The 143,791-nt window shown below is 46.6% G+C and overlaps 2 protein-coding genes across 5 annotated transcripts; one reads left to right on the top strand and one right to left on the bottom strand.

Annotated features, from left to right (window-relative positions):
* The first annotated feature begins 42,227 nt into the window (after positions 1-42,227).
* On the top strand, positions 42,228-71,761 carry TUB (TUB bipartite transcription factor). 3 transcript variants are annotated; one of them, XM_022563135.3, is made up of 12 exons: positions 42,228-44,522; positions 53,492-53,543; positions 54,015-54,177; positions 57,153-57,296; positions 58,478-58,645; positions 59,576-59,697; positions 60,130-60,327; positions 60,601-60,713; positions 61,592-61,706; positions 63,219-63,317; positions 63,541-63,712; positions 64,187-71,761. In XM_022563135.3, the coding sequence occupies exons 1-12, from the start codon at positions 44,485-44,487 to the stop codon at positions 64,318-64,320; spliced, it is 1,518 nt and encodes a 505-aa protein (XP_022418843.2). In that variant the 5' UTR covers positions 42,228-44,484; the 3' UTR covers positions 64,321-71,761. The 3 variants fall into 3 exon arrangements, 2 of the variants coding, with proteins under 2 accessions (XP_022418843.2, XP_089771328.1); XR_016393821.1 differs by lacking the exons at positions 57,153-57,296; positions 58,478-58,645 and having other exon boundaries at positions 44,073-44,522; positions 64,187-65,134; positions 65,435-71,761; XM_089915202.1 differs by lacking the exons at positions 57,153-57,296; positions 58,478-58,645 and having other exon boundaries at positions 44,073-44,522.
* Positions 62,080-120,911, bottom strand: RIC3 (RIC3 acetylcholine receptor chaperone). Of its 2 annotated transcripts, XM_089915205.1 has the most exons (8): positions 120,667-120,911; positions 92,039-92,265; positions 90,766-90,841; positions 88,807-88,900; positions 79,638-79,783; positions 73,403-73,773; positions 68,866-73,030; positions 62,080-66,328 (listed from the first exon to the last, which is right to left on the bottom strand). In XM_089915205.1, exons 1-7 carry the CDS (start codon positions 120,788-120,790, stop codon positions 72,959-72,961), a joined length of 1,110 nt encoding a protein of 369 aa, XP_089771331.1. In that variant the 5' UTR covers positions 120,791-120,911; the 3' UTR covers positions 62,080-66,328; positions 68,866-72,958. The 2 variants fall into 2 exon arrangements, with proteins under 2 accessions (XP_089771331.1, XP_089771330.1); XM_089915204.1 differs by lacking the exons at positions 62,080-66,328; positions 68,866-73,030; positions 73,403-73,773 and having other exon boundaries at positions 79,717-79,829.
* Between the last annotated feature and the right edge of the window lie 22,880 nt (positions 120,912-143,791).

Genomic DNA, 143,791 nt, shown 5'->3' with positions numbered 1-143,791 from the left:
CTTCCCTGCCGCCCCCTCCGTTCCCCTCTCCCCTTCTTCTCCCCTCCTCTCCCCTTAGCAGCCAGCCTGAGGGAGGGCAAGAGATGGGAGCCACCTCCTGAGTCACCGTCCCCCCCGAATGTAGGAGACCCATGTGCGTGCCAGGCACCTGTGATCCCCGGCAGCAATCTTCAGGCTGCAGATTCTTGTAAAAGCTGAATCTGGTTCTATCAGAACTGAGAGGAATCCCCACAGGTTAGTGAACCCGTGTCTCCTGGTGACTTGTCACACAGTGGCGTTTTCAACTGCATCAGGGTGCCTCCTGCCCTGACTCAGTCTGTCCTCCCCTCCAGGCCTGAGACTAGGGTGAAGCAAGTGAGGCCTTTACCTCAGGTACAAAATTTAAAGGACCGCCAAAAAGCTTAGTGACCAGATAAATGATATTTTAATGCAATAATTTTTAAAAACCAAAATGAATGCAAAAAAAACCCATCCATAATGAACAAAATCAAAATTTTAGTAAAGACAGGATTCAACCCTGGATAGCAGGACTTGGCTTCGCTTGCCTCACTGCAATTCCAGCTTTCTAGGACCCTGTCTTTGTTTACAATTTTGATATTTTATTGAGCGTATTTTTGCATTCATTTTGACTTAAATATGATTTATCTTGATCACGGTTGTTTTGGTACTTCCGTAAGTTTTGCACCCAGGCGAGTGCCTCCTTCAGCTCACCCCTGTCCTGGCTCTGCTCCCCCACTTCCTGTTGGGCCCTCCATCCCTGCTTCCTCAGTTCTCACTGTCCATTGCTTCAGATGCGGGGAATTCAGCTTATCTCTGAGCTGGGGTCCCCGCCGTGGGCAGTCCTTCCCGGTGCCCATCCTCTACTCCATCCCTGTGGACCCTGCTTCAGCCTTCAGGCATCTTCAAGAGGACCTGCAGGTTGCCATGGTAACTGCTGTGGTAACTGGAGGACAGAACACACCCGTCTTGCCCCACTCCTATAATCACGTCCAGCCAGGACTGGATAAGTGCAGGCATGTCTGACAGCGTCCCTGATGCACCAGTCTCAGAAGAAGCTAAAACATTGCTGGACATGCATGGAGATGGGGAGAATTACATTGACCTGAATCCTTCTGGGGCGGCGGTGGGTTGAGAACGGCGTGTGGCTAAAGGAAAACTGTGATGACCTGCTTGTGACAGGGAAGCATGGATGCTGACTAACCAGGCTTCCGCAGGGGGTAGATCTAATTCACCGAAGGGCTTTTGTTTCGCTGAGCAGGGCCTCTAAGCCGAGGGACTTGTCCCCACCAGCCCCGCCCTCCAGCTGTGCTCAGCTTGTCTAAGGGTTAAACAAACGTTGCAGAAAGATCGATGTTGAAGGGGTGTCCAGGACACCAAATTTCTGTACTTGAGGCACTGTCATGTCCAGGCCTAGGTCACTCAGCCACTCAGTGTCCCAGTGCTGTCCCAGTGGGAAATCTGAGGTTCTCAGATGAAGTGCGTGGGGAGCACTTCCACCCTTGCTGTTCTGCTGCAGCACGTCCCTGCTGAGGCTCCACAGCCCTGCTGAGCTGCACGCTCTCCAGTCACCCCATCCTGGCAGTAGGTCGCCCAGTACCTGCTCTGCCACTTACTGGGCAAGTCACTCCCCCACTGAGCCTCAGTTTCCTCTTCTGGGAAGTAATCAATAACACCTCCCTCCTTTGAGGGTTGTGCTCACCATTAAAAGAGCTAATGTATGTAAAAGAGGTCTGAAATCCAGCCCCGAGGTTCTGTGACTCCTTTTGTCCGTCCTTCTCCAGTCCTCCCCCAGGGTGTCATGCAGGTGGGCGCCACCACCAGCCTCAAGGTGAGGATGGGATTCCTTGCAGGAAGCTGGCTTCATCTACAGTTGATGCATTTCTTCCTGGTCCACATTCCTATGGACCAATATATAAACCTGAGAGCCTGGGCTGGAAGGGGACCGGGGAGATGCTGTGCTTGAGAAGGTGCCGGCCTGACCATCAGCTTTGAGATGCCCTTTGACTCTGGTTGCAAAGTTCCATTCTGCCTGAAGCAGGACAGAAGGCATCTGAAAGAAGTTCATGAGATGTGGAGGGATGTGATTTCCGGTTTCAGGTAGCCACACACGTATACTCACCCACGTGGAAGCCGCCGTGTGCAGCATGTCTGCTCACTACACTTTGTGCTGTCTTCCCTGCACTGACTTTGGAGCTTTGAGGCATGTTGCAAAGTGGAGAGAACAGCAAACTGAGAGCTGCAGAACTTGGCTGTGACCCCTCCACCTTCTGAACCATCGGTGACGCAAAGGGCAGGGGCTGAGATGCCCTCTCAGCTGACAATCTGTGTTCCGTTCTCTAGAGGCTGCGAGAGTTGACAGAATGGGCTCACCTTTGCACTCTCCTCCCCGGCCACTTACAGTCTCCCCACAAGTCCTTCTCTTGTCTGTTTGGCAGACTTAGAGGCTAAGGGCTCCGGGGTGCGGTCAGGGTGGGGTCAGCAATGTCTGGTTTTGTAACTAGGCATCATTTTCTGCTCAGAAATTTGAAACTGAATCCCAAAGATTCCTAATTATTATTCTAAGCTCTCACTGAAAATCTGAGTATAATTTTTACAAGAGCATGGCCGAGGATGGGTAAGGAAGGGAACAAGCAGGGCTGGACGGAGGAAAGAGAGAGGCAGAAGGTGACCTGAGCAGGAGCCAGACTGAGACCTGGGAGTGGAGGGCTGGCAGGACTCGGCAAAGGAAAGCAGCTTAGATTCTGCCCTGAGGCAGCGGGGAGCTTCTGAAGGGTTTAAGCAGGGTCGGGAGGCGTGATCAGATTTGCATTTAGAATGCTTACTCTGGTGCCCGTTGGAGGATGGATGGATTTGAGAGGGGCAAGTTCTAAGCAGACACCATCCTGATGCCGAACTGTGGGCAACAGACCAGGAGGCCCCACAGAGGATAGGGGTCCAGGGAAGGGGGAGGGGGGAGCTAAGGGATGCTTGGTAAATAACCTCAGAACGGCTTGATAGTTGTCTGCGTTGGCTGAGGAAGGTGGACAGGGAAAAGAGGGAGCAATGATGGCAACTGGGGGGCTGTATGTGTCACTCTCAGAGACAGGATATATAGAACAAATGCTCAGAGTCACAGAAGGTCCCAAGCTGTGTACCTCAGTGTGAGGTTTTGCAGGACATCCAGAGGGATGTGTCCAGAGAGCAAGCAGATGGAAGGGGGTCTAGAGTTTAGGAGGGGAGTGAGCCCATGATATAAGCATGGATGTTCTCTATGTAAAGGCTGTGGGAGTTGAAGCCCTGTGAGGGGATGAGATCACTCGGTACACTTGAGGTTGAGTGAGAGGACAAGAGGCTGAGGACACAGACAAGGAACTCCTAGATCCCCCGTCAGTTCCTCAGAGGCACAGTGTGTGTGTCCCCCAGGACAGAGCCTGTCACTGGCCCCTAGCCCAGGGCTGGCCACAGAGAGGGCATCAGTGAATGTGTCTGGCTGATTCTTCCAGATGAGGCCTTTGTCCTCAATGTACCTGCCTCTGCCAGGGTTGTCATAGTAACCACAGATGCAGGGATACTCGGTCTCTGTGTTGCCATGGAAACGAACACTTGGGTGTCCCTGAGTGGCATGGCCACTGAGGACTTGGAGATTTACTCTGTCCTGAAGGGTTTGGGAGTGAGACTGTGACTGGCAGAGAGGGTTTCCATGTCCTAATGAATCAGTGATGGTGGTGGTTAGTCTGATTGTTGCCACGGAGATGGAGGAAGACACCCAGGTGGCTTGTGCTAGCTTCAGTACTGAGCTGGTGAGACAAGGCATTGCAACGGGCTCCAGGTCTTTGTGTGCAGCCTGAACAGGACCAGCCTCCAAATTCACCCCATCCTCTGGCTGCCATGGGGCCCAGGACCCCTTTGCTTTCTTTTTGGGTTTGCACCCTTTTGCCAAGACAGGGATTTTGTTCCCAGGAGGCACTCCCCGGCCCATGGGATCTCAGCATTCAAAACAACACAGGAAACCTGGGCCCCTGAAACGGGGCCACCGAAGAGATCGGTAAGCACTCAACACCCCCACCTTTAGCCCATGGACCCCACCCTGTGTCCACTGCATTCCCCATGACTTCCCCCCTCTGCAGTCCCAAGGCCTTCCCTTCCCCTACCACATGGGGTCCCACTGCTTATCCCTCCCAAAGCCTCAGGCTCTAGACAGGTGAACAGGGGGCTCCCCTGCTTGCCTGGGATCTTGGGGGAGCCCTCCACCACGGGAGGGAGGCCTCTGCCCCTGGCGGCTTCTGCCCTCTGCCTCTGCTGGTGGGCTCCTCCTGCAGCCTCCACCCCGCCCCTGTGCTCTGTTCCTCTGGCTTCAGCCGTTACTGCCTTCATTCTGAGCTGCCTGCCTGCTGTCCTGCGCCCCACAGAGCCAGCACCTGTGGGAAGTCCCTCCACCTGATCCCACTTAACTCCCACTGCAAGTGGCTGGGACCGAGGCCCTGGAGGAGGCCTTGAGCGGCACGGTCCGGCCAGGCAAGGGGCAGGAATGACGAGGTGAGGCACAAGGCCGTGGAGTCACCCCTGCTTTTTGTCCTCAGGAGAACAACCAGGAGGAAGTACTGGAAGGAAGGAAGGGAGATCGCTCGGTGAGCTGACAGGGGAGGAGGGTGTGCTGCCCGGGGAAGTGCTGCCCACAGGAGCCTGTGTGGGGAGGGCGTGGGCAGGAGAGGGCGGCTAGGCAGCAGTGGACGCGGTTTGCGCTCAGCCGTGTGCGTGGGAAGTGGGGTGCGCTGGAGCGTGTGACCCCTAAGTGAAGTCTTCCCTCACTGTGGCTGTTGTGGCTGGTGGCCTGGGTTTGTTCCTCCTGGACCCTTCTGTGGTCCTTTTGCCCAACTCCAGCCAGGGGATGCTGCTGAGAGGGCCCAGAGTTCGGGAGTCTGCTGCCCAGCCTGTCCTGGGTCCCTCAGCCAGGCATTCCCAGGACCACTAAGAGTATTCAGATCCCCAGACCCACATTCTCCCTGCCCTAGGCTGGCATCCCCACGGCCTGCTTCTGCAGTCAGGAGATGGGGCTTTTCTAGGACTCCTGACCGGAGCCTCATTTGTGCTTTATTGATGGCAGGGTCCCTAGGATATATTTCTTGGCCCAGAGGATGGGCAGGAACAGCTGCCCTCTGAAGGAGGGGCCTTGCCTTATAGATGAGGCAAGATGTCGGACCCCCTTCCCAGGTGCAGTGTGGGCCGAGGGCTCCCAGTACCTGCGGAATCTGCCTGCCCTTTCAGGGACCAGGCGGAAGACATAGGGGGCATCAGGGGCTCTGGTTTGCGCCCTCATGGATGTTGGTCCTGGGTTTCTGCTGAGGTCTCTGATGAAGTGTCCTAAAAGGGGGGCTCTGTGGAGAACCATGGGTCTCAGTATGGCCCTGTGTTCTCCTTTTCTACAGCCTCAAACCAGGTTGACTTTTTAGCCTAAAGAAAAGTTCATGCGGAGAAAGATGGGGAGTGGGGGTGGGGAGGTGGTATATCCCTTGAGGCTACTTCACAGGCTCTTGGGAAGGAGGAGGGGGAGGGGTGTAAGGATTGAACCCCGGGGGCGGACTCTGCTGTATGACTCTAATGAGGCTCGAAGACTTCAGCTCATTTGTCCTCTGCAGCCGGTGCGTTTTGAGTGATGCGAGCTGATGGGTCTCCTGCTGGCACCCGCCACCCATACGCTGTCAAGGCCGAGAGAATCTCTAAGATGCATCTAACCCTTTGATTAGCAGGCAAAACTGAGGCGTCAGGGCAGGGTCACACTGCAAGTTCACAGCAGAGTCAGGACCAGAACCCAGGCCCCCTGCTCATGGCTCTATGCACTACAGGCCTGGGAGCCAGCCTCGCTGTGTGGGAGTCAAGGGGCCTACTGGGAGTGCGCAGTCCTCTGGTTTTGACCCTGCCTCCTGTGAATGGAGGCCCTGAGTATACTGTGGGCTATATACCCACAGCTGATGCCTGGCTGGCAGAGACACCTGGCTATACCAGCTTTCTGGGATGACTCTTTCTGGGATTTGGGGCCTCTCTACTTTACCCAGGGTCCCCCACACCACCCTGGCTCTTCCATGTTGAAAGGCTCTGCCAGTATCCCTTGAAAACTGCATAATTCAAGATGGTGCCAACAAGCGTGACATTTTACTCACGGCAGCCTGTATGGGCTCACAGGGCTGTGAGTAGAGGGACAAGGGAGTTGAGGGGCTAGGCAGCCTCAGGGTTAAGGCTGAGTTCTAGGGACATATCTCTGTACGCTGGGAATAGTCATAATCGATGGCAGAGTTACATGGTCCAGCCATGGAAGGACATAGCCAGAGTAAAAGAATCTTGTCACAGTGTTTTTATTGTAGGTTCTACCAATCATACTGGCAGCTTCCATGTCCGTGAAGACAGTTCCTCTGTACCCTGGCCTCTGAGATTTTTGTTGTCATCAACTCACTGAATGTCACCTTTACTTCAATCACCCATTACTGGGATCTTATCATCGTTTGAAGCTGTTCCACCTCTGAAGTCTTAATCTCTCCGTACCTCCTATGCATTGTTTCCCTCCACTCCACTATGTCTGTTCATAGACACCTTCAGGCTCCTACCTCCTAGTTTTTCTCCTTGACCTGAATCAACCCTTGATCCTATGCAGTCTGGACCCCATGACCTGTTACTTCAACCCTTCACCAGTCACCACCTGGCCCCCTTAGTCTCCCACGCCACCCCTAGAACATGGTAACTGCCTGCCTTCTCTAGTCCTTACTTACAGGGATGGGGAGGCGGGTGGGGGATGGGAATCCCTTCACGAATTGACACTAGTCCAAGTTCATGGTCCACAGCCTCAGCTGAGCCCCCAGTATGGCCCAGCAGTTCTGCTGCCTAGGCCCACTCCAGTTCCGCTTCAGCTTTTTCAAAGCTCTCACATAATCCCTCGACTTTTCTTTCTTTTTTTAAAAAAATATTTATTTATTTGGTTGCTCCGGGTCTTAATTGCGGCAGGTGGGCTCTTTAGTTGTGGCATGCGAACTCTTAGTTGAGGCACGCATGTGGGATCTAGTTCCCTGGCCGGGGATCAGACCTACGCCCTGTGCATTGGGAGCGTGGAGTCTTAACCACTGCGCCACCGGGGAAGTCCCAATCCCTCTGCTTTTCTACTCCACAGTTTCCCTACTCATTCCCAGCAGTCTACGTAGGCTCTCTCTTTATAAAGTAAAGAAAATTTGCCAAGAGGAAATTTCTTTAACCTCTGCCCTGGGCTGCATCCATGCCCATCCATGCTTCTGGCCCCCATCATACTGAGAGATAGGTGTTCCTCTTCCAGCTAACCTCTCTACCAGAGATCTGGGGACCCTCCCCTCTGCCCCTCCACCCGAGATCCCCTCTCTGTTGCTTCTCCCGTCTTCATCTTCATCGTCTTCATCTTCATCAGCTCCCCTCTCCTGGCTCCTTCATTTGTAAGCCAGTTACGAAATAAAACAAAAACACCTTGACTTTACAACCTCCTCTCTCTCCTGCCCTTCTCAGCCAAGCTTGTTAAAATCAAAGCCATTGTTTATTATCTCCATTTCCTCACCTCCTGCTGAGTCTTTAATCCACAACGACCTGGCTGCTACCCCCACTTTACCACCCGAGCTTCTCATCCCGTGTCTCCAGTGAGTCTTACTGTAAAACCAGCTGAAGCTTTCAGTTCCCAGTTGACCTCTCAGCAGCATTTGATGCAACTGAGTGCACTCTGCCTTTCGAAGCCCTCTTCCTTGCATTCCGTGCCCCTCACTCTCCTTTACCACCTGCCATCCTGATAATTAGTTCTCAGTTTTCTTCATGAGATTTTCTTCCTCTGTTCACCCTGGAAGTGCTGATATGGCCCAGGATTCTGTCCTGGTCTCTTTTCTCCCTTAAACTTGTTTCTGGTGGTCTCATGGATTACCATGGCTTTAATTTCCATCTCTAACTGATGACTAGAGCTGTTCCCTAGACCCTTCTCCTTACTTTTACTTTTTCTTTTTAGTTCTATCAGATTTTCCTCATGTGTATTGAAGTTCTGTTCATAGGTACAGAAACATTTAAGATTGTTACGTCCTCTCAAGAACTTAACCCCTTCATCAACAAGAAATGTCCTTCTTTATCTATGGTAACATTTCTTGTTCTGAAGTCCAATTGGTCTGATAATAATATAATCACTCCAGCTTTCTGTTGATTAGTGTTTGCATGGCGTATCTTTTTCTATCCTTTTACTTTTAACCTCTCTGACTTTATTTATTTTTAATTAATTTATTTATTCATTCATCTTAGGCCGCGCTGTGTCTTCGTTGCTGTGATGGGCTTCCTCTAGTTGCGGCGAGTGGGGGCTACTCTTTGTTGTGGTGCGCGGGCTTCTCATTGCAGTGGCCTCTCTTGTTGCGGAGCACAGGCTCCAGGTGCGCAGGCTCAGCAGTTGTGGCACACAGGTTTAGTTGCTCCATGGCATGTGGGATCTTCCTGGACAGGGCTCAAACCTGTGTCCCCTGCATTGGCAGGCGGATTCTTAACCACTGTGCCACCAGGGAAGTCCCTCTGACTTTAGAGTGGGTTTCTTTTGGAAATTGTATCATTGTCATTTTTTAAAATTAATTAATTAATTAATTTATTTTGGGCTGAGTTGGGTCTTCGTTGCTGCGCGCCGGCTTTCTCTAGTTGCGGCGAGCGGGGGCTACTCTTCGTTGTGGTGCGTGGACTTCTCATTGCAGTGGCTTCTCTTGTTGCAGAGTACAGGCTCTAGGTGAGCGGGCTCAGTAGTTGTGGCTCACGGGCTCCAGAGCACAGGCTCAGTAGTTGTGGCGCACGGGCTTAGTTGCTCTGAGGCATGTGGGATCTTTCCGGACCGGGGATCGAACCTGTGTCCCCTGCATCAGCAGGCGGATTCCTAACCACTGTGCCACCAGGGAAGTCCCTCATTGTCATTTTTATGCAGTCTGACGAGCTTGGCTTTTTAATTGGAATGTTTAGACCATTTACATTTAACGTTATCATCAATATGGTTGATTTAAAATCTGCCATCTTGCTATTAGTATTCTATTTGTCCCACTTGTTCTTTGTTTTCTTTTTCTTCTTTTCCTACTTTCTTTGAGAGTTGGGTATCTTTTATGATTCTGTTTTATCTCTCTTCTTAGCTTATTAGTTATTAGCTTACATGTCTTTTATTATTCTACTTTATCTCTATTCTTAGCTTATTTTTGTTTATGTTTTTGTTTGTTTTTCTTAGTGGTTACTCTGGGGTTTACAATGTACATCTTAAACTTACCACAATCTACCTTAAAACGTTATACCACTTCATGAATATCATAAGAAACTTACAACAGTGTACTTCCATTCCCCCTTCTTGTCTTTTAGCTGTTGTCATGCATTTTGCTTTTACTTTTGATATAAACCCAACTATACATTGTCATTATTTTTGCTTTAAACAGTCAATTATCTTTAAAAAAATACCTTTATTGGGATATAATTTATATACCGTGCAATTCATCTATTTATAGTGTACAGTTCAATGTGTTTTAAGTTGTGCAGCCAACACTACAATCAATTTTAGAACATTTTAATTTACCCCACACCCCCCAAAAAAACCCATGCCCATTAGTAGTCACTCCTCCTTCCTCTCCCCACCCCCATCCATACACAACTGCTAATTTACTTTCTGTCTCTGTAGATTTGCCTATTTTGGACATATCATGAAGTGGAATCACACAATATGTGGTCCTTTGTGACTGACTTCTTTCCTATCATAATGTTTTCAAGGTTCATTCATGTTGTAGCATGTCTCAATACTTCATTTCTTTTCATTGCCAAATAATATTCAATTATATGGATATATCACATTTGTTTATTCATTCGTCAGTTGATGGACATTCACATTGTTTCCACTTTTTAGCTATTATAAGTGATGCTGCTGTGAACATTTGTGGACATGTTTCCTTTCTCTTGGGTATATGCCTAAGGGTAGAACTTCTGGGAGACTGTATGTTCAACCTTTTTGGGGAACTGCCAGACTGTTTTCCAAAGTGGCTGTACCATTTCACATTCCCACCAGCAATGCATGAGAATTCTAATTTCTCCACATCCTTGCCAATACACATTTTATCTGTGGTTTTGATTATAGCTATCCTAGTGAGTGTAAAGTGGTATCTTATTCTGGTTTTGACTTATATTTCCCTGGTAACTAATGGTGTGCCTGTAAGTCATTTATGTATCTTCCTTGGAAAAATGTCTATTCAGATCCTTTGCTCATCTTTAAATGGACCGTCTTTTTATTACTGAGTTGTAAGCATTCTTTATGTATTCTAGATATAAGGAGTCCCTTGTCAGATAATAATTTGCAACTATTTTATCCCTTTCTGTGGGTTGTCTTTTCACTTTCTTAATGGTGTTCTTTACAACACAAAAGCTTTAAATTTTTATGAAGTCTAATTTACCTCTTGTTTTCTTTTGTTGCTTGTGTTTTTGGTGTCATATCTATTGAAATCATTGCTTAATCAAAGGTCACAAAGATTTATGCCTATGTTTCCTCCTAAGAGTTTTATAGTTTTAGCTCTTACATTTAGGTCTTTCAGTAATTTTGAGTTAATTTTTGTATATAGTGTGAGGTGGGGGGTGTTCCCAGATTTTTCTTGTTTTGGATATTCAGTGGTCCCAGCACAATTTGCTGAAAAAAACTGTTTTTTCTACAATCAAATGGTCTTGGCATCCTTGCCAAAAATCAATTGACTGTAAATGTGAGTTTATTTCTGGACTCTCAATTCTACTATATTGATTTATGAGTCTGTCCTTGTACCAGTACCACACTGTCTTGATTACTGTAACTTTGTAGTAAGTTTTGAAATCAGGAAGTGTGAGCTCTCCAAATTTGTCCTTTTTTTTTTTTTTTGCGGTACGCGGGCCTCTAACCGTTGTGGCCTCTTCCGTTGCGGAGCACGGGCTCTGGACGCCCAGGCCCAGCGGCCATGGCTCACGGGCCCAGCCGCTCCGCAGCATGTGGGATCTTCCCGGACTGGGGCACGAACCCGTGTCCCCTGCATCAGCAGGCGGACTCTCAACCGCTGCACCACCAGGGAAGCCCCAAATTTGTCCTTTTTCAAGATTGTTTTGGCTATGCTGGGCCCCTTGAATTTCCATATGAATTTTAGGACCAGATTGTCAATTTCTGCAAAGAAACCAGCTGGTATTCTGATGGGGATTGTGTTGAATCTGTAGATCAATTTGAAGAGTATTGCTGTCTTAACAACATTTAATCTTCTGATCCATAAACACAGGATATCTTTTAATTTATTTAGGTCTTCTTTAATTTCTTTGAAAGAAGTTTGTTGTTTTCAGTGAACAGTCTATACTTCTTTTTAAAAAATTCATTCCAAAGTATTTTTTGATGCTTTTGTAAATTGAATTGTTTTCCTAATTTCATTTTTGGATTGTTCACTGCAAGTATATAGAAACATAACTGATTTTATATATTGATCTTGTATCCTGCTAGCTTGCTGAACTTGTTCATTAGTTCTAATAGCTTTTAGGGACACTCAGGTGTTATTTATACAAAATCATGTCATCTATGAATAGAGATCATTTTACTTCTTCCTTTCTAATCTGGATGCCTTTTATTTCATCTTCCTGCCTGTTCCTCTTGGCTAGAACCTCCAGTACAATGTTGAATAGATTTGTTTTGATCTAATAGGTATGCATTCAGCCTTTCACTTTTAAGTATGATGTTAGTTTTTGGTTTTTCATAGATGCCCCTTGTCAGGTTGAGGAAATCCCCTTCTATTCCTAATGTGTCGAATGGTTTTCTCATGAAGTGGTGTCAAATTTTTTCAAATGCTTTTTCTGGGTTTATTGAGATGATTGTGTGGTTTTGTCCTTTATTCTACTGATATTGTGGATTATATTAATTGACTTTTGGATGACAAGCCAACTCTGCACCCCTGGGATAAATCCTACTTGGTCAGGATGTATAATCCTTCTTATATGTTGCTGAATTCAGTTTGTTTGTTTGTTTAATGAGGAAAAAATATTTTACATATACCTACATATTTACCATTTCCAGTGTTCTTCATATGTGTATTCAAATTGTCATCAAGTATCATTTTCCTTTTACTGTAATCACGGGTTACATGTGAATCTGCTACTGGACTGTGACCTCTCTGAGGGTAAAGCCCCATCTCGCTTGGCTCTGTACTTTTGGTGGAGGACAGGCGTGGGTGCTCAGTGTGAATGCACTGAATGAACGAAAGCTGGGTATGGAGGCATGGCTGGTGGAAACAAGGAGACCCAAGACCAGCTGCCCTTCACTGGCCTGGTTGTCTCAGAGCAGAAGAGCTCAGTGCAGGAGAGCCTTCCTCCCAGAGCTGGGCAACACTGGGCTTGAGGGTTCGTGCTCTACTGCACAGGGGCTAGACTTGCATGAACCTTCATGTGGCTGCATTTATACCTGCTTCAGAGGGAGCCCTGCTGTATCATCATCCTGGCCTGCATGGGCTTGAGCCCCAGGGAGGGTCTTGGGGTAGGTGGGTTTTAGGCTTCTCGGCAGAGCTATCTCCTACGTGAAAGTCAGAAACTGCCACAAGGAGCCTGATGTGTCACAGGAAATTCTTATTGAAAAGACATTCTAGAATAGGATGTGGTGAAGGGCTTTGATGATTGGGACATGCCACCATGCAATGTAACTCTGCTAGGAAAGTTCCCATTTGCTCATCCATTTTAAAAGTGGTTTATATATATTACTGTCATTCGATTACGAGCTCCATGAAGGCAGGGGCCATGTCTGTCTTTTCCATTGTTGGGTTCTCAGCCTACAGCGCACGTAAACAGTAAGCACAGAATAAATGTTGAATGGACCATAATAGCTAAAATTTCCTGAGGACACACAGTGCTAAGCCATTTACACGTATTAACTCATGTAACAGTCACAACCACCATATTCATTCTCAATATGAGATGAAGAAACTGGGACACACAGTGGCTAAGTAAATTGGTCAAAGTCACATTGTCACATAAGTGGTGAGGCAAGCTTTCAAAGGCTTGTGCCCTTAACCTTTATTGAATGAATGAATGAATTTGTACATATGAGTATTTTGATACATAGTGTCTACAGAGGGGACCATATCATAACAGATAAAGATATATTTCTTAAAACAATCATCAGAACATCAGACTTTCCATTATTTGGACTGTCCATGCTCAATATCAATGAATGTCTCTCTATAATATATATAATGTTAAATACAATATTCAATTAAATGTAGTAATTCTGTAAGTATTAAGTAATGCTCACATATAGTATATAGCATCACTATTAACATTGTGATCTTACTTCATGCCAGGCTTTGTGTTAAGTGTTTTACATAAATTGTCTTATTTAACATTCATAATTCTGTGAAATAGGTGTTAGAATCCCTGTGAATTTCTGTGATATAACTAAGGCTCAGAGAGGCTAAGCCCTGAGAGGTCACAGAGCTTATCACAAAGCCGGATTTGAGCCCATGTCTATTTGACTCCATATCTGTGCTCTTAAGGGCTTTGCTGTACTCCCTCTCCTGTAGTCTGGCTGAAGCAGGGGCTGCCTTGGGACTTCCAAGCTCTCACTCTCCCAGAAAGCTCCCAAATCCTAGGGCCTGGTCCCTACTTCACAGCCCTACCCAAGGGGGATGATCAGTGCCCCAGGCAGGTTTTCCCAGACCCTGTCCAGCAGGGAGAGATGAAGCTTCAACAGTTCAGACACTGTGGTGTGTAATCCTAGTACCTTAGAACTTGAGGGATGCCATATTGGAGCCCATCCTAGACCAACTAAATCAGAATCTCTGGGAGTAAGCCCAAGAATCTGAATTTTTAAATAGCTCCCCAGGAGACTCTGATGTCTAGAAAGATTTGGGAACCACTGGCCCAGGCTCAGGAAAGAGGAAATGGATACTCCTCAGGAAAAAAAGTAAGGGCTCTTGCCCAGGCCAACTTCACAACACCTTTTAGAAACATGGTGGCATCATGTGGTATGAACATATATTGTAAAATAATATTAAAAATTTTAAAAGAACATATGTTCATTGCGGTAAATTTGGGATACATAAAACAATATAAGGAAGAAACGTAAGATTACCTATAATCCTAACACCCAGAGGCAACTCCTGTTAGCATTTTGATTTATTTCTATTTTTTTAACTTTTCTTTATAGTATAGTACACGTAAAAATGCACAAATACTGAGTACACAGATTATAATGAATTTTCACAGCTGAACACAGTTAACTTTTTTTTTTTTTTGGTGGTACGCGGGCCTCTCACTGTTGTGGCCTCTCCCGTTGCGGAGCACAGGCTCCGGATGCGCAGGCCCAGCGGCCATGGCTCACGGGCCGAGATGCTCCGCAGCATGTGGGATCTTCCCGGACCGGGACACAAACCCGTGTCCCCTGCATCATCAGGCGGACTCTCAACCACTGCGCCACCAGGGAAGCCCTGAACACAGTTATCTTAACAAAACTCAGACCAAGAAACAAAACATTGCCAGCACCCTAGAAATTCCCTTTGAACTCCTTTCTGGTAACTTCCCCCTCCAAAGCAGTTAAACCGACTTCTAACATTATGGATTAATTTTGCCTGTGTTTGACATTTATATAAATGGAATAATTTGTTATATCCTCTTGGGGTCTGGTTTATTTTGCCAATATTATATTTGTGAAATTAGGCAAGTACAGTTGTTCATTTATTGTCACTGTATAGTATTTGTGTGACTATAGCATAGTTTATACGTCCATTTTACTGTTGATGGCATTTGGAGAGTTTTAAAGTGTTTGGCAACTGTGACTAGTGCTGTTATGAACATTCTTTTTTTTTTTTTTAAAGTACCTTACACATTCAGTCCTTTTTTTTTTTAACTTGCTAATTTATTTATTTATTTATTTATTTATTTTTGGCTGTGTTGGGTCTTTGTTTCTGTGCGAGGGCTTTCTCTAGTTGCGGCAAGCGGGGGGCCACTCTTCATTGCGGTGCACGGGCCTCTCACTATCGCAGCCTCTCTTGTTGTGGAGCACAGGCTCCAGACGCGCAGGCTCAGTAGTTGTGGCTCACGGGCCTAATTGCTCCGCGGCATGTGGGATCTTCCCAGACCAGAGCTCGAACCTGTGTCCCTTGCATTGGCAGGCAGATTCTCAACCACTGCGCCACCAGGGAAGCCCTATGAACATTTTTGTACCTGTCTCTTGCTGCATGTGTGTATGCATATCTGCGAGCTATGTACCTAGGAGTGGAATTGCTGAGTTTTATCTTCAGCTCCAGCCGGTGTTGCCAAAGTTCTCCAAAATGGTTCTCCAAATGCACTTTTGCCAGCAGTATATGAGTCCTGGTTGTTCCACATCCTCAACAAAAGTGTTTTTATTTTAGCCATCCTGGTGAGTGTGTGGTATTGTTGTTTTGCTTTGCATTCCCCTGATGAATAGTGAAGTTAAGCACCTCTTCCTTCATGTTTTGTTTTGTTTTTTTTTGGTTGCACCTCACGGATTACGGGATCGTAATTCCCTGACCAGGGATTGAACCCGGGCCCACAGCAATGAAAACACTGAGTCCTAACCACTCGACCATCAGGGAATTCCCACCCTTCATGTATTTTTTTTTTTTTTAATAAATGTATTTATTTTATTTATTTATTTTTGGCTGCGTTGGGTCTTTGTTGCTGCATGCGGGCTTTTCTCTAGTTGTGGTGAGCGGGGGCTACTCTTCGTTGTGGTGTGCAGGCTTTTCATCGTGGTGGCTTCTCTTGTTGCGGAGCACGGGCTCTAGGTGCACGGGCTTCAGTAGTTGTGGCTCACAGGCTTAGTTGCTCCGAGGCATGTCGGATCTTCCCGGACCAGGGCTTAAACCCATGTCCCCTGCATTGGCAGGTGGATTCTTAACCACTGCACCACCAGGGAAGCCCCATGTATTTCTTTTTAATCTTTTACTATGTGCCCACTCCTGGCAACCCTTAGTTCATACAAAAAGAAAAAAGAAAGAGAGAGAGGGAGGGAGGGAGGGAGGAAGGAAAGAAGGCCGGCCAAACCATAAAGCAAAAAACATCTGATAAAATAAGAAAAAAAAAAATCAGGGTAAAGTCCTATGTTATTTTTCCCTTCAGTGAAGTCTGTCATCTTAAAAATAAACTCTGCCTGACTATAAGACCTTAAAGAAAATACATGCTCTGCTGTTTTTCTGCCTCTTAGCTCTTTCTTCCTGTGCTTTTCTCAACCACTTAATTTTCACTTGCCCTACCAACAGCATTTGGACCTTTTGGGGGATGCATTTTTATAAACTTTGCACTAATATTCTTCAAAGAAAGGCTGTTGTGACATAGGAAAAGCTTAAACTCAGGGTGAGAGAAGAAGCCTTGTATAGCCAATGCCCAGAACTAGTTACTGTCATGCCCCTGGAAACAGTAAAGCTTTGCAGAGTGGAGTGGAGTCGAGTTGTGGACATTGCAGAGTGAATTCTAAAAATAAGTTTGTTTTGTTTTGTGCTGCTATTGCAGAAAATTGTTTGTTAATCAAGAAAATGGATTTAATTCTCTTTAGGTACTATTTTGGAAAAAAATCTTCTTAGGCATTATCCAAAAAAATATGCAGTTTGAATTCATTCACAAAGCAATTATATATGTTTGTGTGTGCATATATCCTTTTTGCAATGTTGTGTCGACTGTTTGTCATCTAAGTTTTTCACGTAACATGTTTTCCCATATCATTTAATATTTAAAACTTTTAGTGGCTCTATAATAGCTCTTTTCATGGACTTACTGAAATTTATTTAATCACTCTCCTATTTTGGTTATTTCAATAATTTCTAAATTCTCTGTGATGAACATCTTTGTACATAAATTTCCATGCTCACCTGATTACTTTCTTAGAATAGCTTCAGAGAAGTGAAATTAATGGCTCAAAAAGAGTGAGTGTCTTTAAAGGTTTTTTTTTTTTTTTTTTTTTTGCGGTGCGCGGGCCTCTCACTGCTGCAGCCTCTACCTGTTGCGGAGCACAGGCTCCGGACGCACAGGCCCAGCGGCCATGGCTCACGGGCCCAGCTGCTCTGCGGCATGTGGGATCCTCCCGGACCAGGGCACGAACCCGTGTCCCCTGCATCGGCAGGCAGACTCTCAACCACTGCGCCACCAGGGAAGCCCTTTAAAGGTCTTTGATACATTAGTATTAGACATTCCTTCCAGAAAGACCATCGTTCAGCACTCTCCCCAGCATATATGACGTGCCACCCCATTGCACGTTTGCCAACTTTGCACTCACTTCAGTTACAGTGTCTATCGCCATATAGAAGACTGTCTGTAGCCTTCTGGATTCAGGAACATGCTTAGAAAAACTCCCCTACTCCCTATGCATGATTAGAACAGTATTGTCTAATATTTTCTCCTTGTAGAAATGTTTTCTTTTTTACAATAAATCTTAATCCTCCCGTTACTTGTTTTTGTGTCTGATATGAAGTAGGGATATAACTTTTTTCCCCCAAATGGATAGCAAGTTGATCTGTAAACCGTTTGGTAAATAGTACAACATTTCTTCAGTCTTTAAAGGCCATCTTTATCATAAGCCCATTTCCTCTATAGACGTGGGTCCCTTTCCATACTACATTGGTCTGTTTGGGCATTCTCGAGCCAGTTCCACTGTTCTGGTTATTTCAGTCTTAGTACAGTTTGAGAGCTGATGTAGCAAGTGCCTCCTTATTCTTTCTCTTTTATAAAATTTTCTTGGCTGTCTTGGAAAATTGGCTTATTTTTCCAGATGAATTTTGGAATAAATTTATCCAGTTAAAAAAATCCTACTGCACTTTTGATTAGAATGGCATCAAATCTATAAATTCATTTGTAGAAATGCATACCAAAATTATAATACCAGACAGGAACAGAGTATGCATCTCCTTAAATCAGGGGTGTTTGTACAGGTAAGATTTCTTGTGTTTTTTTTAGAATTTTAGTATGTTTTCATGTATGTCTGAGACATTTCTTGTAAAGTTTTTCGGGATATGTTATTTCTTCTGTTGCTTTTGTGGAAAGGATAGGATCTCTTGTTTTATATTTTTAACTAGATATTTCTGATATGTAAGAAAATTATTAATTGTAGTGTTACCAGCTCATCCTCACTGAGCCCCTGGGACACTGAGGCCTGAGGGTTAGGGACTTGCCTCTGGCCACAAGGTGAGTCTGGAGCCCAGGCCTAGATGCCCAGCCTGGGTCCCCTGGAAGCCTCCTAAGTTAGGCAGAGAGAAGGACTTGTTGTAACTCAGTAGTCAGGGAGCCCCACTACTGTTTCCATGGAAACCTGTAGGCAGCATCTTCTGGGAAGACCAGGATGTGGAGTCCAGAGAGAACAGGCTGCACTGGGGTAGGGCCAGTCTAGGGGGTGTGTGTGTGAGAGAGAGAGATGGGGCGGGGGAGGGAGGGAGGGAGAGAGAGAGAGAAACAGTTTCTAAAGAGAGAGGTGGGTACCTCACCATCATTCGCTAAGGCCTGGTGCAATATTCTGGATTGATGCTGGGCGGTGGCTGTAAGGAGGGGTGAAGTGCCATTGAGATGACTTTCCTGTGTCCAGCAGACCCAGTCCGAGGCTGCTCTTAGAGTGAGCTGGAGGTGCTCTAGGCAGAAGTGCTGGCATCTGCCCATCATGGGACCTGGAGCCCAGCTGGCATCTGCTGGGCACTTGTTCCTCCTCCCTCAAGGCCCAGGAGGGAGGCCCTCACCCAGGCCACACAAATGCTGGGGTGATGGAAGCAGAGATAGCCCTCTCACCCCAGGACCCACCTCCGCCCATAATGGGCCGGGTGGCCAGGACAGTAAAGGAGTACAGGGTGGGAAGATCCCACATGCCGCGGAGCGGCTGGGCCCGTGAGCCATGGCCGCTGAGCCTGCGTGTCCGGAGCCTGTGCCCCGCACAGGAGAGGCCACAACAGTGAGAGGCCCGCGTATCGCAAAAAAAAAAAAAAAAAGGAGTACAGGGTGGTGGTTGGGGGGACTGGGCAGGGCCTGGCCTTTAGGTGGGTCTGAGGGTCGGGACTGCCAAGGACATGGTGTGCCTCTGCCACAGCCTCAGTCTGGCAAGACAGGAAGGGGACGCCCCCTGCGTCCTGCAAGCATGTGTGGAGCTTGTAGCTGGGGGCCCTGACTTCCCTGCTCACCTTCCCAGCAGCCCAGGAGAGCCTGAGCTCAGCACTCACTACGCCTGAGCGAGGCCCCCAGGCCCCAGGGAGACCTGCTCTGGCCAGGCCTGGGAGGAGCTTCTGGACCAGGTGGGGCATCTTTGTTTGGGGGGGTGGGGCGCTGGGGAGAGCAGGAAGGAGGTGGGCTGCTGGAGCCACCCAAGGTGCCTGAGGCTGGGTCTGAAAGACACAAAAGTATCGAGCCAGCAGTGTTTGTGCCATGTCTTGTCCCGTCCTGTGTCATCCTCCCTGGGCCTCATGCCGGGGCCTGACCTCCAGGAATTGAGCTGTGACCCCCAGGGAAGCACACTCCAGCTTTCTCAGCTCTTGCTGCCAGGATCCCCTCACATTCCTTGATCCAGGAGGTGGGCTTAGAGTTCTGGTAGGGGGGTAGGCGGAGTCTCCTGCCTTGGAAAGGGGGCGTGATACGAAGATGCCTGGAGTGTGAGCTTGCGTGCGGGATGGCACGTGTGAACGCCTGTGCTAGGTGAGCGTGGAGAGATGAGGCGGGTGACGGGATGCATGCGTGCACAGTGTGTGTGCGTACGTGCTGGAGGTGTGTGTGGTACATCTGGAGTGGGGCAGGTGCGTGGTGGGCAGGGTATGACACCCATTGATGTGTGAGATGCCTTGAGTCGGGGGTAACAGGTATTTGGTGGGGGAGATGCGCGTATGAAGTATGTGAAGGCGTTTCGGGTACATGTGCGTGTGTGTATATTGTGGTGTAGGGTATGTGGATAGTGGTGAGTATAAGATACAGCTGCAGGAAGAATATATATGTGGCATGTCTGAGGTGATGTCCGGGAGGCAGCTGTACACGTGCTTGCTCGTCTGCACCTGGAGGAGGGGCGGGCACATTACTGTATGTGGTGTGGCTTGGGAGGGGGAGGGCTACATGAAGTTACATGCATCCAAGGTGTGTCCAAGGTCATGTGTGCGCGCACGCATGTATGTGTGTGTGTGTGTGTGTGTGTGTTGGGGGAGGGATGGAAATGAACTAGCATGTGAGTGTGTTTGGAGAAGCGACAGGCATTGGTGGCTGTAGTCTTTCCTCTCCAAGTTGAGGAACCTGAGGCTCATGTGGGGAAACGAGCGCGATCCCATCCCTGGCAGCTCACAACCTAGACTCTCGAGGGTTGGGGAGAGGACCGGCCCCTCTGGTGGCCTGGTGGGTTACAGCTGGTCATGTTCAGTCCTTTAGGATTACTGTCCTGCAGCTGGCTCCCATCGCCCCATGAGAATCAATTGTACAATAAAGGAAGAGTTTTGTAAGCCAGTTGCTAAATATAGCTGTTATTAATACTTAAACTATATAAATGTAAATTTAAATAATGTTAAAAACAAAGGTGATAAATACTCAGACTCCCCACTTGTTAATTTTTTTACTACATTGGACCACATCTGTGCTCTTGAGGTGATGTGTGTCCCTTGTATCTGTGTGGCGGCTGGTCTGTTGTGAGGCACCGCTGTGCATCTGTTCCCGACTCCGCATTCAGTCACGTCTCAAAATCGAAGTATTTCTTCCCTGGAAGTCAGCAGATGCTACAAGTTAAGACTTGATTTATTCTTTTGTTGATGGTCTAGACTTAAGAAAGGGATGGAAAACAATTTTAGGAGTGCAGATTAAACTTTCAAGTTTGTCATGTCTGTGGCTGCTTTTTTGTGAATAGCACAAACTATTGAAGAATTATTTTTCCAGTGTTCAAAAACTGTTAACCGATTCAGCAAAGAAGTCACTCAAATCACTGATGAATGAGTGATGTTTTGACACAGTTGTTTCACCTTCATCTTACTTGTTAAACGAAAATATCAACCAACACGCAAGTTGGAACTACGCCCATTCGTCACTGCAGCCATAGGTTGGCTCCAGCTAGAGCATAAAGCAAAAATCAATGAACACATTGATTTGGGGGACAATCAACTGGCTATATGGAATTTTTATTTGTAAATTATGTGCTATACATCCTTTACATCAGCAAAATTTACAATAAACTTACGTATGTATGCATGCAAACGTTGTTTGGAGACCTGGGTATTAAGCATCGCTGTGTGAAGCTCTCAGTAGGTCCTAGTTACCTACCCCCCACCACACGTCTCCTTTACTGTGCATGGGGTGAGGGGAAGGGGGCAGGTGCAACCGCAGAGACACTGGGAGCCGCTTCTCAGATTTCCAGACAAGCTGCAGCGGGTCACCAGCTCAGCTGGGACCTCCTCCCGGTCCTGGGCTTTGGGGCTCACCTGGAGGCCCCATTCATTCAGCACTAGCTACCTAAGCCCCTTCTCTGTGCCAGGTGCTGGGGATTCCCAAGTAGGAGGAAGACATGGTCCCTGCCTGCATGGAGCTCACAGCCCAGAGGAGGAAACACCCAGTCCCAGCCAGCCACTCCCTTGAGAGCGTGGGGCAGAAAAGAGACCCCTCGCCCAGCTGGAGAAGGAGGGAGGCCAGGACAAGGGCAGCTGGCCTGATACAGTTGCTCCTCAGCACCGGGTGCGCAGCACCCATGGCTCTCTGTTAAACACGCAGAGACTCTCTTTCGGTCAGTCTGGGCCATGCATTGCCCAGGAGTCTGCAGTGTGCTTGGGGATAGCGAAGCGGGCGACCCTCAGGCCACCCTTGGAGAAATCGTGATCTGGGGAGAGAAGAGAGTGTGTGCAGAGGCAGAGAGATGAGAAAGATGAAGTCGCTTGGGGAGATCTGGAAGGAGACTTGAAGGGGGACTAGAGCAAAGCAGAGGTGGGCCAGCCTGGAGGGGAGGGCAGGGAGAAGCAGGAGACAGAGGGTGGCAGCTCACACAGCCTCACAAGGGGTTTGGATTCTGTCCTGTGGAATGAGCGGCTGTCGAAAAATCCTTGTTAGCAGAAAGGTGATGTGCTCAGATTGACCTTGGAAAGTGTGATGCTCTTGGAGCAGAACTGGAGATCAGGAGACTGAAAGGAGGCTGGAGACACGTGAGGCCTAAACCCAGAGAGAGCCATGGGGGACAGAGGAGAGGGACTGGTAGGAGGGCGCTGAAGGTCGAACCCACAGGGCTAGGTGAAGGACAGAGGAGTTAGGGTAGCATCTGGGTTTCTGGGGTGATTGGGTAGATGTTGCCAGAAAACATAGGAGACGGAGCAGGTCTGGAGTGAGATGAGTTCAGTTTGGGACCTGGGGAGTTGGGGTTCTTCTGGAGGGACTCCGAGGCATTTGGAGCTCAGGGGAGCCATCAGGAAGCAGAGTTGGGAGTCCCAGCAGGTTGGCAGGGGGTTGGGGGGTGGGAGTGGAGAGGTTTCCCGGGAGAAAAGAATGAGAAGGTTTTCAGAACACGTGTCGAGATCCAGTCCTGAAGGGCCAGGAACTCAGGTGCCTGACTTGGCCTCATTTCTGGAAGAAGTGGCCCAGACGCCAGGTCCCTGCATTCGCGAGAGCCAGATAGTGGGCGGGAGAAGGCTGGAGGAGTTCAGAACCATGGGCCGGGTGGCTGGCTGCCTTCGGTAGGAGCTGGAGGTCACAATGCTTAGGAGTCTTGGGGCCTCAGTTCTAGCTCCAGTCCTGGCTTTGCTACCAACTTGCTGTGTGACCTTTGGCAAATCACCACCCTCTCTGGGCCTCAGCTTCTTTTTTTGAAAATGGGAAGGTTGGACCAGACCAGTGACTTTCAAATGTCATTTGGAGCCCCAGGGTCACCCAGAACTAACTCCAGGGAATCACTGGAGGTGGAGGGAGAAGCTGAGGGTGTGGTGCTCCAGTCCCCGCCCCCCCCAGCTTCGTCCAGAGCCACTTGCTTTTATGTTTTCTATGTTGGTTGCCAACTAGAACCACTGGGTCAGAGAATCCCAAGTCTGTGAAGCCTTGTCCACAAAGACACTATGGAGACTGAAGGGTAATAAAACACGATGAGAAAACTGAACTGTCCTCAGACAGAAACTGTGTGAGCCTCGATGCCCGTTCCCCATGGAGCACAGTCACGGTCATGCCCTTGGTTACCCAGGATTTGGTTCTGCCTAGTTGCGGGCAATCTCAGCAGTTGATGCAGCCCAACTTGCTCCCTCCTCCTGGCTGGTGGGTCACCAGCCTCAGCCATCAGTGCACCCTCATGGGGGTCTGTGTGACGCCGGCCCTTCCCCACGGCTCCCAGGGACAACACAGTGTGAGGTTGGCTGTGAAGCAGCAAGGGGCCTCCCTGTCCCTTCATGTTCTCTGTCCACTGTTGCTATAAAAGCAGAACAAAGATTCTCTGAACAGGATGCAAAGCACTCGAGTTCTTCCTAAAGTCTGGCCTCCGTGACGACGCCCACCGAGTGCCGAGGCCTCAGTCGGTAACCCTGGCTTCCTCCAGCCCCACCGAGCTGCCCCCAAACACCCCTCATAGTTGGGCGCTATCAGCAAACGGGAGGGAGGCTGGGCGTAGACCAGGGTGCGGGAGGGTGATGAGAGGGGGGCCCAAGATGCGAGCGGAAATGTCCTTCCAGTGCCCACAGGGAAAACTTGGACCCTTCAGGTCTGTGTGACCTCACGTCCCCGGGAAGCCCAGGCCTGGCTTTCCTCGCTCAGGGCAGGGCCCCTGAGCTAGGGAGGGGTGCTGCCCACACCCTTGCTCCGGGATCCTGCCGCGAGGCGGTCAGCTCAGTGGGGCCAGCCATCATACCTGTTTGTCCCACGCGCCTTCAGCCCAAGCTCATTCCCAGCGTGTACAGCCCTGCCATTGCTGGGGAGGTGGTGCTGCCCCTGCCCCTACCCCCGAAGGCATTCAGATTCCCCAAATCAGGCCACACAGGCTTGAAGACTGTGCCTTTGGGGAGCTCCGGGGTCCCCAGGTCTCTTGCTACCTCGGGAACAGTTGGGAGGAAGACCTCAGCAGAAGTGGCCTCTGCCCTGTCACTCCTCAACATCCTAGATAGGGCTCAGAAACTTGCTCCAGCACCCCTGGGACGAGCCCCCCAATCCAGAGTCCCTCCCCATCCTTCCCCTTGCTCTCTAAGTTCCCCAGGACCACAGAGGCCACTGCAGCAGTTGTCACGTGGCAGGGTGGTTGGATGCGGGCAGGGGTGACGACTCTCGGTGTTTCCTGACAACAGGCTGGGGGACTCAAGCACCAATGTGAAGCTGAAGAGAGTCCTGGAGACAGGGGGAGACAGTGAGACCGAGTCTGCCCAGGCCACGCCCGTGGCCGGGGTGTGGCCCTGGGCCTGGGGAGGGTCGCTGTTTGAGAGGAGGACGCAGCTTTATAAAATGACTCCGTAAGTATGGCCTGGGCGGGAGGGGCCGCAGGCCCCGATGTCCCTCCTGGGACGTGGGCGTGGGCTAGGCGCAGCTGCAGCTGGTGACCCTGCAGCAGGCAGTGGGGGAACCGGACATCTGGGAGGCAGCCTGTGTCAGGGACACACAATGCTGGGGCCAAGGCAGGGGCTGGGAAGCTAGGTCTCTGGGGACCTAAGGAGGCTGGTTCCCATTTCAGGGGCCTGTGGAGGACCTTCCCCGATGTTCTAGGCTACTGGGCTGGGGCCTTCCCTTGAGGGTTATGTGTGTGTCTGCATGTGTGTTTGTGTGTGTGTGTGCGTGTGCGTGTGTGTGTGTGTGTGTGTGTGTGAGGGACTATGGTCTCTGCCATGACTACTGACTGCAAGCTGGCCTTTGGTCCAAATAAGAGCCCTCTGAACCCAGGAACCCAGGAAGACAGACCCATGGCTTCTTTCTTAGGCAAGAGAGGCTCTAGGACAGTGATTTGCCTCGTGCAAACCTCCGGAGATTTGAAAAATACATGTTCCCAGCCCCTACCCCCAAAGAGTTTAGGATGGGGCCCAATAATCTCTAGTTTGCAAGCCGCTCAGGTGATTCTAATGGAGCGCAGTAGCTAGGTGAGGACTCATACCCCGGGCTAGTCCTACTGTAGGCATGTGGAAGCCCAGGCCTCTGCCTGCAATGCCACCAATAGACGCTCATGCTTTGACTCTCGGAGATGTTCTAGTCCCCCAGAATCTCATGTGAGGGGAAGGCCTCTTTAATAACCTCTTCCTGAGACACAGAGTCGAGAAAGAATGGTGCCCAGGGTGGTCCCTTGAGGGAGAAAGACTCAGGAAGAGAAGGATCAAGCCTGAAAAGATGGGGTTCTTGCACCACCACAGTGTCTGGGGCCTCACGCACAGGCCTGTGGTCCTCACAGCCATCTCAGGGCCCAGGGCCCCCAGGTCCACACCAGCCCCTGCACTGCCCCCATCTGGTCCAGTGGGTGAGCCTGGCTCCTTCTGCATAGACACAAGAGAACAGAGGTTCAAGAGAGGATATCTTGGAAGGCAAGCGTGCCCAAGGATCATGACGGAATTTTGTCAATGGAATTCCTTTTTTTTAACATTTTTAATGTCTTTTGAAAAACGACCTTTAAAGCTTTCCTAATTCACACGAAGTTTACTGACTTAACTGAATCAACATGAAGGTAACGTGAAGTAACTGACTGAACGTTTACATGGTGGAGCTGGAGTCTGTGGGGCTCTGAGCTGGGTCACTTCCTGTCTGGCCTGCCCAGGGACTCATGTCCATTCCCCCGACCCTGCGCACATCCACACCTCCTGGCTGCAGAGCATCTGAGGTGCTCACTCGACCCAGTTTGCTGAGTCAGTCCCCAGGTGCTGAACCTTTGGGCCCTTTCCAATTTCTTGCTGTTATAAATATCACTGCTATGAATATCTCTGTACAAATTACTTTCTTAACATTTCACTGGGAAGCAATCCCCGAGCGAGATCACTAGGTCAAAGGATGTACACAGTTCTATATTGTCACATATTACTAGATAGTTCTCTGGAAATATTGAACCCATTTACCATGGTACGAATTATGTATGGCCAGTCCACACAACCCTCCAATAGTAAGGTTCATCGTTTTTATTTGTTTGGAGCTGTTTTATTTTATTTTATTTAAAAAAATATTATTTTATTGAAGTATAGTTGATTTACAATGTTGTGTTAATTTCTGCTATACAGCAAAGTGATTCAGTTTTTTATATATATATATATATATTCTTTTTCATATTCTTTTCCATTATGGTTGACTACAGGGTATTGAATACGGTTCCCTGTGCTCTACAGTAGGACCTTGTTGTGTATCCATCCTATATATAATAGCTTGCATCTGCTAATCCCAAACTCCCAAACCATCCCTCCCCCTCCCCCTCCCCCTCCCCCTTAGCAACCACAAGTCCGTTTTATTTTGTTTTGATTTTTTTCCTGTCTTGCCACATTGGTCAGGAGCGGTGCTGTGAAGCTGTTTCAGTATGTATCCCCATAATGACTGGTGGAGCTGTGCTCTCTCTGAAGGACCCAGAGAGCCTGATGGTCAGGGATTATGATGGGACCAGTCCTGAGTCAAAGAGCTAGACCAGGGCTGGGAAGTGGAAAATGTTGGTTTTCTAGACTTAGCCCTTCTGCCCCCAGCAGTAGGGCAGCATGCACACCAGAACCGCAGTTCTACCTGCTCTGAGGCTGAGCCATGAGTGACTCACAGCCGCCTGTACCAGCTGTGGCCTCCTGGGTGCATATATTACCATGCTGTGCTTGTGGCTGTTGTCATGGGGATAAACCCTGTTTGGGCTTTGTAGTCTACTTGCCTGTTGTTTGACCCTGAACACCACTGGGGAGCTACACCAAGAGTCTGTCCACTGCCTGTCAAGCCAGGGCTTGGACGGTGGCCAGAGAGGCCATCTGGGTAAGGCCAGGAACATTTGTAAGGTCTGGGCTGTCATGTCTTGGCTGAGGTCCAAGCTTGAAGAGCTTGGGACAAGGAGGGCCTTAGGGAACATTGACCCACATCAGGGTCTAGGACTGTGGCCTGCAGATAATGAAGGGAGGGCTCACCAGTGATACGAGGGACTCAGGACAGAGACAGTGAGGTTCGGGGGCATGAAACCCGGTGATGGAAACTGGGTGCCTTGGTCATTGCAGGCAGGGCCACGGGGCATCCTGGGATCTCAGAGCAGACAGGCCGTATGAAGGAGGAGAGTAAGTCCAGGCAGACATGGCTGGTGGGTAGAGGGAACTAAGGTGTGAGGTTGACAGTCACAGTTTCAAAGCAGTCAGAAAATTTGAAAACAAAGAGTCAGATATGGACGTTCAAGGATATTCTGGGTAGGATGGAGCCATAGAGCAGTATGTGAGCCAAAGGGGCCTGGGAGTCCCCATACCAAGGGCCTGTCCATGATGAAGCAGGACACTGGGGGAGGGGAGGACACAGGGCCAGTGTGTGATACAGAAAACAGGGACCAGCCTCTTGGAGGGGAAGTGACAAAAGCTGGCCAGGGATCGGCATTCCAGCCCAGCACCTGGACTTGGGTCTGCGGAGGGCAGGCCCAGATCATGGACATGGGGCTGAGGGGGCAGCCGGGAGCTATCCTGGGCTCCAAGGTCCTCCAGCCTTTGGGCAGGAAGTGAATTCCCTTTCCCTCTCATCCCTGGCCTGCTGCTCATGGACCCAGGGCTTGGGTGGGGCGTGGGCAGGTGGTCATGGACAGAGGAGATGTGGCAGGTACGCCAGGACCCTCAAGTGGCAGCTAGACAGAGCTAAGGAGTGGTTTGGTGCAGCAGAAGCGTGGATTTCGATTCAGATAACCTGGTCTAATTCTGGCACTGTACGTTACTGTGTGACCTCAGTTTACCATCTCCGAGCCTCTGCTTCCTCTTCTGTAAAATGGGGATATTCACTATAGGGTGGTTGAAGAGATTAAAGTAGAAAAAAATATATGAAAGTGCTCAGCACAGGTTGTTGCTCAACAGATGCCAGTTTCCCTCCTTTTACCTCTTTTAGCTCCTAGAGCAGGGTCGCGTGTGTCTCAGGTGGGCTTCTGGGGAGTGGGAAGGCGGGGGGCGGGGCCTGGGGGGGAAAGGTGGGGGAGGGGTAGCATATGTGTTGGTAAAGGCCAGGAGCGGAGCTGGAATAGAACCTCAGCTTCTGGGTTAATCTGACTTGCACTTCATGGTGAATTTAGCCCAGTGGATGCACAACGTGGGAAGTAGCAAGTGGGAGGGTTAGATCCTGGCAAGTTTCTGAGCCTCTGTTTCCTTGTCTGAAAAACGGGTTTATTAACACCTTATGTCCGGAGTCGTGTGAGGAGTAGCGATAATGCATGGAGAGCATCGCACCACTCGTGCACATAGTAGGTCCATTCATATACGACAGTATGGTTGCTGTGGCCACTGACACCTCTTCTGACCTCAGAATCATGTCACTGTAAGGGGTTTCTCTCTGTGATCCTGGGGTCACAGAGAGAACGGGGAATATGCATGGTAGTTAGTGCTCTGGCGTCCTAGGGTTGGCTGCGGAGGGAGGATGCAGGGGGAAGCTGCCCTGAGGCCCCGGGACACTGCCAGGGGCAGAATGGGCACTCAGCAGTTCTCTCCCACACGAAGGGTGTTCCCAGGCAGGGGCCAGCCGGTTTGCTCAGGACGGGGCTGAGGTCTCGCTTGGCGTGGGGTGGGCGGCCTTTTCCTTGCAGGAGCATTGCCGGAGGCAGGCAGCACAGAGGTGGAGGGAGTCAGGAGGGGCCCAGCATGGGTCAGGAGTTGGGGGTGATGGGGTGCCAAGCAGCTCTGTGCAGTCCAGAGGGAGCTGGCCCTGGGTTCGGTCCCTGGACAGGTCAGCTGCCTGTGCCCTGGCCCTGATCCCAGACCTGGTCCATTACTGTGCACCATGCCGAGGATCCAGACATCTGGAGAGAGTCAGGCTGAAGCTACTTCAGACTCCCCCTGGGTCACCGTGCTCTGGGTACCACAGCTCTGGGGCAAGAGGTTTCCAGGGTTCTGAATCCCAATCCGTCACCTGCAAGCTAGAGACCTGAGGCAAGTCTAGCCTATCTGACCCTTTGTGTCCCTTTCTGGAAAATGCCCTCATGCATCAGGCCCCATGCAGCAGGGGGCAGAATCAGACCTGGTCCCTGGGCCTGGTGCTCTTGGTCTAGGAACTAGACTGTTTATTACTGCTGGTGTTTGGGGACTTCGGCAGTGGTTACAAAAGCGCTCTGAAGGGGTGTGAAGCCACCGCACAAGCTCCGCCCCTGTCAGGTGTGCAGCCCCTGTATTTGGCAAATGGCCCCCAGTCCCCTTCCCCTGGGACACCCCTGGATCTGTCTGGACCTGCCAGGATCCTCTGGGCAACCTGTATAGCCCACCACCTCTCTGCAACGCACACAACACACACACACACACAGACACACACACACACACACACACACACACACACACACACACGGCCATCACGGAGTAAAGATGGGTCCCCGCCCTCTCTCTGTTTCTGCCCTCCATCCTGAACCTCTCACTCCAGTGGCTCCACTCCTGCTTCCTGATCTGCTCTCCATCCCCCACTGCCCCCCAGCATCTGGCTGCAAGAGATATTGGTTTGTCAATGGCCTTACCCCATCAGTCTCACACTAGCTAGGTCCTGCATCTCCAGATCATACTTCTGCCTCCCCTTCCAACAACAAGATCTAGGAAATGTCACTCACTCTGTATTGGGCACTTGGGAGCTAGCACAATGGGTTGGTTGATGGGCTGTTTTTTTCCCAGTTTCCTGTCCTGTTCAGCCAGTGTCAAGGAGTCATACAACCTTGGGTTTGGACCCTGGCTCTGCTCCTTCCTAGCTGTGTGAATTCAGGCGAGTTGCTTTACCTTTGAAGCCTGTTTCCTGGTCTGTAAAATGGGAACACTAATAGTACCTTCTGTGTAGGGCTGTCATAAAGATTCAGTGAGACCCTGTAGATGCAGCTTTTAGCACAGTGCCTAGCACGTAGTAGGTGCTTAATAAATGTTAGCTTCTGTTTCTTCGTGCCTAAGAAAATATTTGGAGTAGTCAGGAAGGATTATCTTCATTTATATACCCACCAAATAAATATTGATCTCCTTTGTTCCAGGCACTGCCCTAGGTACTGGGGAGACAGCAGGGAGCAAAGCAGAGGAAATCCCTGCCCTGGGCAGTTTATATTTTGTTCGTTTCCACCCGGATGAACCCACCCTTGGCTGTCAGCCCACCTTTCCTCTCTGCATCTTCCCCTGAGGCAGTCTCTCCACCTTTTCTCCCCCAGCCTCAGCCTCCTCCTTCAAGACTCCCTGAATCTCTTCTCTTGGCCCATCCTCTCGCTAAGCTTCGTATATTCTCCTCACTTACCTGGAATGTGTCCTCTAGGCACGCAAACCTAGAATATCCAAACTGGAACTCACACATCCAACCCCCCTCTCAAACCTCTTCTCCCACTGTGTTTCCTGAGCGGGGGTCCTTGTCCCACCTCTAGCTATTCCTCTGTCATCACCCCTTATGGAGCACTTACTATGTCAGGCCCTATTCCCAAGGCTTTTATTTATTAAATCATTTAATCTCTTGAAATCCCTAAGAAATAGTTCTGATTGTTTGTAGATGAGAAGACTGAGGCCAGAGTGGTTAAATGAAGAGACCAAGGTCCCACGACTCATAAATGGCAGAGCCAGGATTATTAGCAGAAAAAAAAAAAAGAAAAAACAACCTAAAACATAAAATCTCAAGGTAGCCTGGCCTCAGAAGCTGTCTGCAAAGGCTGTGCTTTCCCTAAGGCTGTGCACCCTGCCCCAGGCCCGTGGCCTCACCTCAGCCGTGCCACTCACCCGGGTCCCCTTCTCGCCCACAGGCCAAGCCCCTCTGGTCTGGGCTGTTGAAGAGCCCACTCATCTGTATCTCTGCTTCCCTCTCGCTTCACCCCAGGCCCTGTTCCAAGGGCTGCCTGTGATCTTCTCCCTCACAAGGCAGGACGGTTCATTTCCTGTTGTTGCTAAGAGATTCAAGACCAAACAGCAAACCATTCGGAGCCCGGCCCCGAATAACCTCCCCATTGATTCCGTATTCCACGCCACCCACCCCAACGCTCTCCCATCTCCCATGTCTCCGTCACTCCCTCTTCATTAAATCTTCATCCAGCCTCGGGTGGTGCGTCTACTGCAAAGCCCTGCCTGACCCTCCGCCAGACTGCACTGCTCTCCCCTGTGCCCTCACAGCACTGGACCCCACTGGGCCAGACCATCGCTGGCTGACTTCACTCTGCTTGGGACTATCGTTTGTCGTTTGTGTCCACCTGTGTCCTCCACTGCCCTGCGATCTCTGGGTCTCAAGGACTCACAGGGCCAGGTGCAGAGGAAACCTCAACACTGAGATGAACAGAGCTGGCTTACACTGTCACTCGGTGATTCAGGGCAGGAAAGGTCCAAGTGTCTTTCTGTTTTCGCATCAAGTCCTGCTGTAGAAACCAGAAATGGGGGATGATTTCCCGATTGTCAAATCCCAGAAGGATGGCTGAGCTGGATGGGCCAGTAGAGGTCATCTGTGTTAATCCTTTATCTTTGAATTGTTGGACTGAGGCCTGAAAGGGGAAGACCTAGTCCAAGGTCACTCAGCAGGGAGAAGTTGTGACTAGAATTCAGACGCCAGCATACTTTCTGCTTTGCTGAACTGTTCAATCTTTTCTTTGCTCTTTCTGTACGTAAACTATATGCCTACTATAGCAATCCCAATTACTTCCACTGAAAATCAGCCCACATCTCAAGGCTCTGTAACGTTCCCCTCTCCCCTTCCAGATAACCACATGCTCGCTTCATTTTACGCTGCTGTCATCACAACTTTGCATTCCCGTTTTCTTATCTAGTACTTTTCTGTAATACTTAAATTAAGTTCTTATAGAGAATGGGGTATATTTCTCGGTTGCTTATTTTTGTCCATTGAAGTTTCATGTGAGATTCGTATCCATCAACACACCGTTTTAGTTGTTGCCGCTTTATATTTTAATATCTAGTGGGGCCAGTCCTCCTGTCATTAGCCATCATTATCAGAATTTTCTTTGCTTTTCTTAGTTTTCTTTTCCTCCAGATAATTTTTACCTGGGTTATCTAGAGGAATCAAGGGCAGGGAAATAGTTTATCCCAGGCTGTCCTAATCTTGGGCATCGATACGGGTCAATCGAATTGGGTACTCTTAACTCGTGGTTCTGAAAATGGAAAAGAGGCCCATTGATTGGGTGAAACAGGAAAAGGAAGTGGTGGCCCCAACTCCCTGACCACGCCCTCCCTTGCCACTGCCCTCTAACCTGCCATCCTGGGAGGCAGGGCAGGATGCCTGCACAGTGGTAAGCGTGCTCCCTCGAGATGGATGTAGTTGGTGCTGGTGATCACTCAATGACTGTGAGTTTGCCTGAAACTGGGAGCCTCTCGGCAGCTGCCTGTGTGGGGTGGGGAGCCTGGGGAGCAGGCCTGGCCCATGCATCCTCTGACGTGCACCACCAGCCCTGCAGCCTTCCCGCCTCCCTGGCAAGGGCGCAAGCCTCCCGCAGAGTCTGTCTCCACCCTTAGGTCTTTTTGCTTTGGCTCAAGAGTTTGCCTCTCACTGCCCACTCTCCCAAAGTTGTTACCTCAAAAACAACACCTCACCTCTTATTAGCCCATTTACCCCTAAAAACACTCACTTGAGGTACAGAATGGACACCTAATTATATCAGTAACCCAACTGCTTTGTGAGACAAAATTTAGGAACACTTTTTTTTTTTTATGTTGGAGTATAGTTGATTTACAATGTTGTGTTAATTTCAGGTGTACAGCAAAGTGATTCAGTTATACATATACATATATCTATTCTTTTTCAGATCCTCTTCCCATATAGCTTATTACAGAGTATTGAGTAGAGTTCCCTGTGCTGTACCGTAGGTCCTTGTTGATTATCTATTTTTAGGAACACTGCTGATTGACACTAGTCAGCAAGGCAAAGCGAACACTTGGCCTTTCTTGTCATAGAACCCGGGTCCACAAACCGTCTTGGCCTGTGCCCTCCTGTCCTCAGGTCATCACCTGAGGGATCCTTAAGAAATCCCTGTACATTATCAAGTTTCAGAATCCCCTTCAAAGTTTTCTTTGAACTAAGTGAAGTCCAATTTAGGAAAAATTACTACCTTTAAAATAGTCTTCTTATCATGTAGGAATATATTAGGAATCTCCATTCTTTTTATAAATCTCAATGATATTTTATAATTTTCTTCATGTGGATCACAAATAAGTTTCACTAATATTATTTTAAAACATTTCACACATGATCTTGCCACTGTAAATGAGATCTTCTTTTTCGATCTGTAAACGATTATTTTATAATAGTAATAGAAGTGTTATTGACTGTTTTCTTTTTCTCTCTTTATCTGGTGACTTTATTGAGCTTTTTGATTCTAGAGGTTTTCTCATTGATCCACTTAAGTTTTCTCAGGATCCCAGCACAGTCTGCCTTTTGCAATAATATAAATTATGACTCCACTTCCTAATACAGTAGACGAATAAGTGTGCATCAATGTCACCCTCAGGAACTTCTAAAAAATTGGGGTAGTTTGTTTGGCTTCATCCCCACTGAACCACCACCCTGGGGCTCAGCAGTGGGGCCTGGGACTGGAAGCGGTGAGGGTGGGAGGTAAATTCCAGACCAAGGAGACAGCCTCTGCTGAGGTTGGGAGAACATGAGCCTGACTTGTCTGAAAGCAGACCAGTATGGCTGGAGAATGGAAATTTGATCGGTTTCGTGGATACTTAAAATTTTTTTGGGTCTGTGAACAAGGGAAGTCAGTGAAGGATTTAAAGCAGCAGATGCAATGGTAGATTTGCATTATGAAAAGATCACTCTCATTGCCATGTGAGAATAGACCGCAGGGGAGCCGGAGGGGAAGCGGGTGCAGCTCATTATGTAACAGCAGTTCATACATCTCCTTACGATGTGTCAGGCGCTTTGAAGTGGTTTCTGTATATTAACTCTTAAGTCTCCAGGTGCACAGGGAGTTTGTGGCAGAGCTCACTTGAAGCCAGCAGGCGTGGCTCCAGAGTGGACACCTGAAGCACACAGGTGATCCCACAGATGAAGTAGTATGGACGAGGGTGGTGGCATTGGAAATGGTGAGAAGATTGAAGAAGGGGACCAACTGAAGAGATACTTAGGGTTTAATATAAGCAGGACCTGGTGATGGATTGGATGTGGGGCGGTGGGGGGAGGAAATACCAAGGTACCAGTTTTTCCACATATTTGTGACAATTTGGAGTTTTTCTACGACTTGTCTATTTACTTTTCCATTGGGTTGTTCATGTGTGCTTATCACCTCTACTCTTTTTCCTGGGGAAGGAAGGAACTCAGACCCATTACCAGGGTGCATTCTGCATCTCCCATGTGTCTTCTGGGTGTATGGCTGGGTGAGGGATGGTCTCTGCTCACCATACTTTTGCTTAGGGGGGTATGAGAGCAAGGTGAGCCTAGTCTGAGTGTTCCCTACTCAGCTCCCCCAGGGCCTCTGGAGGGGGAGGTGGGAAATGTGCGTCTTTTTAATGTAAATTGTCAGATGGGGCCCTGGATACTGGAACTCTAGTGATATTGGAGGCCTTAGACACTATCTAATCCAACCCCATCATCTTATAGATGGGTACACCAAGGCCAAGAGAACTGGGAAGAGATTTGTCGATGGTCATGTAGGAGGCCAGGGACTTAGTCAAACCTGGAATTTAGGTCTCCCAACATCCAAGACACTAAAGGCACCTTTGGATCAAGTGAGGACATTGGCCAACAGTATTAGCAAGTGTCTGGTCACTTGCTTTGGATCAAGTGAGGACATTGGCCAACAGTATTAGCAAGTGTCTGGTCACCTGCCCTGGTCGGGGTCCAGTGACAGTGTATCAGAGCCAATAGGTGGGATGGGGCAAAGTAGAAAATAGGTTGGGTCGAGCCAGAGAAGTGGGTTCTAATCACTCAGGAAAGCCAGATGGGCTGAAGTGTGAGTAGGGGAGCTGGGACCTAGCAGAGGGACGTGGGCAATTTTGGAGTGGATGTTTAGGAGGCTGGGGCAGAGCGGAGGGTGGCATGAGCTAGAGGGACACACAGCACCTCCCAGGGCCCCGCCTGATGGGGAGGGGAGACCTTTGAAGTCCCTTCTGAGGGCCAGCCCAGCCTGCCCACCTCCAGGGAGACCGCAGAAGTCTCGACGAGTGTGAGGGCCCGGACGGGGCCAAATGGCCTAAGAGGATCCAGCCAAACTCCAGGGCCTCATCCCACTGAGCAGAGCCCTTCACTCCTGCCACCTGCCCCATGTCAGCCTCAGGGTGGTGGGGTCAGGAAGGGGCAGGATCTGCGGCAGCAGGGAGGGTGGTGCCTGCAGAGGAAACGTGAGAGAGGGTGGGCTGTGATGAGGGCCAGGGATCAGGGAGAGACATGCAGAAAGAGGTCCGAAGCAGCCTGGAGTTGGAGAAGGGCAGAGGTGGGTACCTCCCCTCCCAGCCCCACCAGCCCTGGGCACTGTCTCACCTGAGGACGTCTAGAAGGGGCTGCCCAGAGCTCACAGATGCTGAGGCGGAGGTAGGGCAGAGCCCAGGTAGGGCAGCAGGTGCTGGCACTGCCTGTTCTCTCTCACTGCCTGAGATGGTACCAGGCCCTGAAGCACAGGCTTTGGCCAAGGCGAGTAAACCCTTGCTGTTGTGACCACCCACAGTGCTTATGCTTCCTTTCGTATAATAGCTCCTCAGGGCTGCTGTGAGCCATCAGTGAGATAATACAGGCAACACTCAGCACAGTGCTGGCTCCACACCAGGGCTCAATAAGTGGAAGCTCTAATTACTACACGTTGTCACATCTCCGTGGTGATTTGAACTTTCAACACAGCGATCACAGGTTCACATTCCTTCTCTGCGTTCAGCTTCACACACCCTATGCAGTAGGCAAGATGTGCATTGTCCCCACTTAATAGATGAGGAAACTGAGACGAGCCCAGGCAAGTGGTTCCCTGGCCACCCAATGAGTTAGCAGCACAGAGAGGACAAGAATTCAGTTCTAAGTCTAGTGTGTTTTCACTGCTGTGTGTTTCTTCTATAAAATGCAAGACTTTCATCCTTATTTCAGAGTTGAGCAGACTCTAATCACCTTCCTTTGTCTCCTAACAGCCCTGCTGTAAAGAGTTAAAATATCAGAGAAATGTAGTGCTGGAAGGCAGCCTTCGAGAACATCCCACCCCCTGAATTTCATGAGGCACAGAGAGGCCACATACTCACTCAAGGTCATATAGCATATCAGCAACAAAGCCAGGACCGGAATCTGGGTCTGGTGTTCTTTCATCTATACCTGCTGCCTCTGTAGGTCTTAGCGACTTTTCTCCCCATTTCAGAGATGAGAAAATCCAATCTAATCCCCTAGCTCTACCTTAGAGGACATCGCTTCTTCAGTGACCTTAGAATGGCTGGTGGCTTTAGAATCTGATTAGAATCTTATATTTATGAACCATTATCAGCAAAAGGGAAGGGCCATGGAGCGAAAAGATGATGTGTTAGGGGTAATAAACTCTGTAGATAGTTTAAATTGCATTTCAGGGTCTTATTCCTCTTGCTAGAGAGATGCGTTTGCGAATTCAGAGTAGGGTTGTTTAAAATGTATTTCACATTTTAAATAACTGTGGTTTTCTTAGATGAGGGGAAAAAAACTGGTCAAAACCGCAAACTCATAGGCTTTTCTGAAAGGTTACAAAATAAAATGTTCTTTGCTGGAGGATATAAAGGCAGTGGCTCTCTGTTTGACAAAGGAGAGGGCTCTGCTAGATAAATCTTGCATTATGAACAAATGAGAACTCCCTCCCTCCCTTCCTTGTCAGCTTAATTCATTGTTGCTTATCTGCAAATCCAATAACGCTGGTAAAACAAACCCCTCCTGCAGGCTGAGGACAGGGGCCTGAGCACTTCTCCTCAGAAACCTTTTCCTATTTATAACCTCAGCGCCTGCTCCTTGGAAGGCTGGGCTTAGATGCCCTGTGGGGAACCAGGCAGGGATGCTATGCTTCAGCTCGGGGTCTCCCAGCCACAACCCCACCCCGCTCTGGGTCCTCTGAGCAGAAGAAGCTCAGCAGATCCTCAAAGTGGAGCTGGTAAACTGGGCAAAGAGCCCAGCTTATTAAGTATGCTTCTCGCACTTCCCAACCCCCCTCCAAGATATTGGTAAATTTCCCGGCTCAAAATTGCCGACATTTTTAATGCCTCCGTGCATTGGAGTGTGGCCACCTGGGTGACACCTCGGTAATATATCATACTACATGAGGTGACTAAGCATATTTCAATTGCACAGCTTTTAAAATAGTATTTATTAATTTACCAAACCCCTTGTGCACTGAGTGTCTACTGTCTGTCTCCCCACGGCCACGGTGGCGGGGCGTTGTCAGTGCTGTGGAGGGGTCCCCAGGAGGTCTAAGGAGCCGAAACCTGGAGTTAAGAGGAAGCCAGCACCTGGAAGGAGGGACCACCTGAAAAGGAGACTGTGGTCCTAGGGTGGTCTCACTGATGGACTAGACTGCGTCTTTCTCACCCTGGGCAACTTTTCCTGAGACCATTTGTGCATGTGCCAGTGTATGGAGCTTCTTTATAAGACATTAGACTTTCCTACAGTATTGTATCTCATAAACCTGTTCCTCTGTCATTAAATTCCTCGTAAAGGATGCTCAGTGGTCCATCCTGTGAACGTAGAATTATTTACTTAACCGAGTCCCAACTGATAGAAGTTTTGTAAACCCCAGCTCCTGCCAATCTCCCCCATTAGAAGTAAAGCTGGGATGACTATCTCTGTACATAAACTTTTGACTCCAGTGCATGTCTCCCTTGGCTAGATTTCTAGGACAGGAATTAATGAGTCGAAGGTCTAAGGCCATCATCGTTGGGTGTTCTCTAGAGGATAGCCATTACACTGTAGGCTCTAGGACTCTCGGCTGCCTGAGTTTGATTTGAACGCTCTCACTTATTTTCTGTGGGACTTTGAGCAGGTTGTGTAACCTCCTATTTCTTCATCTGCACAATGGGGACAGTAACAGTACCTACCTCATACTGTTGTGAGGATTAGATGAGAGAAGCCATGTGTAGCTGCTGGGTTGACTCATGAGATGGAATCATAAAGTCAACCTTATTTTTGTGTCCTGTGGTCTCTTTAATTTTATTCTTTGAGGCTGTTTTTTCCCCCCTAAACCTAGATGAAAGTGAGGGTAAGTCCCATGACTTTTCTGGCTGTTTCCAAGTAACCAAAGGTTGTCCTGTCAGTAATTAATATGTCCTATCTATTGTGATTAAAAAAAACCCCAAACTTTAAACTTCAGAGTTACACCAGCTTCTCTTGCCCATCCCAGTCTACTGCAGGCCAGCTGCTTGTGGGAGAGGGTCCATCCTGCAGTTCTGACCCTCTCCAGGGTCCAAGGTGAAGGCACAAAGCAGGAGAGGAGAGGAGAGAAGGGCAGGAAAGTTCTTCCCTGACTGATATTCTTTTTTTTTTTTTTTTAATTAATTTATTTATTTGGCTGTGTTGGGTCTTTGTTGCTGCACGTGGGCTTTCTCTAGTTGCAGTGAGCAGGAACTACTCTTCGTTGCGGTGTGCGGGCTTCTCTAGTTGTGGCTCAGTAGTTGTGGCTCGTGGGCTCCAGAGCGCAGGGTCAGCAGTTGTGGCACATGGGCTCAGTTGCTCCGTGGCATGCGGGATCCTCCCAGACCAGGGATCGAACCCGTGTCCCCTGCATTGGCAGGTGGATTCCCAACCACTGCGCCACCAGGGAAGTCCCCCCTGACTGATATTCTGATGAGCTGGTGTCACACTCTCTGGGCCGTCTCTATCGTTGGGGTGTTTTGTGGGTTCTTAGGAACCATTCCATCACTGGGATGTCTCCCTAAGCGAAGCTCCCTTGATGCGGGTGATGCTTTCTCACCATGGCTCATCCTATGGACCCATTCTCAGGTCCTGGGAAAGCTGAACTCATCCCCTCCTGCACTGTGACCTCCCCCCGACAAGGGGGCCCTCTGGGCTGGGATCTAAGACAGTCACACCTGTTGTTCATGCTGGGGCCCACACTGGTCCACAGGAAATACTCCTGTATCCATCACCCCACAAACCTGAGAGCACAGGCTGACCCTGAGGCAGCAGCACCTTCTCAGCCATCAGGACAGGCGTGACTCAGATGCCCCAGCACTGTGGTCCCAAGACTACTGTGGCCACATACTGAGCTCTCCTCAAGCCCTCTCTCCGGATTGGAGGTGAAAGCCATAACCCCTCCACCCCTGCCACTCAGGGCTCACTGGACCCTGGGGGCTTTCTCTAAAACTCCTTTTCAACCTCCAACAACCCTTTTCTCAGCCTCCTATATTTTGTACGTACCAGAAATGTGCCAGCTAATGGTACAGCCTCTTCTCCATGTCACATTTGGTGCTATCCCACCTCACTCTCGATGTACCTATTGCCTCGGAGCCTCACTGAAGAGTTCCATTTCATCCCCCTATTGCCCATATTGCTTTTATGAAACATGTAGAGGGTGCCCAGCATAGAGTATGTGCTCCTCAAATGATGGTCACGTCTGATTCAATCTCATAGGCTCTCCATTTACATCGACTTCATCACCATTATATTTGGTTTTCTTCCTATTACTTTGTTTTATGCTTTCTGAGTCTTATGTTTCCTTTAGACTATGATCATTTTTTTTCTTTTTTCCTTTTTTTTTTTTTTTAACTGGCTGCGTGCTGTGCCGTGTGAGATCCTAGTTCTCCGACCAGGGATCGAACCTGCATCCCCTGCATTGGCAGCACGGAGTCTCAACCGCTGGACTGCCAGGGAAGTCCCTAGACTAGGGTCACTTTTGTTGTTGTTGTGGAGATTTTTATTTGCTATTCTCTTAGGCAGTGAGACAAAATAGACATATTGTTTTTAATTCTGCTAGTGGTTACTCTACATTTTTCCACAGACATCAGTAAGCCTATTTATCTCACTTTTTTTTTTTTTTTTTTTATGGTATGTGGGCCTCTCACTGTTGTGGCCTCTCCCGTTGCGGAGCACAGGCTCCGGACGCACAGGCTCAGCAGCCATGGTTCACGGGCCCAGCCGCTCCGTGGCATGTGGGATCTTCCCGGACCGGGGCACGAACCCGTGGCCCCTGCATCGGCAGGCGGGCTCTCAACCACTGCGCCACCAGGGAAGCCCCTATTTATCTCACTTTAATCATGTGTAATGGGGCAGTGGTCTTTGTATATTCTGCAGTTTGAAGGGGAATTTCAGAGGGCACTCTCTGGCTTTGCACGTATGAGCCACCATCTTGCCATGACATCTGCCCAACAGCTTTGCAAGGCACTGGGCTCTGGTGTAGGGAGTTTCATCTCTGCCCTGGACTTTCCCATTCACCATCTAACAGTTTTCAGTATCTCTGGTCTTGTCTCCCTTTATCCTCCATTTTGCTCCCAATTCTCTCTTTCTAAAAGGCACATCTGGACAGGTTACCCTTGGCTTAAAACCCTTTAGTGGTTCCCCACTGGCTGCAGGATAAAATCCAAGCCCCCCAGCTGGGTGCTCAGGGAACCATGTGACCTGACCCTTGTGCCACACTGAACCACTCACCTACATGCCACCACATTAGGTGATTTGTACTAGGTTTTCAAGTGCATTGGTCACAGACTCTCACATCCCCTGCCTTTGTTCATGTCATCCTCTTTGTCCAGAATGCCCTTTGGTAAAAGAGCCCAGGACCACGCCTGGCCAGCCGTAGAATCTCAGGAACTGTTAAACTTCGCCCCCCACTTCCTTTCTCATCTGTCTATCAAAACCCTCCTCGGGACTTCCCTGGCGGTCCAGTGGTTAAGACTCTGTGCTTCCACTGCATGGGGGGTGTGGGTTCGATCCCTGGTCAGGGAACTAAGATCCCGCATGCCTTGCAGTGAGGCCAAAAAAACCCCAAACAAACCCTCCTCATCCTTCAAGGTCCAATTCAACTGTCATCCTTTCTTATTCTCAGGAAACGCTTGTCCTAACCTGACTCCCCTTCCTTCAGTACAATTGGCTGCTCCCAACACTTCGTACACCTGGATTGTGACTCCAGAACCTTGGTGCTTTCTGTCTCTCCTGCCAAACTGAAAGCTCCCTGAGAGCAGGGTTGAGCCTGATGCCTGCCAAAGTGCTGCATGGACCCTTGAGCCCAGTCGGGTTGAGCTGCCGTTTGGTTGATTGCATTGCTTTCCTCAGAATGCAAGGGTACGATGCCAAGCTAGGAGGCAGGACACCTTGGGACTTGGTACCCAATCTGAATAGATATTGTTTTATTATTTATATCCTTTTGCTTCCAAAATTGATGAGAGGTGGCCCACACTCAATAAAACAGTTAAATTAGAAATAGAACATTTAAGACTCCACATGGAAGTAGCACAGTGCCAAAATGCTAACCTTCTTCCTTGGATGAACTAGCCTTGCTGAGGGGAGCTTGCACTGCGATGCACCTTCTTCCTTGGATGAACTAGCCTTGCTGAGGGGAGCTCACATCTCCAGCTGGGATGGCAGACGTGAGGGTCTCCTTCGGGTTGTTTCTGTTCCCATGCATTCTTTCACTCCACTCACAAACCATGACTATGTTTGAAAATGCCTAAGATGCAACGAGGAGAATTTAAATTCACAGTAAATACCTCATCCTTGAGGAATTGGACAGGTGGTGAGGAGGCCGTGTGGGTTTGCTATGTTTCAGTGGAGGTAACCTTGTTCCTGGGCTAAATTTAGAAAGCTTAGGTACTTCTTCAAGGGTCAGTGTACAGCAGAGCTGTATTTTAACCACAGCTTAGTACAATATTCTTCACATTGCTTTCTGGGGTGGCTTTTTGGTAGAAGCCGAGGGCCTGGGCTTAAGATGTCAACCAGGGAAGCCATCTAAGCAGCAAAACCCACCACCAGTTCTGAGTTGAGCGTGAACACTCACACATCCCCGTAGAACTCACAGAAGCACATGCTTAGATTCTCCCCATGCACACAATCAACATACCAACTAGCAAATGTTCTTGTGCAGACCCATTCTGACTGCAGGGACACCTTACACACACACACACACACACACACACACACACACATACATGGCACACAGCCCCACTGGCTCCCCCATATCCCACGTGCACACACAGCCTTGGCAGGAAGAGACATGGAGAGCCGTCTTATTTCTGCATCTCACTCTGACTCCAGATTTTGCTCCCTTAGGACAGAACTTAAAGTGTCTATTTAATAGATTCAATTACTCCAGGCTCCCGAGACCTTCCAACTTGATTCTGATTGCTTTAAGGTGTCAGATAATTTGGGAATAAAAGGGAAAAGCAGCCTTAGGTTCTTGAAGAGGAAGTCGTCTAAGCTCATCTCTGAAGTGGTAGCTGCTGATGGTCTGGAGGGTGGGGCTGACCTCTTGCTTTCATGCAGGGTTCTGTCCATAGGTCCTGACAGACAGAGGCCCTCAGGTAGTGATTTGCTATGCTGCCTTGGTCTCCAAGGCAGGGACCAGTCCCTTTCTGCTGCCCTTCCTGGGAGCCCGACAGGGGTGAAAACGGAGGCCCAGGCCAAGTATCCCAGCAGGCAAGGAAACAGCCCTACTTTTTGCCCCCTGCACCCTGCTCTGGGGTGAATTTTTTTGTCTGCCCTCTGTCCCCATTGACAGTGATAGCTCTTGGAGCTTGATAAATAATCAGAGGTCACAGCCTTTGGCAAGCGTCGATGCTGTGCCAGTTGGAGATGGATATGACCTGTCCACTCCAGAAGCCTGAAGAGGGAGGCTGGGTGTGGGTGCGTGCATGCATGAGCACTGCAAGAACTGTGATAGGCAGGAGGAAGCTAAGGACAAGGGCTGTGTGTGAATCCTGGCTTCACCATTGACCAGCTGTGTGACTTTGGGCAAGATCTTTGCCTTCTCTGTGCCTTAGTTTCTTCTGCTATAAAATGGGTATGATAATAGCACCTACCTCCTAGGGTGGTTCTGAGGATTACGAGTTACAGTATATAGCTAGCACCTGATGCTCAGCAAATGCTCCAAATGTCCTGGTTATTGTTTTTATAGCAAATGTGTCAGGCTGCAAGGCTGGCAAAGTCCTGGGGTGGGGAGTCCCGGCTGTGGACCCAGGGCAGTAGGATGGGGCCCTCCCTCAGCCCATTTGGCTGTCCTTACACTCTCTCCCCACCAGTCAGGCAGTCAAAGGATCCCACATGGACACACTTCTGCCGTGGTTGGGGGATGGCACTGCTGAATCCAGGGTACGCAGGAGGAGACACCCACCTGCAGTGTGGAGACGGTGCCCCTCAGCAGACCCCTCCAAGATCACCTGGTCTCTCCTCCCTGCTTCTGCCAGCCCTGCTGTGGACTTGCTATCCTTCACCTCAACATTTCAGTTTGCTTTAAAGTTGGTGCTCGTCACAGCCAGGACCTCCTCAGTGCTCAGAGACTGTAAGTTTATCTTTGTTGAGAGGTTTTTGCCTCCGTTTAAGTGTGGCCCTTAGAAAGGGCTTTGGAGGGCAGAGACCCTGGTTCCTTTTCAGCTCCATGGCTGCCAAGCTTTACGTCCTTGGGCATCTTAGCCTTCCTGAGGCTTTATTCTCTGGGAAACAGGAACAACTACTTGCCTCTCAAGGCTGCTGTGGAGATTAAGTAATATAAATTTACAACGGCTGGGGATGCAATAGACGGTAAATGTATCCTTGCCTTGACTGCTTAGAGGGGAAGCACTCCTCCGCAATGAGGAAACAACTCCTTTACTAAAACCAAAGAAAGAAGGTCCCCCGGGCGGCATGTGAGAACTGGAGGCGGCATGGAGGGGGGAAGCTCAGCCTCCATGCTTCGGACCTGAACGTTCCCCAGGACCTCTTTCGGTCCTTTTTGGCATCATTCCCTTCCTATACAACTGGATACCACCCCCTACTTCTCCCCTCCCCCTCCATTTGAGCATAGGCTTCCCATCCCTTACTGGAGATAGGTAGGCCAGGTAGGCAGGTGTTAGAATTATCCCCGTTTCACAGAAGGAGAAACTGAGGCTTGAGGTCGGAGACCCGCCCAGTGACAGCGCCTGTTCACCCAAAGTGGGCTCAGGCGCGGTCACGTGTGCGGAGCCTGGCGACCCGGGCTTTCGGTGAGGGGGATGGGGGCGTTTGGGAAGCCGGAGCCGGTCTGGGGGTGGGGTCTCCGCCGGGGGCGGGGCGAGGGAGGAGGGGGCGGGCCGCCGCTGCCAAGCAGAGCTCGGGCGCTGGGCGCGGAACCCAGCCCCTCTGGCGGCGCCGGGCGGTGTGGACGGCCTCTCCCGCCTCCACGCGCGCGCACGCCCGCCCGCCCGCGGCGGCGGCGGCGGCGGCCCCGCGCACTCCGCTGCTTCGCCCGTCGCGCCGCGCAGGCAGTCGCTCGCCGAGCCCGCAGCCGGGGCCCTGGCGTGCAGCGCGGGCCTCGGCGGGGCCCAGCGCTCCGGCCCGGGAGGATGCGGCCCTGGGCGGCCCGGGAGCTGAGCAGGGCCCCCGCGCCGGCCCCCGCGGGCCCCGGCCTCCGGAGCCGCAGCTGCCGCCCCGCCCCCGAGAGACATGACTTCCAAGCCGCATTCCGACTGGATTCCCTACAGGTACGCGGGCGCCGGCCCCCACCTTCTCTTCGACTCGGGGGCTCGGGCCTGGCCCACCACCCTCCAACGCTGAGGGCTTGGGGCAGGGTCAAGGGTGCCGGGCCAAGGTGCCCACCACCCCGAACTCGGAGCGCAGGGCTGGCTGGGGACACTGGACTGGGGCGCAGGGCAGCTGTACCCTCTTCATCTGGCCCAGCCCCGGGGGCGCGGGTTGGAGGCTCTGGGCCTTCCTGCCCCAACTTTGGGGGCCCCAGTGGACTGAACTAGCGTGCTCCGCTCCCCCACTTATCCGCCGGGGTTGCTGGAAGAGGCCAGTGATCTGGGCCTGTGTGGGCCTTGGGGCAGTCAGTGCCATGTGGCCGCCTGGGGAGGGAGTGAACGGTGCTGAGCCCCCTCCTAGGCCTAGCACACCGGTCTTAGGCCAGTATAGCGGCGTACACACACCCATACATCTGCAGGCATGCATCCACAGGACCAAAGACTCCCCTGCTGGTCGGTTCACACACTCAGGGCATGAATTCCTGGAGACAGTCATTCTGAACCTAAAGCACAGACTGCTTTTATACACAAGCACCATGTATTGCTACACAAACACACACACACACACAGATACAGATTCTCGGGCTCACACAGGTGTACTCCTGCCTATCCGTGCACATACACATCCTATATTTGGGGAATACCTGCCTCCCACTACCCACACACAAGACTACTCATATCTTTCAGAGAGTCAGAAATCCACTTGCTAACTGGTTTACACCTGGACACACACCAACTCACAATATATGAGAACTGCGTTCACGTGCACAAGAGCACCTAGGAACCCAGACACACTCAGGGAAGCATGGCCACCCTGTGTTCCCTGATGCTGTGGTCTGCCCCAAGGACAGCTGGGCTTTCCTGCCTGTGTGGAGGTCGGGGTGGGGGAGGGGTCCCTGGGGCTTGCACAGGTGCAGGCCTTTCTACATCCACTCTACTCCATTCTCTTCATTACCACTGGAAAAGAGCTCATTGCCATGGCAGCACCAGATCCTTGGCCACCCATTGGCTCCTTGGTTGCCATGGGCTACGGGGCTATCTCCAGGCCTCCCCTGAGAGGCATGTGTGTAAAAGGGGTGCCCACTGCTAGGGTCCACTATGTTCTTGCTGGCCCAGGTGCACATGCTTGTGGCTGGTAGGCACAGCCTCGCCAGACCTGCCTTGTATCACAGCCTACCCTCAAAGGGAACTGATTCCAGTCACTGATAGAAAGTAATTCTGACAGAGTTCTTCTATGAGTCTGTCCAGACAGCATCCAAAATGGAAACCAGCTGAAACTGCCTGAGGCTTGTTAAGAGCAGATCCTTCTACAAAGAAGCACCTGTCACTGGCCTGGGGATTCAGAGTTTGTCTTGAGAACTGTTGTTGTCTCTAATCTCAGCACCTTTGGGTGCTTCAGGGCTTCCCAAGTTAGAATTTGTGGGTGCCCCTCCCACCAACACACACACATGTGTGCACACACACGGGTCAACCCAGGGTTTCTGGTAGACGTATACAGTCACACCTCAGAGCCTCGCATAGACCAGGAGATTCTCCCATCAGGGGACCGGGGCTGTGCTGACTTAGGAGGGCTGTCACCCTGCACAGGGCATCCCGGCTGGGGGCACAAGTCGTTTCCGGAGCATCCTGGCCTTCTTGACAACATGTGGGCTAAGGACCTTCTAGAAGACAGTGCCGCCACAAAGAGTATCATTAACCTTTTCTAATCACCCAGCAGAGGTGCCTGGACAGTGCCTGTGGGCTCAGAGGCCTCTAGTGCTGGGGAAGCACCTGAACGGGGGTGCTGGTGGCAGGGTGGTGGCCACAGACTAACTCAGGAGGCAGGGAGGACAGGGGCAGCACGTGGGGCTGGGATATGACGGCGTGTTTAGATTATGGCAAGCTGGGGGCCAGGCCAGATCGTGGTTCAAGGAAGCCTCTCCCAGGAGCCAAGGACCAAAGCAACTTGTAGAATGAGTACAGGTCTTAGAGAAAGTCTGCCTCAGACTGGGGGGGCTTAAGCCTGCCTCTGGGAAAGAGGGCCCTAGGGAGGTCGGGTCGTCTCTGGAAAAGGGCTCTGTCCTCCGGCGGCGAGTGCCCAGGCACTGGCATCCTGCAGAGAGTGAATTGGCACTTGCCCCAGCCTAGGCCCAGCAATGCCATCCCCTCATTCCTTTCTTGAGCCCACACACTCCAGCTGGAGCGCGGAATCCTGCCGCCCCGAAGCCCAGCCCCAGGGAGCAGCTTGGCACCCTTGTGGCCCTGCCCTGGGCACTGTCCCAGTGCTCTGCCACCCTGCCTTCTTGCTCTGTGGCAGGGAGGGTAGGTGTCTAGCTGGGGGCGGGCTGTAGTCAGAAGTTGCCAGACTCTCTCCTGCCTTGCTGGGGTCTTTCTGAGCCTGTACTGTGCCTGGGAAAGCACTGGACTTGGGTGTAGACTTCCAGAATGGGGAGATCTGGCTGAGAGGAGATGCAAGTGGCCTTTTGCACTAGCAGGGCTGCTGACTGCAGTCAAAGCCACATGCCTGCCTGATTACAGAGAAAAGTGGGACGGAAGGCGGCAAGGCAGTGCACTTGCAGTTGAGGGGGATGGGTACGTGTGCACGTGTTTTCGTGTGGGGTTTCCCTCATGTCAGACCGGAATGTGTCATTTGGCTTGGGGACCAGAGGTCGGTCGATATCTCGTTAGCTCTCCTGGTGAGGGCTCTGTTCTCTCTGTGGTGGTTGCACCTGCGTCCCCTGGGCCCGGCTCCTTTTCTTTGAAGCAGTGACAGCTGGTGATGATCATCTTAAGGGTAATTGTGACTCAGTTTATAATGATCACAGATTAATCTCACATTCTGACTTAGAAGCGAGCCATTTAGTTGATAAAGTGTAGCAGTTGGAATAGCTTTTTGCCTTTTTTTCTATTATTACTACTACTGATTTCTATTTCTGCCATTCTGTCTTCACCTGTGTTCTTGAGGAGCATTAACTGTCCCTGGTTCATGATTTTACAGCTTTTTATGGGTTGTAGGTGGAGGGCTGAGAGTCAGGAAAGCCTGCTGCCCACAGGTGTATTGGAGCGTGGGAGTGATGGCCAGCCCCGTCCTCAGTGCTCTGTCTGCACGGTCCTGCGGCCGTTGCCCGCTGTCTCCCTCACTGGGCCGTGAACTCCTGGAGACCAGGAACTGCATCTGGAGAGCAGCCTGTTTGCCTGGCATGACCCAGCATGGATGTGATGCCCACTACTTTGAAACAAAGTGGCATCCCCAGGTGGATTTTAGGACTTCCTGGCTTTCCTGGTGCCACACCTGTGTCCTCAGCACACCTAAGGGCTGCAGTCCTCTCCCCTCACAGTGGGGCTTTCTGAGTGCTGCTGGAAAAGCACAGCTCTAGGTCAGAGAATGAGAACCTCAGGCAGGAGTGGCCCTCACAGGCTGTCCGGTCCTCTGTGTGAATGCTCCCTGTGCAGCATCCCTGCGAACAGCCTCCATTCAGGTGGACGAGAGCGTTAGAAAATCCTCCCTTGCGGTGGTGAGCCTAAGCCTGTCTCTGGGCTTCCCCTCCTCTTGGTCCTCGTTAAGATCCTCTTGGATCCCCCTCCTCTCAACTCAGCTTACCGGGGAATGGAATGACTACTTATTAAACAAGACTCCGACTCTCAGTTCTGCCTCTGGGTGGAGCCTCAGAGGTGCCCAGGCTCTGGCCCACCGCTTCACTTAAGGCAACGGGAAGGAAGAGCAGAATCTCCGCTCCCAGCTCCGCAGGGAGTCTGTCTCCTTTCCCACCGTGAGCGTCTTTGGGAAGTCGTCTTGCTGCTGCCTGGGGTGGAAGGAGGACGCACAAGGTTGACAGATGATTCAGGGAGCAGGGATGCTGTGATGCCCTCAGATTGGTCTCTGCCCTCCTCCAGCGCGGATCCTGGAGCCGCAGGCGGGGGCTTGGGTGTGGCCTGTCCAGCTGTCCAGCACCGAGCAGAGTGAGGCTTTTCCTCCCTCTCTCTGGACCCCTGCTCCTGTCGCTGTCCTCCAGGCCTCGGCACCCCCGTGGGATGGCTTTGATACGGATCAGTCACCTCAAGGTCCCTAAACAAAACCGCAGAGTCTTTCATCAGGCTGCTTGTCAAGCCCTGTCTCCTCCATTCTGCCTGCGTGGGAAGACCTGGGTTTGGGGGCCCACCTGTAAGACTTGACCACTTCCTGTTAGGTTTCCAGGGTCTTCTGAATTCATACTCTCTTAGTGAACAGTTAGTATGTCTTCTACTTTGTGTCACCTGTAAGTCTGCTGAGAGGGCTGCCTTGTGTCAGGTCATCGATAAACTCGCTAACCAAGAGAAGCATGATGCTAGAAACCTCCTTTGATGATGGCATGACGCACTGTTGCCAGAACCTTTGTCCGTCTGACTGGCCTGGCACACCGCTTATGTGGCTTTGTCTCCCCCGCATGGTATCGCTGCCGGTCCCTGCAGCTCCACGCGGAAGCCTGGCTGTACTGTCCTCCTGTCTTTTCTGATAGGTCCGTGGACGTGTGCCCTGACTTGCACACTTGGCCTGACCCTAACGGTCACGTCCCTTCTAGCTGTTCAGTCGACCCCTTCCACACGGTCTTACCTGGGGCCACACGGATCTGCACACTATAATTTCTTCCCCCATCTGAACAGAAGGCTGTGCTTGCATGCTTCCAGCCTTAGGGCAGCTCCTCAGTTTCTTTTTTGTTCTTTAGAGATCCCCAGCTCTGGCTCCTGGTCTCTGTTTGCATGGCTGAGCATTAGAATCACTTGCTTTAAAAAAGGAAGTGTAAGGTGGAGGATTCATTGTGGGGCATCTTCCCCAGCAGGTCTGAATTATCAGGCGAGGCTGAGTGCCCCCAGCAGTTTGGATTCACCTGGTAAGTTTGGGAACCAGTGGCTGGAATGGAGACGCCTCACCTTGTGAGGCTGGAACTCTTGCGAGCAGCGTGGTCCTCTCCCTTCTGGAGCTGCCCCACCGTGTGTCTTTCCCGCGATGTTCCAGTTAGCCACTTGGCAGCAGAAGCCATAGATCTAGACATGCTGGGTGGGCGGGTGGGGTCTGGCATGCGCCACAGAGTTTGCAGCCAAGCACATTGGGTGGTCTTTCCTCCCCTGACAGCCCACTTCCCTGATTGCCTGAATCCAGCAGGGGCAGGTTCCACTGTGACTGAGGGGAAGGAAGGAGGGCAGAGGGCGGGGAGTGGGCACGGAGAGTGGGTCTGCCCTGAGGTTGGCCTGGCCGCCAGGCCTCTGGTCAGCTCTGGTGGATGAGCTGCAGCATGGAGGTGGGGTCTAAGAGAGGGGGCACCCACTTCCTAACTGTGTTGGCCAAGTCTGGCTGTTCCAGCCGTGGGGGAAATGTCCCTGACTCTTTTGTTGTCACACACGGTTCACTCTTCAGATACCTGTCTGGCGCCTCAGAAGAAGCAAGGGGATGTGGAGGGGCTGTCTCCTGGGAGGGGAGGGGGCCACTTGGTTGGCCTTGGGCAGAGCAAATGGACTGGTGGGCACAGCAGACCAGGTTTCTCTGGCCTTCATGAGCCCGTGACCGGTGTTTCCCTGGGCCTCCCTGGTCCGCCCCTCAGCAAGAGGCGACCGTCGTGAAGCAGCCGCCAGGGTCAGCTGGAAGACCCATCCATCAGTGCCCTGTCTCCTGTCTGAGTCTCCTGGCGGGGCTGCAGCTGGCAGCCTGGGCTTGGCAGTGGTTCCATTATAGGAGCCCGAGTCATTAAAAAGCCATTACTGTCTGCTCTCAGGGTTATCGTTTAGTGCTGTCTAGAACAGTGCCGTGAGAAAGAGGCAGGCCTGGGTGTGTCCTGAGGAAGGAAGATGCCTAGGAGAGATTCCGTCACAGGAGATGGGAAGGCAGGGACATCTGGTGGACGGGGAGGGGAGGGGGCCTGGGCCTGCTGCGGAGGAGAGAGGAGCTTCTGTTCTGCTGTCCCTGGAGACGCTGTCATTATTGTCATTGTTCAGCTGTGTGCAGGGGAGTCTTTGTCATTCACCAGGGACAGATGTTGTGTGCTCCGGATACATTGTTGTCAGGCAGAAACACCACCCGGTACAGGCTTGCCTATGCTGGGTGATGTGGTCCACCTGGTGCCTTTGCGGCTCTCCTGGAAACGCCGTGCTGTACCAGGAGCCTGCTGTCCTGCACGTGGCGCTGCCCACTCTCGGAGCCTCCTCATTCGGTTGGATTGTCAGCCCTCCTGGATGGGTCTTGCTCAGCCAGGCGTGTCCTTATTCACCGAGCACGTGTTGCTTCTCCCAGCCTTGCATCGTCCACTCCTGCAGCGTGCCTGGTGGTGAGGGAAGAGGTGGGCGGCTCTCCAGGCACTTCTGGGGTGTCTTGAGTTTTTGGAATCTCTTCAGAAGCCTCACCCTTGTGTTCATCCATCTTTCTTTGAAGGCCAGTGACTAAGTCCATTCTACCTATAATCGTACCTGCTGACCAGTGTTACTAAAGCCTAAGGCTCTTTGTCATTCTCCGCCATCAGGGAAAGGGGTGGGGACAGAGGAAGAGGAAGTGATGCTTTCGTGGAACTGCGTGGAAACTCCATGGAAGTGGGACAGTGGCCTGTGGCAGGAAGACGTCCTCCCCTCATGGATGAGTCGAGCAGCCACTGTGACCAGCAGTTTGGAGGTGGCATTGCTAACGCGAGCTTACCTCTCAGCGGGATGTCGCCCCTTCATATTAGGGGTCAGCGCCTTTCATGGTGTCAGCACCATGGAAATAATCGTCTGTGTCTTGCTCAGCCAAGCCCAGGGCTAGGGACGACCCAGGTGACTGCCCCCGGGCCTGTCCTGTGAGAGTGCAGTGGCTCGCGTCATCCCGGTGAGCCAGGGAATGGTCTCTCCTGCTGGCAGGAAGGGGAGGAGCCAGCACGGCCTTGTGGAGGTGACATGGGCTCCTGTGGCCCAACCACCAGGACATGCCTGAGATGGCAGGCTGCCCTGTGTGGGCCAGGCACAGAGCTTGGCAAGCAGGGCGCAGTTTTGCTCCTCTCGGCCACGTGGCACACAGAGCCAGACTGTAGTTGTCACCCATATCCTGGAAGCCACAGACCACAGTGGACAGTGGTGTTGCACACTCACCCTTTGAAGACGTTTCGCCCTTGCGTTCTCCAGTCAGGCCGTGGACTGGAGGTGGAGAGACAGGAGGAGGAGTTGTAGCCTCTCGGACCTGACAGGGCTCCCAGGCACATCCTGCTCACCCTGGTGCTCCCCCTCCAGCCTGTGGTGTGGTCTTCTGTGATGGAATACTCACCACCCCAGCCAGCTGGGATTTTTCAGAGCTATTCCTGTCCTCTGGGCCTGGCATTGCCCTCAGGGAGGCCATGTGCGGCTGTGCGCTCTTAGGCAGGTGGGCTCCTTTAGGTAGACCGAGGCCTTGACCAGAAGCGTGTCTGTTGAGTCGTGTATTCTCCTGTGCTCTGGCAGCCGAGGGTTTGGTGAATGAGGCTGTTCTGTGCAGGGCCCCAGATCACAGCTGGGGCTCCTCTTGCGTGTAGAGCAGCCCACGGGCATCAGGAAAGTCCTTCCCCGCTGGCAAGTAGGTAGGACAGCTGCTAGTTCAAAATATGCAGTCTTCACAGGTTGTGGCCAGGGAGGTGAAGCCAGAGGTGGGTGGTGGGCTGTCTGCAATCCATGGACTTGCTGCCACCCTTTGGCTGGCTTCCGCAGCACAAGTAGTTTGCCTGAGCTGAGACGACGTTTCAGGTCGATTGTTCCAGGTGGAAGGGGCTACTGCTGTCAGAAGTAGGTGGAAATGCTTCACCTTGTCTTCAGGGTGATGTGACCTCATCTTTCCCCCTTACGTGTGTACTGTACTTAGCTACACACAAGCACACCCGCCTCTTAAACGGGTGTCTGCATGCATTTATGTTCAGGTGTGTGCTTACACATGTAGATGCCCTCACACATTTGGACATCTCCCAGTGCACACGCATGAGATATTCCTGCAGCCTCACACACAAACCCAGCACACTTGGACATACCTGTGCAGGCATCCACACAAGGTCTGATTCAGGGGCAGGCTCTGGAATAACTGGGCCAGGGCAGCCTGGAGTTCCCAGAGCTCAGATCCTCAGGCTCCAACCCCACCCCATGCAGCTGTCCTGACCTTGGCTTTATAGCTTTGGGCCTAGGTCTCATGCATGTGTCTTAGACTAGAAACAAAGTTAAGTGGTTGGGGATCCCTACTTGTGCTCTGCCTCACTTGGCAGCAGAGCTGGTCTGTGCGAGATGCTGCTGCCCGTCCCAACACCGTAGGTAGGGACTCAAGGATTTGATGCCCTGCAGCCGCCCACGCTGTGTCTGTGGCCAGGCAAAGGGCCTGGTGGCCGGTTGATGGGCTGTGTCTGCCCTGCGCACATCTGCACCCAGCCCTAGCCATTTCCCGAGGGACTGGTTGGTGTCATAGTTTCACTCTCCCAAATGAAGGGACCTTCAGTCCTCTTTAAGTGGGGTGGTGCCGGGGGGGGGCAGTGTCAGCATTTCCACTTTACCACCTGGAGAGCCAGGAGTTTGCCTTAAATGGGTGGGGAGAGAGTCTGCTTCAGAAGACCCAGCCTCCACCAGAAAGGACGGAAAGATGGAGCTGGAGGGACAGGCTCTTGGGTCTGAAGCCCAGCCTCGGGCCTGGCTTGTGCCTGATGCCTGGCCCTTCTCATGGACCCAAGGGGAATGTCTCCTCTATATTCACTGGGGCAGGGCGGACTGGGAAGTCCTTGGGAAGCAGGCATCCCAGCAGGAGATAAGTCCCCAAAGTGGCAGAAAGATGGCTCATGGCTTCATGTCTCAAGCTGGTTCCCAGATGGTAGCTTCACCCTTCCTCCCCCTCCCATGCCCAGCAGCCATGACGGGAGGGGTTTAAAGAGACCAGGCGTGGCTGGGGGTGGCCTCTGGGCTGTCCTGGCTCCTTGTGGGCAGGCCCTGAGTACTCGTCTCTCCGTCTGCAGTGTCTTAGATGATGAGGGCAACAACCTGCGGCAGCAGAAGCTCGATCGGCAGGTGAGTGAGGCTGGAGCCGGGCGGAAGGGTGGTCAGCGCTGGCTATCCCGGCCAGAGTCTGGGCCGGGGGGAGGGCTGTCCTCCTTCCTGGGGTGATCCTGCCTGGTGGGGAGAGGGGCCCCTCCCAGGAGAAGAGAGGCGAGCTCTCTCCTTTACCAGCTCGGCATTAGCACTGCCCCGGCATCTGGGGCTTCTGCCGGTGGGCAGCTTGGGTGACCGCAGTTGGACGTCTGTGCCGTGATCCTGCCAGGGCAGCTGCCTGGGCTGACACTTGCCAGCTTCCGCTGGACCCCACGTCTTGGGGCACCAAGGCCATGAGGCCAGGGTGGGCTGTGGACCGCACTGTGACCTCTGGAACCGAGCTGAGCGAGCAGGTCCTCTCCGGTCCCAGTCTGGGCCACCTTCCCTTGGGCGAGGCGGTCGGCCCTCTCAGGGCCCGCCAACCCCTGTGCTTGTCCGCTGCCTCTGTAGCGGGCCCTGCTGGAGCAGAAGCAGAAGAAGAAGCGCCAGGAGCCCCTGATGGTGCAGGCCAATGCCGACGGGCGGCCCCGGAGCCGGCGGGCCCGGCAGTCGGAGGAGCAGGCCCCCCTGGTGGAGTCCTACCTCAGCAGCAGTGGCAGTGCCAGCTACCAAGGTAAACCCCACCCTTGGGACAGCCTGGGGAGGCCCCTGTGCTGCAGCGTTAGACCCCAGCACTGCTTTGGGGAGCCCGTCCGGGACTTCCTGCTGCCCTGAGTAGGCGGGGGGCTCATCCTGTCAGGGGTGCCCAGGCCGAGTATGGCTCCCGGCCCAGGTGGGCAGCTGAGTGGGGCAGGCGGAGGGAGGCTGGGACCTGGAGCCTTGGGCTCCTGAGTCCGGTGCCTGGGCCAGAAGGTACAGCTTTATGGACCCTGGAGTTCAAAAGTCCAGGTTTCTGATCTGAAACATTTCCCTGAGAGCAGGAGGCAGCTCCCAGGAGCAGAACAGTCTGCTCCCCGCCAGCATGCTGCCTCCTGAGAGGAATCCATCTCAGCTTCCTGCCTGCCCCGTGCCTCTTATGACAGACACCTGTTGCCTCCCCGCCCTGGCCTCCCCACACCCTCAGTGTCCTGGCTTCTGGCCTGCCGGTGCCGGCACGGAGCCGTGCTAGCCAGCAGCCTGCAGCTCCCATCTGTGTACACTCTGGTTCTCGGCAGGGGACTCTCGGCAGCTCATCCTGGGCCCAGGAACCGGGTGGCTCCATTGCATCCCAGTGCTCGGCACCCTCCTTCCTGCTCAGGACCCTGGGCTGAGTGGAGGGTTGGTCTCTCTGAGCCTGAAAGGAGGGCTCAGACTCAGTCCCCGCTCCCCCCTGCTGGTGCCGGCAACCACGGGGGCTTCTCCATTAGCCAGTGACTCTAAGAAGGTTGTAGGCATCTGGCTTTTGCAGCTGGAGGGAGCCACGGTGTTCCCCTCCTTCTGCGGCTTCCTCAGGGCGTGCTGCCTCCAGCCCCTTCAGTCTACTGGTCGTTGCCTCGCCTCGGGGCCCCTTCACAGCAACGCCCCTGTGTGCTTCAGTTCAGCAGCTCGGGCCACAGCTGGCATGTCTATGCTCCACCTGAGAGGCCCTTCAGGGGAGGGTCAGTCTCTGGGAGGCAGTCCCAGCTCTGCTCCACGTGGAACTGGCCTCCGGCCCCACCCTAACCTGGCAGGCTTCTCCGCGTGCTTCGTCTGTGGGTGCCGCCACAAGGGTGGCGGAAGTGCCTTGCAGAGAAGGCCCCGGCCATTCTGCATCCAGTGGAGCCTGGCACCTGGCCATCCGAGGCTGCCCGTGGGAGGGGAGCCTGCTCCTGGGACCTCGGGCCCTGCCAGTTGGCGCCAGGGCCAACGTCTAGAGGCTTTGAGAGAGTCTGGCAGGTCACAGCTGTGCGGTCACTTTGGCAGGTGTTTCTTGAGCACCGACTGTGTGCCGGGTAGGGCCAGCCCCGCAGAAAGACTGCAGCCCCTCTGAGACAGAGCGAACGGCCCAAGTCAGAAGACAGCTTGCTCACTTGTCATCTGCTCGCTGGTCCCCATAAGCGAGTCACTTACCTTCTCTGGGTCTGTTTCCTGCCCTGTAAAGTGAGGAAAATTGTGTCTCAGGGCTTTGAAAGTTGAAGCAGCCATGGTGTGTTCCAAGAGCCACTCATCTGAATGCTGTCCCCCGCTGCCACTCCAGACCGGGCTGGGTCTTCTCCACGGCCCCGGCTTCCCCAGCTCTGAGGAGGCCCCTCACCCAGCTGGCTGACCTGGGATTCCGGTTTCCAGGAGCCCCGCCCGCCCTGCCCCCTGTAGCCTCCGCTGCCTCCTGCTCTGCCCTCTGCTGGCTCTTGGTGTTATATACAAGGGGATCATTCTCAGAGGAAGATGAGGGAGTTTGACATAAATCAGAACGGACAGTTTATCCCAGTAATGAGTTTCTGACCTACTGGCCATGCTCATTCATGTTGTATATTTACCCATTGCTTAAATGTTTATTGAGGGTCTATTCGTGTCAGGCTCTGGATTAGAGGCTGGGGGTCCAGGGTGAGCACAAACGGATGTGGTCTCTGTTCTCTTATGGACCCTAAGGTCTAGGAGGAGAGAGAGAATGAAGTAGATTGTTATAGGTGTGCTTTGCAGAAAGAAGCCGGGCCCAGTGAGTGAATGGCAGAGAGCCTGCTCCCAGGCTAGCGGCCAGAGAAGGGCTTCCCCGAGGAGATGATGTCTGAGCTGGAATCTGCGGGATGAATGGGAGTTGGTGGGAGCGTGGGCGGGAGCAATGAGGGCGGTTCAGGCGGTTCAGGCGGTGAGACCGCAAGAGCAAGGCCCCGTGGCAGGAGGGAGTCCAGGACGTACAAGGCACCGGAAGAGCCTGGTGTGCCTGGGACTTGGGGTGCCCGGGAGCTGAGGAGTGTGCAGTTAGACCAAGGGGAAGGCCAGACTTGCAGAAGGATGTCGGTGGTCATCTTATGAGCACTAGGAAACCACCCAAGGACCCTGAGCAGATTGGGGTTCTGAAGTGTGGAGAGCGTGGAGACACCCAGCAGTGGCCCTTCCGAGACCTCTCTGTTGGCGTGCGGCTCCTGTCCCTTATTGTCCTGCCTCAGGGGCTCATCCCATGAGGCCAGTGCAGCTCCCTGGGGTGCTGGCCCTCGCTGTGGTCTCTCCCAGGGGCTGCAGCTTTTCTGTCTTTCACCCACCATTTCGATGGCCCACATTCTCCCAGACGCTCTCCCACCCTCTCCCAGGGGCTGCAGCTTTTCTGTCTTTCACCCACCATTTCGATGGCCCACATTCTCCCAGACGCTCTCCCACCCCCTCCCAGACTGCTCTGCTTCTGGGTTGGCCGTGGTGCGGGCCAGGCTGTTGACTTAGCACCCCGCAGGGGCTGGGGTGGTGCCGCCTCCTTCCCGCTTGGCCTGCCTGGCAGAGACGGCGTGTGGAGGCCCTGGCGGGGCTTGGCCAGTGGTGGGGGAACTGGGAAGTGTTGTGCTGGAGCTCTGGCCTCACCTTGCGCCCGTCTCTCTCGCTCTCTCTCTCGCTCTCTCTCGCTCTCTCTTGCTCTCTCTCGCTCTCTCTCGCTCTCTCTTGCTCTGTCTCTCGCTCTGTCTCTCGCTCTCTCCTGAGCAGTTCAGGAGGCCGACTCGCTTGCCAGTGTGCCACTGGGAGCTGCCCGCCCCACAGCGCCAGCCTCAGCCAAGAGAACCAAGGCAGCCGCCGCGGCGGGGGGCCAGGGCGTGGCCTCTGGGAAGGAGAAGAAGGGGAGGCACAAAGGTTGGCTTGCCCTCACTGCCGGCGTCCTCAGGAAGCCCAGCCCCCTCTGTGGGGTTGGCGGGAGGCTTATCCTCCAGACTTCGGGGTGCGGGACCTGGTGGGAGGCCTTGGCGAGGGCCCTACGTGGCACTCCGGGCCCCGCTTCCCAGCTGGCTCACAGGCCTCCTCTCGCTCCTGCGGCACCGGGCTGGCCTGTGGGTGTGGGCAGGCCTCGCGGGCTGCCAGGATGTGAAGTCCAGCTCCCCACCAGGGGGGCCTGAGTCCCTCTACCTCCGCCCTGAACAGGACACTCCCTCCGGGGGGCTCACTGTCTCCCGGCAGCCCGTCCCCACCTTGGGCAGTGCTCAGGCATCTCACGGGCTTCCTCGACTCTTCCCTACTCCCAGTTCCACCCTCTGGGCCCAGACCAGTCTGTTCCCTCTGCTCCTGCCCCTCCAGAGAAGACCCCTGGAGATCAAGGACAGTTACAGGGGCCCCTGCCCCGAGTCCTGTCTCTGCTGACTAGACACCCTGTCTCCTCAAGCCTTGTACACGGAGTGGCTTCGGGGCCTCTGGGTCATGGTTGGACAGTGTTGTGTTGGGGTCCGTGGGCTTGTGGAGCTGACCGCAGCATTCTGGGTAGAGCCTTGCTTCTGGTCCTGAAGCTGTGGCAACTTGGGCAGGAAGGTTGACGGGGGATGGGAGCCCCTCCATTCGGGAAAGCAAGTGTATGCCGACCTGTCTTTTTTGAGGGGCCCTGTGTGTTTTTACAACGTGTGTGAGTCTGCGTGTGTGAGGGAGAGAGATCAGCATTGACGACGTGGAGCTGGCCGCGTCTGTGCCGAGTGGTGGCCTTGCTGTGTCGGATCCAGCCTTGTTCTCCCTCTTGTCCTTTTCACCGTGCAGTTGGTTTTGGAGCTGTCTGCTGTCTGCCTGGGATGTGAGGCATTTCAGTCCTACCCTCGGCCACAGATGTGGGGGAACGGCAGAAGAAACGGAGCCCATGCCCCTTCCTAGCTCACTGATCATTAAGAGGCTGACAGACAGCTGTCATTCATTTTAAAAAAATCGGTTTTGCCAATGAAGTTTTCAGAGGGTCCCCCCATTCTTCCCTCACCCTCTTCCTGGACATCTGAGAATCCAGGCTCCTCCCTCGCCCTCCCCACCCCTGGATGGGACTCAGGAGTGTCCGTGGCCTGCAGGCACCAGCGGGCCAGCAGCACTGGCAGAAGACAGGTCCGAGGCCCGAGGCCCCATGCGGATCCTGACTGTGGGCCGGTCAGACCACGCCCGGGACGAGGGGGAGACAGCCGCTGGTGGGGGCACACGGCCCAGTGGGCAGGACATCCGTGCCACGATGCAGAGGAAGGGTGAGCCCCGTGGGGGTCCAGTGATGCCCCCCAAGCCCAGCCCCAGGTTCTCAGATGCACCCTTCTTGGGGAGCATGACTCTCCTATGTCTGTTCCAGCCCCTCCCAGGCCCTGGTGTGGGGCACACTTGGAGAGCAATGAGAAACTTGGGCAGGGAGGGGCCCCTGATAAGGCTGAGTTAAGGGAAGTGTGAACTAAGATAACCAACCGGCTCGCAGCCCAGCCCTGTCTCTCCCCATCCCCATCTGCCCCCAGGGAGGCCCAGGTTTGGGGACAGGTTTCCTTTCCCTTTGGTTCCTTTGAAAAAGCTCCTGCTTGCGAAATGTGCCCCCTCTGTCTGCTGAGCTAGGGGGTTGAGAGGCAAGGCAGATCCTCCCAGGAAACCTGCTGCCCACATCGTTTCCTGACCATGGGATAGCTTCCTGGAGAGAGGGCTGTCGAGGCACCTTGAGGCTGGAGATGGCAACCCAGGTGTGGAGAAAAACGTAGCCGGGGGCCCAGGCAGGCTTTGGAGAGGAGTTGGTGGGCCCCACGCATCAGGCTGAGTAAGGAGTCGGGCCTTTCGCGAGATTTCACGGCCTGTGCTAGCCAAGGCCTCTAGTAGGCCTGAGGCCAGAAGTGGAGGCTCCCAGTGCGGGGTCAGCTCAACTCAGGACTTGCTACACGGAGACAGGGCACCCTGACCGCTCGAGAGGGAGGGTCTGACGGCCGAAGCTGGGAGGGGGCCTGCACCTGGGATAGTGACCAGCTCCAGCTCTCGTACGCACCAGAGAGAAGGTGTCCTTGTGTGCATCTGGTTGTATGTGTGGGAGTGTGTGGATGCACGTGTGTACATGCAGTTCTGCACGTGTGGGTGACTCAGAGCCTGGGAACCGGTGACCGGGCGTGCCTGTGTGACCGCTCGTCCCTTCCCGCTCCTCTGTGGCCCAGGCGTCTCCAGCAGCATGAGCTTCGAAGAGGAGGAGGAGGACGAGGACGAGAACAGCTCCAGCTCCTCCCAGCTGAACAGCAACACCCGCCCCAGCTCTGCGACAAGCAGGAAGTCCGTCAGGGTGAGTACGGAGCTTCCTGCTCAGCAGAGGGGCAGACAGCAGTGTCACCCAGCTGGGAGGGGAATGAGTGTGAAGTGACGGGGAGCTGGCTTTTCTGGGCCAGGGGCTGGGCCCAGGTGCCTATCAGGAGCTTCTCCGGCCTGGGCTCTTCTGTCCTCTTCAGCCAGGCTGGGGGCTGGGGGGAGCTGGAGTTGGACAGGATGGCCCCTGAGAACCTGCCCATTTCCTCCTTCCCCACCCCCAGGGCTGCTGAGGTGAGGGAAGGGCTAGGAAGCTAGCTGCTGGTCCCAGGGCCAGGATAGCTGGGTCCACATCCCAGGGGGCCTGCCCTGTCTCCCACCACTACCACGTTGGGGGCAGCTTTGGATACCAGACCACCAGTTTCAGCTGTTCAGGGTCCCTGGGGCTCAGGCTTCTCCTTCTCCTCCGTAGGAGGCAGCCTCAGCCCCCAGCCCCCCAGCCCCAGAGCCGTCGGTGGATGTTGAGGTCCAGGATCTTGAGGAGTTCGTCCTGAGGCCGGCCCCACAGGGGATCACCATCAAGTGCCGCATCACACGGGACAAGAAGGGCATGGACCGGGGCATGTACCCCACCTACTTTCTGCACCTGGACCGTGAGGATGGGAAGAAGGTGAGGTTGGCTTGGACACACAGTTTTCACCCTGTGGGCTTGAAGTCCTGGGGGCTGGAATGGGACTGGAAGCCTCAGCTCCAGCACTGACCTGCCAGTTCCCCCAAAGAGACAGAAGCCTCCATGCCTGGTCAGTGTATATGTGTGTGCACACCCATATGTTCAAGAGCTGAAGCAAGGGAGTCACTCGTGAGTGCAGGTGTGTGAGTGGCACCCGTGATTGTGTGTGGACTGGAGGCCGGGCCTGGAACATGACCCTGCTCCACTCCCAAGGTGTTCCTCCTGGCGGGAAGGAAGAGAAAGAAGAGTAAAACTTCCAATTACCTCATCTCTGTGGACCCAACAGACTTGTCTCGAGGAGGGGACAGCTACATCGGGAAGCTGCGGTACGAGCACTCCCCCAGGAGGCCGGCAGGGGTGGGGCAGGCAGGGGCAGGCTCTGTAGAGGGCATCTCCTGTCCCCGAGGGAGATCCAGGCCAGGGGTCGATCCTCTCCCAAAGTCGTTTCTATCAGATCAACCATAGGCCCAGGTCTGTGCCAGCCTAGAGCCGATGTGAAGATGGGCCTTACATGCCCTACCCTAAGCTGCTCCTAGGCAGAGGGGATGCAGGCCCGCAAAGAGGGTTGGATCAAGCCCTAGGGTGTCAGTGATGATGTAGGCCACCGTGGAAGAGCCGCCTTAGCCCCATGGTCAGTGCCGAGGGGCATGGCTCAGAGTGAGCCCTGGAGGGAAGAGAAAGCAACCTCAGGGTGGGGGAAAGGCTCTGAGCTAGGCCTCGGGTGAGGGAAGGTGTGCCGAGGAAGAGTGCCCGGTTTGGGAGCATAAATCAAGCTTAGCAGTCAGGAGCTAAAGCTGGAGATGGGGCTGGACCAAAGCTCACAGGCTGAATGGGACAGAGTAGTAGAACATCTCCATCCTCCATGGGGTGCTGAGTCCCCTCTGCAGTCTTGTCAGATGCCACTCTGGTGGCTCACCTCCCATGTAGGGAGCCGCTCCTGTTCCTCCAGGGACGTTATGTGGAACTCAGATTTCCCTGAACTGAACCGAGATGCTCTTTGATTAAACTCAGAGCAAGTTGAGGCCTTCTGTCCAAGAAGCGCCTCCAGAGATGGGGATTCCGTGAGCAGTGTGCCTGTGCCCCCAGGTCCGCTTCTGGCCCAGCCCAGAATACTTTGCAGGCTCGCCACAGGACAGCCTCTGAACTGCTCCATGCCTTGGGGCACAGGGTGCATGACCCTATACTGATCGTGCCTGTCCTTCAGGTCCAACCTCATGGGCACAAAGTTCACCGTTTATGACAATGGAGTCAACCCTCAGAAGGCATCATCTACTTTGGAAAGTGGAACCTTACGTCAGGAGCTGGCTGCTGTATGCTACGTGAGTCATGGGCTCCCGGGTCTTTGGTCTCCAAGTTAGACGTGACACTCAGGACTTGCTACCTATCTGTGGCCTATCCCATCTACCTTTACGGGCAGACACGGAGGCGCAGTGGAGTGGCCCCTGCCTGGGACAGGACACAGCTGGCCATCTGCTTGGCGAGTTCTGGGGACTAGGCCTGGCTCTCTGAAGCCCAGCCTGGATGCCTCCTGGAAAGGAGGAGGCTGAAGGCCTGGGTTCCTGTGGGTGCAACCTTCCAGTCCTCCCTCCGGTGTTCAGGTCCTGAATGGACTGTAAGGCCCTTTGCATTATCATCTCATTGAATATTCAACCTAAGAGCTCCATCCTATCTTCTTGATTGTATAGATGAGGAAACCTAAGATCAGAGGTTGAGTCACTTGCCAATGTCACACAGCTCACAGATGACCAAACTGGAATGAATATAAACACAAAGGGTTTTTTCTCCATCTCATTTCAGAATGAGGGACTGGTACCATCAGCCTGGGAATGCATAGCTGTTTTGTATGATCCAGTGGTGCCACCTGCTGGTCGGCTTTGGGGAGGCAGTCTGACTCTCCAGATACTGAGCCCCAGGTGCTATTGGAGGCCCTGAAGAGATAGTAGTGAACAGAGAGACAAATATAGACCCTTATGGGATGTGAACCCTTAGTGGGAAGATAAGCTATAAGACAGTCATATAAGCAAAATAAATATGTTCTGATAAGTGGTAAGAAGGAAAAAATAAAGCAGGGAAGAGGCCTATGAATGTCCTTTTAGGAAGGATGGCAGGGAGGGCCCCACCAAGGTAGTGCTTAGGTAAAGGCCAGAAGGAAGTGAGAGCCAGCTGTGCAGGTGTCGGGGAGAACACAGCGAGTGCCAGAATCCTGGATGCCTGGCATGCAGGGGGAACAGCAAGGAGGTCAGAGAACGCAGGGGAGTGGTGGAGAGAGGGGGTAATGGGGCCGTATGACGTGAGGCCTTGCAGGTCGAGGGAAGACCGTCAGCTTTTACTCTGAAGAGGAAAATGATCTGACTGACCAGGACCACTCACCGCTGTGCGGAGAACAGATGACGGGGAGGAGGGCGGGGCGGTGAGGAAACAAGGATTCCAGCTAAAGGCCAGTACTGCGATCTTGGTGAGGGATGGTGGTGGGGAAAAGTGGTTGAATTCTGAATATAATTTGAAGGAAGAGCCGACAGCGTTTGCTGATGGATTAGAAGTGGGGTGTGAGGGAGAGGGGGGGAGTCAAGTATGACTCCAAGCAGTTTGAGCAGATGGAAGAACTGAGATGCTCTTAAGTGGAGCGAGGAGGACTGTAAGAGCAGCTCATTTGGGCAGAGTGGAGATTCAGGAGCGCACTTCCGGACATGGTAAGTTTTTAGAGATGCCTATTAGACATGTGAGTGGTGGAAGCGAGCTCAGCTCAACTTTATTCCCTCCCCCCAGTCTCTCCAGTAGGTAAGTTGAGTCCTCACGGGGCCAGTGTTGAGTTCTCTGTCGCTATTTCCTAGGAAACAAATGTTTTGGGTTTCAAGGGGCCACGGAAGATGAGTGTGGTTGTCCCAGGCATGACCATGGTTCACGAGAGAGTCTGTATCCGGCCCCGCAACGTGAGTCTCTACCCCATCCCACCCGCCTTCCCCATTATCCCAGCGTCTGCATGAGCGTCTAAGGGCAGAACTCCAGCTGGTGTGTATGTGTGGAGGAGACACAGTGTGAGAAGCCCTGGAGATCTAGGGAAATCTAAGGACTCCCACCCCTGGGGCAGATCCCTCTTTGGGGTGGTCATGGTGCCAAGGCCTGGGCCTGGCTCAGCTGAGGCTGCCCTCCCAGGAGCATGAGACGCTGCTATCACGCTGGCAAAATAAGAACACGGAGAGTATCATCGAGCTGCAGAACAAGACGCCTGTCTGGAATGACGACACGCAGTCCTACGTACTCAACTTCCACGGGCGCGTCACTCAGGCCTCCGTGAAGAACTTCCAGATCATCCACGGCAATGACCGTGAGTGTTTCTGCCCTGACTTATTACTGTCCACATGATACCCGGGGCCCTTAGCTCAGGGTTCAGCTCACCTAGCCCTGCCTGTAGAGGTCAGAGTTTAAGGACATGGATTATACGGCTTAGATTAGATGTAAAGAACTTTCTAACCATAATGACTGGGAGGCCCTGGAGGAACCTTCTCTGGAGCCCTGACCCTAGATTCTGTGCACTCAGCAGAGTCTCAGGCGTGGGAACACCCTGTGAATGGACTTCCTCTCTTCTTCCCTGTCTCCTGGTGTTTGTATGCATCTTTCTCCTCTGCCACCTGTTCCCTCTCTCCTGCCACTTCTCCCAATTAATTGGTCTGTGTTTTACCTCCTTTGGGATTCTCTTGGCTTCTCTGCTTCTCGCTCTCTCTTCCCTCTTGTGATCTGGGTGTCTGTGCTTCCCCATCTCCGCCATCCCTGCTCTGCCCACACTCGTGCCTGGCTCCAGCGGACTACATCGTAATGCAGTTTGGCCGTGTAGCGGAGGACGTGTTCACCATGGATTACAACTACCCACTGTGTGCGCTGCAGGCCTTCGCCATTGCCCTGTCCAGCTTCGACAGCAAGCTGGCCTGCGAGTAGAGGCCACCTCGAGCCCTCTGGGGTTGCCCAGCCTGGAGTGGAGCTGCCTGCCTGCGGAGACAGCCCTGCTGACCCCCTGTACATAGGCCTCGTGCCAGGTGACCCTTTGGCTCTCAGTGGGCTCCGGGGCCCAGCCATCCAGGAACTGGCTCCTGCGCCTCCACTGCTGAGGCAGAGGGGTGGGGGATCTGAAGGGACCAGCGTGAATTCTTCCTGTGCCCCAAGATCAATGCCCACCCCCCCTTGGGTTAGTATTCTGCTGCAGTTACGTTTGCCAAGCTGAGCAGCCTCTTCAGCCGGGGGGGCAGGAAGAGGTGTAGAGGGAGAGGAAGCACAGTGCAGGGCTGCTGGGGCCCGGCCACGCACTCAGCCCAACTGTGAGGGGCACAGTGAGTGTGTGTGTGGTAGTGTAAGTGTTAGGGCACACCTACTTTACAGAGCAGAGGGCTGGGGAGCCGAGCCTGGCCCTTACAACTACACAAAGTCCTCCAGCTTCAGAAGGCCTCAGCTGGGCCTGGGAAGAGTTACGGGCATGGGGAAAGGTGAGTGGCGGGACCTTGCCAGGGTTGCAGGGGCCTGGCTGTGGCTGTGGGAATTGGCTGGTGGCCTAGGGTTTGAGCTCATTTGATTTCTCTGTGTGCACAGAGGCAGCAGGCGGCCAGCCCCCAAGGTCAGATCTCTTAATAGAGGATGGGGCCTGCAGGACGCAGGCTCAGCATACAGGCGGCGCGTGGGACAGGGCTGTTCCCCAGGAGCTCCCTGCTGAGCAGTCCCTGCACAAACCCCACGAACCCCAGCCCCAGACTGCACACAGGTAGGCGTGCCTGGAGCTCCTGCCTGTGCTTCAGCTCCCACTGCAGTCAGCCTGGGCTGTGGTTGCTGAGGGATTGATTGTATGTGGTTCTTCTTAGCTGGGAATGGGACAGGGTAAGGAGAGCAGGAAATGTTTCAGAACCACAAAAGATCAGAGGTGGCAGGACCCTGAGAGATCATCTAGAAAGTAGGACTTGCCCTGGGTCACCTGGCTGGTTAGGGGCAGAGTTCGGAGCTTCAGCTCCCTTGATTTCCTTGTTTCCACCATCCCCGAAGAAACTGCTCTCTCTGACCTTCCTAGGGCACAGTCCGCATGCCCGTGCACCTGATTCCAGAGACTTAGAGATGTTCAGTGGGAAACTGGGCAGTTCCCTGCCGAAAGCTGTCTGGATTTTTGCATGTCCGTCTGATAGTGACTGGCCTGGGCCTGGCTCCTCCCCGAGGGCAGGCCTTGGCAAGGCTGCTGCCTCTTTTGCTATCTAGGTGTGACAGGTGGGTTGTGAGTGTTCAGGGCTGCGCCTGATCTCTCCCTCTGCCGCCCTCCTCCTTGGATGGCACCATCTACTCTGAAGACTTGGGAAGTCTTGCATATTTGTCATTTACCCTGACAGAGGCTACTCGCCCAGATGGAGATCGGAAATCAGTGGGAAGCAAGCAAGAGTTGTTCCCCACTTCAGAATAGATGTGCTTGGAAAGACTACATAGAAGTTGGTTTTTTAAAAAGTAAGCATGTTAGCAAGGCTCTGAGGTGAAGTTCTGACTTCAGTGGGAGTGGTATGCTCTCATTTCCTGGTAATCTGGGTTTTCCTATGTTGAGTGCTTAAAGCAAGGCATTCTTGTTCTAGCAGGGATCTGCCCACACCTGGGGCGTATGTCTCTGTGAGAGGCCCCTCCAATGATCCAGGTTTTGTTAACATGGTCTAGTTTCTGGACAGCTCTTGACTTGGGGCCATCTTTAGGGCACTAGAACGTTCTGTACCGGAGCTGGTCCACTTGCCAATGAAATACTGTCGCGCCGTCCTCCTGTCCATAGTCCCAGTTTGGCTCTTCCTTTCCTGACTTTGAAAAGAGAGACCTGCTGACATTTAGAATGATGGAAAGTAGATGATCTCTAAAGTCGAGTCAAGCTGTTTCTCTGGGTGAGTGATTTTAAGGTAGAACAGGTTGGTTCTGGATCCTCATGAGCGAGGGGATCCTGGGGCAGAGTGGAAAATACATCAGAAGCACAATGGAAAACTAGTCCCCTGCTTTTTCCTCTAGTGCACAGGGGAGGGGGTTGAAAGGTGTTTTTTTCCGTAGGGTCAGGAATGTGGCCTGAGAGTCCCAGCCTGGGCATGGACAAGGGTAGCTCAGCAACAAAACCCTCTGTTGGGCATTGAGCGACCAGCAAGAGCACTCGAGTCACCTGCTTAAGACCCCAGCCTCGCAAGGAGGTCTGTTCCGAAGACCCCATTCCTGGTGATGCTGGTTTTCCTTGACCACTGGCCTCATAGCCACGGGCCCAAAGACTCATAAAGCTGCCAGGGCCCCTGGAGGCCACCTGGGCTCAGCCTCTCCCACAGGAAGAGTTCTTGCCCTTCATACCCTCTAACCAGGTGGTTCTTGGTTGGGCAGGGAACTTGGTGATGGAATGAGCAGTCCCTAAGGGTGTTGGGTAGCTGGGACCTTAGGCAGCTCCTCTGTAACTGCTCCTAGCTCTAAATCCCTCCTCCTGGGGCCACACCCCCAAACTCTATGCCCTCTGCCCCCAAACAGTTCTACAGAGCAGTGAAGTTCACTTCCTTAACTCTTCCCCAATTCTGGCTTTTCTTTCCTTCTGGCTCCAAGGTGCTCTGTGTCTGTCTGTGTGTCTCTGTGTGTATTTGGGGCAAAGGGCAATCTGTGAACAATCAATTGAGGTTTCCTATTACAGTCATATTTCTACAGATGAATAGGAAAGGAATAAGGATGTAGTTATGATCACCGGTGGATTTTGTTCATTTCGTGCTCTTTGATCGGAAAGTATACTTGGGAAAGTACCAACTCTTTCTCCCAAGGTTCTGATTGGGAAGACACCATCCCAAAAGTTTAGTTCTTCAGTTCCCACTTTGCATTACCTGAAGAAATTGGTGTGTTGCATGTGTGCTTTTGGATGAATTTGAACTTATTCTAGTTGAATGTGCCTTAAAAATCATGACACTAATTCAGAACGAGCATGTAAGGGTCCAGACCCATGCTGAGGACAGGTGTTAAAAGCCAGGGAGTGTGATAATCACAGGCTAGAAGACAACATTTGGGGCCCACCTCCTTCACTGACAAGGGCAACAAAATTGTAGATGCAGACATCGTTCTTTGCTCTGGAAATGGTGGGGCATTTACTTCTAAATGAATTTACCATATATTCAGAGGCAGTTCTGAATTTAGCAAGCCACAGTGATGACTTCAAACTAAGATGCTTGTGCTTTCCTTACAGTGAGGGGAGAGGCTGGGCTGGCTCTGTCCACGGCTTTGCTATGCAAGCACAAATTCCATCTCCTAGATGGAGTCCCTGGCTTTCCCTTCCTGCGGGAACACCAGCCTGCCCCTCTCTACAATTCTTCACCCCAGCTGAGATTCCCCTGTGACCTCAGGCTGCCAGGTGGCCCTCAGGGCACATTTTTCCAGATAGCTGAATGAGTTTGCTTTCTTCTGGTGCCCAGCACTGAGTGGGGCCTGACTCCCCTGCACTCAGGGCCCAGCGTTGGGACCCTACACTGGCCCTGGGCCCTGGCTTGTAGAACTTTAGCAGCCCCAGGAACAGGCCAAAGGATGGGCTCTTGTTTGAGTTTGGTGGTCACCTGTCCTTCCATACCTCCTGTTTGTAATTTTCTGTCATCTCAGGATATGGGGGGAAAGGTACAGCAGAAGTATTTGGGACGGGTTTGGTTTTTGAATTTTCCAACCAAGTTGAGAGGCAAGTTGGTCTTTTGAGAGGCAAGTTGGTCTTACAGAAAGCACTACTGCACTTAGTAACCATGTGGTTTTGAGCAAACCACGTGATTTCTCTAGGTCTCTTTTCTCACCTACGAAATAAGGAGGTTGGACTGTCAACAGCTTGCAGTAGGATTCAGGGTGAATGAAAGTTGATCCTTGCTCTCATCACTTTCTAGCTCATCACCGTGCCTTTTTTCTTTCCTAAGAAAGATGTCGCACCCCTTTCCTCTTCTCTTCTGTTGTCCCTCTCTCCTTCCCTATCAAGGTCCAGGCAGAGCTGGAGATGAGGCCAAGATCCAGAACTTCCTAGAGAGTAACAGAGTGGCTTAGAAAGGGAAGCCCGACTCTGGCCTCTTTAATCCTGCATTTGGTGACTAAGGGTGGTGACACTTCCCTTGTTGGGAGCATACATTTAGCCAGTTTTCATAATGCCTAGAATGTGTATGTCTATTTGCACAAGATTGTCTTTTCCTATTTTGGAGTGGTCAGACATTTTATTTTTGTTCAAAATCATCAAGTTTTAGACAAACTTGCAAAACTGTGCTTTTATTAAGTGACTTTTTGAATAAACTCTTTGGTATTCTGGAGCAAATGTATTTATTTATTGGTATGTGCAATGACAAAGTTGGTATTTTCCCATGTTGACATTATGTATGTTGTAGAACTTAGTGTTTGTCTAAGTACAGACCACAAACCATGTATCAACAAATTAAACTTGACCTGTTTCAACACTGCTGTGCACTTTTTTCCCCCTATAAAAGAAAAAGACATGTTTCTTACCTAAAAGTTTTTTCCTACATCACTCATTCCTTCTGTCCTAAGAGCCTCAGGGGTGGGCAGGAGGTGGTGGTAACAAGGGATCATAGCTTGTATAGAAACCATCACATATGGGTGGAAACTGTCTTCCCTCTGGCCGTGCTCGTCAAGTTTAAGGATGGTCAGAACCACACACGCAGAGGCTGGATGGGCTAGAAGAAGGGTAAGGACAGAAGGTACTTAAGTTAGAGCATCCTCTGCAGGGTCCGCTGTGCCAGCTGGAAGAATGGGCTGCTGCTTCCTAAGTAAACCCCTGTGGGCCTGCCCCGTACGAACAAAAACAGGGCCGTAGAGCTGAAAAAAGGTGAGAAAGGCCCAAGTGGTAGAAATAACATGAAGACCCAGCCACTGGGTTCCTCTAGCCCTATGCAGAGCAGCCTAACCTGTTTAAACAGGACTTGGACACACTACACACTTGGGAATTTTCTTTTCGGCCTGTGGCAGATCTGAAGCCAACAGCAAGGGAGGCTGCAGTTGTGGCTGGAAGCAGACAGGAAGGCTATGGGTCTGATCCTGAGGGAGGAGGTCAAAACTGAAGTCACCCAGAGATTGCAGGACCTGTGCTCTGGGCCATTCCCAGCAGTCAGGGTAGCCTTGGAGGGTGTCAAGGGCGACAGCCCAGCAGCACAGGACTTGATGACAGAGTGTGATGCTGTTGATGGCACTGGCGTGAGCACCTAGCACAGGCTACACCCTGGACAGACACTACACACAGCATTGCGAGGGGGGTATTATTCCCAACGCATAAGTGAGGAAACTGGTGCTTAGAGAAGTTAAGGGGTAATCAAGAAAAAGGAGAAATTTGGCCTATTTACTTTGTATAAGAAAATGGGAAAGGAAAAACAAGGTTAGGTACATTTTAGAAACACTTGTGTGAAAATGGTCAAGGCAAAGTCTGTGATACTTCACGTTTTTCTCATTGCTGGGTAGCTGAAGTATTAGATTTTCCTTTGGTACATAAATAGTCTGGGTTGAGGGAATCTTAAGAGTGTGGTAATAAGTAGGGTTGGTTTATTTATTACCCCAGATTTGGAGTTTTTAGTGTGGTCAACAGCATTTCCTACCTGAACTGTGGCCTCTCTCCTTGGCTCTGCCTCTGGGAAATAACATTTTTGCAGAGCACTACTAAAAAGGAAAGAGATTTTCGTTGTTTAGTGGTCAGGTTAAAGACAAATCTCGTAAATAGCCCTGGACAGGGTCCATGGAGAGTCCTAGTTTACAGCTATTATCCTGGCGTAATTAAAGCTCCCTTTTCCCAAAGTGTCCCAGACTGGACCATAAGTCATTGGATCATCCAGGCCATAGAGGGTGCAGAGAGTGGGGTCCTCACAAGCCATCTCTTCTAGAGGCCAAACGTGCCCGCACTCCTCGATGCAGCTCTCTGGGCCTGGCTCCTGAGCTCACATAGCACTAGTCCTGGAACTAAGGAGGTACTCTCCTTGTGCCCTTATTCTGACCAGGAAAGGGGATCTCCTGGCCGGATCACCCGCCTGATTTACCAAGCATGGTCCCAGGTGATGCGGTTGTTTCCTGGGCCAGCTATCTGTCCCCAGAGGTATGACTGTGCTCTGTGACGGTGCCTGAAAGTCACTGCAGACCTAGTGCCAGGGGACTCAGCCCAGATCAGTTCTGCAGAAATGAAGACCAGGAGGAAAGAGACAGCAGGCATGACAGCAAAAGCCAGTCCCATGCTTCTGGTCCTCCTGGATCGTATATACAAATATAATTGTCATCCCTGAAGAATAACATAATTCTGAAAAATCCAAAAAGGACCGCCTAATCTGAAATTATTGAAAAGTACATTAAAATTTTTGAAATATAAATACATAAATATATTCCTGCTATACAAACCCACCAAGATCCAGGGCAGCAAGAGCTATCATGAGGTCTTAGTACTTCCAGCAGGAACTATTTCCGTAAGCCAATTTCCCCCAAAGATTAACATTCCAAAAAAAGAGTTGGTTATGTGACACCTTACATACCAGCCTCATCAAAATACCTGAACATCGTCCTTTTACTTTCACACCCCACTGCTCTAACACCACTCTTTCTGCCAAGAATGTCCTTTCTCTTCCTTGCACAGCTGGAGTTCTTAGCATCCCTCAAGACCCACCTCCTCTGTGAAGTTTCTTGAAGTACTTTAGCAAAAATGATCTTTTTTTGTGCTCCTATAGATTTGGGTCCGTATCTCAGATACAGCATAAAACCTTGTACAATAAAAGTAAAGTGGCTACCGCTTATTGAGTGGTTATCCTGTATGAGATAGGATAGTGCTGTTTTACAGGCACTGACGATTTCATTTAATCCTCATAACTACCCTGTGAGACCTGGACTTTGACCCGCCAGCTTTAGAATGAGAAAGCCAAGGTTCTTGGGGTTAAGGAACTGGCCAGATTCTACAACTAGAATAGACAAGGATGGAATTGTGACCAACATTTCTGTGCCTGCAGAATTCTCGATCTTGAGCCCTTTTATAGTTCACAGTTCATTTTTAAAAATAAATTGGATACGGCTCCCACATTCAACTGAGTTTTTTTTAAAGGTAGGAATTGAGCCTTCTGTTCCCACTGCCTAGCGAGCAGTGTCTGCTGAATGAATAAATGAGTGAATAAGCTAGAAGGAAACAAATACATACCTCTAATAAGGGAATCATATCCTAAGGCAAATAAGAAACTCGAAACAGGCTCCCAGAACTCTTCTCATAAATCAACCCCTCATTGTGAATGAAGAGAAACAACACGAAAAATAATTTTTCGAAACAGTAAAGAGCACCTACATTATTTTTTACCTTCAGCATTACATTACATCTAGACTGTTTTCAGTACATTTTAAACTGTATTCTTTACAAGTGAATCAAATGTTCCACACAGAGATAGAGACAATATGCTTTCTATAGACTCAGTCTTCAGTGACTTTTCTCTGTAGTCATTAACTAACAAATTCACAGCAGTAGCTGATACATTATCTTGATACGATCCTGTACCTGTGACAGCAGTGTGTATGCTTATGTGATTTAACAGTGATTAAACGATCTTCCTGGCCGCTTGCTCATGCCAGGCACAATGGAACTCTAAAAGCCAAGTCTACCTTTACATGATTTCTTAATTTTCAAGTCTTCTGCATTCCATGACTGGGAATATCCTCAGGAATGTGTCCTCTTTAAACTCTTAGGTCTTACCTGTAAACTGAATTCACTCATCCTTACTAGACAGAATACATCTTACCTCAAGGAGACGCGTGACAGATCGCAGCTCAGAGATAGGCTTTTGGTTTGGTCACAATCCTCCCAGTCCTAACCTACCTCCTACTTTGCCCAGCTTTCTCAACAGACTCAGATATCCACATATGGAACAAATGGTCTCTTCCCGGGCACTGCTACATTGGGTCCCTGCAACTTCCCTGCTGAGCTGGCACTTGGTCTATAGGCTCGGTCCTCCTCGTTTCTGTTTCAATTGAATTTGTTGTGAGAACAAACTTCCCAGAGGGTACAACATTCAGAAACAGCATCTAAGCAAGGACTGCCTATAAGCGCATGGGTTCTCTCCCCATCACCGGCTCCCTGGCCTTCTGAGCATCTCACGGCAGGACCACCACCCTTCGGCAGGCTTTCCTGAAGCCTCAAACCTTGGCTCTGCAGGGCAAGGACTAAAGTCTCTAACTCAAGTTTCCTCTGGCCACTGAAGACCAGAGGTACAAAGGTACTTATGCATTTGGCAGTTCTGTTAAGCAGAACAGGGATAAAGGAAGCTAGAGATCCAGGCAATGGTAGAGCAAAACCATCCCCCAATAAGCCTCTAGGTTCATTCTCAGGTCAGTGGGAGTCTTCTACTCTGGAGAAAAGTGGAGATCTGAGGCAGCCTGGGTGCCCCTAAAAAGGGCCTTGCTGTGAGAAAGGGGCTTCAGTTCAGACAGCAGAGTCTTACCCTGCTCTGGCCCCACCATCCCCACTAACAGAAGGTTTTCTTCTTGAGCTCAGCGTACTACTAACCTGCTCAAGGCCCACAGAATAAGGTACTTTGGACTCTGAAATCTTCACTCTTACAACCTTAAGTCCTCATCATGTATAAACTGATGTCTGTTCACAGGTAAACCGTCTGTTACTCCTAACACGAAGAGTCAGACCTCTGCCCTGGGTGGTCCCATCTGTAATTACAACAGACAGAAAATTACTCAGTGGATCAACTCTCTGATGGAGGAAAGGCAGGACGAGAGACAGGGAAGCTGTCTGTGTTCATACCGATTACTGTGATGTTTTACAGGTGACAGGTGTGTAAGCACCAGGAAGGACACATGATATCCATGGCAGTGGCCTGATTGTCTATGATATTTAAACACAGAGAATGAAATACAGGGCACAGGGCCAAGGATGAAATCAGAGAGGAGAGAAAGGTCACCTTGGGACTACAGTAATGGGCACCTCACCAAACTGGCTGTCTGTACTCTGAACGGTGGGGGTCCCGCTTCCTCAGCATGCCCCCTCATCTGCTTTATCAGCACTGGCGCCTGGCCCTTCATCTCTCGAGTCGCGGGGCCACATCTCTTCGGTGGTCTCCTCTTGCTCACGGTAACTGTCTGCACCAAATCCAGCATTCTCTGCCAAGACAGCGGGATCCTCTTCTTCATGAAAACAGCAGGAACATGTTTCTGCCTCTGGGTCACATGAGGTAACAGAATTATCTTCCTGAGCTCTGGGGTCAGTAGGCATTTCCCACCCCAAATGGCCTGATCCTTCTTCTTCTATCACTCCCATTCTTTCAGCTATTTCCTCGGCAGAGGGCTCTTCTGGGTCACGGTAATCCACCAGGATTGTTTCTTGCCTACGCTTGATGCAATCTGAAAGGCCATAAATTGGATAGGTCTCTTCAGGGTAACCTAGAGAAAAAAGCAGTACAAAGTCTTACAAAGAATGTCTCTTCCAAATAAAGTGTCAGGCTCAAAAAGGCTTCTCAAGCAGCAGCCATCCTATCCCAACAAATCCATTCAAGAAATCTCTAAGAAGATTCTAACGGTTCTCAAGTTTCACTTGAGCAAATTCTTGGCGATCTGGCTGACTGTCGCCCAGCTCTTTGAAATACAAATCAATTCAGTTGAAAATCCCTTCTTAAGTGCAGGGTGCTTGGGGCAGAGTGTTAAGTCTCACTCCTCAAGCTTCTGCAGTAGAGATGAAGATTAAACAAACGACATGAGCCTCAGTTTAAAAAAAATGTACCAAACACCAGATGGAGAGAGCATAGCTCAAGGCTAATGTTTATAATTTCTATTTGGAACCATTTCCAAATCTTCCCGGGGTGGGGGGCGGGGAGGAGGGAGGAGGAAAGGAATGCTGAGCTCTTTGAAAAATACACGACAAAGCCTTCTACTAATCAAAACAATTGAAATGGCTTGCAAGTGTCAGAAAGAGAGAGCATTTTAGCAATACATGTCCAAGATCCCGAAGGACAAGGACTGCATTTTCAGAAGGCAGAATTTCCATTGTTGGCTTCTTCCTCTTCACAAAAGGGAACAAAAGAAAACAACAAACTGGTAAACAAAATGAATCCCAGCAATGAGAAAAGAGAAAATGTTGCCAAATTGAAGAACAAAATGAAATACATCTGTGTCAGCCAAGCCGCGCCTGAGCAGCAGATGGGCCATGCTGGAGCTCATATGCCAGTGCTGGCAACAGCAGCCATGCTCAGCACACAATGGGAAAGCTGGAGGATTTGAAATCCATTTGCACATTATGATAATTGGCAAATTGAACCCTGACATAAACCATCTTTTTGCCTACAAATTCTGAAAAGCAGGGGTCTTTTTTGGTGCCATGTAGAGTGTGGAGAGACATTTTTACAACATTTATAATTAGGGGAAAAAAACAGTCACACAGACTCATTTGTAGAAAATTTGAAAAACACAGACAAGTTTTAAAAAGAAAACACAAATCACCTAGAATCCCACCACTGACAACAATGTGTTGTGTTACCTCTGGCCTTTTTATCACATATAAACATATATCCTTCTCTTTTTTTAACAAAGAGGGATCATACTGTATATAAAATGTTGTACCCAGATTTTTTTCATGCAACATTGTATCATGAGCCCTTCTCCATGTTATTAGGCATTTTAAAGTTGGTTGCAAAGTATCCCATCATACAGCTACGTAACTGACGTGATTTACCATGCCTCTTCTATAAGACATTTAGATTCTTTCCGATTTTCCATTATAAGTTTCATATTAGTTAAGATCCCTGATTATAAATCTATGTCCACTTCCCTGTTTCTTTAAGATAGACTTTTAGAAATATGAAAACTAGACCAAAGGGAATGGACATTTTAAAAGCCTTTTTTACACTCTGCCAAATTACTTTCCAGAAGAATGGTATAAATTTTTAGTCCTACCAGTGATGTAAAAAACTGTCCATCTTATCACATCCTCACCAGCACTAACAGTAGTATGTCAAGAATCTTGCCAAGGCAGTCTTAGTTCCCAGGCTCATAGGTAAACTGGAGCTTTGCTACCCAAGGCCCTCACAGTCTCCTTTCAAGGGCAGAGGCTGGGGAAGTCCATTTGCTAGTTAGCTCCTAGCCACTGCATGCCTAAGAGAAGTCCATCCTCTGGCATGTTCCTGCCTTGTCCCCATCAGGAACAAAGCCTGCCGTTGGAATTCCATGACTACCTGCTTTGGTTTACGAGGGGGAAGCCTGCTGAGGAGAATCAAATGGTGACTCACATAACTACTTAGGTAGCCCGTATCAGCCAAGGCACTGGGTACCCAAAACTTCATTAGAAACATGAGCAAGCAACAAAATCTCACTGGTCCTACGAGGAAATCAGCAGCTCACAACAGGAACCAAACTAAGCAAACTATGTAAATAGCCCCTGAAAAAAGTCAATGCAGGAAACAAGAGTTAATGTCAATCAGCTTATAATTGATGTTCCCGGTAATATTCAACAGGTTATTGAATGTATAAAACCAACCAGGCTTCAGTATAAAAAAGGGAGCAAACACAATGTAATAGAGAGCTGTTAGAAACTCATCATTACAAAAAAAATTTAAACTTAATAGAGGAAGAAAAGAGTAGGTTGAAATAAACATGACTGAGAACCAAATTAATATATTAGAAGTTCAAGGTGAGGAATTCTCCCAGGACAAAGATAAACATGGCAAAGAAACGGAAATCATGAGAAAAAAGATAAGCCACACAGAAGACCCATCCAAGATCGAATCTCAGAATTACTAGAATTCTACAATGAGAGGGCAGAACAGGTTAAATGGAAGCAATAAAATTACAAGAAAATATCCTTTAGTTGAAAAAATAACTCGTCTTCAGATGGATAAATGCTAGGTAAAAATACCTTGAAAAAGCCATACGGAGACATATGCTGATGAACCTGTACAAATTCAAATTTTTTGTGGGGGGAGGTACTTAAGGAAGTATTCTGACAGATACAAAAATTAATCAAAAATTTAAATTCAAGAAAGAAGATACTGTATACAAGTGGTAAAAAATGAAATCAATAAGAATTATCAATGTAAAATAATCATTGATAATGTGGTTAGAAATTTAATGCCATTGTTAAGAAATACTTAAAAGAGAAAAAGGCTGTAAAAGCTAACATCACTTGTAGCTAAAATTCTACCTAATTTCAACAAAACCTAAGCAGTAGGTAGAAAATAAATATGATAAAAACTTTACCTTATTTGGGAACAAGGTTATATAATGAAGATTTGCAATTTGCAAGAAAAAAAGGAATTCCAATTTTCATTTCATTGATTACTAGTGAGAATGGAATAATTTTTCTTCTGTTTTGTAGCCAGTTGCACTGTTTTCTTCTGTGCACTGCATATCTAGGCAGATATCAGTGTTTTCTAAATTAGTTGTAGAACTTTTTGTATATGAAAGATAACAGCTTCTTTGCTGATATCATATTTGTTACGAGTCTTTTTCCAGTTTAGTGCTGGCTTTGAAAACTTTATGACATTCTCTGATCTACAGAAAAGGTTTATGTGCACTATGTAAAACACTATCCTTTCCCTTATAATTTCTTGCATTGCTTTTCTAAACTAATTTTTAATTTTGTGTTAATTGTAGATTCACATCTGGTTATAAGAAATAATACAGAAATCCCATGTACCCTTTACCTAGTTTCTTCTAATGGTAACACCTTGCAAAACTATATGCTACAATATCACAACAAGGATATTAATACTGATACAGTCAATATACAGAGGTTTTCTATCACCACAAGGATCCCTTATGTCGCCCTTTTCTGGCCACACCCATTCCCTCCTGCTCCCACTCCCTCCTTAACCTCTGGCAACTACTAGTTTGTTCTCTATGTCTATCATTTTGCCATTTCAAGAATGTTATATAAATAGAAACACATTATATAACCTTTCGGAATTAGCTTTTTTTCATTCGGCATAGCCATCTGGAAATTCATGCAAGTTGCTGCATGTATCAACAGTCCACTCCTTTTTACTGCCGAGTAGTACTTCACAGTATGCACGTACCAACACAGTGTTCAACCTCACCTGCTGAAGGACGTTTGGGTTGTTTGCAGTTTGGGGCTATGACAAATAAAGCTGCTATAAATATTTACGTACAAGCTTTATCTGAACATAAAACTTTCCATTTCCCTTGGGATAACTGTCCAGAAGTACAACTGCAAGGCTGTGTAGTAGCTACATATTTAGTTTTTTAGGAAACTGCCAAACTTTTTTCCAGTGTGGGTGTATTTTACATCCCCACCAGCAACATAAGAGTGAATCCAACTTCTTGCCAATTAAAATCCCATCAGGCTTTTTTTTTTTTTTTTTGTAGAAAGTGACACAGTGATTCTAAATTTATATGAAAATATGAAGTGCCTAGAATTACCAAAATAATTTTGGAAAAAAACATAGTTGAAGAACTTGGGCTACCTGACTTCAAGACAATATAAAGACACAGTGATAAAGACATTATGGCACTGGTGTTAAGTATAGACACATAGATCAGTGAAACAGAATAGTAAGTCCAGGGGATTCCCTGGTGGCGCAGTGGTTAAGAATACGCGTGCCAACGCAGGGGACACGGGTTCGATCCCTGGCCCGGGAAGATCCCACATGCTGTGGAGCAACTAAGCCCGTGTGCCACAACTGCTGAGCCTGCGCTCTAGAGCCTGTGAGCCACAACTGCTGAGCCCGTGTGCCACAACTACTGAAGCCCGCGCGCCTAGAGCCCATGCTCCGCAACAGGGGAAGCCACCGCAATGAGAAGCCCATGCACTGCAATGAAGAGTGGCTCCTCCTCGCCACAACTGGAGAAAGCCCGCGTGCAGCAACAAAGACCCAACGCAGCCAAAAATAAATAAATAAAATAAATAAATTTATATATAAAAAAATAGTAAGTCCAGAATACACCCACACATACATGGTCAAATGATTTTCCATTTTCCAAAAGGGGAAGGGTTGGTTGATTTCCAACCAACACACCAAGGTAATTAAATGTAACAAAATAAACTGGAACAATAGGATATCAATATGGAAAAATATTAACCTCAGTCCTGATACCTCACACCATATATAAATAACTAAAAATAGATCACACTCCTAAATGTAAGAGCCAAAACCATACAATTTATAGAAGAAAACAGAGGAGTTAGGCAAACTTTGAGTTAGGTAAAGATTTCTTAAATGCGCACAAAGAAAGTGAGTCATAAAAGAGAAAATGATAAACTGGACTTCATCAAAATGAAAAAAACTTCTGTTCTTTGAAAAGATGTCACTAAGAAAAAGGCAAGCCACAGATTAGGAGAAAATATTTGCAAAATTCATAACTGACAACTTATATCCAGACTATGGAAGGAACCCTTGCAACTAGAACACAACCAACTCAATAAAGAAAGTGGCAAACAATGTGAACAAACACTTCACCAAAGATATACAGATGGCAAATAAGTGTGTGAAAAAATGTTCAACATCATTAGTCATTGGGGAAATGCATACTAAAGTCACAAGCTATATACCATTTATACACTCACTTGAATAGCTAAAATTAAAAAGACTGACGATACCAAGTGTTACCAAAGATGTGGAGGACTGCAATTCTCATACATTTCCAGTGGGAAGGCAAAATGGCAGAGCCACTCTGGAAAGCAGATTGACAGTTTCTAACAAAGCTGAACATACCGTATAAAACGCCAAAACCTCATTCCTAGATATATACACAAATATATGTTCCAACAAAAACACGTACACAAAAGTTCATAGTAGATTGCTTCATAATAGTTCAAAGCTGGCACCCAAATGTTCCTGAACTGGTGAATGGAGAAACAAACTATATCCAAACAACAGAAGACTACTCAGCAATTAAAAGAGAGCGAGAACCACTAATACACTCAACACATGGAGCTCAAAAGCGTTATAAGTCAACAAAGCCAGAAACAAAAGAGCATGTGCAGTATGATCCATTCACATAGAAAAGGTAAAACTCCAGGGACAGAAAGCAGTTCAGCTGTTGCCAGAGCGGAAGGGGACTAGCAGCAAAGTGGGTGGGAACTTTCTGAGATGATGGAAATATCATGACTAAATCATCGCTATGGTATGATTATATAACTCTACACATTTGTCAAAACTTATCCAACTACACACTTAAGATTGGTGAACTGTATTGTATCTACATTATACCTCTGTAATAAAGCTGACTTTTAAAAATTTTGTAAGATCTCTTTTCTGGGCTGATGGTTAACAAAGAGATAAGAAGACACTGTTTACCTTCCCAGTCCTCCATGTAAGGGGCCTCCTCAGCTTCTTTCTCTGGAGTGGGTCTGTCAATGAATTTTCCTTCTTTCATGACCCTGGTGATTTCTCGGAGCTGATGCAGCAATCGTTTTTCTTGGTCAGAAGTCACGGCCTGTGCTCTGCTTAGAAACAGCAGACAATCCGGCCAGTTAGTGGTAAATACTCCTAGGCAAGGAACATAAACATCACTGTGATCTGTCTGGACTCCAGGAAGTTCAACAGCAACAGATAATTACTCTGGGAACTGATACTGGAACTGCATAGCTGGGAACTAGAGATGTCAGTTCAATGTTTTGATTTTATAAATGGGAAAACTAAGGCCCAGAATAGATCAAGTGACTGTCCAAGGTCCCAGAATGATTTAATGTCAATACTGGGACAAGACCCCAGATGTCTAAGCCTTCAGTTCAGTGTTCTTTCATTACACCTGACTGCCCTGATTCTCTAATCTCAAGCAATTTCACCATTACTTATATCATTCCACTTATAAACAAGCCACTTTTCTCTGAAGTAATGTCATCAAAAGAAAATGTGCTGGACCATTTGCCTCAACTAGGGAAAAATATGCTACTAGGCCAACCCTGGAATTACCAGCCTGAATCTGTTTGTGCAGAAATGAAGATATATCCTAAAATTTCAGAGCTGGATCATTCTGACAAATCACCTAAACCAGAGAAATTGGGGAAACTGAGGCCCATGGAGGGTAAACTATACATCATCACACTGTTAGTTAATGTCAGTTCTAAAAGTAAAGTCTCCTGACTTCTGACAGCATTCTGGTGCAATTCTTTTTTTTTTTTTTTTTGCGGTACGCGGGCCTCTAACTGCTGTGGCCTCTCCCGTTGCGGAGCACAGGCTCAGCGGCCATGGCTCACGGGCCCAGCCGCTCCGCGGCATGTGGGATCCTCCCGGACCGGGGCACGAACCCGTGTCCCCTGCATCGGCAGGCGGACTCTCAACCACTGCGCCACCAGGGAAGCCTCTGGTGCAATTCTTGACGCACAGTGCTCAAGCTGCACAGTTCAGAAAACCTGGGTGTGACCCCTAACTTAGCTGTGTGGCCCTGGGGAAATGTCTACACAAGTAAGATGAGGCTCAAGGATAATGGTGTGACTCTTTGAGAGGGAAGCGCTACATCGAACTGGCAGGCAAGCAAGGCCCTACTCAGAAGACTGAGAACTGTCTGCTTTGGGACCAGTTTTACCTAGTGGCAGGATTTAACAGAGGATACTTATGCTCCTCTTAAAAACCCAAAGCACCCGAAGTCACTATAACACTCATGAAGAAGAAATGATACACTCTGTACCAGCCTCATGGAGGTGCCACCAGTCTTCCTAATAGTCCAGCCCCGAGCCTACGTTTCTTTTTACATTTAACCTACATTACATTACCCTTAATGACTAATAGGGAAGAAGAAAAAACTGCTTCTCCCGCCAACATTAAGATGGCAACTAAGGAAAATGGAGATGCAACATTTCTACAGACCTCAGTGGGAGGAAAACAAAAGCCCCATGAGCTCCACTTTTTCTACAATAAATGGCCTCAAAGCCATGAACTGACGAAGCCTGTCTGTTCTACATGCAGCTCAACAGCTGCTTTACTCCTTCCCATCAGTACAGGAGTGCTGACTCACCCTAACTACTCATGTATTCTACAATCCCTAATTCTTACTGTTACAACAGCTCACTCTGTGGGAGGCTTCTGGGGCAGCTAGGTCACCCCTAGCTAAGAGAGCCTATGTGATTATCACAACATCCTGCACACGTTACTTCTCTGGACTGGACTTGGTACATTCTGATTTTTACTGAAGGAAACAGTCTTAACTTTGTTTCCTAACTCATGGAAAATCTGAACCTTTAAACAAAAGGGGGATGGTAGGCTAAAGAAGCAGAAACAGACAAGAGAAGCTTTCTTAGAGCATTCCAAACTAGAGTGTCTTCAGGGGTACTCAGTGTCCATATCATACATTAGGCAATTAATCGTGGTCCACCTTACATCTTCTGAATTTACTGCGATGAAGACTTTCATGAATTTCTCATTGTCTCAACTTGGTTTGATACTCCTGGAGGGCAGTGATAAGCTCACAACAGGCACAGTGTACAGGCACAGTGCCATGAACATTTTAAGTGCTCAATAAATGTGTTGGTTTGATTGGTCCCCATTTCTTCTACCTTCCTGAAATCTGGCTTCCACTCCATCATTTTACCAAAACTTGTGAAAATCAATGATCAGTGACCACTCTACTTTTTTTTTTTTTTTTTTGCTGTGCAGCAAGTGGGATCTTAGTTCACCAACCAGGGATCGAACCCATACCCCCTGCAGTGGAAGCACAGAGTCGTAACCATTGGCCTGCCCAGGGAATTCCCCAATGACCACTTTAAAGTCCAAAAGTCTTTTTTCTCACATTTCATTCTTCTTGACTTTTCTGTACTATGGACCATCCTCTCCTTGAAATGTCCTCCTCCCTTGGCATGTGTGTTCCTCCCACTTATCTAACCATTCCTTGTATCTTTGATCCTGGCTCACTTTCCTACTCCCACATCCTAAAACATGGTTTTCCTGAAGGCTCAATCCTAGGACTCTTGTTTCTCCACTCCTACAGGCATGCCCTCAGGAAGCTGACCCAATTACACAGATTAAACCATCACCTCTACACAGACGATGCCCAATCTCTACCTCTAATCTTGACTTTACACACAAAGGCCAGTCTCCTAACTCCAGTTACCTCCTGGGCATTTCTACTTGGAGGCCTTGTCACTATAATAAAGTTAAACTTAAATTCACGCTTCAAAACCACGTCCTAGTTGGCCCAGGATCGTAAGCAGCTGCGTGAACAGGTAAGCTAGGTGAGGTTGGCTATGGCCGATTCCAAGATGCTAGAAAAATAAAACGTCAAGTTGGGAGATAACTCAGACTTTTGAATGCTACTGCTGTAAATCCAGAGGAATCATCAAGTTCTGAGTCCAAGAGTTAAACACAGAGAGAAGAATGAAACAGTGTCTTCCAACACCATTCATGATGAGAGCGGAAACCAGACCAGCAAAAGAATGCTGGCGACTGCCACACAGTAATTATATGCCTCAAGGATTTGGGGATCTCATCTTTCCCGCATGGCCCTTACCTCTTACTCCCAGCCAAGTGACTTCCGAACTTGTGTCCTCTGTTCTGACCTCAATACCCAAATTTCCTATTGTTGTTGCTTATCATACATGGATGTTCTGATGGCACTTCAACCATATTCAAAGCTGAACTTATGATCCCTATTCCAAAGCCTTATCTTCATTCTTCTGTGTTTTTATTTTGGTTGATGCCATAATCTTCCTCTCAGTTTGGGCTATAAGTCTCCAAATCATCCATCTCCTCTCCTTCATTTCTCTTATCTAGTCAGTTTTCCTTTGGAAAACCAATCCCTCTTCTGCTCACAGTGCAGAGGCTGAAGCCATCCATCCCCTCACTTCTCCTTCTAGAGTGGCCACGTGGCCCATGGCCTATCATCACACTCCACCCCCTTGGCTGCAGTGACTGACTCAGTGATATATACAGTTGGGCCAACTATACTTTCTCCTAAAACTGGATCTTGAACACAGTGAAGCCTGAACTGAAAATTTTTCATGTTAATTCATCCCGGCAGCAGTCCTTGAAGAGACTGTCTATTCGCTCCTGCTCCTAAATCCCGACAGCTGCTCTGGTTCCCACTCTTCCTGAAACTTAGATCTTCAGCTATTCTTTTGATACTGTAAGCGACCCCATACTCTTCCAATAAATTCGGCCGCACCCCCCAAAAAACAAATTTTTGCTACCCAGAGTTGTCTGCCTGCAACCAAGGAATCCTGATACAGCCTGTGATTCTCTTTTCCTCCCTGAAGTCCCCTTAATCTGCCCCCCACCTCTTTTCTCCTCTCACTGGCCTATGTATCACTTTTGCTAGACCCTTTTCAATGTCCTAGCATACAGCCACCCTAGACTAGAACCTTTTCAATATCCTAGCATACAGCCACCCTAGACTAGAACCTTTTCAATGTCCTAGCATACAGCCACCCCAGACTAGAACCTTTTCAATGTCCTAGCATACAGCCACCCTAGACTAGAACCTTTTCAATGTCCTAGCATACAGCCACCCTAGACATGAGTTATTTTTCTAAAGCACAGCAGATTATGCCATTTCTTTTCAAAAGCCGCCAGAGGCCCTCCACTGTAAAGACAATAAATGCCAACTTCTCAGCCTACTGTCCAGGGCCTTCCAGTCTGCCCCCAGTTTACTTCTCTAGTTCTTTCTCCCATGAGTTACCTCCCTAACCATTTACCACAGCCCTGGTGTACCCTACTCCCGTTACTTCGAACTACTTGCTATTCCAAAAAACGTGCCTGACCTCTCACCTTGTTTGCTGCTTGTGCCACCCTCTCCCTCTGGAATATTCTTCCCCCAACTCTGCCAGAGGGAATCCTTCCATCCTGTAAGGCTTATTTAAATTCTCTCTTTTTCTTGAGACCTTCTGTGGTAGGCAGAATAATGTCTCCTCACCACCCCCCAAATATGTCCACATCCTAGTCCCTGGAACCTATAATGATGTTACCTTATACATAAGGGGACTTCAGGTTGCAAATGGAATAAAGGTTGCAAATCAGCTGGCCTTAAAACAGATTATCCTGGATTATCTGGGAGGACACAATGTATTTATGAGGGTCCTTAAAAGTAGAAGGGGGAGGCAGAAGAGGCCAAAGTAATAATGTAACGTACGAAAGTCTCAACCCACTGTTGCTGGCTTTGAAAGTGGAGGAAAGGGTCCATGAGCCAAGGAATTGTGGGCAGCTTCTAAAATCTGAAAAAGGCAAGGAAACAGATTTTACCCTGGAGCCTCCAGAAGGGAACGCAGTCTGGCAAACACCTTGATTTTAGCCCAGTGTAGGACTTCTAACATACAGACCTATAAGATAACAACGTGTATTGTTTTAAGACATCAAGTTCGGGATAATTTGTTATAGCAGCCACAGAAAACTAATACACGTTCCCAGAGCACACTTTTTCTCTCTGAGATGCAGTTCCTTAAAGAGAAAATAATTGCTACTGACAACCACAGAGGGCTGTGCAGAACGAATCAAAATAGGTACCAAAGATATTCTTATTATTGCTGAAAATGCCTGCTTTAAACTACTTTTTTTACATCTACCTCATTCATTCTTTCAACATGTACAGACACTGTCGATGTGCCAGCACTAGGTACGAAATTTGAGCAATGAGCCAGCTCTAGGAATGCAAGTTTGAACAATGAAAATTCCCTGTCCTCAATAAGGTTACAGGGCATTAGGGAAGACAGAAAAGTTAACAGAAGATAAGGAAGTAATACGATGCTTACATTATCCAGCAAACAGAGGTGGCCAAGGGAGGATATGGGAGGAACACCTAACCAAGTTGTGGGTTCAGGGAAAGACTCTCAGAGGAAAATGATGTCTAAGTTGAGACCTCTAAGACAAGCAAGAGTTAAAACAAGTGTGTGTGGGGAGGCGGTCGGGGGCAACATCCAAGCAAAGGAAAAAAGTATATGCAAAATCCTAGAAGCGAAAGTGCCCAGGTACTTCAGAGGAACAGCAAGCAGTGTAGCTGGACCACAGACAGAGAGAGAGAGAGTAACGGGGAAAGATAAAGCAATTGAGGCATGCAGAGCCACGTCACCTAGGACCATGTAAGTCATATTAAAGATTCTACTCTTTATCAAGAGCAACAGGGACCTACTGAAGGATTAAAACAAAAGACGTAATCCACTGGTTTGGAAAGCAGAAAGTGAATTGAAAGGAGGCAAATTAGAGGAAAAGAAACCACATGAGACAGTTCTGACCTACGTCAAAAATAAAGGCATACTCTACTCACTCACTTACTCATTCTTCCATTTCAATTAATACTTTTCTAAAGCCTACTACTGGCTTGCGCTAGGCTCTGGGAATAAGAAGGCTAATCCCTGCCCTAGTAGAGTTTAGAGTGTTTTACAGGGAGACAGACTTATTAATTAGGAAGAAATGACAGGACATGGTGATTAATGAGATATGGGAAGTGAAGGAAAAGGTGAATCAAAGATGACATCTAATTTCTGCTTTGGGCAACTAAGTAGATGGAGGAGCCATTTGCTGAGATGGGGAACGTTAAAGGTAGAATAGGTTCATCTGGGGGTAGATGATGAGCTCCACTTTGGATGTTCATTCACTCAGGGGACATTTACTGTTTGATGAGGATAAGAGTAGCCATCTATGAGACATGGCCAGTAGGACCCTGAATATAGAGGTCAGCAAATGAAGAGAAGGATCTCAACAGGGAATGGCCATGATTTACTCTTCTATCATGGTAATAAGTACAGATACTTGCATCAAAAGTGAGTATCTACTCTTTTCCAATGGTATTTACTTAGTACCTACTATGTGAACACAGTGAACAAAAGAGACTAAGCCTGTCCTCAGACTTTACACCCCCACAACACCTGCCAGAAATCTGTGGCCCCACATAATGCTCAACATGCCTGCCAAGGCGTTTGCTGCCAGAGGCTGTACCCTCATTTCTCCTCTTGGGCCATTCCATGCTTCTAGGTAAATAATTACAGTGGGACATGCTGCTCCAGGAAGGAACTTGCACTGATCACAAGGACAAAAATGAGGACACCTTGATTCGGATTCCTAGATCCTTTCCTTAGTCTTTGTGTCCTTGGGCTAGAGAATCTGCTTAATGTCAGACATAACATGGCACAATACCAACCTTCCAGGAGGCTTAATTATTTAAAAATGTGTGCAGACTTATATCGCTCACAGGTGAAAGCTGTCTGAAAAGTTTTGTTAGTATTAAAAATCTTTCCCATATCTTGATTCTTATATAAGCATTAAGATGAAGTATCAGAAAGAGCATATTTTGGGAATTTTAAGCAAAATCTTACAGTTATGGAGTGATATTATATAAAAGGACTTAGAAGGCTGCAAATGAACATGGCTTCTTTGTCTTAAATCCTCTCCTTGACCTCCAGAAGCCTGGCAATGTGATAAAATCTTATCTGACAGAAAAAATACTGGGGTATTTTGGGCTCTTCTAATAATCCTAGAAGCACAGACTTGTAAAAGAACAAATGCCACAGAAACTAAGGTTAAAGGCTTTAAGTATAAAAAGGAAAAGAATGTAAAACATGCAGCTACCTAGCCCTTGCAGTTTTGAAGGTGGAAGTCCCATAGGGCCTACCTGTAAGGATAAAAGGTTTTAGATTAAGGAGTTTCAGAGAGAAGGTCACCTCCTTATAGACTGGAAAATGAGACATCTGGGAAAGAGAGACACAAGCTATGCTCTCGTGAGGGGAAGGAGAGCTGCTCCTTGGTTCCTGAGAGGTACTGTGGAAAATATTTTACACAATCATTGCCATGTGGCAGTGGCCTCAGCATGTTCTCAAAGAGCCCATGCTCCAGCAACTTACTAGGAATATATAACCTGAGCTAGGACCCGCTGTCCCAGAAACAATGAGATGGCGCAGCTCCAGGGGCAGTGGCGGTAGTGGCACGCAACTCCTCTGCCTTCGCACATAAAACGTGGAGCAGCAACCCTAGCTGGCACAAGGAGGACAGACAGTAGTTAGGGGTCACAGTACTGCACCCCTGGCTTCGGCAATGGACAAATGGTATGCGTGGTGGGGTCATCTGGTTTGAGCTAAGGGAGTCTGAATAGCAGTGAAGAATAGTGAGAAAATATCTTCACATGGTTTCTTAGCCCAAAGCCCAGGGTTGGATCTCCCAGGTGGGAGGCCCTGCCCACAGATACTCACCTATAGTTTTCCTGACACTTAGGTGTGGCCTAGTGCTTCAAATAGACCAGGGCCAGGGTACAGATATTTTCTGAGGCACAAGGGTCTATAGAAGTCTGGTACTTCCCCACCCAGACTGTGAATGGTACAGGATAAGGGCAGAAAATGCCAGAAAAGTATAGCTGCACAAATTGGTTTAGTCACACTCATACAAAACAGTCAAACATTAGATAATGTATATAAAGCATTAGCTTGGAGCTTTGTTCTTAGTAAGTGCTCAATAATGCCAAATAGTATTATCCACTCACAGGGATATACTCATGTATAGATATGTACACCTATCTCTACCACTCTGGAGAAGTCCAGATAGTCACTCTGCTTTCTGGACCAAAAGAAGGTCAACGGTCATGGGCCCAGATAGGCAAGGTTCACCCTCATAAATGTCATTTCAGCAGCAATGTAGACTTTGCAGGGAAAAGCCAAGCCAAGGGACTTCAATTCGAGGATGTTTACTCTTCTCCTATCTGGCCAAAGATGGGCAAGGCAGGAGCCAGGAAGCAGGGGAAACAGTATGGGGCACTAGTAGCACAAGGATGGCAAACAGAAGAGGCTAAGGTAGAGCAGTTTTCTGGGGCAAAGACTCCACACTGAGCCCACGGGGCTATAGTAGGGACCTTTCAATACATCCTCCTGCATGGGATTTTGCCGCTCACCCCCAGTGCTTCCTCCATTACTTGTCAGAAGGCCTAGCGCGAACCGAATCCCTCTTTGTTCTCAATCTCACATTCTGGTTTCTCCTCCCTGGCCTTCCTACACCCACGTTTTCTTAGTTGATGCCCACTTCCATCAACCCCCTGAAGCCACCTTTTCAGATCCTCAGCCAGCCCTGTAGCAAGAGGAGTGTGTTTTCGCTGCAGAGCATCCTAAAGGGCTAGTTTGGCTCCTGACACCTACTTTACACGTCTAGTTCTGCTCTGGAATAGTCAACACAAAACAAACGTGTACTCTGATCATACTTGCTCTCTTCTCTCATTTTGCCTCAAACAGAAACCACAATATTTAATAATCTGGTTTTACTTAAAATTCTGCCTTTTTTTAGACAGCTAGGATATTGTCTTCCTTAAAACCCAGTTATTTTAGCCTGTAGTATCTGCTCACAAATTTACTCTCTCACAATAATGTTGCACAACATGGAACATATACTCTTGAAAATGAAACTGCTTGAAAGTGTGAAAATCGAAATGTTCAGTGAAAAATAATATGTAAGTGACAAATATGATAACAATGAAAGCAAGTGGGCCAGAAATCAAAGAAAAACAAAAATTTGAATTGACTCTCTAAATGGGAAACAGTCTGATCTCTGTTATGCGAAAACGTACCTCTCACCATTAGGCCCCACTCTGTTGATTAGTTTTTCCATGGCTTCCTCTGTCTCCTTCAGTTTTTCTTGTAGTTGAACAAGCTCAAAATTGGCTGAAAAATAAGCATCAATCTAAGAACCATCATGTACAACTCCCTAAGCCCTTTTCTGAAACATGGCTGGCTGTGACGCTCTACAATAATCCAGGCTGGTCCTGAGATTCAGCTAATCCAATCAGGACACAAAGGGTACTGAGGTCTAGACACCAAGATCTAAAGGATACACGTTTAGAAAGTGATGAATAAATCACTCTCTCACACACAGAAATATAGCAGGACCAGCCAAAGAAAATACCTAGGAGTGAAAAACATAGCCCTACACAGTCAGCCAAGAAGGAATGAAGATAACTCCTTTCTAATTCAAATGATACTTGAGGATAAAGTACCAAATCTGGTAAAGGACTTCAGAAAAGGTGTTAAGACCCTGAAATGAACAATATTTCACCTGTCCCTAGGATCTGAAAACTTATATGGAAGATAACAGTATAAAAGTTACTCTTCTTCAACAGAAGAAGTCTTGAACTAGGGCTGAGACCTTCCTGCCCAAGGTTTTCTACTTCAGTCATCTGGGGTGAGTGGTATAACCCTATCTCCCAGAAGCAGCTTTCTCAACAAGGATCAGACAGGACCACAACTACTGAAAGTAATGTTAAGACCCTAAAAGTAGAACATAAAAAATCAATCACTCAATCAGTACATGAAATGAACTTTAAGGTAACAGGAAAATAAAACGTTGCTCATTATGTACATAATCTAGTTATTCTGTTTCACACCGAGTATCATTGTACACAGACATATTGAGAGGGTCACTATAAAATGTAATATTTCAAAGGCTTTTTAGTACTTGTACAACAAATTCTTATGCATGCAATTAACATCTGTGCCACATAAATGCTTAGGTTATTTTTATTTTCTGTATGATTCAAAATTGAAGCACAAGAAGTTGATATAATTGCTACTACATTATCTTTCTGTTTTAAATGCATTATGTGACAGGATACAGAATTTGCTACTCTTTAGTTCACAAGTCTTTAAAAACAATTTCATGATGCATTTACAATCACTTTTGGTAAGACACTATTTCAATTAAGAATACAAAAATTCAAAAAAAAAAAAATACAGCAGGGATCACAGTCATTTTGCTGATGTCTTTCTTTTAAAAAACTCCGATGAGGCTTCAGTATCCACAGGATAGTTTGGCCTTCAACAACACAGCTTATTCTGCCTACTCTTCATGCCTTCTTTCCCACAGCTGCCCTCTGTCAGACTGCGTCTTACTCAAGCACCCTATCAAATAGGCCCTCCTTCATACACAGCTAGGTGCGATTTCCCAGAAGGCTTTCGCCAAGTCCCTTCCTTCTAGGTAGTAAACTTTTCACAAGTTATTTTTCCCTGACATTCATCCTAGACTATAAATTCTCAGAGGGAAGAGCCATGCCATATATATTTCATTTTTCCAGAGAGCACAGAATATTCTAATTGGTCGGTAAATACTGGATGATCATGTTTTAAGAGTCAGAAGTGTTAAACTCTGTCCCTAGATCTAATAACTGACTTTGACAATGACTTGATCTCACTGCCTCAGTTTTCCTCTATGTGAAATAAAGAAATTTGCTACCAATATTCTGAAGTCTAGAAATGAGAAGTAACCCATTCCGAGTGTAAAATATTAATCTGCTAATATATAAAAAAGGGAACTGGTGGTTGTGTACTTTTTATAACTATCTTTCCCTCAAAAGCCCAACATCAATATGGAAACTTGAGAATTCCCAGAGCTAAGGTTAAAAATCGGCATCAGATTAATCTGGGACAACTTTTGAGAAATGCTTTTAAGACATATCCACAGATTGTCCCTCTGGCTGTATTACAGCTGTCTGACTCAGTGAAACTTATAAATATACAATGAAAGGGGCACTTACTAATTTTCCTGTGGGTGCTTCCAGGTGTGGCAGTAGAGCACTTCCGATCCTCTGCAGTACTTTTCCCCTTTGAGAGCTGAGAATTGAAGGAGGTACAGTACATCAACAGCAGCTCAGAACCTCAAAGTCATGGAACCCCTCATATTAAACGGAAAAAAAAAAAGGTTGGGAGAAAATCAAATCAAATAGCAACATTAGAGAAACATCTCAAAAAAAAAAAAAAAGCCAACAGACGGTTTCCAAGTAAAAAATTATCAAGGTCAAGGCACAAGAAAAAAATCTCTTCACAACCCATCTGCCTTGCCCATGCTCATCCAAGACTCAACCTGGGCTGCCTGCAGAATTCCTAGGCAAGAATGAAGTCACCTCTTACTCTAGCTAGGAGGGCAGCCTCCTGTTTCTACTTACAGGGCCCAGGCCCAGGCCCATGGCTGGCCAAAGCCTGCCTGGAGGTAGAACTTAACTGGGAGTCTACTTTTAAAAGGACCCAAATCGGGCTTCCCTGGTGGCACAGTGGTTGAGAGTCCGCCTGCTGATGCAGGGTGGTCTGGGAAGATCCCACGTGCCGCGGAGCAGCTAGGCCCATGAGCCATGGCCGCTGAGCCTGCGCTCTGCAACGGGAGAGGCCACAACAGTGAGAGGCCTGCGTACCGCAAAAAAATAAAATAAAATAAAAGGACCCAAATCATATCTCCCCAGAGCTGGGAAATATCAGGCTTAGTTTCAGGACGTGGCAGTTCTGTTTCAGGAGAATTACTACAACTGATGTTAAAAACAGCACCTCATGCTCCTGGGGGTAAAAGGAAGAAAAAGTGGTGTTGGTACAGTCATTATTTGGCCTCACAGTGGCAACCTCGAAATCATTATGCCAATCCTCATGATAAAGTTCTTCTTAGAACACCTTTATGCCTTTACAGTTTGCAAAGATGCCCAATCAAGAAAAATTGGGGCAGGGTCGGGGGAGGGTAGGCTTTGAACTTTATTGCTCAGTGGACTAGGAACTAGAAGATTCAGGTTCAAGTGTTGGTTCTGCATTTTTAGTTGTGAATTCTGGGGCAAATTGTTCAGGTTCTGAGTGAAGATTTTCTCATCTGTAAAACTGAGATACGTGACAGCTATCCTAGGTACCTCATAAAGAGGAGGCAAGATTTAAAGAGATGATAGATTTGAAAAAGGGTTATGAACCATAAAGGGTTTTAATGCTGACAATGATTTTTATTATGACGATACTGGATTTTCACTGATGTAATATGATCAGGATGACTCCACTTACCTTAAATAAAATGTATAGTATATACAAAAAAATCCCAAAACCGTAGATTGGAATAATCTGCCCCATCAGGCCTCTTCCACTACCTCCTCCTCCAGTGCCTCCACCTGGTCCTTTAGCCTTTGCAAAGGCCTCTGCAAGGTGAGACCTCTGGAAGCGAGCCCCAGAGGTCTGGCCATCTGAGGGTGCCTGGTGATGATGCATCATAGGTGGAAATCGACCCAACTTCCCTGAGAAAATAAATTAATCAGTCTTTATTACTTCTACTATTTAAAATATGGCTATTAGGAAAACACCTCACGCACTGAGATACATAACAGAAGTCAACCCAAACAAGTTTAAGAAAAAACGGGAACTTGATTATAAGGATATAGAGGCATCACAAGAGTATCACACATATAATAAATATGATGTGGCAATCTCTAGCTGTTCACCAAACCCATTTTCTCTTCCTTTTGGGTCCACAAGTGGATAACATTTTTCAGCTTCCAATACACTTAAATGTGGCCGTGTGACTGAGTTCCAGACAAAGCAATGTGAATGACAGGTGCTAGTTCAAGGCCTGGCCTATACAATGTCCCATGTATTGAACTCCATGTTCATTTCCTTTCTGCAGGCTGGATGCTAACACCTACGGAGACATTGGAAGTCATGTGTTGAAAATGGCAGAGCTTCCATCAACCCGAGTTCCTGAGTAACTGTGTGGCACAGAGCCGTCCGCTGCCACCACCTCACCAACTTAGAACCATCTGGACCTGTTTATGTGAGTGAGAAATAAACTTCTGTTGTGCTAGGGCCATTATACACTTTGGAGTTTATCTGTTAGAGTAGTTAGCCATCCCTAACTAATACACATAAGGAAATGCAATCTGATCTCAGAAGAGAACACAATCAGAAACTGGAAAGCCATCAGGATACCAGACAGCTACTCTCACATTCTACTTCAATCGTTCTCCCTCTCTGTGGGGCCAGAGGGCTTTTTTCTCTGCTCCTCTGTGCATATCTTCCTCATTCTCATTTCTCCGCCAGCATTTCTCTAGCTTCTCTGTGAACATAAAGGAAGATGTTCACCCCCAAACCCCTCAATCTGCATGTCCTTCAAGGGGCCAGCAGAGACTGGTCATAATTCCAAATTCCCTGCATACCTTCTCAGCTTGGGTAGGTATGCAGCACTTTTTAATCAGCTGTAGCTGAGCAGACAGGGTTCATGTAGTACAAACAGGGTCACAGGGGCTCAGTCCTGTGAGTGGAAGTGCAGGGCTTAGAGAAAGGAGCGTGCATCAGTTTTCTCACATTTTTTTCCTCCATCAGGGGCAGCCAAACATTAACAGCGTCAAGCCTCCTCCAAGTCACAGGTGAGAAAGAAAGGAAAGACTTCTCTTCAAAAGGCCATGTAAACAGGCTTGTGTGGATAATCCATTGACAGAAAACACTAAGGAGCAGAAAGACCTCCCGACTCAGGCTCTAAAAATACAAACTACACAGTAAAAACCGTTGGATTTGACTTCAATAAAATTATGGATTTCTGTTCAATAAAGAATACCATAACAGGGTTAAGATAGATGACAGGCAAGGAAAAGCTTCTGCAACGTCTAAAACTGACAACGGATTAAATCTCTAGCATAGACAAGGAATTCCTACAATTTGATATGAACATCAGAGGAAACCCAATAGAAAAATGGCCAAAAGATATGAGTAGGAAACTCACAGAAAGAGAAGTTCAAATGGTTAACAAGTACATAAAGAGATGATCAAAATAAAACCAACAAGAAAAATGCTAATTAAAACAATGAGCTAGCACTTATACCTACAAGAAGGGCAAAAATTAGAATGGTGGGTAATAGTAGGTACTGTCAAAGATGTGGGGAGGCAAGAACTCTCATGCATTATGGGTAAGAGTGTAAACGGATACAGCTATTCTGCTAAGTGATCTGGCTGCACTGAGTGACATTAAAGCTACGCCCTATTATCTAGTGATCTTATACTGGTGGATAAATTCCAGAGAAATTCTCAAATAAGGCTGTCTGTATCCGAATTCAAACTATAGACTCTATAGACCTGTGTGAGAATGTTCACTGTGATGATGTTGTAGCAGGGAGCCTGAAGTAACTTTGATCTCTGTAACTGTTAGAATGTAGAATCAAAATGGAGTAGATACAAATATGAAATTCCACGTAGCTTTTAGAAAACACTTCAGATATACCTACAGCAATATGAACATATCTTAAAAAGCACAGCGTTGAGAAAAATAAGCAAATACCACATGTAAGCTAAAGACACACTATAATTATACTACATATCTTTCAAGCAAATATGTAGGTATAAGGACATAAAACAAACACATTAGAGTGGGTGCACATGAACGGAGAAAGGAATGGGCATGTGGAGTGAAGGTAAAGGGTTAAAAAGAAAGTAACGAAATAATAAAGCAACCTTGCACTGGTGATGTTAATCAGGGGCTATGAACTGAGGACTATCTTCAAGTCAACTCTCTGCTCCTGAGGTGAGAGAGATGGTGGGTGGGCAGGCAAGGAGTGAGACAGGCAGCCACTGGGCCTGGGGGCTGCCCTCTGCCTGTATCCTCTCTCGGCCGGGCTCCACCCCAACAATCCTTTTTTCCCTCTTGATGCTGACTTCGGGTGACACGGAAGTTAGAAGAAATGCTTCTTTTTAAGAGGAGGCCAGCAAAAGAAGCACAACTTCAGACGGTAGAAGCAAGCAAGCAGGTCACTACTCCTTATTCCGGGTACTGGTCACTATTTTGCTACTAAACTGTCAAGGACCTTAATATCTTAAATGGTCCTAGCTTTACGGCTATAATGCACTTTGAACAAATGCCTAGCCAGCATCTAAGAAGCTAACCTCTCCCTTGAGTGAATCTGATATATCGGGTGGTTACTGCTCAATAAACTAGATTTAATATCTGTAGTAATACGTTGTTGAACTTCATTTAACTGAGAACTGAGAAGACTGTTCTCAAAACTTGGCATAAAATAAAATATAAAAAATTAAAACCAAATAATGGCACAAAAGGCATTATTTTGCATTTCTAAAATTGAAAAATGATGCTAAACATCACACGTCTGCCCCCAAAACTTTTATAGATCTGTCAGCCAAGAAGATCTATTGGACCACTATTATGTTCAGGACTCTGTGCTGTAGGTAGGAAAGTAAGAGAACCATAAATGAAACGGAAACAATGGTTCCCACATGAAACAATGCTTTTAAAAAGTAGTATATCCAAAACAAACAGCAAAAAAGGAACAGGGTACTATGGATCTTATTACTAGACAAACTAAATGTCTAAGTATTGAAAGAATGCAAAAAAAAAAAAAAGGGAGAGGAATCAGATGGGATCAATCATTGAAGGGAGTGAGATTCAGAATAGAAGAGAAGCAAAGGCACACTAGGAGAAAAGAAGACTGTGTGCAATGAGAAAAAGATGAGAACAAAGAAATAAGAACAAAGAATAAATAAGGTTAACTACCAAATCCAATAAGGGAAGTAACAAGAGATAAGGAGAGGAAATTAGCGGTGGGTTAAATGTTAACTTGTGTCATATAAATTTAATAGTGTGGATCTAGGATCAGGGAAATGATTTAATCAGAAGGGTGTCTGAGGAGGATTATTCCAGCAGTTGAGTAAGGACCTAAAAGAGAGAAACTAGGGTCTGGGAAATCAGCCAGAAGACAGCTATAGCTATAGAAAGGAAAGGATGGGTCCAAGGGCTTTTACCATGTAATGATCAGCAACATTTAATAATGAATGGGGAGTGGGGGGTTGGAAAACTCGAAGGTTGGTTTAAGATACTAAGAGAAGACAATGAGGAAAACTGGGAGGGCTTATGGTTAGGGGAAGACTGAACACCTATTTTTCACATGTTAAATTCTAGGCGTTGTTGGCATATTCAGAGGAAATTTTTATTAGACTGTAGTTAGGCTTGAGAAGAAACTCTGAGCTACCTAAATGACAAAGCTAATTAAAATTGCATGAACAGTTCCCATACCAAAAAAAATGGAGGGGTATGTGTACTTATGTGCAAAAATAGGAAGAAAAGAAAACTGTGCTGGTCAAAGAAGACCAGAAGCAAACCAGTATCATAAAAGTCAAAGGAGGATAGACTTTAAAGCAACTGAGAAATCTAGAACAAACTGATAAAAGACTAATGGCTATCCCTGTTTTTAGACACAATGTATTCTTGGGAAAAGGATGGCCATCATATGTAATCTTGACTGTCCACCTATTTGGACAATAACAGAAACCAATATACTACAAAGCATCATAGAATCTTCAGAGTCAGAAGGAGCCTTAAAAGTCATCCAGCCTCTCAACAAATGCTATGGGGACAAGACATTCACGTGCAAAAGAATGAAGACAGACCCCTACCTCACACCATATTAAATTTCTAAAAACTAACTGAAAATAGATTGGAGACCTAAATATAAGAGCCAAAACCATAAAAGTCTTAGAAAAATGATAAACATAAATCCTACGAAAAAAAACCAAACACATAAATCCTTGTGACCTTAGATTAGGCACTGTTTTCTTAGATATGACACCAAAAGCACAAGCAACCAAAGGAAAAATAAGTGGACTTCATCAAATTTTAAAACTTTTGTGCTGCAAAGACACCATCAAGAAAGTGAAGACAACCCACTGAATGAAAGAAAATATCATATATCTGATAAAGGTTGAGTATCCAAAATATATAAAGAACTCTTACCACTCAACAAAAAGACAATCCAATTAAAAATGACCAAAATATCTTAATAGACATTTTTCCAAAGAAGATATATAATGGCCAACATGCACATGAAAAGATGTTCAACATCACTAGCAATCAAAGAAATGTAAATTAAACCCACAATGAGATAGAACTTTACACCCATAGGATGCTATAATCAAAAAGACATAATCGATGGGCCATCCCTGGTGGCGCAGTGGTTAAGAATCCACCTGCCAATGCAGGGGACACGAGTTCAAGCCCTTGGCCGGGAAGATCCCACATGCCGCAGAGCAACTACGCCCATGAGCCACAACTACTGAGCCCGCGTGCCACAACTACTGAAGCCCAAGTGCCTAGAGACCATGCTCCGCAACAAGAGAAGTCACCAAAAAGAGAAGCCCGCGCACTGCAACAAAGAGTAGCCCCCCCCTTGCCACAACTAGAGAAAGCCCGTGTGCAGCAATGAAGACCCAACACAGCCAAAAAATAAATTAATTAAAAAAAAAAAAGACATAATCTAAAGTGTTGGTGAGGATGTGGAGAAAATGGAACTACTGTACTCTGCTGGTGGGAATGTAAAATAGTGCAGTTGCTTTGAAAACAGTCTGGCAGGTCCTCAAAGAGGTAAACAAAGTTTCCATATGACCCAGCAATTCTGCCCTTAGCTATATACCCAAGAAGAATATGTTCACACAAAAACTTATGTACAGAAAAGATCTTACTGTGATTTATGTCAAAGAGTGTTCTTCCTATGTTTTCCTGTAAGAGTTTTATAGTGTTCGGTCTTACATTTAGGTCTTTTTTTTTTTTTTTTCTTGCCGTACGCGGGCCTCTCACTGTTGTGGCCTCTCCCGTTGCGGAGCACAGGCTCCGGACGCGCAGGCTCAGCGGCCATGGCTCATGGGCCCAGCCGCTCCGCGGCATGTGGGATCTTCCCGGACCGGGGCACGAACCCGTGTGCCCTGCATCGGCAGGCGGACTCTCAACCACTGCGCCACCAGGGAAGCCCCCTACGTTTAGGTCTTTAATCCATTTTAAGTTTTTGTGTATGGTGTTATATATATACACGCACGTATGTGGAATCTAGAAAAATGGTACAGATGACCTATTTATGGGGCAGGAATAGAGATGCAGATATAGGGAACAGACGTGTGGACATGGTGGGGGTTGGGGAGGGAGGGTGGGATGAACTGGGAGACTGGGATTGACGTCTGTGCATTGCCATGTGTAAAACAGATAGCTAGTGGGAACCTGCGGTATAGCGCAGGGAGCTCAGCTCGGTGCTCTGTGGTGATCTAGATGGATGCGATGGGGGGTGGGGTGGGAGAGAGGTCCAAGAGGGAGGGGATATATGTATACATACAGCTGATCCACTTTGTTATACAGCAGAAAGTAACACAACATTGTAAAGCAACTATACCCCAATTTAAAAAAAAAAACTTGTACAAATGTTTAAAGCAGCATTATTCATAATGGCCAGATGTTCATCAGCTGACAAATAAAAATGTGCTGTGTCCATACAACGGAACAGTATTTGGCCATAAGAGAGGAAGGAAGTGCAGACACATGCTACAGTATGGGTGAACTTCGAAATCATAATCGTAAGTGAAGAAAAGCCAGTCATGCAAGACTACATATTACATGATTCCATTAATATGAAGTGTTCAGAATAGGCAAGTCCATAGAGACAGAGAGTAGCTTTGTGGTTGCTTGCTGGGGGGAGGGAGGGAGGGTGGAGAGGGGGCAGAGGAGAGCGACTGCTAATGGGTATGGGTTTTGTTTTCCTTGAGGGGTGACGATTCTGATGATGGTTGTACAACTTGGTGACTACATTAAAAGCCACTGACTGTGCACTTTAAACAGGTAAATTGCACGATATGTTATTTATCTCTCAATAAATTGGAAATTTTTTAGAACAGTCATCTAGTGGTGGTCTTGACTCTGCTGAATACCATCAAACAGGAAACTCAGTATTTCTCCCCACAGGAAGCCCATGCCACGTCTGTACAGCTCTGATTGTTAGAACTGTCTCCTTTATATTGAGTTAAGGGGTGAGCAATGGGAGTAAGAAAGGAAGTGTGATATAGGGTTTCAAAAAGCAATACTAAATGAATGGTGATGTGGCAAGAAATAGAGAAACATTAAAATTGATTTTAAAAGAGATTATTGATAAAGAGATTGTAGACTAGAATCAAAGAAGCACTGAAATAGTAGAGAATCCTATTTTCAAAGGTAGGAGGGGGAACTGAGAGCAATGGAAGAGACAGGCTAGATGGTAAAAATATGTTTTATATCCTAGGAGAAATCTGTGCATTTTATATTCAGTGTAATAGTTCACATATTTACTACTGAACACTTAACAACATGCCAGGTACTGTGTCAGACACTGAGATTAAAATGATAAATAGAACAATTCCTGTATTTAAAGAGTTTATGAATAAGAAGTATAGTTACAACATGGTAACTGTACTGTAACCATCAAATCCAATGGCTTTTACTCAGCTCTCACTCTTAAGACTCCTCTACTACACAAGAAAGCGATTACCACAAGCCTTTCAATGAATATTGGATTAATCTGAACAAATTCTTGTCAAACTTTCCTGCCTTAATATCTGTGGCACATCACTCTCCTGATTTCTTCTTTCCCCACTGACTAGTCCTTCAACCTATTTCTTCCCATCTCTTTTACTGGTTCTTCTTTAATCCTCTCTCCCCAACGTTTTGTTTCAACCTTTGTTCTTTCCTTATTCTTCTTCCTTTGGTAAACTCATTCATTCTCAAGGCATACACTGTAATGTCCAAAATGTATAGCTCTAGTTCTGACCTTTCCTCTAAGCTCTTATCTCTAAATCCCATTAATATATATGTCCTTTTGTGTGTCTATCAACTCAAACCTAAAAGTGAAACTAATTTTCACCTTCCAAAACCTGCTCTCCTCCTGTATTTCTTCTTTGAAGAGTCACTCTCTCAGACCTTTAGGCTTCAGACCTATAACCTCCTGCCACCTGTGACCAAGGGTACACTTGAGATGGCAGGCTAGGGTCAGAATGCTGAATTTGGAACAGATTTTTCTCTTCACAAAGTTAACTGTTCTCAATAGGGAGCAACCTCACCTCTTGGATCTTGGTATCACCATGTTTCTTAGAACTGAACAGCCCAGAATGCCTAAAAAGTCAATGGCTAGCGAACACCTGGAGATGTCTAGCTGAAATGATTTTTTAAGAAAAAAATTTTAAAGAAAATACTCCAAGGGTACAAAAAACTACAGATGATAATACGTGAGCACCTGTTTACCTACCTACCACACAGATATAACTGGAGCTCCTTATGTCTCTTCCTCCCACCCTCACTGAAATAGCCACAACTCCGAATTTGGTTATTATTAGAATATGTGCTTTTAGACTTTACTATGTAAGTATACATCCATGAACAATATACAATATTGACTGAGTATTTTAAAACTTTATATTATGAATGGATGGTGGTGATGGTTGTATACCAGTGTGAATGTACTTAATGCCTCTGAACTGTATATCTAATGGTTGAAATGAGAAATGTTATATTTTAACCACAATTTAAAAAAACCTTTATATTACAGTATCACACTGTACTGATGTTTCTGCAACTTCCTTTTTGCCTTTTCCTGGCAAAATGTATACAGTTAATACATGCAACTCTAGTTCATCCACTCAAACTGCTACATAACATCTCCTTGTATATCTATATCACAATTTTTCACTATTACAAATGTTCTACTTTATAGCTACATTACAAAAAGGATTTCTGGGGTTTTAATTGAAGTATAGTTGGTTTACAATGTCATGTTAGTTTCAGGTGTAGAGCACAGTGACTCAGTTTTTTTTTTTTTTTGGCTGCGTTGGGTCTTTGTTGCTGCGCACAGCAGCTACTCTGTTGTGGTGCGCAGGCTTCTCACTGCGGTGGTTTCTCTTGTTGCAGAGCATGGGCTCTAGGCACACGGGCTTCAGTAGTTGTGGCTCGTGAGCTCAGTAGTTGTGGCTTGTGGGCTCTAGAGCACAGGCTCAGTAGTTGTGGCACACAGGCTTAGTTGCTCTGCGGCATGTGGGATCTTCCTGGACCAGGGCTCAAACCCGTGTCCCCTGTACTGGTAGGCGGATTCTTAACCACTGCACCCAGGCGAAGTCCCGAGTGATTCAGTTTTATATGTATACATACATACATACACACACACATATACACACACACACACTTTTTCAGATTCTTTGCCCTTAGAGGTTATTACAAAATATCGAGTATAGGTCTCTGTGCTACACAGTAGGTCCTTGTTGGTTAATCTGTTTTCCATATAGTAGCGTGTATATGTTAATCCCATACATATGGTAATATATACACAATGAAATATTACTCAGCCATAAAAAAGAATAAAATAATGCCATCTGCAGCAACATGGACAGCCCTAGAGATTATCATACTAAGTGAAGTAAGCTAGACAGAGAAAGACAAATATCATAGGATATCACTTATATGTAGAATTTTTAAAAAAAGATACAAATGAACTTATTTACAAAACAGAAACTCACATAGAAAAATTTATGGTTACCAAAGGGGAAAGCGGGGAGGGGTGGGATAAATTAGGAGGTTGGGATTTGTGAGTTTGTTTTTTAATTGCTTTAAGACAAACAACTAAAGAGATCAGAACATTAAAGATATTAGAACATTAAAACTGCAGACCTTCCAAAATAGAAAACAGCTGTGTTCCCTATCTCTATATGTACTTAAGTATTCTATTAAATGGACTTGACTAAATCCCAATTGTTTATTGAAAGCTTTCCCCATATTTAGGTTTATTTAATTATTAAAATTTCACTTAGCAAATCATTTAAGCTTGACTAAAAACTTAATGGATTTTACAGAGTGCAGTTCTACTTTCCCTTGTTAATAACCATCCCTATTGCTAAAAACAAAAACAGAAACTCTAGCACTGTTAACGAAAGAGCTTTCTGAGAGCAACATTAAACCATTTGCAGCATTTCATTCTTAGGGCAAATAAATCAATAAAGAACTAGATTACCACAGAACAAGAAAGGTCTTAATGTAGCCAGTCCTTTAAGATACGAAAGTGTCTCCCTAAATACTGAGGAAGTTCTTGAGGTCATGTTTAATTCAGTATTACTTAAAGTGGAGGCTCCAACAACAGCTGACTGTTTCTTCCTCACCAGTCTCCTCCAAGGGCCCATCTTATCGCATTCCCCTCCTACCTAACTCTACTTTGCTGACCACTGCTTTAATGTTTTCTGCTTGTCTAATCAGATTTTTTCTTCATCTTTTACCAACCTCCCCACTCCCAATTCACCCTACATATTATTATTTTTTTTTTTTTTTGCAGTACACGGGCCTCTCACTGTTGTGGCCTCTCCCGTTGCGGAGCACAGGACTCTCAACCGCTGCGCCACCAGGGAAGCCCTCTACATATTATTAAAAGAGATATTTGTGTGTCTAAGTTGCTTAGCACGGGGCCTAGTCCATATATTCAACACATGTTAACTATTACTGTTTGTTACCAGAGTAATCTTACTAAAGCATAATTCTAACTGGTCTTGCCATTCCTTTGATCAAAAGCTTTCAATGGTTCCCATAATGACAAGAGACTGCATCACGCAGGAGACAGCAGAGGGAAGTATCAATAAAGTAAGTACCACCTTTTCAGTCAGAGTTATTAAGATCCTCGCTGTGTGTCCAACTATTTAAGTGGAGGTTAAATTAACCTTACTAGAGCTCATTTTCATCATCTATAAAATGGCTATCATGAGACCTACTTCTCAGGGTTGTTACAAGGGTTACAGATTAAATAACATATACAAAGCTCCCAGCACACACAGTAGGTATTTAGCAAATTCTGATTTTTCCCTCCCTAAAAAGTGAACTCCTAAACAACTGAATTCCATAATCTAGCCCAAAAGTACCTCTTCATGCTTCTTTCTCATTACATACTCCTGATTCAGCCAAACTAGACTTCTCACCATGCTTTGAGCCTGCCTTGCGATTTCTTACCTCTCAGCCTTTGCTTACTCCAATGGTTTTGCTTCTCCCTCCAACTCCACATATCTAAATCCAGCCTATCCTAAGCCCAGGCCAAATACTGCCCTTGTCCCTGAAGCATTTTCTCTTATCATCCCCATTGCTTAGAATACACTGTCTGAACCTCTTTAATTGCACTTATCACACCAGGCCTTATTCAAGAGTTCTATTTATGTATCTTACATCCTCTATTTGAACGGATTGGAACAGAAACGGGTAACATCTTGCACTAAGTACCATTTCTACCCAATTTTAGCTAGTGCTGATTAAAACCTACAAATCATACCTGAGAATAAGAAAAGCAGCCTCTGATACCCAGGAGCTGGTCTGGTGTTGCTATGAGCTAGCCTGGCACTCACAGTTAGGTCTTGGCGTTCTCCTCTTACACATAAGCAATTTCAGACATGAACATCAGACAAGACCATTCTGTGACCACGATGGATCAAGACAAAAAAAATAAGAACATTGTGTAATCTGTCTGAGCACACACAAAACATGAACACTGCCCAGACCAAAAAATACCAAACAGCCCCTATTCCTGGATGATGAGTGACTGCTGCTTCTTTGCCAATTATAGCTATAGCTTTTCTTTAGACTGCTCTCTCTTGACATAAACTCTACTAAGATACCCAGTCATAGAATGTGCCCCACTTTCTGACAGCACGCGATCCACAGCAAAGCCCAACATCCTTAAACCTTCCTCAAAATCACCTAACATGGGGCTTCCCTGGTGGCGCAGTGGTTGAGGGTCTGCCTGCCGATGCAGGGGACACGGGTTCGTGCCCTGGACCGGGAGGATCCCACGTGCCGCGGAGCGGCTGGGCCCGTGAGCCGTGGCCGCTGGGCCTGCGCGTCCGGAGCCTGTGCTCCGCAACAGGAGAGGCCACAGCAGTGAGAGGCCCACGTACCGCAAAAAAAAACAAAAACAAAAAAAACACCTAACACAAGCCTAAATCCTATAGTAAGACTTTTCTAACACTCTTACTGATGCTGCGTGCTTCCTCATGGTGTGCATCCTCCTTTGCTGCAACAAGCAATAAACCCAATTTATTCAACTGTAGGTGCATTCCTGGTGCTCTGTGGCTGAAGGACAAACTATGAACTTCTTTAATAGAAGCCTAGTATTTTCTTTATGCTTACAGGGCATGCTCTGGGTCTTGCAATGCTATACACTTTGTTGAACTGATCTGAATGACTTACACTAGGCCTGCTGGCCTTGCTGTAATCTGAAGACCCAGCCCAGTCACTCTCAGAGCTAAAAATAGTTTTTTACTTCATTATCCTGAGTGTTTTCAATTTCACAGTTTTGAGAACAGAAAATGGCAGTCAGACTGATCGAGGTGCCCTACACCCTCCCACCTCTGAGTTTCTGAAATTGAAAATGTGTCTAATTTACATTCATTCACAGACTCTCAAATTGTCTCTGCTCCTCTTGGCACACTTTTAGAGTAGATGTCTGATGTTTCATTAAGAGAAAAGGTAAAGGACCAAAATAATCCATTTGTCTCAGGCACCTACATACCAACACATAAAGAGCTAATTTAAGATAACAAAGAATTACGTATATGTGTGTGTTACCTATGCATGTATAAATATGTATACACACATATACACATATGTGTGTGTATGTATTTTCACATCTTGGAGAGCTTCAGACTCAGTGAGCAGGACTCACTTGAGGAGAATATGGTGACAAAAAGAGTCTGAACTATTCCAGAGGAACAGGGTTACTGGGGAGGGGCTGGTAAGGAACCCTGTTTACAGGCATTCAAAGTGAGACGCTCAATGGAAAACACAGGTGGGCAGGGTCAGCAGGAGAGATGACAAACGTAACATTACGGTAGGAGTCCCCCAGGCCCCAGCCAACGGAGATGGAAGGTAGGACTCTCTTGAAGCCAATTCTAGCATAGAAGCAGCACACTGTCACCTTGGAGGGCTTCAGCTACTCTGGAACCTGTTCAAAGTCCCAGTCAGCTAACCAGGAACAACTGACAAGTTCCTGACCTAGTATGCTGACATCTTCATGTTCCACAGGTACATAAGGTGAGTCAGGGAATGGTTACTCTGGCCAAAGAAGAAACCTGTTGGTGAAATCAAACGAGAACCATAGGAGAAAGAGATCATGCCATCTTAGAATTTGTGGCAAAAAGGTAGGGGGTGTGTGGCACAGGCTCTAGGAAGGCAGAATTAAGAAGTCCTGAGAACAGAGACACGTGGTTCCATTTCATGAGGCTCTAAGAAGAAAGCTCTTAAAATGCATTTTTGCTTGGGCATTTAAAAAATTCTTAAGCAGGTGGGGAAGGCAGAGGAAAACAGTAGATGTACTGGTAGCTATTCTAAAAGAACAGACAAAAAATGAACAGAAGAGCACATCAGCAATCAGCATGAAAGAGCAGCAAGACTTGGAAGAACCACATGAGGAGGCCAAGGTCCAAAACAAATTAAGGTTCACAAAAAGGCTAGCAAGGGCTTCCCTGGTGGCGCAGTGGCTGAGAGTCCGCCTGCCGATGCAGGGGACACGGGTCTGTGCCCCGGTCCGGGAGGATCCCACATGCCGCGGAGCGGCTGGGCCCGTGAGCCATGGCCGCTGGGCCTGTGCGTCCGGAGCCTGTGCTCCACAACGGGAGGGGCCATGGCAGTGAGAGGCCTGTGTACCGCAAAAAAAAAAAAAAAAAGGCGAGCAAAAGCAAAAAGGGTATTTTTATAGTGAAAAGGCAATTTGCTTGATGATAAAATATAATGCTGAGAAAGCAGAATTTCTCAACCTCTATTTTGCTTCCATATTCTCTATCAAAGGGTATCAATTTGGGGTTAAATGGGAGAGAATTAACAATCCTAGAGGGAAAAAAAGTCCCAGATGGGTGAGGAGGATAAGATCAAGTCTGTTCACTAACTTCTACCAGGAAAACTGGTAAAACTTGCACATAAGGTCACTGAACTAAAGAAAATTTTAAGAAATTATATTGATAAAAAGAGAAATCTTGAACGAATGGAGACAGATAATTATTGTTCCAGTTTGCAAAAAGCAAAAGGTGGATAGTGGACTTTTCAACTATAGAGAAGTGAATGCTTCTTGGACTCAATTCTAAAAAGGATTCTTCCTTTTTTTTTTTTTTTTTGATGGAGTGGACATGGAAGGGAAGAAACGTTTTTTCCGGTTATATAAGAAAAAAAACGCATACCTATAGAAAATTGAGAAAGTAGAGAAAAGTATAAATAACAACCACCCATGTTTCCATGACCCAGAAATAACCACTGTTAAGATGATGACCTACTTCTTCCTAGTGAATACATACAGTGAATACATCTTTACTTTTCATTTATAGTATACAATTTTCCCATATTATTTGGAACTCTTCATGAGGAGAAGAAACAGAAAAGGAGATCCAAAATGTATTAAAAGAGATTATGGCTGAAAAATTCCCAAACCTAAAAAAGGAAACAGATATCCAGATACAGAAAGCACAGAGGGTCCCAAACAGGTAAACCCAAACAGACCTACACCAAGACATATTATAATAAAAATAGCAAAAGTTAAAGAGAGGATTCTAAAGGCAGCAAGAGAAAAACAAAGAGTTAATTACATAGGCTCCCCCATAAGGCCATCAGCTGATTTCTCTACAGAAATGCTGCAGGCCAGAAGGGAGTGGCAAGATATAGTCAAAGTCCTGAAAGGGAAAAATTTGCAACCTAAGGTACTCTACCAAGCAAGATTATCATTTAGAATAGAAGGAGAGACAAAGAATTTTTCAGACAAGCCAAAACTAAAAGAATACAGCAATACTAAAACTATCCCCTAAAAGGAAATATTGAAAGATCTTCTCTAAATAGAAGAATGTATAGAAAAGAGAAAATCACAATTGGAAAGCAAATCACCTAAATAAACCAGTACACAGATTTTAAAAAAATTTCTGTGAAAGTGATGATAACCACAATGAACAGCAAAACGATGAACACGAAGATGTAAAAGAGGACACCAAAATCATAAAATGTGACGGAGGAGAGTAAGAAAATGTAGATTTTTAAAATTTCCTTGAGTGTGTTTGCGCCTATATGACTACTAGTCTAAGGCAAGTAGATATGCAATGGGGTTAACATACTTGAAAAACAGGGTTATCACAAATCAAAAACATAAAATAGACTCACAAAAACCAAAAAGAAGAGAACATAAGTGTAATACAAAAGAAAATCATCAAACCACAAAAGGAAAAACAACAAGAAAAAGGGACAAAGAAGAAATATAAAATCAACAGGAAAATAATGTTTAAAATGGCAATAAATACATATCTGTCAATAATTACCTTAAACATCAATGGACTAAAATGCTCCAATAAAAAGACAGAGTGGCAGATTAGATTAAAAAACAAAAGCCTACAAGATGCTGCCTACAAGAGACCCACTTTAGGGCAAAGGACACACATAGACTGAAAGTGAGGGGACAGAAAAAGATATTTCATGTAAATGGAAATGACAAGAAAGCAGGGGTCACAATACTCATATCAGACAAAATAGACTTAAAACGAAGGCCATAAAGAAAGATAAAGGACACTATATAATGATAAAAGGATCGATACAAGAAGAGGATTTTACGCTCATCAACATATATGCACCTAATATAGGAGCATCCAAATACATAAAACAAATACTAACAGACATAAAGGGAGAAAATGACAGGAATACAATAATAGTATGAGACTTTAACACCCCACTGACATCAATGGACAGATCTTCTCTGGACAGATCTTCTAGACAGAAAATCAGTAAGGCAACAGAGATCCTAGATGATACAATAGAACAGTTCACATTTTCAGGAAATTACATCCAAAGAACCAGAATACACATTCTTTTCAAGTGCACATGGAACATTCTTTATGACTGACCACATACTAGGACACAAAACAAGCCTCAACAAATTTAAGAGTATAGAAATTATCAAAAGCATCTTTTCTGACCACAATGGCATGAAACTAGAAATCAACCACAGAAAAAAGAAATGAGAAAAAAGCAATTACGTGGAGACTAAACAACACGCTACTAAAAAACCAAACAAACAATGGGTCAATGATGAAATCAAGCAGGAAATTTAAAAATACCTTGAGACAAATGACAATGAAAACACAACCATACAAAATTTATGCGATGCAGCAAAAGCAGTTCTTAGATGGAAGGTCATAGTGATACAGGCCTTCCTCGAAAAGCAATAAAAACTTCAAATAAACAACCTAACCTACCACTTAAGAGAATCAGAAAAAGAACAAACAAAACCTAGAGTCAGCAGAAGGAAGAAAACAATAAAGATCAGAGAGGAAATAAATAAAATAGAGACTAAAAAACAATAGAGGGCTTCCCTCGTGGCAAGGTGGTTAAGAATCTGCCTGCCAATGCAGGGGACACCAGGGTTTGAGCCCTGGTCTGGGAAGATCCCACATGCAGCAGAACAACTAAGCCTGTGTGCCACAACTACTGAGCCTGTGCTCTAGAGCCCGTAAGCCACAACTAGTGAGCTCACGAGCCACAACTACTGAAGTCCATGTGCCTAGAGCCCGTGATCCACAACAAGAGAAGCCACCACAATGAGAAGCCCGTGCACTGCAACCAAGAGTAGCCCCCACTCGCTGCAACTGGAGAAAGCCCACGTGCAGCACGAAGACCCAACGCAGCCGAAAATAAACTAAATTAAGAAAAAAACAATAGAAAGAAAAATCAATAAAATCAAGAGCTGGTTCTTTGAAAGGGTAAACAAGATTGACAAACCTCTGGCCAGGCTCACCAAGAACAAAATAAACAAAGTAAGAATTGAAAAAGGAGACATAACAACTGATACCTGCAGAAACACAGGAAACCATAAGGGAATACTATGAACAATTATATGCCAACAAATTTGATAACCTAGAAGAAATGGACAAGTTTCTAGAAACATATATCCCACCAAAACTGAATCAAGAAGAAACAGCTAATTTGAACAGACCAATCACTAGAAGTGAAATAGAATTTGTAATCTTAAAACTCCCTACAAACAAAATTATAGGACCAGATGGCTTCACAGGAGAATTCTACCAAACATACAAAGAGGAGCTTATACTGATCCTTCTCAAACCCATTGGGAACATTCCCAAAGACATTCTATGAAGCCACCATCACCCTGATACCCAAACCTGAAAAAGACATCACCAAAAAAGAAAATTACAGGCCAATATCTTTGATAAATATAGATGCAAAAATTCTCAACAAAATATTAGCAAACCAAATTCAACAACACATAAAAAAAATCATATGCCACAACCAAGTGGGATACATCCCAAGTTCACAAGGATTGTTCAACACACGCAAATCAATCAATGTGATACACCACATAAACAAGAAAAGACAAAAACCACATGGTCATCTCAGTAGATGCAAAAGAAGCATTTCACAAAATTTAACATCCATTCATGATAAAAACTCTTACCAAAGTGGGTATAGAGAGAACATATCTCAACATAATAAAAGCTATTTATGACAAACCCACAGCCAATGTAATACTCAATGGTGAAAAGCTGAAAGCCTTCCCACTAAATTCTGGAACAAGACAAGGATGCCCACTCTTACCACTTCTATTCAACATGATACTGGAAGTTCTACCCACAGCAATCAGACAAGAAAAAGAAATAAAAGGTATCCAAATGAAGGGAAGAGGTAAAATTGTCATTATATGCAGATGACATGATACTATATACATAGAAAACCCTAAGGACTCCACACAAAAACTACTAGAAATGATAAATGAATTCATCAAGGTAGCAGGATATAAGATTAACATACAGAAATTGGTTGCATTTCTTTACACTAACAATGAAATATCAGAAAGGGAATGTAAAAAAACAATACCTTTCAAAATCACACACCCCAAAATGAAATACTTAAGAATAAACCAAACCAATGAGGTGAGAGTTGTATGCTAAAAATTATAAAACATTAATAAAAGAAATTGAAGAAGACTCAAAGAAATAGAAAGATATCCCATGCTCTTGGATTGGAAGAATTAATATTGTTAAAATGAGCACACTACCCAAAGCAATCTACAGATTTAATGCTATCCTTATCAAATTATCCATGACATTTTTCACAGAACTAGAATAATCTTAAAATTTATTTATTTATAAATAATCCTAAATTTGGGGCCCATAAAGGACCCAGAATTGCCAAAGCAATCTCAAAGAAAAAGAACAAAGAAGGAGGCATACGCCTCCCAGACTTCAGACAATACTACAAAGCTAAAGTAATCAAAACAGCATGACACTGGCACAAAAACAGACATATGGATCAATGGAACAGAACAGAGAGCCCAGAAATAAACCCATACACGTATGGTCAATTAATCTTCGATAAAGGAGGCAAGAATATACAACAGGGAAAAGACAGTCTCTTCAGCAAGTGGTGTTGGGAAAGTTGGACAGCTTTCACCATACACAAAAATAAACTCAAAATGGCTAAAGACTTAAACATAAGACATGACACCATAAAGCTCCTAAAAGAGATCACAGGCAAAACATTCTCTGACATAAATAGTACCATTGTTTTCTTAGGTCAGTCTCCTAAGGCAATATAAATAAAAACAAAAATAAACAAATGGGACCTAATCAAATTTACAAGCTTTTGCACATCAAAGGAAACCATAAACAAAACAAAAAGACAACCTACAGAATGGGAGAAAATATCTGCAAATGATGCTACTGACAAGGGCTTAATTTCCAAAATATACAAACAGCTCATACAACTTAAACAAAAAACCCAAGTGAAAAATGGGCAAAGACCTAGACATTTCTCCAAAGAAGACATACAAATGGCCAACAGGCACATGAAAAGATGCTTAACATCGCTAATTATTAGAGAAATGCAAATCAAAAGTACAATGAGGTACCACCTCACACTGGTCAGAATGGCCGTCATTAAAAAGTATACAAATAACAAATGCTGGAGAGGATGTGGAGAAAAGGGAACCCTCCTACACTGTTGGTGGGAATGTAAGTTGGTGTAGCCACTATGGAAAACAGTATGGAGGTTCCTCAGAAAACTAAAAATACAATTACCATATGATCCAGAAATCCCACTCCTGGGCACATATCCAGACAAAACTATAATCCAAAAAAGATACATGCACCCCTATGTTCATAGCAGCACTATTCACAGTAGCCAAGACGTGGAAACAACCTAAATGTCCATCAACAGATGAATGGATAAAGAAGATGTGGTACATATATAGAATGGAATATTACCCAGCCATAAAATAGAATGAAATAGTGCCATTTGTAGCAACATGGATGGACCTAGAGATTGTCATACTGAGTGAAGTCAGAAAGAAAGACAAATACCGTATGATATCACTTATATGTGGAATCTAAAAAATAGGACACAAATGAACTTATCTACAAAACAGAAATAGACTCAGATATAGAGAACAGACTTGTGGTTGTTGGGGGGGGCGTGTTGCAGGAGTGATGGATTGGGAGTGTGGGGTTAGCAGATGCAAACTATTATATACAGAATGGATAAACAACAAGGTCCTACTGTATAGCACAGGGAACTATATTCAATCTCCTGTGATACACCATAATGGAAAAGAATATGAAAAAGAATGTATATGTATGTATAACTGAATCACTCTGCTATACAGCAGAAATTAACAAAGCATTGTAAATCAACTACAATTAAAAAAAAGAAAGTCCCTCAAAAAAAATAGGTATGGTACACAGTATCAGATTTCAAGTTCAGGTATAATTAATACTGTATTTGTATTGTCTACCCTGTTTATAAATCCACAGTGATCCCAGACAAACTGGTATTTTTTCCCCTTTGATTTCAAAGAAAAAGAAAACTGACCACCAAAACAGACAAAAAACAAAAAAAACTCCAACCCCTCATGAATATAATTTACTAGATTCATAATAGTCTATCATATGGATGCATGATAATTTATGTAACCATAAATAACAGTAATAATAATAGTAATAATAAAGTAATGGCTTATAAATGCTAACAGAGGAAACCATGATCCCTGGGAGCCAGCATTCATTAATTCACCCAATTCACTAATTCCTTTATTCATGAATACTGATTTTCTACAATGTGCAGGCCTGGTCTAAAGTTGGAGATACAGCAGTGAACAAAACAAACAAAAATCCTTACCCTCATGGAACCTCCTTTCTAAATGGGAAAAGAGATAATACACAAGATAATGATAAATACTAAAGAGAAAAAATGAAGCAGGCAAAGAGGATAGGATGTGTTGGGGGGAAATAAAGATTTTAGCTGGAGTATCCAGAGAAGGCTCAGGAGACGAAGACCTAAAGAAGATAAAGGAAAGGCACATGGCTATCCAAGGAAGAGCATTTTAGGCAGGGGAAACAACAAATGCAAAGGCCCTGAGGTGGGAGCACACCTGGCATGTTCCAGCAACAGTGAGAAAGCCAGCATGGTCAAAGCAAAATGAGAAAGAAAGGAAAAGGAGAAGGAAATGGGGAAGAGGATTAAGTAGGTCATGTACAGACTTTGTCTTTTCATCTGAGTCAGGAAGCCACTGGAGGGTTTTATGGAGGGAGAAACTTATGCTTTAAAAGGATCAGTATGGATGCTATGTTGAGAACAGACTGAAGGGAGAAGGGAGGAAGAAGGTGGACCACAGTCTAAAACAGACAGAATAAGATGGAGTAAAGCAATCAAATGACCAACTGGTTTAATGACTACACAAAAGGTTTCAGTGAATAGACTGGGGTGACCTGAAGAGCAGTTTCAAATGACTGATAGATTTAAAAAAATAATTTGAATGATCAAGAAGACATGCTAATCAAAAGCAAGGGTGAAATTGTGAAAAGAAATTATGAGGCAGTCAGAGACATCTGAATGCCGACTGGATATTTAATGACATTAAGGAATTATTGATTTTTTAGGTGTGATAATGATATTGCGGCTATTTTAAGAAGAATTCTTATTTTTTAGAGATGTATACAAAATTATTTACGGATGAAATGACCCAATGTCCGGGATTTGCTTCAAAATAATTGAGTGTATGGGGGGAAAAGTAAGTGGGGATATACATGATCCAAGATGATGAAGCAGGGTGATGGGGATTCATCTTACTACTCTCTCTACTTTTGCTTATGTTTGAAAATGTCTAACAAAAAAGTTTTTTAAAAAAATCAAGAATGGCATATAGCTGAGAGAGATGGTAAAACAAATACACTGAATGGAACGATAAATATTCTGAAAAAGTGTCAAGAGGCTGGAATTCTAGACCAATAGATAAAATGCAACAGGAAAGGCTAGAAACGGCTACATTTGGTTCCAAAACATCAAGTGAATGTACAAAATGGACAAAACCTAGATGAGTAGCTCCTATTTAAAAAAAAAAAAGTTTAAGATTCTAATATACAGCAAGGTCAGCAAGTAAAATGCCAAAAATCTAAAGCAATCCCCAAGATGCATTAATAGAAGTAAAGAATTTTTAAAAGGGGGGTGGGGGGGTTGTTCTTCCATGAGCTAACTGGCTTACACTTGCTATTGTTTGCCATCTAAGAGGGCTATGTTTAGATACTTGCAACTATGTCATATGAGGAATGGAGGAGGCAGCTAGGGATGTCAACTTAGGAAAAAAGATGGAAGAAGGGGACGTGATACTAGTCTGCAAATTCCTGAACTCATCATCTTTCCCCTTTAATCTACTTTGCTTCATTACTATTTTGGTAAAGGGTGTTACCATCTATGTATTCACCTAAGCCAATAAACTGAGAATAATTCAAGATGCCTCCCTCTCTCTCACGCTCCACGTCTATTTAAGAATGTCTCTTAACATTGTTTTCTTCCTTCCTATCCAACTTGATGCCTCCCCTGCTCCATTTACTCCTTCTTCTTCCTGTACCCCTATTTCCCTTTGGGAATCACTCTCAACTCCACAGTGGTCAATCAGCATATTCTTTCTACCCACAGCACTGCAAATAGCTTAACTCAAGCTATTAAGATGGGAGGATGTGTTAGCTGGAACTACTGGGAAAGAATAGGTGTGGGAGGAGAGGGAGGGGGAGGGGATAAGAATAAGATGGGAGTGAAGAAGAGTTCAAAAGAACAGAAACATTCTTTCTCTGGACAATTAAGTGTGAGGAGGTGATATCTGGAACTGTTGCAACTATTTTTGCTACCCTGAGAAGTCAACAGACAGAGTCAACTTGAGAAGGAACCCAGAAGTGACAAGGACACAGAAAATCAGATTGTGAATGTCTAGATCAAACCACACAGGAGGCCAATTCTAACACAGGGTCTTTTCATTTGGACTAATCAATACATTCTCTTTTTGACTTAAGACAGTTCAGCTGAATTTCCTGTGACTTACCATGAGAATCCTAACTGAAGAGCCCAAAGACACTCGCTTAATGATGCTCATGTCTCAACTGGACTACTGCAACAATATTCTCCCTGAAAAAATCCTCACGATACAGACTTTATACTGTTGCCAAGGTGTCCTTTCAGACTGTATGTTTCTCTTCTACTCATAAACTTACAATGGCCTCCTCTACCTTTAGAATACTATCCAAACTCCTTAAGTATGGCAGAAAAAAAAAATCTTTACAATTTGGCCCCAAGTCTCATCTCTTACAACTCTAAAGCTATTTCAAGGCTCTGGGTGTTGTTTTTGCTCTGTGTTCCCTCTTCCTGGAATGTTCTTCTTAATCTGGCTAATAAAAACACTTTAGAATTACCTCCTCAATTTAGCCAAGGAATGCAAGGTTGGTTTAACACCCCAAAATCAATTATGTAATGCATCATATCCACAGAACGTAGGACAAAAACCCCCATTATCGCTTCACTAGACACAGAAAAAGCATTTGACAAAATTCAACACCCCTTCATAACAAAAATACTCAACAAACTAGGAATAGAAGGGAACTCCCTCAAAGGGCATCTTTAAAAAAATCCACAGCTAGCATTACCCTTAATGGTATGAAAGCTTTCTTAAGATTAGGAACAATCAAGGATGTTCCCTCTTCACTGCTTCTATTCAACACTGTACTAGAGGTTCTAGCCCAGGCAGTTAGGCAAAAAAAAAAAAAGAAAGAAAGAAAAGGCATGTAGATTGGAAAGAAAGAAGTAAAACAATCTCTGTTCGCAGAGAACAAGATCATGTATTGGAGCTAATAAACAATTCAGCAAGTTTGCAGAATACAATATTAATACACAAAAACTGTGTTTCTAAAAAATAGTGAACAATTTGAAAATAAAATTAATAAAATAATTCAATTTACAATAACATCAAAAAGAATAAAATACTCAGGAATATATTTAACAAAATAAGACTTGTATACTGAAAACTACAAAGTTCTTTGAAATCAATTAAAGACCTAAATAAATAAAAAGAAATCCTGTGTTCCTAGATGGAAAGACCTAATATTGTTAAGATGGCAATACTCTCCAAATCGCTCTACAGATTCCACACAATCAAAAATCCCAGCTGGCTTCTGCAGAAACTGATAAGCTGATCCTAAAATGTGTATGGAAATGCTGGGCCACAAGACTCAGAAATTAATCTTGAAAAAAGAACACAGTTGGAAGACTTAATGCTTCATGACCTCAAAACTACAAAGCTACAGTAATCAAGACAGTGTGGTACTGGCATAAGGATGGGTATATATGATATTTGTATCAATGGAACAGAATTGAGAGTCCAGAAATAAACTCTCACACTTACAGTCAATTGAATTTCAGCAAGGGTGTCAAAACAATTCAATGTAAACAGAATAGTGTTTTCAAAAATAATGCTGGGATAAATGTACATCCACATGAAGTTGGACTTCTACATCACACCATATATAAAAATTAACTCAAAATGGATCAAAGACTTAAATATAAGAGTAAATACTATAAAACTTGAAACATGAGCATAAATCTTCATGACCTTGGATCTGGCAATTATGTTTTTAGATATGACACCAAGAGCAGAAGAGAAGAAAGTAAGTCAGACTTCATCAAAATTAAAACTTTTCTTAAAAGGACACCATCGAGAAAGTGAAGACAACTAAGTGGAAGAAAACATTTGCAAATCATATATCTGGTAATGAACTTGTGCCTAAAATACATAAAGAACTCTTACAACAATAAGAAACCCAATTTAAAGATGTGCAAAAGTCTGAATACACATTTCTCCAAAGAAGATACACAAATAGCCTATAAAAGATGTCAATGTTGTTAGTCATCATGGAAATACAAAAAAAAAAAATCACAGTAAGATACCACTTCACACCCATTAGGATGGCTATAATCAAAAAGGCAAGCAATAACAAATGTCGGTGAGGATATGGAGAAAGTGGAACCCTCACACTAATGGTGGGAATGTAAAATGATGCAGCCACTTTGGAAAACAATCTAGCAGTTCCTCAAAACTGCTCATAGAGTAATCATATGAGCCAGAGATTCCACTCTTAGTTCCAGCCACACTAAAATGCTTACATTACCCAAATGCATATACCCAAGAGAAACCAAAGCATGTATCCATACAGAAATCTGTACACAGATGTTAGCAGCAGTGTTATTCTTAATAATCAAAACCCAAAATGCCCTTCAACTGATGAATGAATAAAATGTGGATGGAATATTCCACACAATGGAACATTATTCAGCCATAAAAAGTAATGAAGTACTCGGGCTTCCCTGGTGGCGCAGTGGTTGAGAGTCCGCCTGCTGATGCAGGGGACATGGGTTCGTGCCCCGGTCCGGGAAGATCCCACATGCCGCAGAGCGGCTGGGCCCGTGAGCCATGGCCACTGAGTCTGCGCGTCCGGAGCCTGTGCTCCACAACGGGAGAGGCCACAACAGTGAGAGGCTCATGTACCGCAAAAAAAAAAAAAAAAAAAAAAAAAAAGGAATGAAGTACCGATAAATGCTACAACATGGATGAACCCTGAAAACATGCTATGTGAAAGAAACCAGTCACAAAAGATCACATATTGTATGATTCCATTTATATGAAATGCCCATAACAGGCAAATCTATAAAGACAGACAGTAGATTAATGGTTGCCTAGGGCTGAAGGGGTTGGGGAGTGTTGAAGGGTGATGGCTAAATAGTATGGGTTTTGGGGGGGTGAAAATGATGAAATGTTCTAAAAATTGATTGTGCTAATGGTTGCACAACTCTGTGACCATGCTAAACCCTTCAGCTACACACTTTAAATGGATGAATTGCACAGTGTGTGATTTATATCTCAAGAAAGCTATTACCAAAAAAAAAAAAAAAAGGCTCTCCTTCTCCATGACACCTTTCTTGAGCCACCAATAAAACTGACCATTCTGGGCTTCCCTGATGGCCCAGTGGTTGAGAGTCCGCCTGCTGATGCAGGGGACACGGGTTCGTGCCCTGGTCTGGGAAGATCCCACATGCCGTGGAGCGGCTGGGCCCGTGAGCCGTGGCCGCTGAGCCTGCACGTCCAGAGCCTGTGGTCCGCAACGGGAGAGGCCACAACAGGGAGAGGCCCGCGTACCGCAAAAAAAAAAAAAAAAAAAAAAAAAACAAAAAAACTGACCATTCTAACATGTGTCTCCCCACTTCCCTGCAAGGATTTGAGTACCTGTAATTGACACTTTTTTGCACTTATTTAATGTCTGTTTCCCTCTACTAAACTGTGGATTCCTCAAGGCAGGGATTTGGCTCATTTTTTCATGGAATTAACAATATTTATACGTTGTGTGTAAACTATGTAAAAGTATACATCATAAATATTTGCTAAAAGACTATCCTAACAGTTGTTACATGGAAAAGGGACTGTGCTTGTTTCACATATATGCCAAGGGGCAGAAATGGAAACTATTGATATAACGGCACAAATTTTAGGAATTTTCAAATAATCAGGGCTGTCCCTTTATTCAAAACAGGGGTTTCTGGGTTCTGTGGATTCTCTGAGTTGATTCTCAAATTCTGAATGTACGTATAAAAAGCATGTGCATTCTTCCTGGGAAAAAAATCCATAACTTTCATCAGATTCTCAAAGGGGTATATAACCCAATAATGGTTAGGATTCACTGTTTTTAAAATGTCAGTGTACCAGGGCAGGGATTTTAGTTAGCAAATTTCAGTTACTGGAATACATCATTCAAGGTAGGTTTTTGCCTAGATTATACTACTTTGGTAATTAATGCAAAAAGAGAACTCACAATATTAGTATCTTCATAATCTTATTCATTTAAAAGTATTTATTGACTGTCCATTATATGCCAACTGCTGAAGAAATAATAGTAAACAAGACAAAGTGCCTGCCCTCAGGAGCTTACATTCTAGAAGGTGGAGACAAAAAAAAAGTAAGTAAATAAGAAAATGTCGTATCATATAGTAATGCCTTCAACAGAGAAAATAAAACATGATGAAATAGGGAATGAGAGGAGTGTAAAGAGTTATTTTAGGAGCGGGAGGCTTTTTAGGACATGAGCCAGTTTGTCTCCTTGCATGGCCTCGCAATAAACCTTTCTCTGCTCCAAACACCGACGCTTTGTCGGGCACATGGACTTGCATTAATATTTGTGCCTGTTCAAACAACAGACGGTGCAACTTTTCAGTGACTCCTTCATCTCCTATGTTCACCCAGCGGTTCTTTCTAAGAATCATCTCTTAATCTCTCCCTTCTCCCTCCTCTCTTCCTGCACTGTCCTTACCCTCAAGGGTCTCTCAGTCACCAACATTTACAGTCTAGGGCCTTGTATATGATAGGATGGAGTTAAGTGCAGCACATGTGTGGGACACCTGGGGTCAGGAGGTACCTGGCCAGGAACGACTTCCCAGAGGAGGTATATTTTGTCTTCAGACCTGAAATGTTGTGTAAGTCATGTGGGGTGTGGTGAAGATGGAACTTGGGGTTTTCTAGCACAGGAATAACAAAGAGGCATAAAATAGATGAATTCATAAATAGAATGTGAACTTGGTTAATTGCATGTTATTGGGTCCGGCTTCTAACCTTTTATTTCCCTCGCTTTGGCATTAATCTCTAGAAAACGTAATTATTTTTAAAGCCCCTCATTATCCTCCCCACTTCTAGGCACTTTTCGTATTCAAGTTTTCTTCTGCATCTGCCAAACTAAATCTTCTCTAAGCTTGGCTTCTTAGTTTCTTTGAACTACTGAAAAACCTGGAAAGACTTGATACTGAGCAGGATACTGTGGGGCTCCTGGGCACAAAATTCTGTGTCCCTCATTACTCGATTACAGAAAATCGGCTTCATTCAGCCTCCATGACCTTCCCAGAGTTCCAACTAGCAGGTTCAAACAGTTGCTAATTAGGGAAGGGAGGGGATGCGGAGACAAGGCAGGAACAGTGAAAAGAAACAGTAGTGTCAGAAGTTCCTTAATGGTCCAGTGGATAGGACTCAGTGCTTTCACTGCAGTGGCCTGGGGTTCAATCCCAGGTTCCCCTGGTCTGGGAACTAAGATCCCGCAAGCCACGCAGTGTGGCCAAAAAAAAAAAAAAAGTTATTTTAGCTAGGGTCATCAGGGAAAGTCTCTCTGAGGAGATCACATTTGAGCTGAAACGTGAGCAATGAGAAGGAAGCTGAGGAAAGAACACTTCAAGAATGAAGAGAACAGAAAGTGCAAAGATTCTAAGATGAGAACATTGATTATTACCACCTGCGTTAAGAGAAAAAGCCATGTCTAAACGCCTCTCTATACAACATTCAGAAGAGTGTCTCCCACTCACAATGAATAGAACTTATTCAAGATAATTCAGCATAATGAAAATTCACTGTGATAAGACACTATTCTAGACAAATCTTTACTGCTTAGGGTCGTCACAAATTTACTCTTCTTCAATGCAGACAATATCATTAGACAAAGTGAGTAAAACCTTTGGGGTTTTGTAATAAAACAGAAAGAAGAAAAAAAAACACCATGTACTTTTTTTTTTTTTTAAGAAGTCTCTCCCAGGTAGATAGTTTTACAAACAAAGATTACCAAGCAAACTCTATAAACAATTATGAGTTCGATCTGCTCTCCATCCCTAGAGCTTGGTGCTTTGCATTTGTAGTATTTATTATCTGTGAGGTACAAGAGGGTGGAGTTACAGCCAGTGTATACAAATTAGAGAGAAATAAGTTTCAGTTCAAAAGCAGCTGTCCAACAATCAACAGGTTGAATATTAGTGTAAGTGTGGAGACTGTAAAACCATGACTCAAGTTAGCGTAACTTCATGACCTACAAAGAACTGTTCCAGTTCCTTCTCCCAGCCTTGGCATCCCTGTCGTGTTACACTCACCCATAAAGCCGCAGAATGCAAACCAAAGAGTGGATTTTTAACTACCACATACATCATGCCAGTAACAAAAGATTAACAAATACCTGTTCAGGTAAGAGGAACGCAGAGCTTTGTTCATCTCAGCAATTAAAATTCTTATTATTAAAATCTTCAAGTTATATTTACAAAGGCACAAAAAAAGCCTGAAGCAGTGAGCACCCAACACCAAACTGAAAGTACACAATGAATTAAGGTTAACAGTACCAATTCCAACTATTTCATTCAAATGCACGACAGAAAGCATACGGAAGCCCTCAAGAGGGGAATCCAAGAGGGAGCCCTCCTGACTCAGAGCACCTGAGCAGACGGTGACTAGTTGCGTTAGGCCAGTGAGGGGAAGGGGCTGCCAGCAACCGGGCAGTGTGCAAAGGCTTGTCTGCGTGCGCTCCCGGTCCTGCCTGCGGTGGAAGGTCAGGAGGGACCCGCTCGGGCAGCTGCCCGCTGGTGTCAAAAGAACCCAGGGGCTTGGCACCTCCCACACGCCGCCGGGTCCGCCTTCTCTAGCGGGGACGGAGATTCCCGAAGCCGCCCTCCCTGTAGCATCGCTTACCTTCGGTGAGCGGCGGTGGCTCCTGCCGCTTTCCGCGGGACAAAAAGGCCTTGGGCAGAAGCAACGACACAGCCAGGACGAGCCCCGAGGCCAGGGCCACCCTCTGCACGGTGGAGTACGCCATGGCCACCCGCCCTCGCCGCAGGTGAGCTCCAACCGGAACCGGAACCAGAAGTGAAACCGCAAAGCCCGCGGCCTCCTTCGACCCCACCGAGAGCTGCGCAGACGGCGCCGCGCGAGGGACAAGTCACCAGGCGCCTCCGGCTCCGCGGCGGAGGGCTGACCTGCTCCCCCCGCGCGGTCACCTGGTGCAATGAGTGGTACCCGCGCCCTCTCATTTGTACCGACTAGACACGCCTTCCACGCCCACCTGGGCGTTCTACCGTCGAAACAACCGATGGTCGTCCCTCCTCTCCATCCCGCTCACCACACTGCTCACTCCCCGCCCCAGACCGCCCATTAATTTCCTCGTTAAGGCCCCACCCAGGCCCCGCACCTCCGTTGTCCATCTGCATACCAAGGTGATGATACTACAACGCAGCTGTAATGCGTTTTAAGCTTTCCATAGCTTCAGATCTTTCAAAAACTCCTCTTTATCCTCATAGAAAGGTCAAACTGCTTTCTATGACCTCAAGGCCCTGCGTGGTCCGGTCTTACCAACGCTCCGTGCAAACTAGATCATTTGCTATTTCCCCAGCATATTTCTTGCCTTCAGGGAATCTCTGCTTATCGTGTTACCTCTGCCTGGAAAATTACTAACGCATCTCCACCTGTTAAAAACTTCTCTGAAGAACAGCTGAAAAGTACTACCCTCATGAAACTTTTTTAGTCAGCCTTCTCCTTCCTCTGTATCCCCACAGTTCTTCGTTACTGTCTTTATGGCTTTATTTAACAAATATTCTTTTGGTTCTTACTATGTATCAGACCCTGAAATGGCACTACAGAATCTGATGAATAAGATGGCTTCCGTATGGGGTAGATAGATACAGAAACAAGAAAATGCAGGAAAAATTATGGACTCTGGAGCAGTCAGCTCAACTGGAAGGAGGAGGAATGAGGAGAAAACTCCTGAGAGTAGGTGAAATCTGAGTATTTGAAGAATGGGTAAGTTACTAGGCAGACAGGTGGGAGGAGTTAGAAGGGTATACCAGGGAAAGGATGCAAAGAAAGCAAAGGCGTAAACTCGAAGCTTCTTTACGTGTTCTGAAAACTATTAGTAATTCGTTTTAGCTGGGCCATGGGATTGGTGACGGGACATAAAGTGATAAGGCAATATAAGCAGGAACTAGGTTATGAGAAACTTGGATATAATTTCCAGTTAAACATGGCAGACGGAGCACACCCACTTATCTTTGCTTTCCCCAGACACCTCACAATAATGAAAATAAAAAGAGTGTATCAACTAAAAAACTAGAGAGAATGGGAGAAAACATGACAGCAGACAACAAATGTCAAAATTTTATAAGATGCAACGTTATCCAATAGAAATATAAGGCCAGTCACATGTGAATTTAAAATTTTCTAGTAGCCTCATTTAAAGTGAAAATAAACAGGTGAAGTTAATAATATACTTATTTAACCCCAAATACCCCAAATATTATCACTTCCACATGTGTAGCACTAGTCAGTCACATTTCAATGGCTTAATAACCATGTGCCTAGTGGCTACCATATCGGACCGTGCAGGTTTACAGCATAAAAAGTGAAGTGCCCACAGAAAGAAAGACTCTAAGAAGCAAACAAATTTGGCCTTCAGAACCTATAAAGTATTAGGAATTGGAAGCACTGAGTTCCTTTAAAGGCAGAAATGTGGAGTGGGACTGAATAAAGAAGGATTGGTTAAAAGTCTGTCAAGAAGCAGTTGATATCCTCCAAATCTGGCTCCTCAATTATTGCAGCCAGGTGGTTGCCCCTGCTGGCATCACTCAGGCATCATCATCATTGATATCATCAACAGCACTGAAAGTTATTGAGCACGTCCTATGTTCCAGGTGTTTTCCATATCATAACAATTGATCCTCCTACAACTTTATGAAGAAATACTATGATGTACCCACTTTACAGATGAGAAAACTAAGGAACAGAAAGCCTAAGTAACTTGACAACAACTACAAAATATACATTGGAAGTTACTGTTTGAATCCAGGCATGCTTACTCCAAGACTTGCTCTGTTAACCACCAGTTTTACTTTCTGGAACCAGAGATGCTCTGGACTCACAGACAGCAGGTGCAGCTTAGGAAGGTGAAGACTGATGGGATAGTCTAAGAGGTGCAGAGGAATCCCAGATCACCCCCCAAATTCTCACTCGGGTGACTGAATAGACATTGATTCCATATAACAAGATTTTGAGAACAGAAGAATCAGATCTGTGAGAAAGATGAGTTCAGATTTTGACGAGTTGAGTTTGAGGTTCCATGAAATGTCCATGCAGAGCTGTCCAGTTGGGTATACGGGTCCGAAGCTCAGAAGAGACGTTTGGGCTGGAAACAAATATGGAAGTGATCAGCCCATCAATAGTAAATGAAGTCTGGGAGAAGATAACATTAGCAAGAATGCTCATGTAACTGATAAGAGACCACAGTGGAAACTTAGGGTACACCCTTATGTTGAAATTCCCAAGTATGAGGACAGAAATGCAGTGGAAAAGAAGATACTGATCCAGGTGCTAAAATCTTGAATGAATGAGGAGTTACTGGAAGGATGAAAGGTGACAGGAACAGAGGGTGTAATAAGCAATCAGATGACACGCTCTTCTAAGACTTGTAGTTTGTTTTTATAGTTGTAGCAGTGGCAGCAGCAGTCACTCGGAGGCATACTTCTAAGTGCTTTACATACATAAATCCTTTGATGATTATACAAAACTTCCTGAATAAATACCAGCTCTTACTAGTAACTATTTGGTCTAATTCTATTTTTTATGGTTCTACACTCAGAACAAACCTCTTTTCCTTTCACTTGCAGTCTCACTGTCATGGAACTTGAAAATTACTCCCTAGCAGCTTCTCCTGCGTTGCTGGCATTCTTATCCCTGTGATAACCGCCTTCCCAATTCTCCTGATTTAGCTCCTTTCTGCTTTCTTAACACCCAATTTCAGCACAGAAGCAAACTGCTCATGGGCCACAAGATCCAGGGAAGAGAACCTACCCTCCTCTGATGTGCAGTAAGCGGTCGAGAGGGGTTCTCTCAGCCTTAGGCCCAAAGAGAGGGGACCTCTGTTTGCCTCCTTCTCCTTGGAATCTATTTCCATTCTGCCTTGTGATGACCGGCGGGGCTCCCTGATATGAGGCCCTCGAGGCACTGCAGCTAGAGCAACTTAACTGCAGCTGCTTCCAACTGAGACTGCCTAGGGGCCCCGAACTGTCCCTCCATGAGAGACATTGGAAAGTCACTCAGTGTAAAGTTGTCATATTCATAGTCATTGATCATAGTCTAACCTTTAGCCCTCTGTCAAACAGGCTGTTGACTTACTTCTATGACTTGTATTAGTGATTTTCAAACTTGTCGTTTTTCTGATGACAGATCTTGAATCCAGAAAGCACGGTAAGCAGAAGGCTTGGGACGTCAAGGGGAGGAGATAGAGTCAGAGTAAAATACGTACTGAGCAGTATCCAGTTGTTTCTGTTTCTCTGGGGAACTCTAACACAGTCACTTTAGCTATTTCCGAAAATGTATTTCCTCCTGTTATTGAGGCTTCTCCATCCCAGAGGACATTCCAAGGATGTACCTTGGCCTCTGAAAACAATTTTAAAGAGCCTATAAGGAACCATAGCAGCTCCACTGTAGAGTCACGGACCCTTATTAAAGGCAGGAATCAGGGTGGTGAGCAGGGAAGTGAGACCCAAATATCCAGAAAACTGAGCAAGGCCTGTAACTTCAAAGCCCAGAATGAAAAAGCTAAAGGAGGCAAGCAGGAGATGGGACAGGATACACCCAAGAGGGTGTGTTGGACCAGGGCCTTGAGAGATGGATGGGATTTCTATCAGGGATAAGGGGGATGTGATAAACACCTGCCGGTTGTGGTTGTCCACAATCTTTTAAATAGCCTTTCTTTGTCAGATGTTAGACACATTGAGAACCTCACTTTCTCAATGTAGAATCCAACAAACTATATTTCCCCTGGCCACTGGGGTGCAGATACATAACTCTGTTTCCCCAGTCAGATGTACCCATGCCTGATTTCGCTTTGGAAGTTATCTATGAGAGGAAACATCGATGCCTGGGCTGCCTTTTTTGACGGCCATAGGTGGTAGCAGAAGCGGAAGCTCCCGCGGTTGGTGGCGGCCACAAGTAGCTTCCTAAAGGCAGAGCAGAGGCCACGCAGGTCTGGGGTCAGTGGTGGCAGAGTTCCCTTACTAGGCTAGTTCTGTGGAGTTTTCCCAAGGTAGTTCTGGGGGTTATTCCAAGCTCCAGAGCCCCAGTTTTCTCACCTGTGAAATGGAGACTATACCACCCCCTTCCCCTCCCTCCCTCCCTCCCGTGAGCTAGCAAATGTGATGGAGCCTGGAAGGCAATTGTGTGTGAGACCAAAACAGCAGCAGGAGCTGCAGCTCAAAGCATGTCCAATGAAAGGAAATTGGAATCCGAAAAGGGAAGATGGTTTCAGAGGAAAACCTACAGGGAGGAAGCCTCTAGAAGGCCCATATTCCTCACCCTAAAGCTCTACCCAACTGGGACTGTGTGGGTAAAGGTGAATGGCATGAGGACCCAGATTTCCTGGTGGCGAGGTGAGAATACCCTTACTGCTTTGCTACCAACACTCCTCGCTGGCCCCTGCCCCTGGTGACACAGAACAGAGAGAAGTCACAGTTGGATACCTTGGGCCTTTCTGCCTTCAATGAGAAGAAATAGTCTTTGGCTCCAATTAATTAAGCAAACTGATAGAAATTCCCTGCTTAAGTCACACTTTGCATATCCATAATCTCTGCACTACATTTTCTGTATACTTTGCCCCTGGGTAAAAAATGTGAGCATTTAAATGCTTGCTCACATAATCTTGCTAAAGCACACTCCTGCCTATAAATATTCATGCCACTGCCAAAACATTTGCAAACTTCCCCCAAAGGTGAAATGTGTGTAATGTACTTTGTCTTCTGGGTATAAATATTATCCAATACATTTTAGTTAATATGAATACACTAATTATTCCTGTAACCCTTTTAAAAAGGGTCATCTTCATGATGTGAATTTTTAAAAAATGTAATTACAGTAATTGGATACTTAATCTAATTAAAATTTGCTTTATCTTTAATGGGAATTTTTCTAAAGAGGCTGAATGACAATTGGCCTTTTGATAATGACTGTTTTCTTTCTGCAGGGAGATCAAGTTGGTGAAAACTGGAGAACCAGGCAGTTTTGTGTCTGTCAGTGCCTTTCTCCTTACGACTCAGTCCTTCTGTAGTAAATATGGGTTTGGGTAACTAAAGAGGGTAGAGGAAAGGACCAAGGGAATCTTTCCCATTCCAACAGTTGAAGCTACTCCCCTTCCTAGGAAGCAGTCCTCTGCTCCCCTGGACTAATGATTGGCCCACTCATGATTGGGCATGTGACCTAAGCCTGCTAGATCAGGGTTCCTCACAGGGCTTGCTGGAACTGGAGCTGGAAAAGCAGCAGCTCCACGCTCCTTTGGGGGCCATGGGGCTGGAAGGCGTTGTTGTGGATGTTATAGGTGCTCCAGTGTATCCCATTGGTCCACCCTTGAGGTCACCTGCTGACAGTTCCTACACAGAATTTGGGGTCCTGTGTCTCTCTGCATAAGGCCATTCTCTGGCTGGGGGAGCAAGGTAGGCCTGCTGGAGAGCTCCCATCCCCAGAGCAACTCTCAAACAATGAGAGAGGGGAGCTGGGAGATAAATACCTCAGCTTCCTTGCTCCAGGTGGACAACCGGAGGGATTCTCTGCACATTCCTTCTGAGGCATCCCAGTGGAATTGGGCTCTACCTGCTCCAGCTGTGACTGCTCATCCACACGCCCATTTTGGGGCTTCTTCCCCTCCCTTGTCTCACTTCCCCACTCCCTCATCATGCTTCTTGAGATCATCTCCCAAATAGAGCAGTGCACCCAAACTCTTGCCTTGGAGTCTGCTTTCAGGGAGCCCAAACTAAGACAGATGCACAGTTGGGGATTCCAGATAACTGTTTTCTCCACCATGTGGAATAGGCCTGTCTGAAGGAGGAGAGCGAAGCCAGAAGAAACGAGCAGAAAAGAGGCGGATGGAGAGCGAGCCTGGTGGTGTTGAAATCCTGGTTCCACCCCCAAGACTCTCCTTGCTCCTGATGCTTCCTTGATTCCTTGAGCTGCCCTGAATCTACCCCAGCTACGTGAGCCAATACATTCCTCCCATTTTTGGGGTGTGCATTAAGCTTACTTGAGTTGGACTTCTATCGCTTGCAACTGAAAGTATCATGACTCTTGCAACAAATAAGTGAATTTGCGCACAAAGCATTTAGAAGAGAGCTTGCCTCAGATTAAATGCTACTACCATCACTGCTACTATTATTATTAAGTGCACATCGTTATTATTCAATGTCTAACCTGCTTCCAGAAAGGACTAGGGATCAAGGACCTAGAGCCTAGAGAAGAGTCATAAAGAAGTCAGTTTAATTCTAGCTAATTTCCTCCCTTTGGGCTTTTTTCATAACTTGATTGGATTGATGCCCACTTTCTCTCTCACTGGGAGATATTTATGCAATCAGTAATTATAGCTTTACTGTCTTCTTATTGATCACTAACAACGAGCAATTAAATATTATTCTATTTTGTTTAAGGGTCACATTGGTTTTGCTGTAATTTTGTTACCAAATCTGAGTGGCATAGACAAACTGCTCAGCATGAATGCCCAGTCAGGTTCAAGTCATGGCAGCTCTGACTGGCTGCAGGGTCACAGTAGGAATGTCATGAGCCCCATCCTCCAAAAAACACATTGAAAATTATATTTTATGACTGCCCTGCTATAAAGACATATATGTTAATATTATATATTAAGACACTTTCTACCTAAAAATCCTTCTTTCCTTCTGACTTTAAGAGAAATTAAAGCATTTTAGTAATGTGGCTGCTGCTTTCTGTTTTCCATGACACATAACAGTTTTTAATTGTATCAAGCATCATATAAGTAAAACGTTGCCATTTTTAGAAAAGTTGCCAGCAGACGTGTTTGCATTCTAGGCAAGATGAAAGACTTGATCTTGGCAGAGGGAAAATGCATCCAGAAATCTTCTGGTTAGGCAAAGGCAAGGTCCAGAGGGTCATCTGGACTGAGTTGAGACAAGACAAAGGGGCTTCTCAGAATAAATTCAAGTGATGTTTTCCTTCAATGAGATATTGTTATATTGCAAAATCTGGGGCTACTTCTGGTGACCCAGAGACAGGAATTTGACAGCCTAGGGTCTGGGGAAGAGAAGGCAGGGTTTGAAGGCTGGTGATTTGTGGAGGAGCTTGGGCTAATAGAGAGTCAGCCAGGAAAGAACTCCTGGGATGGGCAGTGCCTGGTGGCCTATGGATTTAATGCAGTGATATCCAGATTTTCCTCTTGCACTGATTCCTGTTATGATTTCTTCAAACCTTTAGAGAAGTCTGACACAACATGTGTCATTGGTGCTAGGGAATAAGGGAGGGGACTGTTCTCCACTCGGAGCAAGGAACTGTCATCTTGTAAGGCCAGGGCGGAGGCAGCAGCATTGAATCAGTAGAGAATGCTAATCCCAACAGCCAAGGTGAATGGAGGGCTGTGGGTCGGCCCGGTGAATGCAGAGAAGTAGGCTGCAGTGTATCCGGTCAAGAATGCACCTGAGGCAAAGGCTATTTCTCCCAAATGTACTGGAAGACAGTGATCCTTCAAGCGAAAGGGGCAGAGACAGGGGTTGGATCCTGCTATGAAGTTAGGGGGTCCCAGGCAGCCAGGGTTCGCAAATATCCTCACCTCTCTGAGTACATCTCCCGGGATGTCTCTTCCAGCTCCAGCCACACTGGCCTCCTTGCTGTCACTCACACGTGCCTGGGCAGTGCCACCCTGAGCCCTTACACTGTGCTCTCTGTTGGGATGGTCTTACCCCAACCATCTGCATGGCTTGACCCCTCGAGACCTCCTTTAAGTCTTTGCTCAAATGTCACTTTTCTCAGTGATATCTTCCTTGGCCAGCGTTTTTAAGGTAAAACACCCCTTAGACCCCCTGTTCTGCTTTATTTTCTTCCATGGCACTTGTCTTAGTCTGTTCGGGCTGCTGTAAGAAAGTTCCACAGACTTAGAGACAGCAGATCTTTATTTCTCAGAGCTCTGGAGACTGTAAGTCTGAGATCAGGGTGTTGGCAGATTTGGTGTCTAGTGAGAGCCTGCTTCCTGGTTCATGGATGACCGTCTTCTCTGTGTTCTCACAGGGTGGAAGAGGCAAGGGAGCTCTTTGGGGTCTCTTTTATAAAGGCACTAATCTCACTAATGAGATTATGACTTAATCACCTCCCAAAGTCTCCACCTCCAAGTACCATCACATTGGGGGTTAGGTTTCAGGGGGATGCAGACATTAAGTCTACAGCAGCAACTTATCACCTTCTGAGGCTTATTACTTTCATTTCTCTCCTGCCCCTCTCCTCTAGACTATAAGCTGCATGAGGGCAAGGAGTTTGCTTGTTTTTGCATACCCAGTGCCTAGAGCAGTGCCTGGTACATGGTAAATTTCAATAATATTTGGATGAACGAATGAAGATGATAATGTCTAGATTCTACAGACAAAGTGCTTTGGAAAAACTAAACTGATTGGAAATCAGTTTACATGCCTATTATATAACAGCTGAAAACCACAATTGGGTAAATAAAGTGGGAACAGGTTTACATCGAATGATTGATCATCCACATTCTTATGTTTGGCTTAGATGGTGTTTACCATGCTGTGGCTGGGTGGTTTTTAAATGGTGTTCTGTAGAAATTCAGGTGCTGCAGGGCTTCCTTTGATGTTTGTTCTTAATTTTATTTTCAAATATATTTTTAACTATTTTGAGAATAGAACATGTACTCGAATGCAGTATATATTAAATTTGAATATATTGACAATTTCTGTTGTATTAACGAGCACTGTCAGGTTAACTCATTTTATAAAAACTACAGCCTAAGGATAAAGATCCTTCATTCTTCTGCCATTTATATAAATATATTTGGATTTCTTATAAATTGTGTTCATAAAAGGTGATAAGTTTGGAGTTCTTCATTTGTGACACTTTATTCAATAAGGAATGCAAACAGATAACTCTGGTGATTCTCTATTGGAAAATAAAAGTTTTCTACTGTTTACTTTCAAGCTTCTGAAACAGGTTAATTGAAGATTATCCTGAGGTTGAAAGGCAAACTTAAAATATGTTGCCGTCTTCACTACATTCCTCTAGCATCAGAATATTCTCAGTACTATGCGATCAAAACAAAAGGCAGAAATAAATTGGGTGGCAAAACTGGTAAGTAGCAGAAACCCTCCTCGATAGCCCTTGTTTTCAATATGTTTTGAAATGGTAATTATTTGGGTGGTCTTCTTTTAGTTTTGTTTTTCTTACGAAACTGATGGAGCTATGTGAATAAATAGTGTCACCACAAGGATACAGCCGCATGTTTTCATAAAGTTTTGGCACCTTATAGATCTTTACACTCTCCCTCACTTTCTGGGTTGATACAGCTGTTCATTCACATCAGCGTTTTGAATGTGGAAAGTTGAATCACTGGGGATTTTAAAAAAAATTTTAAAACTGACAAATGTAAAATTCACTTTTTTTTCCTATGAGTTTTATAGGTACATAGATTCTTATAACCACCACCTCAGGATACAGAACAATTCCAACAACCCAGAGAATCCCCATGTGCTGCATCTTTGTCTTCAGATCCTCCCCCTACACCTTCTCCTGGCAACTACTTATCTATTTTCTGTTTCTATGTTTTTGCCTTTTTCAGAATGTCTTGTAAGTGGAATAATATAGTATGTGATATTTTGAGACCGAGTTCTCTTACTTAGCAAAATGCATTTGAGATTCATCCAAGTTGGTGTGTGTATCAGTAGTTCATTGCTTTTTGTTGCTGAGTGGTATTCTATTGTGCGGATACAGCAGAGCTTATTCATCTGTTGAAGGACATTTGAGTTGTTTTCAGTTTTTACCAATTAAGAAATGTTGCTATAAACATTTGTGTACAGGTTTTTGTACACAAATGTTTTGTACGTAGAGAAATGGCTTTCACTTCTCTAAGATAAATACAAAGAAATGGGATTCTGGGGACGTAGGTAACTGTGTGTTTCACTTTTAAAGAAACTGCCACACTATGTTTTCCAGAACGCTGTATTATTTTGCTTTTCTACCAGGACTGTATGAGAGTTCCAGTTGCTCCACATCCTCATCAGCACTTGATATTGTCAGTTTTTGTTTTTTAATTTTATCCATTCTAATCTATGTATACCAGAATGTCACAATATTTTTTAACTTATATTTATCTAATGACTAGTGTTGTTGAGCATTTTTCATGTGCTTATTTGGTAAAGTGTCTATTTAAAACTTTTGCTGTTTAAACAATTGGGCTGTTTTCTTTTTGTTGAGTTTCAGAATTCTTTTCATATTCTGGGTACAAGCCATTTATCTGGTATATGATTTGCAAATATTTTCTGCCAATCTGTGGCTGATATTTTTCTTCTTTTAACAGTATCCTTCAAAGAGCAAAAGTTTCTAATTTTGATAAGGTCCAATTTATCAATATTTTCTCTTTTGGATTGTGCTTTTGATGTCATATCTAGGAACACTTTGCCTAACCCAAGGTCAAGAAGATTTTTTCCTACATTTTCTTCTGTGAGTTTTATATTTTTACATTTAGGTCTATTACCAATTTTGAGTTAATTTTTTATATGGTTGCTTTTAATGCTTGACATTTCAAAATAATTGGTTGTTTTAATTTGATTTCCTTTTTTAAAGATAGTGATTTTGTTTTTATAAAACTAATACATGTCTATTATAAGAAACAATACAGGATACAAACAAGAAAGCTAATATCCACTCTGCTACCTGGAAGTAACCAGATTTTGTCAAAGAGGAGATTTTGCCTTGTTTATAGCTTGATTTATTAGCCTTTCCTATAAGGCTTTGGGGTTGTATGCTTAAGAAAGCTTTCCTTACTTTAAGAATTTGAAAAGCATCCATCCATATATTCTCTTGGTACTTTTATGGTTCTGTTCTCCACATTTATATTAGCTCCATCTGGAATTTACTTTGTTAAATGAGTGAGGCAGGAATGCAGCTTCTTCCTCTCATCCTCCTCCTGCCCCCAACTCCCAAAAAAGACTAGCTGTGAATGAGTACTATTTATTGAATAACACAACACTTTAATCATTGATTCAAAATGCTACTATTATAGTAAATTTATATATGTTTTGATTTCTGTCTGGACTCTCCATTCTGTGCCAATGATTATCTATTATGCCAGTAGTATACTGTTTTATTTACCAAAGCTTTATAATATATTTTATTATCTACAAGAGCTGATTAATTATCATTTCTCTTCCTATCCAGAGTTTTACTGCCTATTCTTACAAATATATTTTTTCAGATTAACTTTAGAATCATTTTCTAAACTGATTGGTAGGATTGGTATCATAATTAATGTATCAATCCATTTATTGATGTTACCATCTTTATAAAATTGAGTTTTGCCAGCCAGACACCAGTTGTACCTTCATTTATTCTAGTCTTTTAATTCCTCAGGTGAAGTTTATAGTTTCTGAATATATTTCTCTTAAATATATTTCTGTTTTTGTTGCTATTTGAGTGTGAATCTTTTTCTTATATTATTCTTTAACTTGTTATTTTTCATATAGGAAAACTCTGATTTTATATATCAGTTTTCTAATTGTCATTTACCATTTGTTGTTTTCATTGAATTGTTTGGATTTTTCATATCATTTAAAAATAATCATAATTTTACCTCTTCTTTCCAATTTCATCTTGTATTTATTTCTCTTGGCTATCTGTATTGGTTGATTCTGGCCCCAAAGATGGTGGAGTAGAGGGAACTTGGGATCACCTCCTCTCACAAGCACACCAGGGACACAACTAACTGCTGAACAGCCATTGATGGAAAGGACTGGAGCCTACCAAAAAAGATGTTCTGCATCCAAGGATATAAAGAAGAAACCACAGTGAGACGGTAGAACAGGGACGCTTGCAATATGGTGAAATCCCATACCCCCCAGGTGGGCAATCCACAGGCTGGAGAATAATTATATTGCAGAAGTTCTCTCACAGGAGTGAGAGTTCTAAGCCCCACATCAGGCTCCCTGGCCTGGGGGAGGGGAGGAGCCCCCAGGGCATTTGGCTTTGAAGGTCAGCAGGGCTTGATTGCAGGAGCTCCAGGGGACTGGGAGAAGCAGAGACTCCACTCTTGGAAGGCACACACAGGGTCTTTCATGTGCTGGGACCCAGGGCAAACTCAGTGAATATATAGGAGCCTGAGCTGGACCTACCTGCTGGTCTTGGAGGGTCTCCTGGGGAGGCAGGGTGTGGCTGTGGCTGTCCCTGGGAGCGTGGACACTGGTGGTGGAGAGTTTTGGGAATGTTCAGCTACATGAACTCTCAAGGTGGCAGACATCTGGCTTGGGTCATCAGCACCAAGACCTGGCCCCACCCAAAAGCCTGTAGGCTCCAGTGCTGGGACACCTCAGGCCAAACAAATAACAGGGTGGGAACACAGGCCCACCCATCAGCAGACAGGCTGCCTAAAGACTTCCTGAGCCATCTCTAGACACCCCTTGACACGGCTCTGCCCACCAGAGGGCCAAGACACAGCTCCATCCACCAGTGGACAGGCACACGCCCCTCCTGCCAGGAAGCTTGCACAATCCTTTAAACCAGCCTCAACCACCAGGTGGCAGACACCAGAAGCAAGAAAACTACAGTTCCCCAATGCAGGCCAGACCCTACCCTGGGACCAGCTGGGCCCCGGCCTTTGCCCACTAGCAGGTCAACGCAACCTTCAGGACAACCCAGGCCCCATACCCAACAGTGTCAGGAACCACCCCCCACCCCCCATCAACAATCTGAAATGAACCCTGGGATCCTTGTACCCTACAGCCAGACTCCAGGAACCAGGTCTGCCTGCCAGTAGACCGGGGCTAACCCCAGGACCTGGCTTCACCTGCCAGTGGGTGAAGAAAAGCCCCAGGGTCTTTGGGATCCTGACTCTGCCCACCAGTGAGCCAGCAAGCACTAGCCCCAGGTAAAAGGTAAAAACCTACAAGACCAAATAAATGAAGATCAAATAGGCAACTTACCTGAAAAAGAATTCAGAACAATGATAGTAAAGATGATCCAAAATCTCAGAAACAGGATGGAGAAAATACAAGAAACATTTAACAAGGATATAGAAGAACTAAAGAGCAAACAAACAGTGATGGACAACACAATTACTGAAATTAAAAATACTTTAGAAGGAATCAATAGCAGAATAACTGAGGCAGAAGAATGGATAAGTGAGCTGGAAGATAAAATGGTGGAAATAACTGCCAGGGAGCAGAATACATAAAAAAGAATGAAAAGAATTGAGGACAGTCTCAGAGACCTCTGGGACAACATTAAACACACCAACATTCGAACTGTAGGGTTCCCAGAAGAAGAAGAGAAAAAGAAGGGGTCTGAGAAAATATCTGAAGAGTTATAGTTGAAAACTTTCCTAACATGGGAAAGGAAATAGTCAATCAAGTCCAGGAAGCACAGAGAGTCCCATACAGGATAAATCCAAAGAGAAACATGCCGAGATGCATATTAATCAAACTACCAAAAATTAAATACAAAGAAAAGATATTAAAAGCAGCAAGGGAAAAGCAACAAATAACATACAAGGGAATCCCCATAAGGTTAACAGCTGATCTTTCAGCAGAAACTCTGCAAGCCAGAAGGGAGTAGTAGGACATATTTAAAGTGATGAAAGGGAAAGACCTACAACCAAGATTACTCTACCCAGCAAGGATCTCATTCAGATTCGATGGAGAAATTAAAACCTTTACAGATAAGCAAAAGTTAAGAGAATTCAGTACCAGCAAACCAGCTTTACAACAAACGCTAAAGGAACTTCTCTAGGCAGGAAACACAAGAGAAGGAAAAGACCGACAAAAACAAACCCAAAACAATTAAGAAATGGTAATAGGTACATACATATCGATAATTACCATAAATGTAAATGGATTAAATGCTCCAACCAAAAGACATAGACTGGCTGAATGGATACAAAAACAAGACCTGTACATATGCTGTCAACAAGACACCCACTTCAGACCTAGGGACACATACAGACTGAAAGTGAGGGGATGGAAAAATATATTCCATGCAAATGGAAATCAAAAGAAAGCTGGAGTAGCAATTCTCATATTAGACAAAATAGACTTTAAAATAAAGACTATACAAGAGACAAAGAAGGACACCACATAATGATCAAGGGATCAATCCAAGAAGAAGACATAACAATGGTAAATATTTAGGCACCCAACATAGGAGCACCTCAATACATAATAAGGCAAATGCTAACAGCCATAAAAGGGGAAGTCGACAGTAACACAATCAGAGTAGGGGATTTTAACGCCCCACTTTCACCAATGGACAGATCATCCAAAATGAAAATAAATAAGGAAACACAAGCTTTTTTTTTTTTTTTTTTGCGTTACACGGGCCTCTCACTGTTGTGGCCTCTCCCATTGCGGAGCACAGGCTCCGGACGCGCAGGTTCAGCGGCCATGGCTCATGGGCCCAGTCGCTCCGCGGCATGTGGGATCCTCCCGGACCAGGGCACGAACCCGTGTCTCCTGCATCGGCAGGCGGACTCTCAACCCCTGCGCCACCAGGGAAGCCCGGAAACACAAGCTTTAAATGACACATTAAACAAGATGGACTTAATTGATATTTATAGGACATTCCATCCAAAAACAACAGAATACACTTTCTTCTCAAGTGCTCATGGAACATTCTCCAGGATAGACCATATCTTGGGTCACCAATCAAGCCTTGGTAAATTTAAGAAAATTGAAATTGTATCAAGTATCTTTTCTGACCACAATGCTATGAGACTAGGTATCAATTACAGGAAAATATCTGTAAAAAGTACAAACACATGGAGGCTAAACAATACACTACTAAATAACCAAGAGATCACTGAAGAGATCAAAGAGGAAATTAAAAAATACCTAGAAACAAATGACAGTGAAAACACAATGACCCAAAACCTACGGGATGCAGCAAAAGCAGTTCTAAGAGGGAAGTTTATAGCAATACAATCCTACCTCAAGAAACAAGAAACATCTCAAATAAACAACCTAACCTTACACTTAAAGCAATTAGAGAAGGAAAAACAACAAAAAAATCAGTTAGCAGAAGGAAAGAAATCATAAAGATCAGATCAGAAATAAATGAAAAGAAATGAAGGAAACAATAGCAAAGATCAATAAAACTAAAAGCTGCTTCTTTGAGAAGATAACAAAATTGATAAACCATTAGCCAGACTCATCAAGAAAAAAAGGGAGAAGACTCAAATCAACAGAACTAGAAATGAAAAAGGAGAAGTAACAACTGACACTGCAGAAATACAAAGGATCATGAGACATTACTACAAGCAACTATATGCCAATAAAATGGACAACCTGGAAGAACTGGACAAATTCTTAGAAAAGCACAACCTTCCAAGACTGAACCAGGAAGAAATAGAAAATATAAACAAACCAATCACAAGCACTGAAACTGAGACTGTGATCAAAAATCTTCCAACAAACAAAAGCCCAGGACCAGATGGCTTCACAGGCGAATTCTATCAAACATTTAGAGAAGAGCTAACACCTATCTTTCTCAAACTCTTCCAAAATATAGCAGAGGGAGGAAAAATCCCAAACTCACTCTACGAGGCCACCATCACCCTGATACGAAAACCAGACAAAGATGTCACAAAAAAAGAAAACTATAGGCCAATATCTGTGATGAACATAGATGCAAAAATCCTCAACAAAATACTAGCAAACAGAATCCAACAGCACATTAAAAGGATCATACATCGTGATCAAGTTGGGTTTATCCCAGGAATGCAAGGATTCTTCAATATATGCAAGTAAATCAGTGTAATACACCATATTAATGAATTGAAGGATAAAAACCATATGATCATCTCAATAGATGCAGAAAAAGCTTTTGACAAAATTCAACACCCATTTATGATAAAAACTCTCAAGAAAGTAGGCAAAGAGGGAACCTACCTCAACATAATAAAGGCCATATATGACAAACCCACAGCCGACATCATTCTCAATGGTGAAAAACTGAAACCATTTCCTCTAAGATCAGGAACAAGACAAGGTTGCCCCCTCTCAGTGCTATTATTCAACATAGTTTTGGCAGTTTTAGCCACAGCAATCAGAGAAGATAAAGAAATAAAAGGAATCCAAATCAGAAAAGAAAAAGTAGAACTGTCAATGTTTGCAGATGACATGATACTATACATAGAGAATCCTAAAGATGCTACCAGAAAACTACTAGAGCTAATCAATGAATTTGGTAGAGTAGCAGGATGCAAAATTAATGCACAGAAATCTCTTGCATTCCTATACACTAATGATGAAAAATCTGAAAGAGAAATCAAGGAAACATTTCCATGTACCATTGCAACAAAAGAATAAAATACCTAGGAATAAACCTACCTAAGGAGACAAAAGACCTGTATGCATAAAACTATAAGACACTGATGAAAGAAATTAAAGATGATACCAACAGATGGAGAGATATACCATGTTCTTGGATTGGAAGAATCAACCTTGTGAAAATGACTATACTACCCAAAGCAATCTACAGATCAATGCAATCCCTATCAACTACCAATGGCATTTTTCATGGGACTAGAACAAAAAATTTCACAATTTGCATGGAAACACAAAAGACCCCGAATAGCCAAAGCAATCTTGAGAAAGAAAAACGGAGCTGGAGGAATCAGGCTCCCTGGCTTCAGACTATACTACAAAGCTACAGTCATCAAGACAGTATTGCACTGGCACAAAAACAGAAATATAGGTCAATGGAACAGGATAGAAAGCCCTGAGATAAACCCACGCACATATGGTCATCTTTGATAAAGGAGGCAAGAGTATACAATGGAGAAAAGACAGCCTCTTCAATAAGTGGTGCTGGGAAAACTGGACAGCTACATGTAAAAGAATGAAATTAGAACACACCCTAACACCATACACAAAAATAAACTCAAAATGGATTAAAGATCTAAATGTAAGGCCAGACACTATAAAACTCTTAAGAGGAAAACATAGGCAGAATACTCTATGACATCACAGCAAGATCCTTTTTGACCCACCTCCTAGAGAAATGGAAATAAAAACAAAATTAAGCAAATGAGACCTAATGAAACTTAAAAGCTTTTGCACAGCAAAGGAAACCATAAACAAGACGAAAAGACAACCCTTAGAATGGGAGAAAATATTTGCATATGAAGCAACTGACAGAGGATTAATCTCCAAAATCTACAAGCAGCTCATGCAGCTCAATATCAAAAAAACAAACAACCCAATCCAAAAATGGGCAGAAGACCTTAATAGACATTTCTCCAAAGAAGATATGCAGATTGCCAACAAACACATGAAAAGATGCTCAACATCACTAATATTTAGCGAAATGCAAATCAAAACTACAATGAGGTATCACTTCACACCAGTCAGAGTGGCCATGATCAAAAAATCTACAAACAATAAATGCTGGAGAGGGTGTGGAGAAAAGGGAACCCTCTTGCACTGTTGGTGGGAATATAAATTGATACAGCCACTATGGGGAACAGTATGGAGGTTCCTTAAAAAACTAAAAATAGAACTACCATACGACCCAGCAATCCCACTACTGGGCATATACCCTGAGATAACCATAATTCAAAAATGTACCACAGTGTTCATTGCAGCTCTATTTAGAATAGCCAGGACATGGAAGCAACCTAAGTGTCCATCGACAGATGAATGGATAAAGAAGATGTTGCACATATATACAATGGAGTATTAGCCATAAAAGGAAACAAAACTGAGTTATTTGTAGTGAGGTGGATGGACCTAGAGTCTGTCATACAGAGTGAAGTCAGTCAGAAAGAGAAAAACAAATGCCGTATGCTAACACATATATATGGAATTAAAAAAAAATGGTTCTGATGAACCTAGGGGCAGGACAAGAATAAAGACACAGACATAGAGAATGGAATTGAGGACACGGGGAGGGGGAAGGGTAAGCTGGGACGAAGTGAGAGAGTGGCATGGACATATATACACTACCAAATGTAAAATAGATAGCTAGTGGGAAGCAGCCGCATAGCACAGGGAGATCAGCCCGGTGCTTTGAGACCACCTAGAGGGGTGGGATAAAGAGGGTGGGAGGGAGACGCAAGAGGCAGGGGAGATGGGGATATACGTATACATATAGCTGATTCACTTTGTTATACAGCAGAAACTAACACAACACTGTAAAGCAATTATACTCCAATAAAGGTGTTAAAAAAAATAATGATTCTTTTTTTTACTACTCAGAGATATATGTAGCAGTTTCCACTTGCTCAGTCTCACAGCTGCAGGATACATCTGCTCAGCCTAGTTCTTCAAATCCCAGTCTGGCCAGAACTCTAGGCCCTCCCTCCACTTCAGTCAGTTTATAAATGCAAAGTGTGATCGCCCACCAAGCCCCTCCTGGGTTTGCTGCTTCTGTTCCTGACTTGCTTCTGCTCGAATGCCATGCCCTGGTAGGTTACCAATTCTTGTCTCCATCACTTCTTCACAAATCTGCTTCTTCTCCTTTGGTTTTGGCATTTCCAATCCATCTCTATGTTGACCTGAGGCTTTCCTGTAGACTACGTTGGATTTGGATCACTCCTTCAGATGGCTTCAGGCAGCTGGTACCCCAGTCCAGCCCTACCTGGTCAGCTCAGGAAGGAGGCGTGGGGAAAATGCCATCCTCAGGTTTCCCTGCAGACCCCCATGCACTCTCATTCCTCCTCCTTCTCATGCTCTCTCTATTGGGAGCATGCTGCCCTGAGTGGGTGCTTGGGAGGTCTAGGTGGTCTCAGCCCTCAGCTTGGTAGAATGAGGACTTTCTGCAGCCCCGCTGGGAGCCCCCAAGGGGGGTGGAGATGTGCTGCAGCTGCCACCTTTTTTTTACAGCTTTTCAACAATCTGTACTCTTGGGCCTTTTCGTTGAGAGGGAGTGTGGGAATACATATGATTTACAATGTAAACAATATACACTGACATGATGGGAATGAATAAAAGATGAATAAATAAAAGTGCAGGAAAAAATAAGCCTCCTACCTTGGCCTTGCTCTGGGCAGCAAGGGGAACAGTGAGAACTCACAGCAGGACAGGGCAGTCGGTGACTGCTGCCTCCGCATTCTTCCTCACCAGAAGGCTAGGCGGCCTCCCTGCCCATCTCCTTTCCCAGAGCCCTCCTGCCTTCAAGCAGATCCTACACTAGGAGCTGACCTCTTCAAACTGGGGCAGGCTGGTGCACAGAAAAAGCACAGGACAGATACTAACTAGCATCACGACCTGGAGCAGGTCAGCATCTCTCCCTCCTGCTACCCTCCAGGCCTTGCTTTCCCCATCCATAAGCGAAAGAATTAGACTAGATGTCCTCTGAGTCCTTCAAGAATGTGCTTTCATAGTTCCTCTTATCTGAAAGCTCAGTGTGATGCACCCTATTTCTGGGCCTCAGTTTTCCCATCCATAAAGTGGGGTTGTGGTGGGAGGTCTCAGAGGTCTCTTCCCTCTCTTCCCTGCTCTGCTACGTGGCTCTGACTCCCCTGACTTCCTTGCAGAGTTCACAAGCAGGGGCACACCCCACCCTGTCCCTCCCCTCCTGGCTTCAGGTGCAGCTAGCTCTGGAATGGGCCTGGACCTGTGGGCTGGCAGCCCTTGGGCTGACTGGAAGCAGCACATCCATGTAGCCTCCCCTCCAGACCTATGACAGGTTGAGCCCTGTGGCCCTCTCTCCCTTGCCTGGCCTCGTCTGGCATACCAGAGGGGACAGGCATCATCTTCTGGAGGGGCCACATGCCCCAAATCTCCTGCTCTGTGCCTGTACCTCCATGCTCGGGACTGAATCCATCCTCAGGGAGCAACTATATAAGGTAGGGAGTTGGAGGCGAGGAACCCAAGACAGAGAGGGATGGGTACCCAGAGCGGGTATGAGAGAGCGTTTGGGAGGTCAGAGGAAGAGAGGGAGACTGGGACCTTCTGGCTGGGACTAGCAGGAGAGAGCGGCTTTCCTTGGACGGCACTTCTGGCTTGGGCCCAAATGCAGGGCAGCCCCCGGATCACTCCTCCGTCCTGCCAGCAGATGGCACTGTGAGTATGGGAACCAAAGCAACAGTTTCTGGGATCACCAGCTGACAACTTTGCAGGCTAGAGAGCAGGAAGAGGACCACTGTCCCTCTTGTCAAAGAGCTGGATGACCAGATAAGGGGTCCTCTCTCTTGCTGAAGAGTCACCAACCCCCCTGGTGAGCTGCTAAGGGGAAGCTTGTCCAGGGGTGCTGGGCCCGATGATGGCATGTCCCTTCTCTCTTTCCCAGGGGTCAGACCTACCTGCCCCGCCAGGCGCTTAGGCTACTGTGGGCCTGGGTGGGGTCAGGATTCACCACAGGCCCTCAGGACACCCCCACATGGGGGCAGCCACCCCTGTGTAGCTAGCTCGGCGGCCGTAGCTCGGCCCCAGCTCTCAGGTTAAAGTTGCTTCAGGCAGCTTTCCCCCGTCCATCCATTCCACCCCATCTCCTAGCCCTGCAGCACGATTGGGTCGTGGGCCCTGAGCCTGTCCTCAGGGGCCCCTTCCCTAGGCACAACCCTATATGTCCCCCATGGTGCCCTGAAGAATGGGGCCCAGAGAAGCAGATAACCGGCTCTTGTCATCCCACCCCTGGAACCCCACACTGGCTCCCAAGCCAGGACCAGAAAAAAGGTAATAGATGAATAGTGGTGGGGGGGGTCCACTTGACTTTGGCTCTGAGGCCTCAGGTGGTGGAGGATAACCTTCTGTTTTACTCAGGGGTCTTTGGTGGGCAAGGAACAGAGCATCCCAAGGAAGGGAGGCAAAAAAACAGGGAATCTGCATTTTCCAGCAACTCAAGGACAGGACCCTAACGATGCAAGGTGTCATGAGCCTGGGCTGGAAGGTTCCAGATCTTTTGTGGCTGGTCTTCATATTCCTCACTGCCATGCTCCATCACTAACCCTGTGAGTCTGCCCCTCCTCTCCCACACACCCTCTGTAGGCCTGTTGAGTTTCCAGCTCCCTTTAACTCATACTTTGTCAATTTCCGCTTGCCTTAACCCTCAATGGCCCTTCAGGACTCCTGACCACACACTCAACTGCAAGTCCTTTCTGGATGCATCTTTTTTACTTTCTTGCTCCTGCTACTAAGTGATTTTCTCCATATTTTATAATCCAGATTTCCAAACACAAGAATCTGATTTGCCAGCTCCTGGTCAGATACCAAAGTCTTGTCCAGTTGCCTGTGTTGGGGGATTTACATAGCACAACACTTGCTGCCTCGAGGGGGTGATATCAGACACTGGGATGGCGTGCAAGGGGGCTGCTTACAGTCGGGTGAGGGGTGCCCTGTACAAGGGTGTCTGGCTGAGGGGGCAAGTGGGGTTTAACGTTCCATCCACACTCTTTAGCAAGCCACACAGCTTTGTGTGGGGCTGCACCAACCTGGAGGAAGGGAGAAGAGGGTACCTCTAGCTGAAGAGAAGTAGCCCTGTGATGAGTCAGATACTGTGATTATCACATAATCTTTTTATTACTTAGGACAATGCACCTCTTATCTATTCTCCATGCCACCTTGTATCAGCTAGCCTCTGCTGCATAACAAACCAACTCTCCCTGCAATGGACTGAATGTTTGTGTCTCCTCCAAATTCACATATTGAAGCCCAATGTGCCCAATGTAATGGCATTTGGAGGTAACACCTTTGGGAGATAATGAGGTCATGAGAGTGGAGCCCTCATGAGAGATTAGTGCCCTAATAAGAAGAGTCACAAAAGAGATGATCTCTCTATCTCTCCCACATGTGAGGTTACAACAAGAAGGCAGCCATGTACAAACCAGAAAGAGATTTCTCATCAGGAACCAAATCAGCCAGCACTTGGATTTTGGACTTCCCAGCTTCTAGAACTCTGAGAAATAGGAGTTTGTTGTTTGAGCCACCCAGTCTATGGTCTTTTGTTATAGCAGCTCAAGCTGACTAAGACACTCCTCCAAATTAGTGATTTAAAATAGCAACCACTTATTATTTGCTCATGAGTCCCTGGACTGGCTGGGTGGTTCTGCTGATTTGCACCTGGTTGCACTGATATAGGCTAAGCTTCTTCATGTGTCTGCCTTCAGCTAGAGGCTTAGCTATGGGCTGGATGACCCAGGATGGCATCACTCATACGGCTGATAGTTCTGCTTCTGGACATTGGCTGACTGTCAGTTGGGGGAACAGTGGCAACTGGGCTATATGTCTCTCATCAACTAGCAAGGTACTCTGGACTTGTCCACGTGGCTGCTCAAGTTGGAAAGAAGCATGCAAGGCCTCTTTTGTTCTAGGTTCAGAATTCGTACAATGTCTCTTCTGCCATATCCTTTTGGCCAACAAGTCACAAAACTGTCTGAGATTCAAGGGTTAGGAAAAAGACTTTTGATGGGAGATGCTGCAAGTCACATTTCAAAATAGAGGAAATAGAGGAAGAATAATTTGCAGCCATTTTTGCAACCTACCACAGGTCCCCAACTCTGACCACGACATTCCTTTGCAGGCTGAGAAATGGTGACCAGAGAGGACCTAAGAGCTCAAGGGAGCTCTTATGGGCAGAGCATAAGAGACATAACAATGGGACTCCTCCTAAGTCTTGTATATTGACCCAGTGTTTTTAGATGTAGGCTTAACTGGGTGTTGATGGCAGGGAAGGAAACCATGGAGTTTTTTTTCACTAAGTGCCTCAACTTTGCTCTCACAATTCTTATAAGTGAAATTCTCATAATTGTGAATGGCTCCCTGAAACTTATGCCCCTTAGAACACACTCTTAGCCATCACGGGGGTGGGGTGAGAGGCTCTGATATCTATG

The sequence above is a fragment of the Delphinapterus leucas genome, chromosome 7 (assembly GCF_059928025.1).
Source record: "Delphinapterus leucas isolate spDelLeu-1000000601 "Yukka" chromosome 7, BTC_Dleu_Yukka2, whole genome shotgun sequence".
Lineage (NCBI taxonomy): Eukaryota > Metazoa > Chordata > Mammalia > Artiodactyla > Monodontidae > Delphinapterus > Delphinapterus leucas.
This window is presented reverse-complemented; position numbering and strand designations above follow the sequence as displayed.

What these genes read in the sequence shown, in the direction of transcription:
- TUB (XM_022563135.3), top strand. Translation starts at nt 44,485, where the DNA reads ATGACTTCCAAGCCGCATTCCGACTGGATTCCCTACAG. An exon ending in CAAGCAGGAAGTCCGTCAGG is followed by an intron (nt 59,698 to 60,129) that starts GTGAGTACGGAG and finishes TCTCCTCCGTAG; the next exon opens with GAGGCAGCCTCAGCCCCCAG. An exon ending in ACCGTGAGGATGGGAAGAAG is followed by an intron (nt 60,328 to 60,600) that starts GTGAGGTTGGCT and finishes TCCACTCCCAAG; the next exon opens with GTGTTCCTCCTGGCGGGAAG.
- RIC3 (XM_089915205.1), bottom strand. Translation starts at nt 120,790, where the DNA reads ATGGCGTACTCCACCGTGCAGAGGGTGGCCCTGGCCTCGGGGCTCGTC. An exon ending in GTGGGGCCTAATGGTGAGAG is followed by an intron (nt 79,784 to 88,806) that starts GTACGTTTTCGC and finishes GTTTCTAAGCAG; the next exon opens with AGCACAGGCCGTGACTTCTG. An exon ending in TTACATGGAGGACTGGGAAG is followed by an intron (nt 73,774 to 79,637) that starts GTAAACAGTGTC and finishes TTTTTTCTCTAG; the next exon opens with GTTACCCTGAAGAGACCTAT.